This window comes from Apodemus sylvaticus, chromosome 7, assembly GCF_947179515.1.
Source record: "Apodemus sylvaticus chromosome 7, mApoSyl1.1, whole genome shotgun sequence".
Taxonomy (NCBI): domain Eukaryota; kingdom Metazoa; phylum Chordata; class Mammalia; order Rodentia; family Muridae; genus Apodemus; species Apodemus sylvaticus.
This window is the reverse complement of record NC_067478.1, coordinates 31673074-31817252: the sequence shown is the minus strand read 5'-3', so window position 1 is coordinate 31817252 and position 144179 is coordinate 31673074. Positions and strand designations below refer to the sequence as shown.

The window sequence follows — 144179 nt, the reverse complement described above, 5'->3', positions numbered from 1 at the left end:
TTCATGAAATGCTGTCTCAAAAGAGTGGGTTTGAGTAAATAGTAAATACGTGTTGTAATAGTAATTAGGTGCTGTGTTTATTCACAGTCATCTAAATGAATAGTAGTGTTAATGATAAGAAACATCAGTTCACATTAAAAAGTTATTTTTCATATTTAATATATAGTTATATATCTTACAGCTCTGAAAAACAGAAACATATATCCTGTCTGGTTCCCAAATATGTTTGTTGACATGGAAAGAAATTGAAGACTGAACTTATGAGTAGAAAGCATGCTTCAGGTCCTGCTGATGGAATGCTTACTTACATGGTTTCATATTATAGAAAATCTTGCTGTGAGCAAAATTAAAATGAGATTTTCTATTGATAATTTATAGTCCTTCTACATGTAGATTCTCATGTCTGGTTCTTACTCTTATGGTCAGAAAGTCATAAACTTAATCATTAATTGTTCTTACATGACAATGTAGTCAGAGAACATGAATGAAGAGATGCACATGAAGGTGTTTACAGTTCTTGGATGCTATAGCAAAAATGGTTGGGTGCTATTTTCTCATAGGTAAACATTTGTAACTCTCCTAGTTAATTCCCCACTACACTGACCAGGTACGTATGGAAAACAATATGTAGAAATAGCCATTATTAGAGTACTTAATTTAAAGATCTAGATTTTCATACTCTATACTAGCAATTCCATTTCTACACATGATAACACAAAATAATGGCATGTGTAAAACCACTGTTTGCATAGTGGGGAAATTACTATCTATGAAATTAGAAAATAATACTTTTAAAATTAAGAGAAATAAGTGACTCTTGATATAAATTTGAATTGTATGTATGTATATATAATATATATGTGTGTGTGTGTGTTTATATTTATAGAGGTATACATATAAATATCTGTGTCTATGTATATATACCTAATTTTTAATAACACATGCATTTCACAGTAAAACCAGAGACAGAAAAGTAACATGGTGAAGAATTACAAAAGCCATATCTTCCAACCCTTGTTTCTCTTCAAAATCTGTAGTCTTTTGTATAACTCTAATTCCCATCTTTTCCCTATAATATGATTTGAAGAACATTAGTGGCATCTTCTTCTTGTTTTATTTTGTAATGCCTAGTATTTTTCTGTGTTACTAAGTAGATTTAAATAAATTATCTTCCCTGGTGTAAAAAGGGACTATTTTGATGAGTCCCTCTACCATGAAAATGGATTCCAAGTATCTCACCATGAAATAAGCAATGTTTTATGCAAGGATTTATTATTGAATAAACAGAATTGCAGCTGCCTTTTTTACTCTTTCTTCCACGCTTCCTCACCATTTTTCTCCACCTTTCAACCCAACACTAGATAAGAGATAGAGAAGAATAGAGAGGGAAAAAAAGAGATTCGTGAATAAATTCAGGGGTCAAAAGGAGGTAACATCCTTGTTACACTACTTTCTGCTGATTAGGAGAATCAGGTTCCTTGAGGAAAGCTTGATTTTGCTGTCAGTATATCTAATTGCTTCCTGTTATTGTTTTGCTTTGTGCATGACTTCTTAACAAACCACAACCAACTTCAACCAACCACAACTAAAAACAAGCAACAAGCAGCCATCAACCCACCCTGCCTTTCAGGGACCTAGCATTTATCTACCCTCTGAAAGTCCCCAGAATTCCAAAATATCACACAATCACAGAAACTACCTGCAGCTGGCAAAACCATACCCAGACCACTATGGCAAATTATAGTCAGTTGCTGTGGACAATGTGAAGCAGACAAATATCCCACGCTGGGATTAAGATGAAAACATATTCTCATAATATTTCTGTGACTTTTAAAGAAACAAAAATCCCAAAATTGTCACCACACAGATTGACAAAGCATCTATGATGTATCCTGTGAAAATGTCATAGGCAGAAAATAATAGTGCAGGAAATATATTGTAAATTTTTTCTTCTTTTCTTTCAGCTGGAACAGAGGACATAGGAACCGACAGTAAGAACAGGTTAAGACCAAGGGTCGTGAGTGGAGAAAAATTCCACACAAGAAGAGTTGCAAGTCAAAGGCTCAGGGGAGAAACTATAAAGGGTACTCAGAGTCTGGGCAATCTGTTTCCTAGTCTTGGATTCTTATTTAAAGAAGTAAAATAAACCCGGCGGTGGTAGCACATGCCTTTAATCCCAGCACTTGGTAGGCAGAGGCAGGTGGATTTCTGAGTTCGAGGCCAGCCTGGTCTACAGAGTGAGTTCTAGGATAGCCAGGGCTAAACAGAGAAACCCTGTCTTGAAAAAAAACAATAATTAAAAAAAAAACAACTGAAATAAACACTCAAACAGATTCAAAAGTAGCAAGAAAATTATTCAAAGTAAGCAGCCTGGCAAGATGGCTTCGTAGATAACTCCCACAACTCGTCTTTTGACCTTCATTTGTGCTATAATATTTGCACATGTGTGCGTGCACGTGCACATTGACACATGTGCATGTATCCTCTAGCATGCGTGCGCATGTGTGTGTATGTGTGTGTGTATGTGTGTGTGCAGACATACACACACATACACACACTAAATAAACAAGTCAGTAAAACAAATAAGTCTAAAGTTTGACAACAGGACTCATGAGCAAAGGTATTTAAGAGGCCCATTCATTACTGTTTGAAACTTCTTTATATGGAGTTCAAGGAAAGAAATCGTTAGTTACTAAGCAATATAATTGGTGTTGATCTCTATTCTGACTGAAAACTGGGGTTATATAAGCTTTTGTCCAGTACAAATGTCCTTTCCCATAATGCATCTGATTTTGATCATAGTCATATGTAATATGCAGATGCATAACATGGTAAATAGAGAACTCTATCCAAGTCAAACTTGAGGACACATAGTTTTGACTCATTGTGTCTTCATCAAAAACCAATTCAGGTAGGATTGGCCCTTCTAGGAAGTATTGGAAAGAATCTTTGAAGAGAAACTGTCCAAGTTTTATGGTTAACAAGAGAAGCAGAAACTTGTTTGTAATGTGGTGTGTGTGTGGCTTGTTACCAATAGGCGTGCAGGAATGGCGATCGTGTGCAAAGTGTGCTCAAGTCAAGTGGGATTTAAGATATTCTTTTCATTTGCTATCCTCAAAGTAGCCAGTCAAGAGTTAACAGGGAGCTGGGCAGTGGTGGCACAGCACTTGGGAGGCAGAGGCAGGCGGATTTCTGAGTTTGAGGCCAGCATGGACTACAGAGTGACTTCCAGGACAAAACCCTATCTCAAAATAAATAGATAGATAGATAGATAGATAGATAGATAGATAGATAAAAGGAGTTAACAGGGAAGGGAAGACCCCTACCTCTATGCCTTTTGGTATTTGGTATTTGTTTCTAAGGTTCTTTTCTCTAATTGTTTTCTTTTAAGTTCACTATTTCATTTTCCAATTTGGCAGTTTCTTTATTGTTATTGCTTGTTCCATTTTTATTGCTCTTTTGGGTAGACAGGCTCTACTTGATGGCATCCAAATTGGGGTCTGAGAAAAAATGCATCAGTATAGCAAGAGAAGCCATTGCCCCTGGTGGAGGGCGTGGCCATCTTGAGCAATAATGGTGCCCTCAGTTCTACTATGGACAGAGCATTGTTAGGATTGTTAGAGTTGAAGGTGAAGCTGGTGGAGAGGAAGACTAGCCAGCCTCAAAGCACAAACAAATAGTTAGCAATTATTAGGATACTTGGAAGCAGTAGCATGCTTGAAACATCTGAATTTCATTACAGAGGGGTTGGAGCTCTCCTTGAGAAAGAATGTGAATCAAAAAAGAGAGAAAGGAATCAGACCAGAGACAGGTAAATGAGAGGGATCTGAAAAGAGAAAAACAATGTTGACAATGTGGTTGGTGATGCAGACAAAGAGTGCACAAGAGAGAAACAGGCTTTAACATCCTTCAGACGTAACTTAACCACATTAGACCAGGTGGAAATGTCAGATTGCACAGCATCTTATAGAGGTCAGCTCTCAGTCACATGACCATGTGCAAATGCAGCGATGGTGTGCCCTCTACAGGTCAAATGTGTTTAATCATGGTTCCCTGTTTGTGTATTTCCAGTTGGTGCTCTATAGAATAGTCAAAATTACAGCCCAATCATAATCACAATGCAAAACACTGTTTGACCATGCACCTTAATGTCTTTAGATTAACTTTCTTCTTTTGCAAATGCCAATAAAGTTTATGAAATTTAACTTACAAATAAAAATGAGACTATGGCTTTCCTGTACAATGGTAAATACAATAGCTGTGCTCAGGCCCAAACTTACCAAGCAAAATAAGACAAGAGAAAGGTTTCCTGTCCAATAAGAAAATCTATGCTTTTAATAAGTACCATGTTGAACTTTAGATTTTTGTGTCCCCCTTCTAAGGCCACATCACTATTTTTAGAGTAGACTGTGCTGTAATGTATCCTGTACCATAGCCTCAGAGCAGATTGGCTAGGTGAGCCAAGCCTGTCCTCTCCTAGGAAGCTTTGTCCCCAACCACAGGCTAACACTTGAAGGCTGAAATTTCGGTAACCAATGAGTTAAATATCTACAGGCTTTGATTAACTTTGTGAAGCTACCAAGACTTTGTGCTTCCCAATTTCTATGATTAATTACATTTAATTTACACATGAAAATAAATAAGTATTTGTGTACATAAATTGTTGGGAATGCACCCTCTTTTGTTTTGGTTTGTTTGTTTGCTTGCTTGCTTGCTTGTTTTTATGGAGTGTAGGTTGGACAGAAATCACATGACAAAATAAGGAAGATTGTTGTTCAAACATTTGAACATATAAAGAATTGTGTTTACAGCTGTGGCAGTCTCACCGGTGATAGGTCAATTTAAATAGCCTCTGAGGACTTAACAGACCACATCGGATTCCAGAACATATCACGCACCTAAGTGGTAATATGACAACATAAATGCTGTGCTTACCTTTCTCTGTGTTATTTTTAAGAAGCTCTCTCGGCCACCAAGTTATGGGACTTCTTCCAAGTAGGTGTTTTACCTTCATGACGGCTTTATCTCCCCCTGTTGTCCAAACAGATAAAATCAAACACTCTAGAACCAGCTAGGCACTGTGTTTTCTGCTGTCTGCAAGCTGACATGAGGCAGACTGCAAGTTTCGGGGGTTTTATTCATTCTGGTCTCTTTGTGTGGAAACAGGAAAAGCCTTTTCACCTGGCTGCCTTTGAAGAAGTACTCAGACTGCCATGGCCTCTAAAGGTAAGGTTTAAGACTAGGCAGCAATTTGCCCTCATTTATACTATAGACACAAGCGTGACTGCTGGGGTACAATCGGTGACGCTGGTCCTTTAAAAGCTGCTGTGTGTTGCTCTTGTATTATTTTACACCAAGATTGCAGTGAATGTAAACTTAGCAAAATAGCAAAAAGATGCTGTAAAGCAAAATTAGAGCGGGGGCATTTAGTTTAAGCACAGCAATTGGATGAAATTCCACATAAACATTTGAAAACGGTATTTAAACATTTTAATTGCTCATTTGTTGTTCAAAACCATGTGACACACAGCCCAGCGAAGAGCAGAATATCTCAGAGCAGCCTCAACTTGCAAGTAGCCTCAACTTGATACACTAGAACTAATTATTTTTCTTACAACCTTTCAAATATTTCAAACATTACTTCAGTAATGAATTCAATATAAAAAAATCAATCAAAATGGTCACAATATACAATTGAAGTAAGCAGATCAATTACGGACATTGAGGGGAAAGGGGAGAGCTTTACTCAGAACCCTGAAAATATTGAAATATCTGCTTCAATTAGGCAGCTTTCAAATGACAAGAGATACAGTTTTGTCTGGGGTAATAAGTTACAACCACGGTAAAATATTTCTAAAAACTGAACTTATAATCTATTTTATTCAATTATCAAAATGAATCATTAATCTCTACACTATAATGAAAAGTTTTAGAATGAAATTTGATTTGCGAACTGAAGGAAACATTGAAAAATAGTCACACAAGAAAGATGACTCTACAGACGCACACTGTCCTAAATGATTTAAAGAGATGATTCTATCTAAGTAATGTATAGACACTCCTCCTTGCTTCATAAAACACATCTCTGACATCTATTAAACAAATTAAGTAATCTTTGTGTTTTACATGCTTATTTAATGTAGGCCAGTCCCTGAGAATCCTTGGGAAAGCTTATAAAATAATTATAAAATATATCAGAGAGAAAAATATTGAATTTTAATGTATGTGTGCATAATGGCCTCTATTTGAAGACAAATAAACACAAAACTTGATAAACATTTCTTGAATGCTGGCACTAGCCTGGTCCACATGCCTCCCGTCTTATAAACTGAGAGCAGCAACACAGTGGCCTGCAAGGGAAAGAGTTGCAGCATGTGTGAAATATTTATGGTTAGTTATACATTTTTAAAAGAGTAGATAGAAATTCAAAGCCAGATAGCAATTCAAAGGAGTTTCTTATTCATCTGGTGGTCTGGGCCTTTGAAGAAAATGTGACTGGAAAGCAATATTATGATTAATCTGCTAAAAAGAAGTGATGTTCTGTAATGACAAAAATTAATGCTAAACCCAGAGACAAACTTCAGGATGAAAATGAACACCCGTTTGGTGAGCTAAAAATGTTAAGCCCATGGCTTGGATAGAACACTTATTACAAACTCAAAGTAACAAGAGGGTGTCATTTAGACAGAAATTGTGTTTGGGCAACTAAGTTATCATCATTTTTACTTAAAATATGTCTGAGGATATGTTGTTTTAAAACATTTAAAGATACGACCATGACTTCCTAATAATATCTAGCCTAGGAAACTGAATTATTGGGTAACATCACCTCAGAGACTGCAGGAAACAGCATTTTAGAGACAAGTCCAAGACAGTCTGACCTGGAGGCCAGCAGACTCAAAGCACCGTGTATCATCTGGAACCTCTTCACTTAGTAAAGACACATATATTGAAAGGTGTCAGCCAGCCCTGCTGGTAGGTCAGAATCCTAGTATCTCAGGTCAGGGATACGCAGGACATTTTCAGATGTTAAGTCATGTACGGTGCTGTGTTAAGGCAGCATAGTTTAGAAGAAAAACGTGGTGTTATTTACTGATCTTTTAAAAGAGAAAGTATCAGGAAGAGATGACAATATTCCAGCAAATTTTGTGATTAATTTACCATATATAGTTGTGGGATTTGGCATGTTCCCAAGAGTACCAAACAAAGGTCCTATGGCTTTTTAAATGAGGATAGTCTTATGTAACCACCACCAAGACCAAGCTAGGGGACGCTTCCAGCAGCTGACACTGTTCCCTTCCTTTCTAGCTAATGATCAAGCATCTATCTCCATCCCCACATGAGCTACTCTGGTGCATTGTGTTTGTGAACTCATTTTTCTAGAACTGGATTTTGCCACTAGTTTGCTTTCGGTTTTGTTTTCTGCAAAATGATGACAGTTTCTATTGGCACTGATGCTGGACAAGGTGTTTGCTGCACAAATATATGTATATATACATATACATAATATATATATCCATATATATATATGTATATATATATCCATGGATATATATATACATGGATATATATATACATATATATATATATATATATATATTCCCACTGTTGCTAATGTGATCATTAGCTTCCCTATGACTTTTTAGAAATTATTTTGTTTATTGACATTCCAGCTGTTGCCCCTCCTCTCCGTCCCCCTCCCACTTTTCTTCATCCCATCCCTTGCCTCTGAGAGGATGCTCCCTCCCACCACCAGGCCTCCCTCTTCACTGCAGCCTCAAATCTTTCAAAGATTAGGTGCATCTTCTCCCACTGAGGCCAGACCAGGCAGTTGTCTGCTATATATGTGCTGGGGGCCTTGGACCAGCCTGTGTAGGCTGCCTGGTTAGTGGCTCAGTCTCTGGGAGCTCCCTGGGGTCCTGGTTAGATAAAACTGCTGGTCTTCCTATGGGGGTCTCTCTCCCTTTCAGCTTCTTCAATCCTTCCCCTAATTCAACCATAGGGGTCCCTGACTTCAGTCCAATGACTGGGTGTAAATATCTGCTTCTGTCTCAGTCAGCTGCTGATAGGGCCTCTGACAAGATAGCCATTCTAGATTCCTGTCTATAATCACATCATAGTATCAGGAATAGTGTCAGGCCTTGGTGCCCCCCTTCACATGAGATCAGTTGTCTCCCACGCCTTACAGCCTCTCTGCCCCTCAGAAGTTTTGCAGTAACCAGGGACACAGGTGAGACTCCCGTCCAAATACCCAAATTCCTCTCTGATTTTAAGATAGTATTTTACATAATCTTCCTAGTCTTGAGGTTCCCCCCTTGGAATTCCCTCCCAGAGTCATTTCCTAAGAAGAAGATGTGTTATCTATTCCCTTCCTTTGTGTCTGTCCCAGAGGTCAGGGCAGTTCTGGGGGGGGGGATCCTTGTGGGAAGCCAATTGCTGTAGCCTTATAACTTACAAGCTCTATTACAGTAGAGACAAAGGACAAGTTTCTTCATTTGTTTAATCCTCAAGCAAGTCCTGTACGGATCTCAAATGCCACAGACAAATGCCAACTTAGCAACTTGACATCAATATTAATAGAAACCCAGTCAGTTCCTACGACCTTAGGGGTAAATAAATAAATGAGTCATCTGGCAATTGCCCCTCATTAACACTTCCTGTATGCACAAGCTTAACAAGCTCCCTTACTAGAATCAATTTATTCTTTTGTCCAAAGGGCCATTCATCTGGTGTCTGTGCTCCTTCATCCCTGTACAGACTGCGCTTGGGTTTTCTTAATGATGGGAATTTATTATCTCGGAAAGAATCCCAGCACATCTTAAAACTGTATTTGTGATTTAAAGATGCAGAAAAATACCTCAAACACAGAAAATTTCATAAATCTAGTATCATTGCAGAAAGAAGACTATTTTAATTTATTACTAAATATTTATATAGTACCCCAATTTTACTACATGTTCCACAAGAGCACGTAATCACATCTTATACAGCTGTTATTAATTTACTCTTTATATCCAGAACTAATTCCTTTACCTCATTCATGTACATGTAACCTAACATTATTTCTGTCAGTGATGAGCCACATAGACCAGGGTTCATAAAATGCTGTTTCCTAATAATGCCAGGCTCTGTTTAGTTTTCAAACATACTGCATGACCTTCTCACAGCAGTGAAATCTCCTAAATCTCAGAAATTTTCATTCTGTTAAGCAATGTGATGTTTAACTGTGCTTACATTCATAATGAACCCTATAATATTTGAAAGAAAAAAAACTTGGTCATTCAGTTTGTTGTCAACCAACAGCTAAGCTAAAGTGACACAATGTTGACAAACCACATATATTTATAAAGCATTGGCACTCTGTGAGGATGAGAACCAAAAATACTGGTGGTCTCTGGAAAAAAGTATAATATCTAACGAGTGAAATAACACAATGACTAGGGAAACAGTAGTAGAAAGCTATCATTTATATTTTTAGATGAAGATTCTCCTGCTTGGGGCTTATGCATAATATCACATAAATGAATGCACAATAAATAGGAAACACAGGATTCATTATGAAATGACTGAAATTGAAGTCTATCTATTGGCAGCGATATTGATATTGGTTGATATTTCTAAACTTGCCAAGTGTCCTTCACATAATTCTATAATTATTCTAAGTCACTCACAGAGATTTGTGAGCTTCCTCAACCGTGTGAGTTTTGCAAGGACACCCTTCAGACCATTAGGACTATTAGCTTTACCTGGGAACTAATCAAAATGCAACTTTGCAATGCTCACACCCTAATTTCTGAAGCGCTAAATGCAGAAAGGCCCAACGCCTATTTGTTAGGTCCCTCAGGTGGTTCTGATGAAAGCTTAAGTGTACTCTTCAAAGTGAGACTAAAGAAAATGGATTAGACAATGCATCTTCATGAAATAAAAGACCCATAATGTCCAAGAAAAGGAAACTATGGCTTAATAGGCTTAATAGCATTGCAAGTAAACAGTCAGATCTAAGGCTCTGTGCTTTTATGAGTACAGACTTGCAAGGGCCTGTTACCATTTATTTTGCTTTTGTGAGCTATGGTTCTTCTTCTTTAAAAAAAAATGCTATTTGTACAATGTATCTGCGGGTCAGTTATTTAAGCCAAGTTACTCAACTACTTCTCCTGGTAACCACAGCATTCTTCTGTGTTCCTTCTTTCCTGACTGAGGGCACTGAATAGAGAAAATAAAGGAAAATGCACCAAAATGAGAGACATCAATCAAGGGACAAATTGACATCAAATTTGAGAGAGAGAGTGAGAGAGAGAGAGAGGACTATGTAAAAGTAAAAGCAACCTAAACTTTGAACACACATCAAAATAGTTACTTTCTCTTGCAGATTCCCAGAACCAAAAGCCTAGAGGTCTGCCTGGTTTCTTTCCTCGAGCTACAAACCCAGATCAAAACTCTCAAGAGGCTTCTTCCAATCCCAGGAAACAAGCAAGGAGGCAGCCGGATGTCTCTCAGCCAAGCAGTTTCCTGCCAACAGCCACTCTCCCCCCTGGTCTGGAGTATTTAAGCCAGGTTGGCATGCTTTCATTTCCACTAGTCTGTTTTCTTTAGAAGCGAGTCAAACTCTTGTCCTTTCAACCAGTAATTTAATGGAGTACAGAACTCGTGAAAATCATGAAGTTATAAAATACTGATTTTATTGATTTCTCTAATTTAGAAAGAATTTTATTCCACTTTATTGCCACCTATACTTATTTACTTGACAGAGTAGCAAGGCTGAACAAGTCTTTACTTTGTCATGTAGCACGTTTATCTGCCTTCTGTTCATGGCCAAGATGTGGAGATAGATATTCTCAAAGAATTATCAGACAAAACCATGTATGGCTATTAAATTAAACATATGTATTGGGCACTTGCTATATTCAAGGCACAGAAGAAGCATTGGCCTGTCACTCAAACATTTGGAAGTTAGTAATCAAACCAAAAAGAATGTTGATTTATAAAGTGCAAAGCAGTGTGTGCAGAAGCCAGGAAAACACACATCTCTAAAGGAGAAGGCGGTTGTGGAGGTTTCTGCAAAAAGTTGAGACTTTTCAACATATCTCAAAAGTAGTGTGAAAATCGAAAGCAAGTAACTATCTTCTGATGTTTGTGAAGCTGCGGGCCAACTTGCTTGAGTTGTCATGTCACTACTAGGTATTGTTGCTGTTGTAGTCTCAGCAGAATGGACAGCGCTTCAAGCCTTGTAATATCTCTGTCACATGGCAAATAAGTAGCCATTACCATTCATATATGGGTATATTGTTTTAGCAGATTATCCTACACAGGATTTAAAAGACTCTTACACTAATATTGGAATGTCAGCACATACGCCACCATACTTGCCTGCCTGGCATTCCTTCAAACATAAAGTCTATCTCTTTTATCAAAATCAAATCTCTGTGTTAATTCCCTTAAGGTACAAGAGATTTCTGTTATGCCTGATAGGCTTTAAGCTGCATGTAGCATATGTCGCTGGGAAAATGTTTATAATTGCAGATGCCTTCTCCAGAAACCCACTGGCAGACAAATGTTCTATACAGACTGGTGAGCGCAGGAAGCTAGGAAAAGGAGCTGGAAAAGCTAGCCTACCATCTTCCATCTGCAGAAAGGATCAGCTGGAATAGCTGACTAGAGTTGATTAACTGCTGCAAGCTGTTTGGGACTGTTGTCAGACAAGATTTTGCCAAATCTAAAAGTGATATACCAGCGCCAGAGGGCTGGGGTTTGATGATCACATATGGCCGCCACATATTCTTCATCCACCCATGAATGATGACACCCTGTGGCCAGATGCTTGACGTGTATATGTGTTCTAGCGTTCGATAAAAAGACTTAAGACCTCATGAGCTTCTGTTTTAAACTCGATACCTTTTCTTAAAACATACCTTTCTTGATATTTTTCAGAAAAATGCCATAAATTGTTAATATTTTACTTCTAATGGGTATAATTTACTCATTCTATACTAAAAGAATATGGGCTTACTTTTTACGTCTATATGTACAAAAAGATCAGGAAACATTTCAAAATCAAATGGCCTTCTGTTCAACTACTTTGCATTAACTTTTTATTAAAAATAGAATTTTTCCTCACAAAATATATCCTAAGTCTGCTTTTCTCACGGTCTACTCCTCCAAGTTCCATTCCATTCCCCATCCCTTCTGCATCTACCCCCTTTATGTTCTTCTTTAGAAACTAGCCATCTGCTAAGGGGTTCTGATTCAATATGACAAGATATGTTATATGATATGATAAAACAAAGGAACAAGAACATAGGAATTTTAAAGAACAAACAGAAGGAAAAGAGCCTAAAAGAAGGCACAAGAAACAGAGACTCACTCATTCGCACATTCAGGAATCTCATAAAAAACATTGAATGGTAGCCATATCACATACACCAAGATTTTATATATGATATATATTTATATATATCATACATAAATATATAAATATATCATTATACACACACACATATATGATATATATCATATATATATATATATATATATATATATATATATGTATGATAAAATGTTTTTAAAATGGGGAAATCCATAACAGGACATATTAGACATGGAACCTCCAAAGATGCCACTGAGTTCATTTCCTGCTGGCCATCTACTGCTGGTCAGGCCACCTACTGTCCTTAAGAGTAGTTTGTTTCCTCAGTGAAAGTATCTTGGAGGAAACTAGATTTTGATTTGCAAGTGGCTATCCATTGGGCGCTGCTTCTCCATTAGGGATGAGGACATGTGTCTAGTTCTCCTTTGAGCTCTAGGGCACCACCTGGTGCAGGCTCTGAGCACACTGCTTCAGTCTCTGTGAGTTAGCAGGTGGTGTCAAACATGTTGATTTAAGGGCCTTGTTTGCTTGGTGTTGTCCATCTCCTCCGGCTCTTACATTCTTTCTGTTTCCTCCTCAGTAGGAATCCCTGAGCCCTGAGCAGAGGGACTTGATGGAGATATCCCATTTAGGGCTGAGTATTCCAAGGTCTCTTACCCTCCACGTGTTTGGCTGTGGGTCTCCTCTGTATTTGTTCCCACTTGCTGAAGGAGGAACTTCTCTGACACTGACTAATTAGAGAACTGATGTGAACAAATCAGAATGTTATTATGAATCATTTTACTGCTCTGCTTTTTTTTTCCTTTAAGTATTTGGTTTTACCTTAGGTTCCTGGGCTATCTAGTCTCAAGTTCTTGGTTACCCAAGATGTTGGGTACTTACCTTAAACACAGACACTGTAGCCCTGTCCCCAGGGATCCATTGCTAATTTGATTCTTCTTGGAGGTAATAACCACATTCTTTCTGAAGTTGCTTTTCCCCTTCTTTGCTCACATCTCTTCATTTTCTGCAAGGAAACAGAACACCTACCATACCCTCAAAATTTACTCCCCTTAAAGATGCTTTGACGTTATTGTTCATATGATTTTAGAGTATCCCAAGTTATAAATGATGTCCATAAAAAATATTTGCCTTTCGAATAGAGGGCACATTGTGTTCTTTCATTAGTGATAAGACATTAAACGGAGATGTTCTACCTCATCTCAGGATAGACAAGAACAATCAAAGAACAAAACACAGCCTCGAATTTCCTGGAATTATGGATTGACATTCAATACCATCCATACTTTGCCAAAAGTTGCCTTATCGTAAAGATTCCTGCTGAGTTTACATATATGATTAGGGAATACAGTGAAAACAACTTCAAGATGGGATTTAAAATGAAGTGTTAGAAATGCAGCGATCAGCACTTCAGTAAAGGTTCAATATTTGGCTTTTGTGGGGCTAGGAGTAGGGAGGATTAAATGACAAACACAAAGAAATGAGGCTGCTCTAAAACAAATATTTTATATTTCATTTACAAAGATAATATTTGGACTGGTAAGATGGCTTGGGGGTAAGCCTAACAACATGAGCTCCACCCCCAGAGTCTAAATGAAGTAAAACAGAAACAACCCCTATAAAGTGTCCTCTAAGTACGACATGGGCACTATGGTATGTGTAACATACATCATGATCACAAACACACCCAATAACAGCCAATAAATTCCAGAGCAGCAATTTGAGCTGCATATTTCATTTTTAATTACCTAGGCCAAAGGTTGTGGCCGGTAATTGATAGCAGAAAACTTTCTCTGCTTTAGTTGACATTCTGTTGGTTCCTGAAAGTTTTCTGTTTTCCCTGGTCTGAGAAAAATAAGAATTAGAGTTATTCATAAAACATCATCCTTCAGCATAAACAGATATTTAGTCCTTGAAAGCATGGTGCCACCTGAAGGAGGTGGTGGATGTACAGGGACTAGAAGCTGCATGCCCAATACTCATCCTGTGGCTTCAGTTCCTCAGAAGAGATTTGGGGACATTTTAAAATGTCTTCTACATTATTACTCACACATTATTTTAAAATCTCCTCCAAATAGTTTGTAGTATAATCTCTCTCTTTCTTTATTACACACCATAAACACTCTCACTCTTCTTACTCTTAGCACATCTGCCTTGGGACTTTAAGAGTCCTGTAAATTTATTAGTTGAACAATCACATTTGATGAAGACAGCTCACATATCCTATAAATAAGACATGGCCTTATAGGAGAATTATAGGGATATGATTTGAATAATGAATTCTTCTTCACTTAATTTGTTCTTTGGTTGGAACATGGTATGTGATTTTGTTCATTGATCTGGAATAAAAGGTAAGTTCACTTTGTTCTCAGAATTTGCTTTGGTTTTTGTGGCAACGTCTTTGTCTTATACATGATAAGTGTTCAAAACGTTTTAATAAAAATGACAGACTTTGTGTTGCATAGTAAGGGTGGTGATGGAATGGTTTTCACTTCCTTTGTATCATCCTTTGCAGCTGGACCTGATAATCATCCATCAGCAGGTGGAACTTCTTGGGAGTAAGTCATCAGATTCTGCATTTATTAAGACTTCTGAAAAGACTTTAGTGTTCTGAAGATTCCTTACATTGAAAATGTCATAAACAATGTATAGAATTAGATCAAATGATTGCTTGACCTATTTTTAAAACAAATCTAAATTTATTAATTTTATAGAAAGTGTAAGTATGAAAATAAGTCTTTGATAACAGTTACATTTAAATTCTAATAAATATAATCTTAAAGTGACAAGCAATAATTAATATCCCATGGATATTAATCACTAAAATTTCTTAACATTCTAATAAGGGAAATCACAGTTGAGGGCATGTTAAAATTTTATCGACACAAATGCTATTGTTTTATTGCTTCCCAATTGATTCAACAAAATATGCACACAATTCGTCCATAGGAAAATGTTTTAAGGATGATTACTTTCAAATTGCTTGAGTGCTTTCTTTTTATAAGGTCGTATATTACTCTAATATATGTCAAAATTAAAGTGATTGGCCATTACTACATGCTAAGAGAAATTGTAGATGCAGTAATAAATGGCACTGTGAATTGTCCCAATAACTTGCAGAAAAATAATAGGGTTATTATCTGAGTAATGAGTCCATCCTTACACAGTTTGTTCTTTGGCTAAAAGGTGGTGAGACATGTTTGTTCATAGTTCTAGAATAAATTAAGTTGTTAGTTTTGGTCCCAGACTTTGCTTTGATTCCTGAGGCTATGTCATCAAAGTGTAGAACATGGAAACAGATGTGTATGAAGCTGAGACCCAGTAACTTCGCCATGACTCTATGTTCTATTGATACTCCTTGACTTTTGACAAATGGTGATACCAATCAAAGCATGTCTTCATATGATATGTTTCGTGATAGTGATACTCGGCACTGAGACCTCCAACAAATATGAGATCAAAAACAGCTTGGGACAAAGAATTTACTTTGCAGTGGAAGAAAGCATCTGTTTTAATCGTAATGTGTGTTCCACACTGCGAGCCTGCGCCCTGAGGATCACAGACAACTCGGGTCGAGAGGTGATTACAGTGAACAGGCCCCTAAGGTGTAACAGCTGCTGGTGTCCTTGCTACCTCCAAGAGGTTGGTCACTGCCCCTCAGCATCTTTTCTCTTTAAGATTATTCCTTTGAGTGTCACTCATCTGGAACTACAAGACAGTAAACCTTACAGCTGTTTGAATTTATATCTTCCTTTCTAGGGTAAGGAAAACATGAAGATTTGGTGAGGCATTTTTTTTCATTTGTAACCTGAAACTATGGTAGCTACCATGAGCTTAAATGGTAAAAATAGCTCATGCATCCTATAAATGAGACATAGCCTCCTGACTTGCATATTACTCAAATAATTGGAATGGCTCCATTTCTCACCACTACACAAATACAGTCATCTTCAACAGTAGCAAGGCCAAGAGAAGACATGACACTCAACTTTGTCCACTGTGTCCTCCTCCCTGAGTGTCATTGTGCTTGGATGAGAATGAGGATTTGCACATTTAATAAACCCATGGTGCACAACAGAGTGACATTACTCAATTATTTTATTTTAAAGCATAACTGATTGTCGTTGTCAGTAGAATTGTAATAATAACTCTCATCGATGTAGACTCAATTTGATCTGATGTCTCTGTGAGCTAGAAGAATGTGGTTTCATTCTCCATTCTGCAGAATACACACACGCACATGCACACGCACACGCACACACACACACACACACACATGTATGGAAAATGCTAAGTATATCAGTGAGATGAATCTTTATTATTTCCATGACAAAATACAAAATCTCAAAAGAAAGCATCACTTTGCACCCTAATACAAAATGTCAGAAGAAAATACCACTTTGCATCATAGAAATGCATATGTACAATGGCTTTTATAATTCAACAGTTATTTCATAACAAATATTGTATAGATGTATGTTGATATTCTTCTGTGATTAATGAATTATAACTGTAGAAAATCTGATTTTATTACTATTTTCTCTGACAGCTAGAAATCCAAGCCCCTCCTGGTACTATAGTTGGTTATGTTGCACAGAAGTGGGACCCCTTTCAGCCCAAATTCACAATCCAAAATGCGAACAAAGAAGATATTTTGAAAATCATTGGTCCTTGTGCAACCTGTGGCTGTTTTGGCGATGTGGACTTTGAGGTATGAATGACAAAGACAGTTTTTCTTAGGTCCTGAGTTCTTGCAATGCAATTCAATTTATAAATCATCAAGATCATAATGTACCCCTTAAATACATTTTAGTAATTGCATATTAGCATAATACTCTAAGAAATCCTGTTTCCATGCTTATAATAATAGCCATTACTCCAGAGATTATAAAATTAAAATTCTTGGCATATTTGCTAGATACAGTGATAAACTAATATATCTCCTTACCTAAAACAGTAAATCTCTTGTTATTTTCGATTTAAGTCTCCAAGCATCAGGCATATACATATCTATATATGGACATTTAACCCCATTTAGATCTCATTTCAGAAGCATACTCCATTAGAATGTCACTGGAGAGATGGGTCAGTGGTTAAGAGCACTGACTGCTCCTCCAAAGGTCCTAAGTTCAATTTCCCCAGCAACCACATTGTAGCTCACAACCATCTGTAATAGGATCTGATGTTCTCTTCTGGTGTGTCTGAAGACTGCAACAGAGTAGTCACATATATAAAATAAAAAAATCCTTTTTTAAAAAAAGTTATGTATGTAAGACTTGCTAAGTTTGTTTCATAAAATAATGTGCTTGCAGGTTTAGGGAACTGAATATTAACGCGAGCCATTGCAAATTTATATTGTAACAGCATATGCTTTTGCAACAGATTATCCTGATTGAACATCAAAGGCAGGGAGAATTTACATTTAAAGCATCCATTTTCATTATTCAAACATATCCCACCTATGTCTATTTTCACAGCTTCTGAAGGAGTCTCTAGACATTGAGAATACAGACTTTGTTAAGAGACTTGTCCTAAGCACAATATTATGAAAGGATGTCACACAGCTTCTTAACACTGTGATTGAATAGATTTTAACATTACAGTTTAGTATTCATGCTATAGCTATAGCTTAAGAAACTTGCCCTATTTTCTATGTTCTATCACCATATTAAATAACTGTCAAAATGATAAACAGGATAAAAAATATGTTGTTGATAAGTCAGATGTCGATCTCTCATTTAATAGACATGGTAGACTTCAATGTCAGACTAACCTCAGTCTCCTGATTATACACTAGGCTCAAAGTGACTTACAATACTCAGGACTGGTTAGACTGGAGTGAGTCAACAAAGGTTTGAGTATAACATAAAAAATGTAGTTTGACAATGTATTATTTTTAAAAACTAATAATTACATAATTGATACATTTTTAAAGGTTATTAATTATACCTAGAAATAATTCTTTAAATAATTTTTAAATATCTGTGTGCATGTGAGCACATGCACACACAGTATATATATTTTCCATACATATTTTATAATGGCAACTTCTGGTTTAAAATTCAAATATAGGTAATGATATTACCTTCACACTTAGCTATATAACTAAGAGATGCGCGTGCTGCCATCTTGTGGCTGTCTGACCTTAATTATCTACTCCATCTGCATAGAAAATGAAACTGAGAACAGATTATAATGGTGCGGAAACTGTGGTAGTCTGAAGATTTTGAGTACTGTGGAGGTAAATATTCACACACAGAAGCAAACAGCGCAGAGCTGCCACTTTGAGGGTGATGAAGAATATAGTTCAAAGACATCAAGATGTCAACCATCTTTTTTTATCTGCAAATATCCTGCCTATCATTATTGTTGTCATTATATTATTATTATTATTATTATTATTGTCATTATTATTAATTTTGCAAAGGTGAAAACTATTGATGAGAAGGTTACAATTGGGAAGATCTCCAAGTACTGGTCGGGATTTGTCAATGATGTGTTCACAAATGCTGACAACTTTGGGATCCATGTTCCTGCAGATCTCGACGTGACACTCAAAGCAGCAATGATGGGTGCTTGCTTTCTCTTTGTAAGTTTGATCTAAGCTGCGTGGGTGAGTTTTGCCCTTACAGGCCAGAACATATAGAGTAAATCCTCCTCCACATAGTCTTGATCTGCAGAGGCTGTTTACACACAGAGGCATTTTTAGATATGAGCATCCTCCTTTGAAAGATCACAGTTTAGAGGTTTATGTTTTACCCATGCTGGGAACACGGGAGTCAAGTGACATCTTTGCCAAAATGCTTGAGTAGCTCCTACCTAATGTCTCCGCCATCATGAACCTTTGGAATTCACAGAATCCTGTGTTTTGTTTTGTTTTCTCAAGCAAACCAGTACCTTTGCTCTTCCTTCTCTTGTTCAGGATGGCAGAGCTCAAGTCTAACAATTATTTTAACCTATGCTACTGTTGAATAAAGTCAGCTCCATTTCTTGTGTTTACTTAGAAAAAAAATAACTAAAAGTAATCCCATGGTTTTAGCTTTGACGGACATAGAGAGTTAAGCATAAACACCAAATATTTATTCTATACCCCATTCTCTTTCATTCATAACAATTCTTCAGTTCCTGATTACCTTTCCCGCCTTTGGTCACCCACACTTCAGCATTAACCTTTCAATGCACAGGCACATACACAAGCATTTACACACATACACAGACTCGACATACACATGCACATTCACACAGACAGAAAAAGCACACACACAAAGACAAGCACATACAGAGGCACACACATACACACACATAGAAAAACACATTCTCACACAAGCACACATTCACATACCCTGCCTCTTGGGTGTTCATTAGATCTTTCTGATCAAGTTGTTCACTTAACTTTCATATTAAAATTTTCAGCTGTCATCTTCTCTCTAACCTACTTTGCCAACAAGCCACTGCCAAAAAACGGTATTAGTGAACAATAGCTTTTTTCTGGATCATAAGCCTCTGTTCATTCATTTTCAGAAACCTTCTAAATATTTGTGTTTTCATAAGTGTGTTTCCCACCCTTGCCTCACATTCTTTTAGAGATCAATGTGATATAGCAGGTTGATTAGATCCCACTTAATATATAGTATATCGTAGATCTCTGCATGGCATGCAAGCCTGTATGTTCTTACCTCTTACCTGGATATACCAAGCCAGTGCTTGAACATGACATTGAATGAGTCCTCTGTGCTCAATAAAATCCAATGAAGACTGATCTAGATAGTTCCCCAGTTATCTGAATGGGGAACTCTTAAATTCTAGCAACTCTGAGACTCATATACTTAACTGATAATAGAAACTACTCCTATCAATTTTGCTAATTCATAACCTTAGGAGACCTTTCCAATTTTGCTAATAAATGTTTTGAGACAGATTCTCAAATGTATCTCTAAGGTAAATTACAAACATTTTGAAGGTGATGTCTGTTATAACGTCTTCCTGTACCTTCTAATGCTTACAATCGAATTTTACAGTCCTGACCACCCCAATTACATGCTTCAAATTAAACATGTGAGAATCATGAACCTTAAGACATTATAGTTTTTATTCTTCCAATAAATCATGCATTGCTGAAACACCACTGGGAACATCGTAGCTTCACATCATCAAAGCCGGCATGTCAAGCTCTTGATCCTAATTGTTGCCTCTTTTATAAATGTATTCATATTCAGTTTATTTATTTGTAGGATTTTATGTTCTTTGAACACTCGCTTGCTGGATTATAATAAGCACGATGATGAAAACAATACAATATGCAAACTGTATTTCAGTAAGTAAAGGGCAAGTTTAAATAATCTTCTTCCTTTGAAGATGTCTATGTTTGACACTATCTAATTCTTTTTCATTTTTTTTCTAGATGTCCTTTGGGTTCGGAGTTTCATTTTTGAATGGGCTGAGCATTTGATTTTTTTATAACTAAATGTTAATTATTATATTTATTAAAACACTGTTTAATGAGACAATTACCTGGTTGTGAATGCATGATAGCTAAATACGCAATTACTAGCTTGAGTCCAAGGTTACTGTAAGAGATTATCATTCTCTTTTTATTCTTTTGAAGTCACTGCAATGGTAAGCATGAGAGATGAGAGCGGAGGCTTGCAGCATCACTGATGGGAATTCAGTGTTTAGAGAACACTTTGAAGTGTTGCTGGGACTACGGGAGGTTACTAATCAAAAGGCTTGAATTTCTAAAATATCTTTTCAAAAGTAGCTCCTTTAGACTTTCTTAATTTTATTTCTATTTTTTAAAAATTTCTCGTGTATTCTTAACGAATTAAAGAATAAGCGTTGTTTTATAACACACTTTATATTCTCTGAGAATCTCACATCTCTGAGACTAATTTTCTTATGGTAGTAAATATATTTTACTTATATTGGGAAAGTTGGAGACTGAGTAAATAATATGTGTAAGGCTCTGAAGGAAGATGGATAGCTTCCATTTATTCAAGTAGCAGAGGCACAATCATATTCCATAAGGCAATTAACTAAAGCACCGAGCAGATTCATGCCAGAAATTTAAATAGCCATATAGATAGACTCTAAATTAGTGAAAGCAGTCTTCCTTTCCAGGATTTTACCTAACTATGATGAAGTCTCTGCCAGTTAAGGGATCTGAGACTTCAAAATGACAAATGGAAAACACTCAAAAGGAAGAGTCAGATCTGAGTCCCTGCAGCAGTGTAGAAGTGAGAACATACAGTAAATGTAACTAGTACAGAAATAATACCATGCTGGGGAACACTCCTGATTCCTACACCCCACTTTTCCATATACTTCCAAAGCTCTGCAGTCAAGTTCCTCCCCCTGAACATTCCTAATCAGGACTGAATTGGGGAATAAATGTTCAAATACATGAACCTGTGGGGGACATTCTCATCCAAACCACCACATGAATTAAAGGCCACACTGAGCTACAAGATCATATCCCATCTCAACCCCATCCACCCACCCCAAAAGAAATTTCTTAATTGGATTGAAGCTGGTATTCAGTATTTGATCTTCAATAATTTTATTAAAGGTATCTCACATTGTCGTGCTGATGTACATACTTTTGACAAAACAACAGTCTTTCTTTGATTAAATGTGTTATCCAATGAAATGGCATTATCAATCAGATCTCTCTCCAAGAAGCCCAAGAGTTTTGTATTTCCAGACCCAGGAAGGAAAGTGATTCACTGCAAATAAACAGAGTTGTTCATTTAAACATAGAGGAAAAGCACTCAGCAAGAGATAAGAGCATTTACAAAATAAAATTCTTGCCAATTGAAAAAGGAAAGCACAAAGTCTGTGTGTCAAACATGCATGGCAAGTTTTATAAACACAGGAAGACTGTGGCTGGAGTGCTGGCATCAAGCAGAGGTGCAATGCCAGTAGATTTTCAGAGTCTCTGTAACCCATAAATCCTTGAAACACAAATCTAATGACCCACCAGTATTTCTCTATGAAGGAGAAGTTTTAACCTGTGCACTGATATGTGCCTATAATCTTGGTAATTGGGAAACAGGAGAAGCTGAACTTTGGAGCAAATGTAAACCGAATACTCAAGACAAGCTGTGTCAATGACCAAAACGTACCATAACAGATAGGGAGAGGCAATTGCACATTCTGAAGGGGGTGGTATGCTGAAGTGATACAGTATTCCCCTAGCACATGCAAGGATCTGGGTATGGTCACTAGCACGGAAGAAGATTGAAAATAAAATTAAGCAGAGTAGTGAGAATATTTGCTAGACAATCTGAAAAACCATGTGACAGCTGTGACCACATATTAGCAACTCAATATAATTATGACTCACTTGAGCCTCGGTACACACATAGATTTTTATATTTGTAACTTTTGCACCCCAAATAACAAACTTTGAATATTTTCATGATCTGAAAGAATTGCTATTTTTATGTACCTAACATGTATTGGTATTTTTCCTATATGTATATTGTGTACTGCTTGAGTGCTTGGTGCCCATGAAGGTTGGAAGAGAGCATCAGATTTCCTGGAATTGCCAATTGAGTGCTTGGAATTGAATCCAGTCAGGTCCTACTGAAGAGCAGCTAGTGCTCTCAGCCTTTGAGATACCTCTCCCATCCATCAACATTTCTAGCTCAAAAATCCTGACATTGTTGTTCTGCTAAAATGAGAAGGGCTTGAATTATTGTTTATAATATTTTGACTTTTCAAGTTACATGTTTTTTTTCCTTTCCATAAAATTTAACTTTTTGTTTTGTTTTGTGGGACTTTCTTTTGTTTTATTGTTTGTTTCTTTGTTTCTTTCTTTTTTTTTTTTTAAGGTATCCATCAGGGAGGCCAAAGGCCAACTTTGGGATGTTTCTCATGAGCTGTCCACTTTGATTTTTTTTAATTAGGTATTTCATTTATTTACATTTCAAATTATATCCCCTTTCTTGGTTTCCCCTCTAAAAATACCCTATCCCATCCCTCCCTCCCCCTACTTAGTGGCCCACCCACTCCTGCTTCCCTGTCCTGGCATTCCTCTATACTGGAGCATCCAGCCTTCTCAGAACTAAGGGCCTCTCCTCCCTTTGATAACCAACAAGGCCATCCACTGCTTGAGCTTCATTTGCTCTGTGAATTGTATCTTAGATATTCTGAGCTTCTGGGCTAATATCCACGTATCAGTGAGTGCATACCATATGTATTGTTTTGTGATTGGTTTACCTCACTCAGAATGATATTTCCTAGTTCCATTCATTTGCCTAAGAATTTCATGAAGTCATTGTTTTTAATAGCTGAGTAGTATTCCATTGTGCAAATGTACCACCTTTTCTGTATCCATTACTCTGTTGATTTTTGATACAGGGTCTCTTGCTGGCCTGGGGCTCACAAATTCAACTTAGCTTGCCGTACAGTATGCTACGAGTGTCCAGCTCTCTCTGCTTCCTCAGCAATAGCAGTACAATTGCCTTCCTCTCTGCATAGTTTTTTGTTGTTTTATTTGTTTGATTATATGGAATGCTAGGAATTGGACTCAGGTCTTCATGTTTGCACGACAGCCTAAAATTTTATTTTTGTCAGCCCCTAAAATTTAATTTTTATCCTTTTTGTATTATATCTTAAATTTTTATTGAATTTGTATTCTGACAATTTTGTCGATGGGCACAATGTATTGATGACTCTCCAGGATTATCCTCACTTGCATGCCCCATTAATCTCATCTCCTTTCTAAAAGTCCCTTTGCTGTATTCATGTGGTTGCTATTGGTTTTGGGGTATGACGTGTTTATAATCAGGATCATCTGTACAACTGTTTGGAGTTGTGTATTAGAGCCTGTGGGGTTATCAGTAGTTATACAATTAATGGTGGACCCTAGTTCAATAGAGTGAGCGGAGACCCTACAGCCCTCTTTCCTTCATGACTGACTGTCGTCAGCTCTACTTTTATGCAGCTACAGAATAAACAATCTCAATTTGAGTTCGGTACTGGAATGGCTATGTCCTGGAACTTTCTAGTCTTTCTTCAGAACTATCTTCCAGCTCTTGCATTCTTTCTATCTCTTTCCTCAACAATGTTTTTTGACCTTTGCAGAGGTGATAATAAATGTCTCTCTGGTTTATGGCTAAGTGTTCAACCTTCATTCATTCTCAGCTTCTTGAATAGTCGTGTGTGTGTTTGCATTCACTGCCTTTTCATTGCAAAGAGGCCTTTCTGATTTGATTTGAGAGCAACGTTAATCTATGTATACAAACATTAATAATTAAAAGGCAGTTTGACACTGTGCCCATTATCTGAACATTAGTAGGTTATTCTCTGGGTACAAGTTTTTTGGGTTTTTTTTTTGTTTGTTTGTTTGTTTGGTTTTTTTTTTTACTAATTTTCGGTACCAAATATGGAACTCCTCCAGTGGACTCCAATCAGAGTCCACTATAACAGCCATGTCACTATTGCAAATTAGGCACAAGTTGCATGGCAGAGAGGTGCTATAGTTTGTAGACTTTATAGCTACTGGTCCGTTTTCTTGCCCACGGTACCTTCTAGACTACAGAGCATAACTAAACATGGAGAAACCATCCATCTCAGTTCCACCTTAGTTTCTCTGTCTTTATTTCTTTGATGACTCATTCATCTTTCGATAGTATCTTATTTAATCTCAACAAGCTTGTGTCTTTTTAAAGATTACTTTGCTCTTGACTTGAAGATGTATTCTGTTGTGGTGAGATAGGATAAAAATTATTTCGATTTTTTTTCTTCACTTGTTGAGATTTATTTTGTATCCAAATATATGGTCTATTTTAGAGAAATTTCCATGTACTACTTAGAAGAATGTGTACTCTCTAGTTACAAAATATTCTATTGGTATTCTTTAAGTACATTTGATCTCTGATGTTACTTTTATTATGATATTTTTCTTTTTAAATCTTGTCTGAATGACCTGTCCATCAGTGGAAGTAGAGTGCTAATGTTACCTGATGTTGTCGTATTGAGGTTAATATGTAATTTACTACTGTGAAACTGGTTGTACTTGGATTTGATGCATATGTGTTTAAGAATGCAATGTCCATTTGGTGGATTGTTCATTTGTTCAGAACAAAATGGTGACTCTCTATATCTCAATTAATTATTTTTGGTTTTAGCTTTATTTTCTAAGATTCTAGTATTGCAGTCAATGCCTGTTTGTTTCCTGGTTCCACTTGTTTGGAATACTGTTCCCCATCCTTCTGCTCCAAAGTAGTATCTGTCCTTGAGGATAAAATATGCTTTGTGAAGACAACATAAATCCAATTGGCTAGCCTGTCTCTTGTGATCAGTGAATTAAGGCCACTATTATTTAGTTATTGAAAGTCCTATGGTGATTGCTGTCTTTGTTTTGCTTTTGTCCAGTTAGTTTTCCTAATTTGAACACTACTTATTGCAGCATCATTTGTTTTCTTCCTGCAAGCTCTTGAATATGGTGATACTTTCTGTTCAGTCTGAAGAATCTCTTTCAGTATTCTCTGCAGGGCTACTTTTATGGACATAAAGTTCTCTAGCTGGTTTTTGGTTAAGGTAAGTTTTCTTTTCCTCTCAATTGTGACAGATAGTTTTGCCAAGAATCACAGTCTAGTTTGACATATAACATCGTAGGACTTGAAGAACATTGCTATAAGTTCTTTTCTTAAAGTTTCCATTGGGGGGACATAGCTGTTATTATGGTAGCTTTGTCTTTATAGGTGACTTGTGACCCCTCTTGTAGCTTTCAATACTCTTCATTTGTTCTAGATATTTAATGTTTTCATTAGAGCATGATATAGGACTTCTTTCCTGGGCCTATTTCCTGTTCTATGTGTTTCTTATACCTCCAACAGCATCTGTTTCCGAAAATTTGGAGAATTTTCTTCCCTTAATGATTTGAAGATAGTTGTATGTGTTGACTAGGATTTTCCCCTCACCTTCTAACCCTGTAATTCATATCATTCTAAAGGTCCTGCATATTACATTGGTGAAGGTTTTAAAAATTACCCCCTTTTAATTACAGGATTCCATTTGTCTGCCTTACTTTCAACCAATGCTATTCTGTCTTCTATATAACATGTTCTGTTGGTAAGACTTTCCACTTATATTTTTTCACAGACTTACTGAATTTTCCATTCCAGTTTAGGTTTTCTTATGTATTTCTATTTGTTTAATATACTCCTCATAACTTGAATTGTCTTTATTGTATATTCAACCATTTATTTATGTTTTCTTAGATTTAATCAGAGTTTATTCTATCCTCTTTAATTTCACTCAGATGCTTACCCATGTCCTCCTTGAACATGAATTCTTTGAACAATGTCTATAATTTTTTAAATCTGCATCTTGAGACTCATCTACATTGTTGAAGAATATTGCTACAGAATTGATCATGTTTATGGCATATGTTGGCTTGGCTTTTTTTTTTTATATATATATATATTGCTTGAGGGATTTTGTTTTGTTTTGTTTTTGTTTTTTGTTGGTTTGTACAAGGACCTGGGAAACTAGAGTTGGGTTGTTGGTTGTTTTATTTGACATGAGTTTCTTGCCTACCTGTGTTAAGTGGTGGTTTGTTTTTTCTTTTCTTTTCTTTTTTTAATTTTTCTTTTTTTTTTTCTGACCTGGTTGGTTTTGGAAATGGTATGGGGTGCTTGAAATTCAGTCCTTTCACCACTCAATGTTCTCTGTAAGTGGAGCAGCTAGGGTGATTCCAGTGCAGGGGCTAATAAAGTCCCAGGAGTCTTCCTTGCTTCATGTACTCTTGCATGGGCAAGGATCTCAGGGCATATAATATAGGATCTTGTATGATATCATTGATGGACAAATGAGAGGTCTTTGCCAAAGTCCCATGACAAGCAATAGGAAGGGTCTGAGATAGCTGACCATTATTGGCCTTGTATGTAGCTTCTTGGACTGTCTTAGAAATGAAAGGATGGGACTGACTGGGTCTAAGAATGTCTTTCTACCTGGAGCCACCTTTGTGACTGTGAGTTACCTTTCAGGGCAAAGGTATAGGGAGAACCAAAGGGTCTTATTCCTATAAGGAGATGCTATCTGTGTGGATGCTTGGACAAAGTTTGGAAGCAGGTGGCTAAACAGAGCAGATGCAATAATGTTTATCACCAGCATCTGTGCAGGCTGTTTCAGCAAGGTCCTAGGGTAAGGCCAAGGCATTTCACAACTTGTCTTGAAAATCAGTGGCTTATCAAAGAAAAAAAAAAGAATAATGTTCTTAAATAAAAATCATCTAAATGATTACATAAATTTGTGTAATTCTTATTATATAGCATTTATTTTTGCAACTGAAATCAAATCAATACTGTGCTCAATCATATGTATTGTGGTTCTTCCTAACCACAAATGATGTGTGGAATTACACTTCAGTGCAAGAGCCCAGCACAGAGACCTGATGTGAGAAACAAAGTGAGGAGATTGAAACCACTGGGAGTCACAGGTTCCCTTAACCCATAACCAGGGCAACACAGTGAAAGGCTGTCTCAAAACATACATACCCTCTCACCGCACATGCAGGTGATATCTAGATATTTTAGATATGAATACAAATGAAATTGATTGAAATCCCGTTAAATCCTGATAAAGAAGAGGAGGTTAACACAGTGGGTTTTGTTTACTAAGCCACTGCTTTGTCACTGACCATAGTGGTTAGTGCCATAATAATATCAAAATTCCTATCGAAATTCACTTTCTGGGATGTCTCCATTTACAAATATCTGCTTTAAAAGGGTCATCTAAACTGGAAGTATAAGAGATTAAAAATGTTAAGACTTGGTGTAGTACCTGAAAGAAAACTAAAAATAGGCTGAAACTGTTTCATCATGAACATTATAGGACACAATTATACATTTTATACAATTATACAAACTGTACAATTTATGCATTTCCCCATCTAATTTTGGTGTAAATCACAAAATCACTACTATAAACTCACAGGCTTAAATGAAGAAATCAATCTAAATACTCAATAGGTAACTTGACAGATTTTACACACCTGATCAGCTTTGTACACTGTAGAATGAGAATATAAGTGGACAGAAACTGGAGAAGACAAGGGGCTTTTAAACACACAGAATGAGCATCTGGAAGTGCAGGGAACAACTGTCTTCATTTCCTTGACATTTATTTACCCATCATTCTTATCTGGAAAAGCAGTGTGTGCACTGAACTTAGAGTTGTCACTCCGCTTATAGGATGCTGACAGTGTCACATTATTGGTGGGCTTTGAAGTGACTTCTCTCTAAAAAGGTAGAAGCAGCCAATGCAAAAACTGGAAAGATCTTCTTTGCTAAACACTTTAGAAAAGATCACTGTTTTAATAGTAGTAAATTTAAAGCATAATTCCTAATGTCAATGTCATATGAATGCTCTGTTTACTATCTCATTGCCTTTTCAAAATTAATTTAGCATTAACTATATATGAATTATAGTTAATTAGATAATATAGCATCAACTAATAATCAGGAAATACAATCTGAGTATTTTATTACTTATACTTCATTCACAAGTACTTTGGATATTTTAGGCTATGTCTTCAAATACCTTGAATGTTAGCAATAGAAAAAACAGAAGAGGAGTATAAAAAATTAGTTCTTACTTTTAAAATTATGCCATGTATTTAAAATCCACTGATGTAGATAGGAAAAGGAAATATATGTTTTTAATAATGTTTCCATGCTGCAGATGGCAGCAATACTTCACATTATCATGGATAGACTGTAGCTAGGCAAGAGGAATCTGAGAAAAGCACATTTCGATTAGCAATTCATTCTGTGCTTCCTGTAATCTGTGAAAGCATGCAAGTTTCGTTAGTAGGAGGGTGAACTTTGATGTTCATTCTCTTATCAACAGAGAAGCAGACTACTTTTCTAACTATATGATGCACACCACAAAGGTTTTGTAGTTTCTGCTTTGAGAGAACAGGTATAATGCAATTTCAAACAATTTTGTAAGCACATATATTCCTTATGATTTCCTTGAAAACTGACTAGCGTTAGTCTAACAAGTGAGAGCAACCAAAAAGATCAGGCTTAGAAATTGGGTGTGATGGCTCCCTCCTGTGATGCTGGACTAGAGAGGTTGAGGCAGGAACATTGTAAAAAGTTCAAGGCCAACCTCTTATGCATAGTGAGTGAACACCTAGATAGTCAAAACACCACAACAATACTTTATGTTAAAAAAAAAACATAATAAAACTAAAAGTAGATTCTCAAAAGATGACTTCCACAAGCAAAAATCTAAAGTTATTGAGAATTTTGCAGGAAGTTTCTTCAGGATGGCCATTGCTACTTCATCGCGATCCCTTTCAGAGAAACTTGATGAATGACGGGCAACTCTTGCATCACGACAGATCTCTTCACCATTATGATTTAATCGTCAAGCCAGGGTTAGTGGGTCTGATAGTGAATATATGTTTAAGTAAGCTTTTAAGATCATAAACTAGCATGAACATAAAACCATGCTGCACGCACCATCCAGAATTGGGTGTGGTGTCAGAAGGGAAAAGGGAAATAAAAGAGAAATCAACTCTATCTGGTACAGGTGAGTTTCAACCCTCCCCCTAAGTATTTAATCACAGGGATAGATGATTTCTTAATCATCAGTGTCCAGGCCTCATTGCAGACCAGTTAAATTGTGATTTATGTCTTGGTAACTATACACTTTTAAAAGAAAAGTCTATCTAAATTTTGTAGAGTAAGCAAGAGCAGCTACGTACACAATATTGGGGAAAAGGAAAATTTAGTTCGAATACAAATTCTGTGTTTATCATTCTAAAGCTTTAGTGAATAGGCTTTTGAGTGGACTCAGGCCACTCTGGGATCTGGATACTGATCCCTAGCTTATTTTCTTTGGCTTGCATTTCAGATAAAGTGGGTAATTACAAGTTGACAATACTAGCAGTGATGTCATCTCATGTCTTAGACTCCTGATCTTGTACTTCAAAGGCACTTCCACAGATACTAATGTCCTAAGCTGGGTCTCACAGACACTTGAGAGAGTTTCAGTCATCTGTGACACTAAAGATGAGCAAGTATAGCCTTTCCCACTGCATCCAAAACTTAGAAATTAACAATAATTAACTAGAAATTAAGCAACTTTATTCTGCTTTATGTCAGGTTGTAAATTGATAAAACACATAGATAGTGGTGACTCACACCTTTGATAACAACCTTTAGGAAGAACAGGTTGATCTCTAAGCTCAAGGATATCCTGGTCTACATAGTGAGTTTCAGGACAACCAGAGCTACATAGACAAAAACTCTCTGGAAAGAAAAAAAGAAGATATATATAAATATATAGGATGGAAAGAATCTACGACACAGAAGAGACCCAAAGCAAGCTTATTTGCATAAATGTACAGAATCATGATTTTCTTATAAATCATAAAATATCACATAGAAAAAGGGAGGGAGAGGTGAAAACAGAAAGAAGAGAGAGTAGAAGAGTGGGGGAAATCTAAATTCCTTGTCTGCTATTATAGAAGTAGACCACCTAAAACAGATATTCATTTTCTTTAGCTATACATATAACAAAATGACAGTCAGGCACAGGTCTACTCAAAAGTATTGAAATATATAATTTATAGTTGAGCAATCATAGGCTAGATCTTATGCCAGTGCAGCTGTAAAGATCTTGTAGAAAGTAATGTGAAATTAAGATCCCAGATCTAATTTCAGAAAAAAAATTTATATAGTTTTTTTTTCCAGAAAGAAAAACATCCCTGTGGCTATATTTTTGAACTTGAATTGGCAAACTGTGGCCAAAAAGTCAAGCCTGCCCATTCTACACAAGGAGAGTCTTATCTACCAAACTCAGAGGAAGAAATGGACTCACAATCAGAGATAGGAAGGCATTCTTGAGGATTCTTGGCATAAGTCTCAGTACACAAGGGAGCTAATAGCCCTGACAATCTCTCAGAATACTCTTGGGAGAGCTCTGGGAACTTAGGCTCTTTGTTTCAGAACACAAACTTAACAATTGTTTCTTGGCCTTCTGGCTAAGAATAAATGTTGTGTATTTTGGTTGGTTAATGGATTTTCAGACTGCACCTTGTCAAAATTAATTAAAGAAGCTAGCTGCAGGTTTTGTATACATGACATAGAGAGAAATGAAAAGAGTAAATAATATGAAAAGGTCAAATTTCCTGTTTGCAATTGTAGAAACACAGCTACATATCCATCTGTAAGCCACACAAAATGTGTGCAGACTGATTAAAAAGGATGACAGCTGAAATACCTCTACCCTCCCAATCTCAGTCTACTCTAAAAATAATTTCTTCTTTAGCTTTGCTCAATCAAGCAGAAAAATAAATATGCATTATAGAAAAATGATATCAATAGTCTTCTATTATTAAATATGAATAAATTAAGTACTACTATATCTATGAAACAAATATATGCACACATATACATGTATAGACACACAAATATATATGTTCACATGTTTATACACATACACATATATATGTATAAATATGTATGTATGCATGTATATATATATATATATATATATATATATATATATATATATATATATATATATAAAAGTGGTGACTAGTCTTTGTTGTCAACCTGGCCATATCTAGAATTAATTAAAACCCAAGCATCTGAACATTTTTTTTCTTTGGATAATTTGTAGTATAAGACCTACCCCAGCCAGGAGGTGGTGTTGCACACCTTTATTCCCAGTACTTGAGAAGCAAAGACAGGTGGATCTATCTCTGTGAGCCCTCAAGAACAGCCTGGTTTACAGAGCAAGGTCCAGGACAGTCAGCAGCACACACACACACACACACACACACACACACTCACAACCTGGCCTTGGGGTAGGGGCTATTAGGGTTCAGGAATCACTGCTCAAACCAAACAAGCACTGATCTCAGTTAAGCAAGAATCATTTATTGAACACACACCTTAATACTGAACATTCAGGACTGCAAAAAGGACTCAGGAGCCTAATTGTAGTCCTAGTCTGTTCTCAGAATAGATGTTTTATGGGGGGGGGGGAACCTGTTCAAAGGGCAAGGAGGGGAGCAGTTGGCCTACAAGGCAAACAAAGCATTATAAGTTACCCTTTAAGCTGATTGGTCCTGAGTAAGGTAGGGGGGTGGTGGAGTGGATGGGTAGTGAACAGGGGAATTTCAGAACATTGAGATAATAGAGCATGAGTATTATAATCATAACTTTTTGGGTTATTAGTAGCATTCTTCAGTGCCTTAAAAAAACCGTAGTGAACAAGTATGCAGGTGCAGGAGGGGCTGCCCAATGACCAGCTCTGACTCAAGCTGTTTTAGATATAACAGTTTAAAGCGACCTTTGATTTGATGGTTCCTACATAAAGCTTTGTGGAATTTCTTAAGATGAACAAACTTCGTACAGAACATTCAGAGCATACAGAACAAAACAGGGTGTGTGATCTTCATGTCCTTGAGTCAAGTCACTCCTCTGTGTCAGTGATTGGCAGGCATATCACAGCAACAATATGAAATAGCTGGCAGGTATGGCACAAAATAGCTACAGTTTTCTGGGGGTAGAGGATTTAGACCAGAACAGGTTATTTAGGTGATAATGCACACTAAATAATATGAAAGAAGGAGTGCATTGATTTCCGTTGGCTTGCTCTCATTCTGCCTGGAAAGTCTATAGAGGAATTTTAATCCAGCAACATTTGCTGCTCTAGCAAGGAATCACATCCAAAGATAACATCCTGCTGGAATACAGACATGCCCTTAGTAGACACGTCTGATCTCTAACTAGAATATAGACATGACTTTAGAACATACTTTTGATCCCTAACAATGGCATCTAATTAAGGGATAAAGTACTAAATCAGAGCAAGATTTTACAGAGTCAGAAATAGGATACTCCCAACACTTATGAGGACAGGAAAGAGAGAGGCTTCTTAAAGAGCAGTGAGGGAGTGGGAGGATAGTTCAATTTCAAGCAGTTTGGAGAAGTTCACTTCAGTTGAGTTCAGGTCCATTTAGTCAGTTCAGTTCAGCTCAGCTCAGTTCAGAGAAGCTGAGTTCATAGAGTTCAAGGGTAGTCTTTCTAAGCAGAGCAATTCAGACAGAAGCCAAGAGAAGCTAATTTGAATCAGTCAGCTTGGAAAGGAGTTAAACCTAGAACAGCTGATTTGAATCAGCCAACCAGAGTTCATAAAAACCTGGCAAGGAAGAGTTATTCCAGTAATAAGTCTCAGATGCTGAAACATTATAGACCCAAGTTAACAGACAGGCTGGAAACTGAAGCCTTCAAGGGTCTAGGCTTGCAGAAGATTAGATTGTACAACTAGAAGCTTCCAGGTTTAGGACTAGAGATAGAAATGCTCTGGGCTCAGTCCAAGCCATGTATTGTAAAGCTTGGGTACATCTCAAATTTCAGCACCATATTGTGAAACCTGAGACATTCAATGTATCATGGGCTGATACAATGTATCATGGGCTGAAACAGATCCTTGGACTACCCATCAGGAAATAGATATTGTTGGACGACTTCGTCCAAAGACTATAATGCACTGTAATGAATCTGCATATATGTATATATAAATACAGAGAGAGAGAGAGAGAGAGAGAGAGAGAGAGAGAGAGAGAGAGAGAGAGAGAACAGAGACCCAAGATGATATACAACTAGATCTCCATCTGTTGTTCCAAATAAGAAACAGATATTAACTGGGAAATGGAAGAGAATGAAATCTTAAAAAAATATTCTGCTATACAATCTTTAAAAAATGAGAAATTTATATTGGTTAAGGAAGACAAAGAGACTGTAAAAATGAAAGAAAATGGGAACTCATAAAAATAAATGTATTGTACAATAATCTTATGATTGGCAATTTCGGATCAAAATTCAAAGAAAATTTAAATGTTCTGTTTTGAATTTAGAGTTTCAGTTCAATTTCTAAGAAATGGTCTAATAAGTAATAGAATGAGCAAAATCTACATATTACTCTTTCAATTATTTTTCTAAGATTAACTTTATTTTAAATTTGTGTGTGTGTATGTGTGTGTGTGTGTGTGTGTGTCTGTCTGTCCTTCTGTCTATGGGTATGTGCTTTAAATGCAAGTATTTGAGATAGAAGTCACCTAAAGCTGAGGTAACAAGCTCTTGTGAGCAACCCAGAGTGCTCACAGAAGCAGTCATACTCTTAATGCTGAGATGTTTCTCCAGTATAATTCCCCCCAATTTTATTTGAATTTAATTTAAAAATAATTAGAGAATCTTCTCTCTCCATTTCCTCCCACTCATACCAATATCTACCATCACTCTCAGTATCCTTCTCCAAATTAAAGTCTCTTTTACATATATAAATATATATTTATGTGTGTGTATGTGTATGTACATATACATTCCTGTATATGTGTGTGCATGCATACATGCATATACATACATGCATACATGCATACACACACACATACACATACAGATACATACATGTTGGAGTCCAGGAATCACATCACAAACTACAAGGACAATGATCTCAGTCAGACATGGATAGTTTATTGAGCATATATCCAGGACTGAGCAACCAGGGCCATGGTCCAGATTTAGGAACTAATCCCTAACCCCAAGTTAAGATCCTACAGGGCTTTTAAGCCTGAGATCCAAGTTATTCCACCAATCAAGATTTAGGAATAGGGTGGTTTCCTTAGGAACATGTCTTTGTTGTCCATTTATCTTACTCCCATTGGTTGGGGTATTCAGTTGTGACGGGGCTTGCCTTGCCTAACATTCATATCTTGTTTACCAGGATGGGACTTGTCTAACATTTATGTCTTAACTTGCTAACGAGGATGTCAGTTGTCTATATACATGTGTTTTCTGCCAAGTAAGATGTCAATTCAGGGGGAAGAGTGCACAGTTCTTGGGAACTTAAACTTTACTTGACCACTACTCAAAATGAAAGTCTTATTCCAAATAGTTTCTTATATCAGTACAGTTGTCTCTCTTATGTTGGGGTCCATCCCAGGGACAGCTTATAAAAGCAAATACCATAAAAGCTTGTACACCAGTGTGGAAGTGCTGTTAGGTTGTTGGTTTGGGTCCAAGCTTATTGTGGGTAACTATACAAAGCAGTTCTACTGATTTCTATCATAACTGGTTTCGAAGGGCACAAAACATAACAAAATATGTAATCAACTTAGCATTAGAAAAATATCCTAGTAAGAAATAAACATATGAGAAAATTTCCTTATAATGGCAGGCTAGCCAGATAACAGTTACCTAGGCCTTAACATTTTACCTAGGCCTTAACACACACACACACACACACACACACATACACACACACATATACACATGCGCACGTGTGTGTGCATGTGTGTGTGTCTGTGTGTCTATGTGTGTGTCTGTGTGTGAGAGTGTGTGTGTATTTTTTTCATCTGTATGTATACATATATATGTACATCTGTAAAACTTTCTGAGTCCTATTGGTGTTAATTATATGTACATGTCTTTTTTTTTTTTTTTTTTTGAGACAGGGTTTTTCTGTATAGCCCTGGCTGTCCTCAAACTCACTCTGTAGACCAGGCTGGCCTCGAACTCAGAAATCCGCCTGCCTCTGCCTCCCAGAGTGCTGGGATTACAGTTATCCACCACCACCGCCCGGCCATGTATATGTCTTTATGATTCACCACTTAGTAATAGTTAACCACTCAAGAGGCTCATCCTTGGGGAAGATTAATTTTCCCTCTCTAGAAGTTGTAAATTGTTTGTAATTCTTTACCTTGGAATAGAGCCCCATAAGATTTCCCAAATTCATGGCTGGAGAGATGACTCAGCCGTTAAAGGCTAGGCTCACAACCATAAAATATAAGAGATTCCCCAAATCCACACTGGCATGTCACTTGGTATTGCCATTGTTCAGGTGTTGGTCAGGCAGCCACTGTGAAGTTTCCATGGGTGCAGCTTCCCTGCCATATATGGACAACTCTTATGTCACTGCAGGATTCTCATCCTCTGGCTCCTACATTTCTGCCCTTTATTTCACAATGTTCCCTGAGCCTTAGGCAGTAGAGTTGGTATTAAAGACCAATTGTGGCTCACGGTCAGATTTTTCTCTGCTTATTTTGACCAGTTGTTTTTTCTGCAGTGTTCTCCTTCTGCTGTAAAACAAAAGCTTCTTTGATGAGGAATAAGATCTACACTTGACCTCTGGGTATAAAGATTATAATGTATTAGGAACAGGTTTTCTTCTAAGTTCCATACCTTACTAGCTACATATAGCTGGCTAAATTTACAGTACCAAGTATGATTTGTCTCCTATTGAGCAAGCCTTAAATCCAATTATGGGTAAGTGACACTATTGTACCTTTAGGAATATCTTGCCATGCTGATCATTGCTGTGGTTGAAAGGCACCAACATTGGTAGAACTATTTAATGGCTTCCTCTTTTGGCAATTTGTATAGCACCTCCCAGTACTATTAAAGCTGGTCCTCATGAAGAAGACTTGGCCAAATTGTTCCATATCCCATATCTGCAATACATGGGAACTTAGATTCAACTTCTGGGAGGCAAACAAGGGCAAGAGAAATGCCCTATATTGGAAATCTTTTGGACTAACTTGACCAACAACTCAACAGAAAGTTTCTCAGGCCTAATATTGCTATTTCACTAGATAGTCTATGATTCTCAAGGTAAGCATTATCATCCCAAGTGGCATTCTATATGTATGTATGTATGTATGTATGTATGTATGTATGTATGTGTGCAATTGGTATATTATATATGTAAAAGTATTAATGCTAATATTCCTGAAACAACTGAAAATATGGTAACATTTATATGCAATAAAATGTCATCAACAGAAATGAATAAAGAAAAGATGATATGTATACATGATAGAATTTTATTTAGATGAAAGAAAAGAAGAGAGAAGGGAGAGAGAGAGAGAGAGAGAGAGAGAGAGAGAGAGAGAGAGAGAGAAATCAATGCAACTGCAGACATTTTAAATATTATTTTATTCTTAGTTGGGATATGTATGTTTGTCTATGTGTGTGCCACATGTATGTGGGTGCTCAGAGAGGCGAGAAGAAGGCATCCTTGGACTCCCTGGAGCTGCAGGCACAGGAGTTAAGTAGTAGGCAGGACTGTGTGTGTTCAGAGAAAAGAACTTAAATTATTGGAAAAACGAGAAGAATCCTCAAGTCATGGGTGCTTTCTCCTCCTGCTCTGCAATGGAGAATTTAAATGAAATGAGTAGGAGACAGAATGGCAAATTTTATACGTTTTCTTTTATTTGTGGATCAAATAATTCTTTATACACAAAAGACACACGCACGCACACACACACACACACACAAATTTGATCTGAATCCAAACGAGAGACTAAAAGACATAGACAAGGTAAAATCAAAAGAGGAAAGAAGCATATGGTCAAGGTATGCTTAAAAGAAATGTCAGTACAGAGTCCAGCAGTAAGAATGATGAACATATGCCAAAAAACAATAGTCCTCCGGGATAGCTGGCTTCCTGTCTCACCCTTTGACCTGTCTTGAAGCACTTGGCCATTACAATTTCTTTGCCGTGAGGCCTTCCCTAGGAGTTAGAAGCTGCTTTCAATGTAAGCTTAGCTTCCCAAACAAAAGGGAAAGGACTGGAAACACCAGGAGACAAGATGAAATGCTATGTCCCATAATGGCATTCCAGTGCCACTGCAGGGTCTCCAGGGACACAGGCATCAGGCCAATCTGCCAGGCCACAGTAGCATAGAGGGGGAAAGCCTTCTTAGTGAACCATGGTGTGTTCAAAGAAGCAAAGGCTGAGCAAGGTTTGAAAACAAAGCGGAAGGAGACAACATATAATATTTTTGAAACAATATCCCGGCCACAAAGGTTAGGAGATGCAGAATAAAGCCAAGGTTAAACAGACAGGGCACTGCTGATGCCCTCATCTAGGATTTTATGTAATGGCCTTCTCTGCAGGCCATTATTTCCAGCACTGTTGTAACAGCTGCCATAAGACAGACCTCTCTCTTCAAAACTTCCATTCTTTTTTACCTGTTAATTTTTGAAAGAGATTGACAGCACTGGCTGCATTTGGTCCTAACAATATTCCCATTTCTTTCAGATTCTTTAGTAAAGCAAAACACAAAACAAACAAAAATGTTTTAAATGAAGGTTAAGAGAAAAGTCAGTGAATTAATTGGACACCAAGATTTAGGGAGGATCACATGTTCCTGCATGGAAAATTAAACCCCATAGACATCTCCCAACCAAAAGTTCTCTTGAATTCCATAGATAATTGGATCCAAATGAGTCAAAAAGTCCTCAAAAGTGAACAAGCACTAGATAACTCTGGAAGATGAGAGAAAAAAAGAATCTTTGCTAGCGGGATTTTGAGACTGCATAGATGTCAGACTCCGCTGTTAACATTTGCAAGCTTCATCTTCAAGGCAGTTATCTTCTTAGTATAATGCTGAACCTCTCAGACATCCTGGTATCCATGCCCCCTTTCTGCCATTTGCAGAGTCCCTGGACAGCTCCTGTAGCATCAATAACAAACCAATAGCCATTGTAGCTCCAGAAGAGATGCTAAGACAAATCAAGGAATCAAGACCAAAGTTAAGAACCCAGACTGGTTCCCTGGCAAGCATGGAGATCCTACTGTGACCACAATCAGAGCTGGTTACCCAAAGGCCTGGCAAGAACAAGTTCACTATCCCCGCAGCTATTGTTTCCCATGTTCCTCTTGACTGCTGTAGCTCAGATGGCTTGTGATTTAGACCCATCAACCCAAGAGGCCCTGATTTCACACTCCTCAATTTGTTCAGGGCCTTTAGAATTTATTCTTATCTAGCCAGTAACACTCTCAACAAAGGAGGGTTATCTAAATCATTTAATGACCCTTCACAGAGGAGCTGAAAGTACTGACACTTCACATCTGGCACATTCCAGTGACACACCTTTGTTCTTCAAAACCAGATAATTATGGCTGTACAACTAACTGACTGAGCCATCTCCATTCGAGGCAACACTAGTGCCTTCTGGGCCTTGAAATCTCAATTCTTGGCAGCACTACTGCCTTCTGGGCCTTATAGTCCACCACTCCATTCAATAATTCAGCTCTGTTCACCCCCACTCCAGAAAATGTGACATCAAGTACTGATTGGCTTAAGGTCACTGAAAATGCTCCCTCATCTGAGTCATCTTCAATGGAGGTCTGGCTGCTCTCAGGGGGCAGAACTGCAACCCTTTGGTAGATGTAAAATATCACAACTTGAAGTCTCTTCTGTACTTCCTTCATGAAAGTAAAACTTTTGTGGTGGAGGCAGTCTTATAGTGTTAAAAACTGCATGGTATTGGTACAGTGACAGGCAGGAGGATCAATGGAACAGGATTGAAGATCCAGAAATGAACCTACACACCTATGGCCACTTGATCCTCGACAAAGAGGCTGAAAACATCCAATGGAAAAAAGATAGCCTTTTCAACAAATGGTGTTGGTTCAACTGGAGGTCAGCATGCAGAAGAATGCGAATTGATCCATCCTTGTCTCCTTGTACTAAGCTCAAATCCAAATGGATCAAGGACCTCCACATAAAGCCAGACACTCTGAAGCTAATAGAAAAGAAACTGGGGAAGACCCTTGGACATCGGTACAGGGAGAAAGTTTCTGAACAGAACACCAATAGCGTATGCTCTAAGAGCAAGAATTGACAAATGGGACCTCATAAAATTACAAAGTTTCTGTAAGGCAAAGCATACCATCAAGAGGACAAATTGGCAACCAACAAATTGGGAAAAGATCTTCACCAATCCTACATCAGATAGAGGGCTAATATCCAATATATATAAAGAACTCAAGAAGTTAGACTCCAGAAAACCAAACAACCCTATTAAAAAATGGGGTACAGAGTTAAACAAAGAATTCTCACCTGAAGAACTTCAGATGGCGGAGAAGCATCTTAAAAAATGCTCAACTTCATTAGTCATTAGGGAAATGCAAATCTAAACAACCCTAAGATTTCATCTTACACCAGTCAGAATGGCTAAGATTAAAAATTCAGGAGACAGCAGGTGTTGGAGAGGGTGTGGAGAAAGAGGAACACTCCTCCACTGCTGGTGGGGTTGCAAATTGGTACAACCACTCTGGAAATCAGTCTGGCGGTTCCTCCGAAAACTGGGCACCTCACTTCCAGAAGATCCTGCTATACCACTCCTGGGCATATACCCAGAAGATTCCCCACCATGTAATAAGGATACGTGTTCTACTATGTTCATAGCAGCCCTATTTATAATTGCCAGATGCTGGAAAGAACCCAGGTATCCCTCAACAGAAGAGTGGATGCAAAAAATGTGGTATATCTACACAATGGAGTACTATTCAGCCATTAGAAACAATGAATTCATGAAATTCTTAGGCAAATGGATGGAGCTAGAGAATATCATACTAAGTGAGGTAACCCAGACTCAAAAGGTGAATCATGGTATGCACTCACTAATAAGTGGATATTAACCTAGAAAACTGGAATACCCAAAACATAATCCACACATCAAATGAGGTACAAGAAGAAAGGAGGAGTGGCCCCTGGTTCTGGAAAGACTCAGTGAAACAGTATTCAGCAAAACCAGAACGGGGAAGTGGGAAGGGGTGGGTGGGAGGACAGGGGAAGAGAAGGGGGCTTGCGGGACTTTCAGGGAGTGGGGGGGCTAGAAAAGGGGAAATCATTTAAAATGTAAATAAATTATATCGAATAAAAAAAACATTTAATTAAAAAAAAAGACATATTTTAATCTTGTTTCCTGTTCTCTGAATGACATATCCTTGCAAATCATACTCACACAGGAGAGAACTGTAAACATTTTTAAGCTATTCTTTTGTAACTATCATAACACAGCATTTGATTCTATGCTTTAAATGGCTGGACTCAGCTACAAAGTCTAGTTTGGTCTGACCTTCAAGCACTGTTTCACATTGCCACAAAGTGTCTTCTGCCATGTCTCCTCTCTCCATATGATTTTTTTCATTACAATCTAAGGATGGCAAGAAGTGCATACCAAAAGGAGCATGCAATGGTTGTCTCCAGAGGGGCCCTGCCAGAGACTTACAAATACAGAGGCAGATGCTAGGAACCAACTATTGGACTGGGCATGGGGTCCCCAATGGAGGAGCTGGAGGGTGGTCCAGAAGAGCTGAAGGGATTTACAGCCCCATGGGAAGAACCCAGACACCCCCAAGACTCCCAGGGACTGAACCATCAACCAAGGGGCACTCATGGTTCCAGCCAAAACATGGCAGAGGAAGGCCTTGTTGGACATTAGTGGGAGGAATGGTCCTTGGTCAGGTAAAGGCTCAACAGAGGCCAGAACAAAAGGAAAGTGAGGGGGGGGGGATGTTGAGTGGAGAGGCATATACGTGAAGGCAGGGGGAAGGAGGAAAGGGAAGGGTTGGGGGTCTTAGGGAAGGGGGAATATCAGGAAAGGTTTTACCATTGGCAATGTAAATGAAGAGGATATTCAATTAAAAAAGAAATTAAAATTATTTCAATATGAAAAATAGAAATTAATTTCTATCAATTCAGAACTTTTGGCATGTAACATATTTATTAAATTATCAAGCTCGGTTGTTAAGTTCAAAAATATCTTGAGAGCCTTGTGCTCTAAGCACAGATATTTTAAAAGATTAAAGTTGTCAAATATCAAACACAGATTACAGAAATGCTAACTGTTGGGGCTGGAGAGATGACTCAGCGGTTAAGAGCACTGACTGCTCTTCCGAAGGTCCTGAGTTCAAATCCTAGCAACCACATGGTGGCTCACAACCATCCCTAATGAGATCTGATGCCCTCTTCTGGTGTGTCTGAAGACAGCTACAGAGTACTCATCATATACGTAAAATAAATAAAATATTTAAAAAATAAAAAAAGAAATGCTAACTGTCATTGTCACCAGAACATCGCCCAGTAAGACTAAGATATCCTCTAGGCTGGTAAAAAGCATAGAGATTAGCCACTCTGGAGATAGTAAGAGAACACTGTCTGCCTTACTTCATTAGAGCAACCACTAATAAAGTAGAAGCCTATCAATTGTGATTGGTTAGCATACTACCTCAGATTGGACAGTGAGCTCTCTGACCATCAGGGTCTCCATGGACAAGAAACACAAGTAAGGAGCCATGAAGACAGGCCAGGTAAGGCTACTCACACCACCTCTGAATTCAGTGTTCTGACTTCTGGGAATTCTCAGGAGCATGGTGTGACATGTTTCTAACGTAGAAGCTCAGTGCCAGGTAGGCTGACAGCCAGTCATGCCTGCATTTTATCCTTCAGTTAACAGACCTTGGAATATTCAATAACTAGAAAAGTATTCAGTTAAGGTAAGTATTTCCTGTGTCTTTGGAAATACATAATACTTTGTATACTCAGATTAATTTTTTAAGTGTGAGTTGAAATGCACCTAGCCAAGTCTTAAAACAGAAGTATTTCTAAACAAATATGTTGCCCTGTACTTTGAAATATATTTTTTCAAAAATAAGCAGTCTACCAGAATTCAGAACATTCATTCCCATTACAAACAGCAAAATGATAGAAGTCAAATGTCTAAATCATCCTATTGCTTTATAATATAATTATAATATATTTTATAAAGTGAAAACCAAGAATAAATTGTCACAGATAAAAACATGTAGGTAATAATAAAAGGTTATACTTGTGAAAGGTTATGCTTGGTATATTCTAAAAGATAAATTCTGCTTCTGCCATGTGGGAAAGTAAAACCCATTTCTGTTTTCAAAGTGATATGAATTTCTTAATTCTATATTTTTGTTCCAATAAAATAGTGCTCACTGTGTACATTTGCTAATGCATAAACCTGTAGTGATATGTAAGCCTCTGTGTCTGGCTTTAAGTGAAATATGTTGGAAAGCCTTTGTGTCTGGCTTGAGTGAATGTTTCAGCAAAGCCTTTGCTATATTAGGGTTACTCAGTAGTGTTAGTACCGAGACCTGTGCCATCATATAGGCGACAATAAGCACAGTGCGACCTATTGGTCTTGATTAGTGGTGTGGACAGGGATGGCTTGTGCCTCCACCACCTTGGTGTCTGACACTATGGCATAGCCAGCTTTTCTAGCCCCTTCATATAGAAAGGAGCTTCCATCTGTGTACCAGGTATAAATGGCTTAAGGCACTGTGCCCTCCTGTATGTATGAGGGAAGAGGTAATAGTTGCTCTAAAGTCTCAGTGCAGGAATGAGACAGGGAATGGTTAGTATTAGGTCGGGGGGGAAAGATTAGAAATATTAAGATGAGGACATGATTGGAAAGTGAGCGTGGAATCCTCTATTAGCGCCACCAGAAGAGAAAGAACCCTGGAGAGAGGTAGAGTCTGCAAGCCTTTGTAAGGTAGGAGCTGTGACAGGTTATGAGAAGAAAAACAGTTATGGGCGACCTCAAGGTTAGTTTCTTTCTTTCTTTCTTTCTTTCTTTCTTTCTTTCTTTCTTTCTTTCTTTCTTTCTTTCTTTCTTTCTTTCTTTCTTTCTTTTAATAATGATAACATTTAATCGGGGCTGGCTTACAGGTTCAGAGGTTCAGCCCTTAACCATCAAGGCAGGGGCATGGTAGCATCCAGGCAGGCATGGTGCAGGAGTAGCTGAGAGTTCGACATCTTTCATCTGAAGGCTGCTATGAGGAGACTCACTTTCAGGCAGCTAGGATGAGGGCCTTAAAGTCATGCCCAAAGTAGCACAACTACTCTGACAAGGCTACATCTCCTTTTTATTTTATTTTATTTTATTTATTTATTTTCGATATTCTTTGTTTACATTCCAAATGATTTTCCCTTTCCTGGTTCCCCCCTCCCCATAAGTTTCCTAAGCCCTCTTCCCTCCGCCCATTCTCTTATCAACCCCCTCCTACTTCTTTGTCCTATCCTACAATGCTGGAACAAGCCTTTTCAGGACCAGGGACCTCTCCTTCCTTCTTCTTGGGAATCATTTGATATGTGAATTGTGTCTTGGGTATTCAGAGTTTCTGAGCTAATATACACTTATCAGTGACTGTATTCCATGTGTGTTCTTTTTGTGATTGGGTTACCTCACTTAGGATGATATTTTCCAGATCCAACCATTTACCTAAGAATTTCATGAATTCATTGTTTTTAATTGCTGAATAGTATTCCATTGTGTAAATATACCACATTTTCTGTATCCATTCCTCCATTGAGGGACATCTGGGTTCTTTCCAGTTTCTGGCTATTATAAATAGGGCTACTATGAACATAGTGGAGCATGTGTCCTTATTGCATGCCAGGGAATCCTCTGGGTATATTTCCAGGAGTGGTATTGCAGGGTCCTCTGGAAGTGTTATGCCCAGTTTTCTGAGGAACAGCCAGACTGATTTCCAGAGTGGTTGTACCAACTTGCATTCCCACCAGCAGTGGAGGAGTGTTCCTCTTTTTCCATCCACATCCTACCAACACCTACTGTCTCCTGAGATTTTAATCTTAGTCATTCTGACTGGTAGTCTTCCTATACACAAAGGATAAGCAGACTGATAAAGAAATTAGGGAAATGACACCCTTCACAATAGCCACAAACAATATAAAGTATCTTAGGGTGACTCTAACCAAACAAGTGAAAGATCTGTATGAGAAGAACTTCAGGTCTCCGAAGAAGGAAATCAAAAAAGACCTCAGAAAATGGAAAAATCTTCCATGCTCATGGATTAGAGGAATTAATATAGTAAAAAAATGGCCATCTTACCAAAAGCAATCTACAGATTCAATGCAATCCCCATCAAAATCCCAATTCAGTTCTTCAGAGAGTTAGAAAGAACAATTCTCAAATTCATCTGGAATCCCAAAAAATCACAAAAAGTCCCAGGATAGCTAAAACTATTCTCAGCAGTAAAAGAACTTCTGGGGGAATCAGTATCCCGGACCTCAAGCAGTACTACAGAGCAATAGTGTTAAAAATTGCATGGTACTGGTACAGTGACAGGCAGGTAGATCAATGGAATAGAATTGAAGACCCAGAAATGAACCCACATACCTATGGTCACTTGATCTTTCACAAAGGAGCTGAAACCATCCAGTAGTAAAAAGATAGCCTTTTCAACAAATGGTGCTGGTTCAACTGGAGGTCAGCATGCAGAAGAATTGATCCATCCTTATCTCCTTGTACTAAGCTCAACTCCAAGTGGATCAAGAACCTCCACATAAAGCCAGACACTCTAAAAGTAATAGAAAAGAAACTGGGGAAGACCCTTGAGGACATGGGAACAAGGGAAACGTTCCTGAATAGAACACCAATAGTTTATGCTCTAAGATCAAGAACTGACAAATGTGATCTCATAAAATTACAAAGTTTCTGTAAGGCAAAGGACACTGTCAAGCGGACAAAACCGCAACCAACAAATTGGGAAAGGATCTTCACCAGCCCTACATCCGACAGAGGGCTAATGTCCAATATATACAAAGAACTCAAGAAGTTAGACTCCAGAGAGCCAAATAACCATATTAAAAAATGGGGTACAGATCTAAACAAAGAATTCTCACCTGAAGAACTTCAAATGGCTGAGAAGCACCTTAAAAAATGTTCAACATCATTAGGCATTAGGGAAATGCAAATCAAGGTTAGTTTCTTAGACTTTTGAATACGCAGTTCAGTGGCTGCTAAGGAACAAATACAAAGTTCCCATCCCTAGATGGGTAAATCTAGTCTTTTTGACAAATATTCTACAGGTGCAAAAGAAGGTCCCAGTTGATGACCTAAGACTCCAAGGGCAAATCCTTCCTTTTCAGTTACATAGAGGGAAAAAGGATGAGTCAGGTCAGGGAGATGTAAGGCTGGGACCTTAAGGAGAGCCTGTAGGAACCTCTGAAAGGGCTTGGTAACAGGTTTGAGAAGAGTTTTGTGGGTGGGGCCTAACGCTGCTTCATATAAGGGTCGAGAAAGGAGGGAAAAGGAAGGAACCCAGGAACGTAAACTTCTAGCCATTCCTAGGAATGATAAAATCTCTTCCTTTGTAGAAGAAACAGTTAAAGACTGAATCAGATTCTTTCTAAGGTAATATCCTTGTCAGTTGGGGTAATTATTAATTCTGAATAGGTAACCTGAGGGGTAGACAGTTGGACTTTAGAAGGTGAGAACCTTTAACCTGGACTGGAAAGGAAATTTAGAAGAACAGAGGTGTCTGCTTGGCTAATCTCTAGAGAAGGGCTACAGATAAGGACATCATCTACATAAGGAAGAATTTTAGATCTAGGGAGAGATAAAGAGAGTAAATAGAAGCCAGAGCGTGGCCAAATAGGTGTGGGCTGTCTCGGAATCCCTGAGGTAGAACCATCCAGGTAAGTTGGGTAGAAAAGTGGGTATCAGGATCCATCCAGGTAAAGGCAAATACGTTTTGTGACTGAGCTGAGCATTGAGAGGGATAAAGAAAAATGAGTCCTTCAGATCTAGGACTGAGAAATGAGAAATTATCCCTGAGGGGATAATAGAAAGAAGTGTGTAGGGGTTAGCTACAACAGGATGGAGGGGAACCACTGCAGCATTAATGTGCCTGAGGTTTTGAACCAGGTGATGGGTACCATTAGGTTTCTTAACGGCTAGTATAGGGGAGTTAAAGGGGGAAGAGATGGGGCGAAAGAGTTTTTTTCCTTAAGAAGTTAGAAATGATAGGCTTAAGTCCCCTGAGGCTCTGGAGAGAGAGCAGGTATTGAGCTTGGGTGATGTAACTGGTAGGGTCCAGTAACTGGATGACAACAGCAGAATGATGTCTAGGGACAGAGGGGTTCTGGACGTCCCAAACTCTGTGGTCCGCTTGAGAAGCTGGTAGAGGAAATAACATGTTAGTGTTAGTAGGTTGACTGGCTAGAAGGAGAAGTAGGGGAACTACTGGCATGCTTGGGTACAGGCGAGTGGGAGGAGCAAAAGAAATTGAAGCACCCAACTTAACTAAAAGATCTCTTCCTAATAAGGGAACTGGAGAAGTTGGCACTACCAAAAAGGAATGGGTGAAGGGTATATTTCTAAAAGTGCAGCTAAGTGCTGAGGTCCGATGAGGAAGGTAAGGCTGTCTTCCTCTCCCGACTATGGGAAGACACGAGGGTGAGGTGGGTCCCCCAAACTCCATCAGGACTGAGTAAGTGGCCCCCGTGTCCAAATGGAAGGAGATGGGCAGCCCACATACCATGATAGTTATTCGGTGCTCCCTGCTGATGATAGGCATTGTCCAGTCGAGGGAGCTCCGGCCCCTTCAGTCATACATAGCCAAGCCTAGGAGGTAAGCTGGAGGGGTATCTGGACAGGATGGCCCTCTGTTCTGCATGACACGAGGGCAATTGACAGCCCAATGTTCCTCCTGAAGATACTTAGGACACGGTCCTCTTGGCCTGCAGGGGTTGGGGCAAGCCCTCGCCCAGTGACCTGGTTGTCCACATCTATAGCAGGGAGCTGGTGGTACCTGAGCCTTAGAAGGCCAGGGGCCCAGCGTGGTGGCTGGAGCTGGTCGGACAGCCTTTGCCAGCATGTGGTACTTTCACTTTTGGGCTTTTTCATCTCTCCCGTGGTACACCTTGAAGACCAGCGCCAAGACTTCTGCCTGTGGAGTTAGGGGCCCCCTCTCCAAGTGCCTAAGTTTAGCTCTTTTTTTTTTTTTTTTTTTTTTTTTTTTTTTTTTTTTTTTGGTTTTTTGAGACAGGGTTTCTCTGTGTAGCCCTGGCTGTCCTGGAACTCGCTCTGTAGACCAGGCTAGCCTTGAACTCAGAAATCCGCCTGCCTCTGCCTCCCAAGTGCTGGGATTACAGGCATGCGCCACCACCGCCCGGCCTAAGTTTAGCTCTTATGTCAGGATAGCTCTGGGAAAACAAATGAGTCATTAGAAGTTGCTTACCTTCCGGATTCTCGGGATCTAGATTAGTGTATTGTAACAAAACCTTTGTGAGAGGTTCTAAAAACTGAGATGGATTTTCCTATTTGTCCTGGACAACCTCTTGGAGTTTTTCAAAATTTATTGGCTTTAAGGCTGCTTTTCTGAGACCAGCCAGAAGGCATGTAACAAGCCTGTCTCAGGCTAAAATACCATCTATAGAATTGCAATTCCATTGAAGATCTTGATCAGGCACTGCCTCGGAGCCAATTGGATATGTTCTGTTTGGTGAATTTCATCTGCATGCATTCTTGCCTCTTCAAAAACTTGCCTGCATTCATCAGGAAGTAAATTGTAAGAATTATATGAACATCATGGAAAGTCAAGCTGTAAGACTGAGTGATGTACTGAAACTCTTTAATAAAGTTAAGGGAGTTAGAAGTATAGGAACCCAGTCTTTCTATTTGAGAAAGTTCACCCAATGAATAATAAACGTGTACTCTAACTAGACTATTAACTCCAGCCACTTTCCTCAGAAGAAGGACTGGTGCTGGGTCAGGTGTCCTTGGAGGAGAATGAAGAAGCAGAGAAATTTTGAGACTGTGTGAACCTTGAAGAAATGTTGTCTCCCTGAAAAGTCTATATTTGGTACTATATGAGAGCTTGCAATTGATCAAACGTTGGTCCTAAGACACTGCTGTCAAACTTGGAGTTCTTACTTTTGATCAGGTCTAGCCACAATCAAAGAGACTGAGATCTGTGTGGGTTTTCTTTATTGCATCAAGAGCAAAAAATCTTTGGTAGATTAAAATTTTTCCCAGCTCCAATTAATTTTGTGTAATGAGTGAATAAAAGTAACTGGGGTGAGCTAGTTGGGGCCAGGACCAACATCAGTCATTACCAACCCCTTTCACAGGAACATCACTTACTGTTTTATGTCTGGTCACAGCCTCCAAAGAAAGCCAACACATAAATATCTGTTGAAGAGTACACTTCAATCATCCAACCAGCAAATGGGCCTCTATGCTGGGGCTGTAGAAGTATCTAAAATCAACACACAGTTTCTGGGGTGATGACTTAGTCAGTCAGAAAAGTGCTTTTTATGAAAGCATGTAGACCCAGGTTCAGATCACTGTCATGTACATCAAAAACCAGGTGCCAGAGTACATACCTGTCATCCCAGAGGCAAGAGGATCCGCAGGCCAGCTGGCCAGACAGTCTAGCCTGGTTGGTGAACTCCCAGTTCACAGTGAGACTCTGTCTTACAAAATAAGGAAGAGAACAATTTAGGACCAGACCTGGGGCCTCTATGTAATTTGCACGTGCACACCACACACACACACACACACACACACACTACACAAGCACCATGTGTGGTTAAGATATTGGTTGCTATGTTTCATACATTTCTACATAATTACAAAAGCAAAACCAGAATTTGCAAACCTATTGTTTAAAAATGGAGGGACACTGTGACCGCCAAGCCAAATAATCAAAATCATAATATTAAACTTTCAAATTTAATTTCAAAACCCAAACAACATGTGGATTTTTGAATACATGCAGCTTGACTTGGTTTACTCAAATTCAAACATGCTCAAGGCCCATTGATCTCCCACAAACTTGGATGTTTTTCTCTCCTTAGAACCTTCCCATTTTCCCTCCTGTCCAAACACCCACCACCAGCTAACAATGACAGGATTTCCATTTCAAAGCTTCTCTCATTTTCATTACATCATTACAGTCTACATTAGTATCTCTGTTCTTTTCATGCCAATAGAGTACAAGGATAAGCTGATTGTGGAAACCACCCCCTTCTGTTGTGTGTATCCCCCCCCCCCACCTCTACTCTCATCTACTCCACGAGGGCTAGCCTGAGCTGATTCTGACCAGGCTCAGACACAGAACTGGGTTTTGTTGATTTTTGTTTTGTGTTTTCAATCTGTCGCCAGCCAACACAGAACACTTTTGTAATACATATAGTTAATTTCAATAAGGAATTGTTGGGTTTTTGATTTTTGTTTTTTGGAGTTTTTTTTTTTTTTTTTTTTTTTTGGTTTGGTTTTGTTGGATTTTTTTGTAAAACAGATGAAGAATAAAGTGAAGTTGTCAAAAAATAATATCTACCACTTTAATAAAAAGTGTGTCAATCTTTGTTAAAGGAGAAAAGGGGGCTTTTTTTCCCCTTAAGTAAAAGTTAAAAGTAAAAGGTAAAAGGCTAAAATTTAAAAAAGACAACAACAAAAACAAGCCTCCCAAATAAAACAACAAAACAAACCCCCCCTTTTTTACTTTTCATGTAAATCCTCAATTTTATCAAAAAATGTTTGTAATTCTTCTTCCAATTAATTTAGTCATTTTTTATGTCTACCATTTTATCTGTATTATTTTCTGTGATAATCTTCAATTTTAACATGTTTTTCTTTTTTTTTTTCTTTTCTATATTCTTTGTTTACATTCCAAATGATTTCCCCTTTCCCGGTTCCCCCCTCCCCATAAGTCCCATCAGCCCTCTTCCCTCCATGCATTCCCCCAATCAATCCCCTCCCACTTCTCTGTCCTGGCAATCCCCTACATTGCTGCATCAAGCCTTTCTAGGACCGGGGCCCTCTCCTTCCTTCTTGGGAATCATTTGATATGTGGATTATGTCGGGTATTCAGAGATTCTGGGCTAATACCCACTTATCAGTAACTGCATTCCATGTGTGTTCCTCTGTGATTGAGTTACCTCACTTAGGATGATAGTTTCCAGTTCCAACCATTTGCCTCAGAATTTCATGAATTCGTTGTTTTTAATTGCTGAGTAGTATTCCATTGTGTAAATATACCACATTTTCTGTATCCATTCCTCCATTGAGGGACATCAATGGGTTCTTTCCAGCTTCTGGCTATTATAAATAAGGCTGCTATGAACATAGTAGAGCATGTGTCCTTATTGCATGCTGGGGAATCCTCTGGGTATATGCCCAGGAGTGGTATAACAGGGTCCTCTGGAAGTATCATACACAGTTCTCTGAGGAACAGCCAGACTGATTTCCAGAGTGGTTGTGCCAACTTGCACTCCCACCAGGAGTGAAGGAGTGATCTTCTTTCTCCACATCCTCACCAACACCTGCTGTCTCCTGAGTTTTTAACCTTAGCCATTCTGACTGGTGTGAGGTGAAATCTCAGGGTTGTTTTGATTTGCATTTCCCTAATGACTAATAATGTTAAACATTTCCTAAGGTGCTTCTCAGCCATTCAAAATGCTTCAGGTGAAAAAGTAAAAGTTCCAGGAATCATTTGGAAACCAAAGATTTGCTGAGAGGACTAGAGGAAAATGTCTGTATGACTAAGAGGTGTTTGAGGTACTGTGTGTGCCACTGATTCTGTTTCCTGCTGATGATAAATACTAAACTTTACAGGACATTTGGGAAAGAATAACTAAAAGACTAGTGAGTCTGTGCTCTCTGAAGAATCTGTATCAGAGGAACAGAGGAGATTCACTTGTCCATCCAGAAGGCCTGCATTTGGTGTGAATAAGGGGGAAATGAAGGTGGGTGGGGGAGAATGGGAGGAGTGGAGGAAAGAGGGAGGAAAAACTGCAGTTGAGATGTAGAAGATTTTTTTTTTAAATCAGTAACAATTTATGTCACCAGCAATGCAAATGTTAGCTTTGTCCTGAGTCATTTAGATGCCTCAGTGCAGTGACCTATAAACTTGACTGACATAATGGTTGTAAACTCCTCTTAGGACTCTCCTGAAGGTTCATAAACCACCCAAATAGTTCTGTGTTTAGAGTATGTAGTGGAACCTAATGAAACCTATGACTACACCAGCTTCTACTTTCTTTACCCTTCTGAAGTGGGCAAGCATTTCCTCTAAAAGAAAAAGCTGGTAATAATTAGAATTTTCTTGCCTCTTAAGAATGGAATAGTTTAATTCTCAACTTAGAGGCCTTTGATGTGGTACTTACAGGAGATATTCTGATCTTGGGAAGAAGTCAAGCCGGATGTCCTTCCGGATGACAAGCAGGGATGCTGCTGACACTTGGAATGTGGGAACATGGCAAAATGCTAGCAATGTACTGCTGAACATTGTGTCACTCTTGGTGGGGAGGAACAGTGCTTATCTGCTTCCTGTGTGGAAAGGTTGGGACCTTACGTGTTCTTCATGGAATTTATGACTCTTGCTCTACAGCACTAAAGCTATGATTCTTTGTAAAGATTAATGAATGCTGAGAGCTGAGTTCTAGGGATGAAGGTCACTGAGATCTGAGAGCTGGGAGCTGGGGACTGAGACCTGGGGCCTGGGGGATAAGAGTTGAGGGCTGGAGGCGGGTTGGGGGCTAGTAGCTGGAGTGGGGGCTGGGAACATGCCACAGGAAGACTCAGGCTCTCCCAAACAGAGCTTATTTCATAAAGCTATCTAAAATATATCTGGGTAGTAGAGATTAAGCAAAGGCAGGGAGTAACTAGGACACATAGTGAAAGCATTACCATCCCTAATCTGTCTGAGATGTTCTAAACATCTGCAGCAGAAAAGCAGCATCTGTAGTAAACTAATGATGGCTTTGTTTAGCAAAATCTATCAAGAGTGGTTTAGGGAAAACTATGTGCTTTATTTTGTGTTGTATACACTTATCCTAGTAAGATGGAAAGTGTGGGGCTAGAGAGATGGCTCAGTGGTTAAGAGTACTTACTGACTGCTAGTCCAGAGTTCAATTCCTAGCACCCACTTGGCAGATCACAGCTGTCTTTAACTCCAGCCCTAGGGCATCTGACAGCCTTATACAGACAAACACACAGGCAAAACACCAATGCACATGAAATAAAAATACATGAAAAGATCGCTACAGACGTGTCAGCAAACAAAGCCCTAAGAAAGCGAGCACTAATAATTCTCTATGAAGGGAAGGTGGGTGTCATTGGTTGTATTAAGGTCCTCAAGCCCACATAATGTCTCAAAGTGATCAGTTCTCAGTACGTGGAATTAAGTGGAATATTTATGTTGAATTAAAAACAAATCACTCTGGATAACTGTACCATAAAATAATGTACAAAGGGCAGGCTTCAGGTTTGAGGATGGATGAAGACCAATGAGGGAGGGGCATAGAGGAATGCAGTGCTGAGCCCTTCTTAGGGATCCAATATGGTGATAAGAAGATGGGAAAGAAGAAATTAGGAATTCATAAATGCCATGTGAGGATATAGCAGATTTCCTGAAAAATTAGAGTATTAATACATTATTCTGATTTTCACCTTTCATAATTTTGATTTATCAACTCAAGGTAAACCTTGTATATTGGAAATAATTCTACTAAAAAGAAAATATGAGCATGAACTCTGAATGAAGAATGTAAGGACAGAAGATAGAGAGCACAGACTGAAATCTGGGTGATGGCTTTTAATCCTTTAATCCCAACACTTGGGAGGCAGATGCAGGTGGATGTCTGAGTCTGTGTCCAGCTTGGTCTACAGAGTGAATTCCAGGATAGTTGGAGGATGCTACACACACACACACACACACACACACACACACACACACGCACACGCACACGCACACGCACACGCACACGCACTCACACTCGCACTTGCACACGCACGCACACACACACACAAAACAACCCTGTCTGGAAAAACCAAAGTGGGAGGGGAGAGGACAAAAGAGGAGAGGGGGTAAAGGTAAGAATACAGATAAACAGTTTCTGAAGACCTCAAGCTCAGTTCCTTCCAGTTAATTAGACATGGTTGTCCTGGATTATAATTACACTTTGGGGGACTTTAAACTCAGCTTCTGTAAACTACAGAATTGTTTCTCTTGTCACTAGATTAGTAGCACAACCTAATAGGTGGACAAGAGTTTCCAGAGCTTCTTCTAGCCTCCCTACAATCTTATCTAGGCCTTGAACGCTTTCAGCCTCTTAGACTTATTACTGAAGAAGCTCACCACTTCTTGTTCTTTCTGAACTCGATTGACTGATTCAACTCAGCTATTCTGGCTCAAACTCCTCTTCCAGCTGACTTGTTCAATCTAGCTTTTCTCTTGGGCTCTGAATTGCTCTGCTTGGCCTCAAAACTTTCTAATCTTCTGGCTACTTCTAACTGTCCTGTTCATTCTGTCTTTACCTGTGTCTAGCTTGTGTCTAACTCCTCTTCAATCTGTCTCTGTAACACTCTCCAGGTAAAACTACCTCCTCCTCCCTCACTCCCTCTCTCCCTCTCAACTCTCCCACACTGTTCTCCACATACACTACTGTACTCTCTTCCTCCTATATTACCTTTCTCTCCCCTAAGTCACTTCCCTTTCCTCTCTCTTTTCTTGAGAGTTGGGCACAAGATTTTGGTCAAATCTTTCTCTGGTTCCTCACTTTTTTCTGTCACTCAATTAGACATCACTTTCAAACTAACTTTACTTTCCCTGGGATTAAAGGTGAGTACTAAGGGTGTGTCTGTTTAAACAGCAAGAGGATGAAAGGTGTGTGCTAAGAGTTGAGCCACACTCTAACTGGAAACTGGTTGAAACATCCTGTAACAAATTGACACCAACGTAGTGAGGTATTGCTCTCATATACCTGGCAATTCATTTTAGGAAGATTATGGATGGACTTTGGAACTCTGATTAGAAAAGCCATTGAGTGTTATGAACTCTGTGGGATGTTCTGTGGGAGTTTGGAGCGTTAGACCATAGAGTGCAGTGCAGAGGATGGAGACCTGGCTTGTAAAATTTCAGAGGGAAGTTTAAAGATGCCACTAGGGTTATTTGCTATTTTGACTTAAGATTCTGTAGTTCTGGTTAGCCGGGGCTAAAAGAATCAGTTGTGATTACCAAGATACAAGAATTCCTAAATCAAAATCTTTGTGTCACTGGGACAATTGATAATGATCAGCTGGAGCTATGAAATTACAGGCGATTAAGAAAAGAACAACATCATTGAGGTAAAATCTCCTGGGAAGTGTTTCCTGGAACAGAGAGAAGCTGTGTTCTAAAGGCAGCCTCCTGTTGGCAACTGGACTTGGTACTGTATGAGTCACTTTTCACAAAGCCACTAGTACTGGCTATGAAAACATTAAGGAGTCAAGAAGAGCATCTGATGCTTGACATTGTGAGAGAAGAGAAGACATTGGTAAAGGTACAGCCTCAGTGGCAGTTGAAGGCCCAGGATTGACATGTTCGTGCATGCACAGAAGTTGAGGCTTTGCACCTCAGGAAGAGGTGCCAATGAGAGGCTATTGGTTAAAGTGGACCCCAGTTACAGCAAGGGCCACCAGCAGTTTTGAAGATGCCAGTACCATGGGATGACCTAGAATAGCAGCAATAAACACAGCCAGCCAGAGCCTAGAAGATAAGCTGTGTGTGCTACAGAGGGCAGACCTGAAGAAGTGACCCCAAGCCCTTTGGAAGAGCCCGAAAGATAGTGAGTGGATCCCAGACATTGAATGTTGAATTATTTATACTCTTGGAGTTTAGTTGTGTTTGGTTTAGATTGTGACTGTGCCCTGGTTCTTCCCTAAAGACGAAGATATTTAATTTTGATTTTTACAGGAGCCAACAGCTGAAAAACTTTGAACTTCTAAAAAGAGAGTTGGGATTATGAACTTCAAAAAGAGACTGTATATTTTAAAGAGACTAAAATTTTAATGTGCTTTAATTTGTAAAGTGTGGGGACTTTTAAGGTTATTTAACTTTTTAATGTAAAATCTTGGAGATGAATATGAAAGGAAGGGTTTAGGCTTAATATTGATGTGTTTGTGTGTCAAATTCACAAGAAGTCACTTGTACTATGCAGTTTTGTATGGCAACTTGATACCAGTTACAGTCATAAGAGAGGAACATCATTTGAGGAAATGCTACCATGAGATCCAGCTGTATGACATTTTCTCAATTAGTGATCAGTGGGGGAGGACCCAGCCCATCGTGGGTCATATCATCCCTGGATTGGGGATTGGGGATCCTGAGTTCTATAAGCTGAGCAAGCCATGGGAAGCAAGCTAGTAAGCCGTAGGCCTCCATGGCCTCTGCATCAGCTCTTCCAGGTTCGGACTTGCTTGATTTCCTCTTCTGACTTCCTCCAATGATGGGCTGTGATCTAGAACTGTACGCTCAATAAACCCTTTCTTCCCCAACTTACTTTTAGGTCAGGTTGTTTTTGTCATAGCAATAGAAACCCTGGCTAAGACTCTGAGAAGTTTATGTATGGAAATAATGTGTTTCAATCAAATCTGTGCCCACCCTACTTGCTCAAACTTCCCCCATACTCCTCTACCACTTTCTTCTCCCAACTTTATATACTGGGTTTTTTCCAGCTACTGAGCCCACTCTGTGTTGTCAGTATGTGCATTGGTATTGACCATCCTGTGGACCATGAGCCAATGGCCAGGGTTTGCATCCCTGAAGAAAACTGACTTTTTCCAATAGTCATCAACCACCTCCAGTGCCTCAGCTAGGGGTGTGGTTGAGTGTTCCCTCCCTGATCCATGGCAGAATGTTGCCTGACTTGATCTCGTCTAGGGTCCTGTGTATGCTATCAAAGCCACAGTGGGCTCATGTGTGCTACGCTCCTGTTGTACCCAGAAAACACTTTCTCACCTCTGTTCTCCACTATTTCTTGTCTTTATAAATCTTTCTGCCCCTTCTTCTCTGATGATCTCTGAGGCTGAAGAAATACGATATGATACAGATGTCCCATTTTGATTGATTAAGTCTCTTTCTTTCTTCACTTGCACTAGATATTAAGTGTCACAGTGATGGTTTGTATATGCTCAGCCCAGGGAGTGGCAGGATTAGAAGGTGTGGCCCTATTGGAGTAGGTGTGTCACTGTGGGTTCTAAGTTCCTCATTCTAGCTACCTGGATGTCAGTATTCTGCTAGCAGCCTTCAGATGAAGATGTAGAACTCTCAGCTGACTGTACCACGCCTGCCTGGATGCTGCCATGCTCCCACCTTGAGGATAATCGACTGAACCTCTGAACCTGTAGCCAGTCCCAATTAAATGTCTTTTTAAAGACTTGTCTTAGTCATGTTGTCTGGTCACAGCAGTAAAACCCTAAGACAGTCATCTACTCTAAAACCAAAATTCCCTGATGAGGGTTGAGAGTTCATCTATGTCCATTTAGGGAAGTAATAGTAGTAGGCGCTCCTTTGCGCCAAGACTAGCCAGTCAGTCATAGGTTCGTAGCCCATTTAACAGTACCAAGCATGAGTCTGTTTGTGGTGCAGGCTTTAAATTTAATCAGAAAGCGTTTGCTTATCCCTGTAATGTTCCGGCCACTACTGAACCAACGGGCATATATTGCCAGGGTGGCTGTTATTGTAGCTCACAGGAGTCAGGGCTTCATGACAATGTTGATGAATCTTATCAAGAAAAAGATAGTCTTTTATTCCTGAGATAACAACAAACATTTTGAAAGTTCAGTGACAAAAGATCCCACTTAAAAGTTACTACAAATACTCTAAAATGAAAAATAATATAGCTCTTAAAGGTATAAGTGGTAAGCCTTAAAAAATATAAAAATATGGAAAAGGTCATTTAAAAATGCTTAGTTACACCTAGACTGTGTAAGGTATTTCGACCTTTGTATTCTAATTATAATATTTCTCTTGATGAATATATAGGAAAGACATAACTTATAACAAAATTGATGAGTATTAAGAAGTCCTAGGGGTATAAAGCACATAATACTCTTAAAGAAGACCCGAACTCAATTTCTAGAAGCCCTATGAGGCAGATCATAACCCTCTGTATCTTTGGCCTCAGGGAATCCCACAACCTCTTTTGGCCTCCACAGGCAACCTCACTCATGTGCACATATCCCTGACAGATATATACACATATACATAGTTAAAAATAAAAGGGTCAGTATTGTCAAGAGTGAGTACTATTAAGTTGAATAATTAAAATACAGAAGTATGAAGTTTACACTTTTGTTGCTACCATAAGCCAATGAAGAATAATTACTAAGTAGCATTACAATAGTTAGACCCTCTAAGTGAACACAGAAATAATTAGAACCCTCCTGTATGTACAAATAAAACATTGTACAAAATGAAAAATAGACTGTTACAATACAAAGTTAGAAAAAAAACAGAAAAGATATGTATTGTTATGTTTATGGAAACTGTGAGAAAAAACAAAAAAGAAATATATACTTGTGTTTATGGAAGCTATCAATGAAAAACTTGGAAAACACTGGCCATAGATCAACAGCCCAAAAGTTTAGACCAATTTTTATATTTGAAGGATGATAAAGCCTTAAAATTAAATTAATTAATTTAATTAATTACTGTTGTTTTTATAATGTTTTTAAGAAATTACAAAATGTTTCAGTGTGATCAAAATAAATGAACAGTGGCTATGCTATGATAAAAATGGCCCTTGAATGTCAACGGGAGTTGCAGACACTACAGAACTCCAAACAGACTGGACCAGAACAGAAATACTTCCCGTCACATAATAATCAAAACACCAAATGTTCTAAACAAAGAAAGAATACTAAAGGCAGTAAGAGAAAAAGGCCAAGTAACATATAAAGGAAGACCTATCAGAATCACAGCAGACTTTTCACCTGAGACTATGAAGGCTAGAAGGTCCTGGGCAGATCTCATGCAGACTCTAAGAGAACACAAATGCCAACCAAAACTACTATATCCAGCAAAACTCTCAATCACCATAGATGGAGAAACTAAGATATTTCATGACAAAACCAAGTTTACCCAATATCTATCCACAAACCCGGCCCTAAAAAGGATAATAGGAGGACAACACCAATACAAGGAGGGAAACTTCACCCTGGAAAAAGCAAGATAGTAACCTTTCATCAAACCCAAAAGAAGTTAAGCATTCAAATTTAAAAAATAACGTCAAAAATGATAGAAAGTAACAATCACTATTCCTTAATATCTCTTAACATCAATGGACTTAATGCCCCAATAAAAAGACACAGACTAACTGAATGGATACGTAAACAGGACCCTACATTTTGCTGCTTACAGGAAACACACCTCAGGGTCAAAGACAAACACTACCTTAGAGTAAAAGGCTGGAAGACAATTTTACAAGCAAATGGTCTCAGGAAATAAGCTGGAGTAGCCATTTTAATATCAGATAAAATTGACTTTCAACCCAAAGTCATCAAAAGAGATCCTGAGGGACACTTCTTGCTGGTCAAAGGAAAAATACAAAAAGAAGAACTGTCAATCCTGAACATCTATGCCCCAAATGCAAGGGCACCCTCTTTCGTAAAAGAAACTTTATTAAAACTAAAAGCACACATTGCACCTAACACAATAATTGTGGGTGACTTCAACACTGCACTTTCCTCAATGGACCGATCAGGAAAACAGAAACTAAACAGGGACACAATGAAACTAATTGAAGCTTTGGACCAATTAGATTTAACAGATATATATAGAACATTCTATCCTAAAACAAAAGAATATACCTTTTTCTCAGCACCTCATGGTACCTTCTCCAAAATCGACCATATAATTGGTCACAAGACAGACCTCAACAAATATAAGAAGATAGAACTAATCCCATGCCTCCTATCTGATCACTATGGAGTAAAAGTGGTCTTCAATAGCAACAGAAACAACAGAAAACCCACATACACGTGGAAACTGAACAATACTCTACTCAATGATACCTTGGTCAAGGAAGAAATAAAGAAAGAAATTAAAGACTTTTTAGAACACAATGAAAATGAAAACACAACATACCCAAATCTATGGGACACAATGAAAGCAGTGCTAAGAGGAAAACTCATAGCCCTGAGTGCCTCCAAAAAGAAAATGGAGAGAGCATACATTACCAGCTTAATGACACACCTGAAAGCCCTAGAACAAAAAGAAGCTATTTCGCCCAGGAGGAGTAGAAGGCAGGAAATCATCAAACTCAGGGCCGAAATCAATCAAGTAGAAACAAAGAGAACCATACAAAAAATCAACAAAACCAGGAGCTGGTTCTTTGAGAAAATCAACAAGATAGATAAACCCTTAGCCAGACTGACCAAAGGGCACAGAGAAAGTATCCAAATTAACAAACTTAGAAATGAAAAGGGAGATATAACAACGGAAACTGAGGAAATCCAAAAAATCATCAGAACCTACTACAAGAGCCTGTACTCAACACAACTGGAGAATCTGGAGGAAATGGACAATTTCCTGGACAGATACCAAATACCAAAATTAAATCAGGACCAACTAGACCATCTAAACAGTCCCATAATGCCTAAAGAAATAGAAGGAGTCATAGAAAGTCTTCCAACCAAAAAAAGCACAGGACCAGATGGCTTCAGTGCAGAATTCTACCAGACCTTCAAAGAAGAGTTAACACCAATACTCTTCAAACTATTCCACAAAATAGAAACAGAAGGAACACTACCCAATTCCTTCTACGAAGCCACAATTACGCTGATACCAAAGCCACAAAAAGATCCAACAAAGAAAGAGAACTTCAGACCAATTTCCCTTATGAACATCGATGCAAAAATACTCAATAAAATTCTTGCCAACCAAATCCAAGAACACATCAAAACGATCATCCACCATGATCAAGTAGGCTTTATACCGGGAATGCAGGGTTGGTTCAATATACGGAAATCCATCAATACAATCCACTACATAAACAAACTCAAAGAACAAAACCACATGGTCATTTCATTGGATGCTGAAAAAGCATTTGACAAAATTCAGCATCCCTTCATGCTTAAAGTCTTGGAGAGAACAGGAATTCAAGGCCCATACCTAAACATAGTAAAAGCAATATACAGCAAACCGGTAGCCAGCATCAAACTAAATGGAGAGAAACTTGAAGCAATCCCACTGAAATCAGGGACCAGACAAGGCTGCCCCCTTTCTCCTTATCTTTTCAATATTGTACTTGAGGTACTAGCTCGGGCAATTCGACAACATAAGGAGGTCAAAGGGATACAAATTGGAAAGGAAGAAGTCAAACTATCATTATTTGCAGACGACATGATCATCTACCTAAGTGACCCAAAGAACTCTACTAGAGAGCTCCTACAGCTGATAAACAACTTCAGCAAAGTGGCAGGTTATAAAATCAACTCAAGCAAATCAGTGGCCTTCCTATACTCAAAGGATAAGCAGGCTGAGAAAGAAATTAGGGAAATGACCCCCTTCACAATAGCCTCAAACAGTATAAAGTATCTTGGGGTGACTCTTACCAAACATGTGAAAGATCTGTATGACAAGAACTTCAAGACTCTGAAGAAGGAAATGGAAGAAGACCTCAAAAAATGGGAAAACCTCCCATGCTCATGGATCGGTAGAATCAATATAGTTAAAATGGCCATTTTGCCTAAAGCACTATACAGATTCAATGCAATACCCATCAAAATCCCAACTCAATTCTTCACAGAGTTAGAAAGAGCAATTATCAAATTCATCTGGAACAACAAAAAACCCAGGATAGCTAAAACTATTCTCAGCAACAAAAGAAAATCTGGGGGAATCAGTATCCCTGACCTCAAGCAATACTACAGAGCAATAGTGTTAAAAACTGCATGGTATTGGTACAGTGACAGACAGGAGGATCAATGGAACAGGATTGAAGATCCAGAAATGAACCCACACACCTATGGCCACTTGATCCTCGACAAAGAGGCTGAAAACATCCAATGGAAAAAAGATAGCCTTTTCAACAAATGGTGTTGGTTCAACTGGAGGTCAGCATGCAGAAGAATGCGAATTGATCCATCCTTGTCTCCTTGTTCTAAGCTCAAATCCAAATGGATCAAGGACCTCCACATAAAGCCAGACACTCTGAAGCTAATAGAAAAGAAACTGGGGAAGACCCTTGAGGACATCGGTACAGGGAGAAAGTTTCTGAACAGAACACCAATAGCGTATGCTCTAAGAGGAAGAATTGACAAATGGGACCTCATAAAATTACAAAGTTTCTGTAAGGCAAAGGACACCATCAAGAGGACAAATCGGCAACCAACAAATTGGGAAAAGATCTTCACCAATCTTACATCAGATAGAGGGCTAATATCCAATATATATAAAGAACTCAAGAAGTTAGACTCCAGAAAACCAAACAACCCTATTAAAAAATGGGGTACAGAGTTAAACAAAGAATTCTCACCTGAAGAACTTCGGATGGTGGAGAAGCATCTTAAAAAATGCTCAACTTCATTAGTCATTAGGGAAATGCAAATCAAAACAACCCTAAGATTTCATCTTACACCAGTCAGAATGGCTAAGATTAAAAATTCAGGAGACAGCAGGTGTTGGAGAGGGTGTGGAGAAAGAGGAACACTCCTCCACTGCTGGTGGGGTTGCAAATTGTTACAACCACTCTGGAAATCAGTCTGGCGGTTCCTCCGAAAACTGGGCACCTCACTTCCAGAAGATCCTGCTATACCACTCCTGGGCATATACCCAGAAGACTCCCCACCATGTAATAAGGATACATGTTCTACTATGTTCATAGCAGCCCTATTTATAATTGCCAGATGCTGGAAAGAACCCAGGTATCCCTCAACAGAAGAGTGGATGCAAAAAATGTGGTATATCTACACAATGGAGTACTATTCAGCCATTAGAAACAACGAATTCATGAAATTCTTAGGCAAATGGATGGAGCTAGAGAATATCATACTCAGTGAGGTAACCCAGACTCAAAAGGTGAATCATGGTATGCACTCACTAATAAGTGGATATTAACCTAGAAAACTGGAATACCCAAAACATAATCCACACATCAAATGAGGTACAAGAAGAAAGGAGGAGTGGCCCCTGGTTCTGGAAAGACTCAGTGAAACAGTATTCAGCAAAACCAGAACAGGGAAGTGGGAAGGGGTGGGAGGAAGGACAGTGGAAGAGAAATGGGCTTACGGGACTTTCGGGGAGTGGGGGGACTAGAAAAGGGGAAATCATTTGAAATGTAAATAAATTATATTGAATAAAAAAAATTAAAAAAAAAAATAAATTGCAAAAATTAAAGAAAAAAAAAAAAAGAATTTTACCTTCTCAGCTAACAGGTTACTTCTGCTGTGACATCGATGCCTGCAGACACACAGTTGACAGGAAGGGACATTGAAGGTTTCTATAAGAATCCCTGCTCCCCCCAGCTCCCATACACATCCCCCTAAAAACAAGAGACTAGACAGGAAGCCACCATAGAGAGCTCTTAAAAGGTAATACAGATACTGAAGAGTTCTCCACAATTGCTGGCTTCTGGTATAGGTGTGGGAGGGGAAGGATCAGTTTTATTTAAAGGGCAGGCCAATGGGAGTTTGACCACACTCCAATGAGTAGATAGATGACACCAAATGCTCTCTCTCTCTCTCTCTCTCTCTCTGATTTTTTACCTTCTTTTAGGGGCCAGGTCACAAGGGGAAGGAGCAGGCATGGAAGACTAGGAAGTTAGTGTGATCCAGCTGTATGGTGAGAAACTTCCAGAGACTCCATTAGCAGTTTTATGTAGGGAATGGATTTTACTTTCTCAAGAAGAATCAAAAGCATATTAAAATGCTGCCTTTAGTTTGGCTTAGCAACAGAAGCATTATATACTTCTTCAAGTGTCTTAGCTGTCTGACTTTCGTAAAGTATATGAAAATCAGTATATGAAAGTGTATGAAAACTCGGCAGTGTTGGCACACGCCTTTAATCCCAGCACTCTGGGAGGCAGAGGCAGGTGGATTTCTGAGTTCGAGGCCAGGCTGGTCTACAGAGTGAGTTCCAGGACAGCCAGGGCTACACAGAGAAACCCTGTCTCAAAAAACAAAAAACAAAACAAAAAAAAAGTGTATGAAAAGCTGGACAGTTTTAAAACTCAACTGTGTTTATACAATTCACACCTCTCTAAATATAGTTTCAAAAACTCTTATATTAAAAAAGAAACAGACAAAAAACCTTTTCTGCAGTTTTTGAAAGTTAGTGCTGAAAATGGGAAGATGAAAGTGTGTGTGTGTGTGTGTGTGTGTGTGTGTGTGTGTGTGTGTAATCAGCATAAATCAATAGATTTAAAAAGCTGTGGCCCCTGCCACTAGCCTGGACCCTGCTCCAGAGCCTCTGCCTGCCTTGCATTCCTAGCACAGGGCCTTCAAAGAGCCTTTAACAATCTTTATCCGCTCATGTATTGCATAGTTCTTTGATACAACTGAAAAGCCATAATGAATGTTTGGTTAGTGAAAGTCAATCTTAACTTCCTCAGAACACATATGCCAACATTCTCTTTATCTTAATCTCAATAAAAGCAAATGAATATCTCTCAAACATGTATTTGATCTGAATGACTCACTAGTGAGCATTATGGTTAAAATTGCCCTGTGATTCTGAACAACAGGAAGTAAATACTGGGAGGAGAAGTGACTGACAAAATATACAATCTGCATATACAAAATTCCCCATAATAAATAAAAATATTACACTTAAAAGTCAATAAATCATCAATTAGAAAGAAAGAGAAGTAGAGAGAAATGGAAAGAAAGAAAGAAAAGAAAGACAGAAAGACAGACAGAAAGACAGACAGAAAGAAAGAAAGAAAGAAAGAAAGAAAGAAAGAAAAGGAAAGGAAAGGAAAGGAAAGGAAAGGAAAGGAAAGGAAAAGGAAAAGGAAAAGGAAAAGGAAAAGGAAAAGGAAAAGGAAAGGAAAGGAAAGGAAAGGAAAGGAAGGAAGGAAGAAATGTTCCACACTAAAGATACATTTTCTTAGGCTGCATTGAGTCTCAGTCACCCACAGTCCACTCCTGTGCCTGACCTAACATCCTATAACTCTCAAAATCTTAAACTGTATTCTTACCAGACCACTAGCTTTTACTGATGCAAAAGCTATGAAGTTTCATCTGAAACTAGTAGAACCTTCTCCCACTTTTCTGTAAGCCCCTTACCTGTGACTTCTACCAACAGATTCAGTGAACACTTTTGACTCTTTACTCTCCTGGGTGGGTAACTAATAAAAATCTCTTACAAGGCAGAGGTGAAGATATAAAAACAAAATGTCTGTATGACTTTAAAATACATATAATCTCCAAACAGATTTTTGGTCTCTCTACGCATACTTTTTCTACAATTAAGTTAGCTTTTAATGTGTTTGTTAGATTTCATAGGCAGTTTTTACGAGAAAGTCAGTGGAACTCGGTATTTGGAGAAACTTAATCTGTGTACCCAGTCTCTATTTTTTTCCCAGGATTACAATTTATTACGTGTATGTTAAAAATAAGTCCAGAGGCTGGCAGATTTCTGAGTTTGAGGCCAGCCTGGTCTACAGAGTGAGTTCCAGGACAACCAGGGCTACACAGAGAAACCCTGTCTCAAAAAACTCCAAACTTGACAATCAAGAAGAAGAGCGGTGGAGTCATTTTTTTTTTTTTAAGATTTATTTATTTTTATTTGTGTGAGTATGCTGTAGCTGTCTTCAGACATACCTCAGAAGAGTGCATCAGATCCTATTACGGATGGTTGTGAACCACCATGTGGTTGCTGGGAATTGAACTCAGGACCTCTGGAAGCGCAGTCAGTGCTCTTAACTGCTGAGCCATCTCTCCAGCCCAGTGGAGTGATTTTGGTTAGTCTGTGTTGGTGATCTTGTTAGCAGTTGGAAGAAACAGCAATTCTTTTCTTAAAAAACAGCAATTGATAAGATACTTCTTTTTTTTTTCCTTATATATTTTCTTTATTTACATTTCAAAAGTTATCCCCTTTCCTGGTTTCTCCTCCCCCTCCCCCTCCCCCTGCTCACCAACCCACCCACTCCAGCTTGTTTCTGTTTCCAGAATAAACTGTCTCTATTCTCTTTGACAGAACTCTGGATTTTGTCAACACAAGCATGTGGGGACTCAAGTTGATGGATCACATGCATGTTGCTGGGATCACAGCAGCTCTTCAGAATGCATTTATGTTAGCAGAACAGGAAACAAGATATTATCTTAAGAGCACTGGCTCAAGAAGAGTAAACAACTTCGGCTCCTTCAGCTGTGTTCACGTCTTCAACTAAAATACCCAAAGCACATGAAATTATATTGCTTGGCATGAACTTATAGAGCAAAGAATCTCTCATAAGTACTGTTTAGGAAATCTAATAAACATGGAAAGAGCTAACTTAATGTAGAAAAAATAGACCACCAAAGACCCAAAACTCTGTTTGGAAATTATGTGTATTTTAAAGTAAGGCAAACCCATTTTATTTTCCTATCTTCATCCTGCCTTGTTTCCCAGCATTAACCCCTCCCTTGGAGTCTCTCTGTCCACACAGAACTGTGACAACATAAGAAAGTTCTTAATTATGCTCTATCAGTAAGCCTTAGCTTCTGGGCTCCCACTGTGATGGAGAAAGGTATGCCCATTTAATGCTTGAGGTGGTTACATTTAACAGATTCTTTACGTCACGCTCACCTAGCTTTTGAACCGAATTTAGAATAGTCAGATGAAAACATGAGGTGGAATATGTGAAGTCAGTGCTCAGGGCTGTCCAGAGGGAGCAGCTCCTGAGGATCTGATGTTATCATAACCCTGAGGAAACCAGCTTGCCTAACAAGGAAAGGACACATGCCTAACAAGAGTGTTCAGATTAAACTCTTATAACCAATGCACTCAAGTTGGCCTATCTCTTAAAAAGCTTTAGAAACTTTAGAAGTAAATACAAAACAGACCAACTTTTATTTAATAAAGTGGCACCAATTTATGATATTTTAAACATTTTTCACTAACAGCAAAACCCCATCTAGGCTGTGATTTTAGATCAGTGAAGGAGTGCTGCCCTAACATTCACAGGTACTGTGAAAGAATGCATGTGAGAGAGAAGTGCTAAGCCCAGAGATTCAAAAAATATACTAGATATTTTCAAAGAAGATTTTACTTCAGTACAAAAATGTCTAAATTTTGGTGTTAAAATTAGAAACGCAGGTAGCTCACATATTGCTCAATAAAAAATATGATTGGATAATATTATGAATATGAATCTTACATTTAAAATAATCTTAAGTATACAATTTTTCTATCTAATAGAGAAATAAATTATGGATAGATGGTTATGTGGAAGCACTAAACTAAGTCAATTTAATATTTTATTGAGATGACAATATTCTCTTCTATCTAGTGAGTTGAATTGTTACTTAGAGTACGTTTCTTATCTTTGCTAACTATATTAGTGACATTAACATTACCATAGTTACTCAGGCATCCTTTTCTGCTCCATAATTAATATTTCCAGAGACAAATGCAGATAATCTCCAGTGTATTCTAGTTTCATGTAAACTCTTCCCATCTAAAATCACACCAGAGCCTTCCTTCCAGATTTCTCTGTGGTTTGGATTAATTCTGAGTTCTGGTGCTGTTTATTACATCCCTAATCTTCTTAAAGGTTACCCTTATGCTCCATCAATATCTTTGCTTGGAATTTCTAAGATGGGAGCATTTTCCCTAGCTAAATCCTGGTGTGTTCAAGCCAGGACACTGGAGGAGCTGAGGAGTCACTTAACTGGGCTGCTCAGTTCCAAGTCCAGAAGGTGAGGAATGAGACCACAGCCTAAAGGCCATCTTAATTCAACCTATATCAGTCTGCTGAACTGTTTAACTAAAGAGGGAGTATTGCACCCAGCTCAAGATTTAAAGACTTTGCTTACCAAAGTGAGGCAAAAGTCAACGTTGTCCTGAACACACACACACACACACACACACACACACACACACAGAGCCACTATCCTGGTTAACTGTGGCTTCTACACCCAACCCACCACCACCACCAAGTTCTCAGGATTTTGGACTCCAACTAGTGCCCATGATGTTGGCTCAATGGATTCTTTAGACTTAAGTCTTTGATAGGAACAATCACATTGGTTTTCCTGGGGCTTCCTAACTACAGTGAGCAAAGTATGAAACATCTCAGTGACCCATAATCAGAGGTGACAATCATTTGCATTGGCTCCTCCCTGTAGAAAGGCGTACATATATCTAGTGAGTGGGACTTTCTGGAGAGCCTTGATACATATATCTAACATCTAAATTCTACATTTTACAACTAAACGACCCCAAATTGCCCATAGAACTTTAATGAGGTGCCTAAAGTGTGGCCTTGAGAGAGATGGCTAAGAGATTAGGAGTATGTACTACCTTTGCAGATTACCCAAGCTTGCCTCCCAGCACCCACACCAAGCAGCTTACAACAATATGTCATTCCAGTTCCATGAGACCCATTTGCTGGAGTCAACTCACTATCTCTCTCTGTCTCTCTTTCTCTCTGTCTTTCTCTGTGTCTTTGTCTCTTGTCTCTGTCTCTCACACACAAACAAATCATACATAAACTTAATAAATATTTTTAAAATGTTTAGTTCTATAGACATATTGAAGTGTTCCTCCTACGAGAAGTTTTTCGTTTTAATTCTGGTTAATGGCCTGAAAAATGTTTATCATTGTGTTTAAGTAGTCTTGATTAGCCAAAATAGTATTTGCACTCTCTAAAGTCATTGTCTACAATTCACTCTTTCCTATTTTATTCTCTAAACAACTGAGATAGACTCCATCTCAGCAGTCCAGTAAGCCTTTGGGCTAGAGAGATGACCCCTGGTTAAGAGCACTGACTGCTCTTTCAGAGGTCCTGAGTTCAATTCCCAGCAACCACATGGTGGCTCACAACTATCTATAATGGGATCAGATGCCCTCTTCTGGTGTGTCTGAAGACAGCAACAGAGTACTCATACATAAAACAAATCTTTAAAGGAAAAAAAGATATAGGCCTTTTCAGATTTAGAATCTCTGGCAACTGTTAAATCACGAATAGAAGGTTGAGGAAATCTGTTTAAAAAAAAAAAAAAAAAAAAAAAACTCTTGCAATCTGTAATTTCCAAACAGAGTTTTGGATCTTTGGTGGTTCATTTTTAGAACTTCTGACCTTCCTCCAAAGTTAATGATAATTATATTTTATAGCCACTTGACCATTTTCCTTTTGTAAATCTGTAGGAAACTTTAGGCCTTAAATTCATTGCGTTTGGTGTTACTGACTCTATTTTGAGTGAATGCCAAATGAGAGACAGGTGCAAAGTAAAAAACTTAAACAAGTTCAGCTCTCAGGTGATATGTGTTAAAATCACAGCAGGCACAAAAATGTAGCCCCTATCTCCCCTACAGCAAGCACCTGCATGAAGCCATGCACCATTCCCACCGCCTCTCAAGACCAGAAAGAAGGCTCTGCATGAAGGAAAGAGAAGAAAAAAAAAAAAAGCCAGTCACACGGGTTTGGTTGTGGCTCTAGAATTACATAGTGCGATTTCTGATTGTTCCACTTCCCCCTATGGAACTCGAGAAGGTAGAGGGTAAAATAGACATTGTAGTCAGCACTGAGCTCTTTCATTGTTATTAGGTGTCGCTTGAGTAACTAGGTACTATTTATTACTTTAGGAGTAAGGCTGGGTCACCTCAGGTCAGCCACATTCCTTTGATCACCTCAAATGTGCAGTGTCATGGCCATTGTGGATCCCTTCCTCATTAGGAGTCCCGCAAAAACAAGCTTTTCTCCTTTCCACACCCATTTGTTCACACGTTCCTTCTTACAGGAAGAAGGATCCATGGTCTTTAAACACGAGAGTGTCCTTTGTTCCAAAGCCCGACCTGACCAGGGGTCCTGCTGTCACAGTTTAGAGCAGCGATTAATCTGTTAGATGGACTCAGTGTCTATGTCACATTCTAGGTCTTCGGGACACACTCATTCTTAATAAACAAGAACCCTCAACCCCCATCTTCTTTCTCCCTCCCTCCCCCCCTCTAAATTTAACTTACATCCTGATGGAAGCTTCCCTCTCCTTTCTCCTCTCAGTTCCCCCATCCTCCAATCCTCCTTTTCTCCTGAGAAAAGGGAAGGCTCCAGTGGATATCAGTCTGCCTTGGCATATCAAGTTGTAGTAGGACTAGGCACAGTTTCTCCTAGTGTGGTTAGATAAAGCAGCCCAGTTAGGGGAAAGGAATCTAAAGGCAGGTAACACAGCATCAAACACAGCTCCTGCTCCTGCTGTTTGGAGGCCCACATGAAGACCAAGATGCACAATTATTATATACATGCAAAGGGCCTAGGTCTGTCCCATGCATGTTCTCTGGTTGGCACTTCACTTTCTCCAAGTTAGTTGATACTGTAGGTTTTCTTGTAGTATCCGTGACTTCTCTGGCTCCTTCTATTCTTCCTCCCCCTCTTCAACAGGATTCCCCAAACTCTGCCCAAGTTTGGGGGTAGGTCTCTATATGTTTCCATCAGTTACTAGATGAAGCCTCTCAGATGTTAGTTATGCTAGGCACCTGTCCACAAGTTGCCACAGGGTTCTCTACCCCCAAGCTCATCTTCTCTGTGTGTGTAACCCTGGCTGTCATGGAACTCACTCTGTTGAATAGCTTGGCAATGAACTCAAGAGATTCTACTGTTTCTACCTCCCAAGTGCTGGAATTAAAGGCCTGTGCCACCACTACTCTGATCAAAACCAACTGTGTGTCCCTCTGTAACATTTAGGATGCTGACAGGTCTGTTAGATTGACATAATTTCTCCTCTAAGTGCTGGCTCCTCGATCAAACAAAGGTCTCGGTACCAACAAGGAGTATTTTAGGAATAAAGTTGTCCTCACTTTGTCATCCTACAGGATGCTCTCTGTGTGTAACCCTGTCTGTCATGGAACTCACTCTGTTGAACAGGTTGGCAATGAACTCAGAGATTCTGTTTCTACCTCCCAAGTGCTGGAATTAAAGCCCTGTACCTTTACAGCCTTTAATAACTAATTGAGCTAATTAGGTCAGTCTAACTCTTCTCCAAATCTCCTTTGTAATGTTTTCTGAATTTGAGCATGGTCTATTGTTCAAGCTTTATCAGGGAATATTAATTTTACAAATTGCGATTTCATCGTGACATGTCCATACATACCCATAATGTGCTTTGATTATATTCACATGTCCCCACTCCTCTTTTTTTCAAAATTACTAAGTACTGTCTCAGTATCTCAGTTTCCCATCACCCTGTTTTGGACTTAAAATATCAGTAATCTCCTCTGTGCTTGTTTCTCTCATCCTACAAATCATTTTTCACCTAACCTAGACTTTATAAACAAATACTTAATAGTGTCTTTCCTGCACTCAAAATTAAATAACACCTTCTTCTACCTTCCACAATAAAATAGAATGTCTTCTTTATAAGCCCTTTGGCCCAGTAACTCCATTTCAACCTCTCCAGGTTCAATTAGATAATGATGTATTTTCCTCATACCTGGTTATCAAGGTGAGCTTTTTTCTGATTGAAAAAGAGAACTTAGTGCTGAATAGAAGAGAATCTGAGAAGTATTTCAGAATGGAGAAGTCTTTTTGCTTTGCTATAGCATGAGGTCCTACCATCTGCAGTAACATACTGGAAGGACAATGGGACAATGAAAACACATCATCTAATTTTTAGATTCCTGTCCTGGAAGTCACAGCCTTGTTTCTGTTTTCTTAGATGACACTGGTACTATTTCAATCACACCTGTAAACAAGGAAATATATTTCTAGGGCAAACAATCACTATTTAGTAACAATTGCTTTCATTAGAAAAAGGAACACACGTTTTGGTTTTAAAAGTAACGTTTGGTCTCCTGGAACTGTCACCTTGGAGGACCTTTGCCTCAGTCAGCTAATGTAAGCCTTGGCATGGAAGCTTCTAGCTCCATACAGTCTTATCTTGGTCTAGAGTATTTTCAGCCTTTGAGACTTACTGCTGAACTCTAACTGGCTGGTTTAACTCAGCTGTTCTAGTTCAAACTTCTCTCCAAGCTGACTTATTCAAACTGGCTTCTCTCAGATTCTGATTGAATTGTTCTGCTTGGCTTCATACTAACTTTGGCAATCTATTCTAATCTTCTGGCTCCTTCCCATTTTCTGGCTGGATCTGTCTTCCCCTGTGTCTAGATGATTCCATCTTTAACCTGTCTCTATAAAACTCTCCCAGTAATACTGCCTCCTTTGCCCTGCCTTCACTGCCCCTCAAGTACCTTCCCCTTTCTTACTCTTTTCATGAGAGTTGGGCATATTCGATTTTGTCAGATTTTTCTGGGATTCATCACTTTGCCTGCCACTCAATTAGAAATCACTTGGGTGGTTCCTTCTACAAACTAATTTTACCTTTCTTGTTTGCGATTAAAATTGTGTACATACCTAAGGGCATGTCTGTATCCCAGCCAGAGTGATTAAAGGGGTGCACACCACCATGAGGCTGAGCCACACCACCATGAGAAACAGGTTTTTGTGGTTAACACAATCTTTGAGTTCACAGTGTGATCAAATATCCTGCAACATTTGGTCTCTGTTGCAAACTGAGGAGTCTGTTGATTCCATCCACACCTTTCTGCTAAAACTATGCATGTTTGTATTCTTGAAGTACACAACTGCCTCTCTGCATTAGTTCTGCCTTCTACTCATGGCTGCTTTCCTTTTCCCTTAAAACTTAGCTGAACCATCTAATATTATAGAAAGCTATCATCACTGTTCTTTCTTCATGAATAATGTGTAATGTGTATGGATATGAGTTTATAGTAATAAATGTTTGGATAATCTTGATATGCTTCTATGAATTATTTTTAAATGCCAATTTTCCATTTTGCAAAGGGACCTCAAAAACTTTGGATTACATATATGGCTTGTTTGGATTTTTTTTATTATAAATATCAGGAAATAGTTCTGTTAAAAGACCTCCGATTTATGAATAGATATCCTTAATACTTAATTGCTCAATTATTTAAATGGTGCTTCTGTTTGAATTTTAGTAGAAATTCCCTAATGAGAGTACTTTTTTTTTCCCTCAATAGAAAATTCTGTTCTTTCTCTTTCTGGGAAGGCTCCACCCTGCATTTTCCAAGTTTGTCCTGTAAATTATGTGTCTCTTTAACCTAATTCAGACTACAGGAGGTGAATAGAAGTGATAGGTATTATCAGCTCATTCCCTGGCTCCCCAGACCCAAGTGGGCTAAGCCCTTTCTCTTCCTTAGTGCATGGAGAATACATTAAAGTCTCAAACAACCTGGAAAGAATAGATGTATATTAAAGATTACAGAGCCTGGAGTTTAGTATCCTGCTAGGAAGCAGCACGTCCCACACATACTCACCCCAACACACACATACCACCACCACTAAACAGGAACATGTCCATTCAGTTGTTACCTGTTGTACTATTATCATCATTATGTTATTAAAGTTTGGAAGGTGGGAAAACATAAACATTACCTAAAATAACTTGACCTCCTGATATTAATAAGGAATTAGTGCTAGTAATTCAACATTTAAGTTGTTGGCTAAGGCTAATTTTTCTAAGTAGAAAACTTAGGTGGGCTTGAAGTATGAAGGCATTAGTAGAGGAAACCAATACCAAGTGAACCACCACCCAGCAGCTGATGCCCATGAAGCCCTATCTCACTGATTCCCCAGTGGCCAAGACAGTCTTAGAGTTACTGGTAACAGCAGTTAGCCTAGGAAACAACAGAGGTGAAAGCAACAGGAAGACTCTTACTTAGACAGACTGCCCTCATGTTTTCATCTCTACTAGGTTTTACTAGAATTAAACTTCAACTGCTTAAGTTAAAACAAACAAACAAAGATTCACAAATAGCTATAACTATACTATAAAATTCAAATGAAATTAATCCATTTATGCAAAGAGAGGGTAGTGAAGATCCTTGTTTGGTCCGAGTATGAAATCAAGTAAAGAATAACAATAAATATCCTGAGTGTCTAACAACAAGCCGGTTGAAGCTGCAAATCAGGCTGAGCTTTGCTAAGTTCTGGGTTTACTTTTCCAGCACCAACTGCCACGCTCTCAGACTCTTCATATATGTGAGGTTCACTTTTCCATGCATTGTTGCTTTCTATGGAAGAACAATATATTTTATGCACACTGATATTTAGGTGCATCCAGAAACATATAAGTAGTGGGCCCTCCCAAGATGCTCCCCGGATTTTTTAGTTGAAAATACTTAGAATGCACCAATCACAGGGAAGGAAGAGTGAGCTCACTACTTAAAATTCACCCTCTCAGCATCCTTTCATATGCCTGTCCCCTCCCCGCAAGAGTTCCAAATGATTCAGAAAACGCTGGCAGGGGGCGGAGGTGGTGGGAGGTGGTGGTAGAAATGCATTCTGTGTCATAGGGAAATTTCTTAGAAATGTCCACACCAGGCATACTAAATCAGAAACTTTGAAGGCATGACCTTCACATGTAGTTTCAGCTGGGTGGTTCTTCTCAGGCTGTAATTTGAGAGGCACCATTTTACTATACAAAGCAGATGCTGATTTTCTGGTGAGCAAGCGACAGTTCAAACCAAACCTGAAGGTTTTCTAGTTAAGGACGGTACTTTCCCACAGACTGTAGTAAAAAGAAAGCAGACTGCTAACAGCAAACGGTTATATCAAACCCATAAGATTAAAAAAAAAAAAAACAGGAGAAAAATGCTGCTAGGAAAACTTTAACAAACTTGAGATTGCAAACAGGGCAGATGGAACAGATGTGCAATTGATGTTACTTCTTAGGAAAGTGTGCAAAGCAGGAAAGCAATTTTGAGGAAGCCGATTTCCCCCCCACACACACACAAAACCCAAATATACTGAGATCTGGTGATCTAAAGAAAGTTCCCAGAAGAGGCCACTCCCCTCTTCCAAGGCCTTCCTTTGCAAGCCATCAAAATCCCACTTCCTTTTGCGTTGCCTATGGGCGGGGCGGGCCAGGTGGACTGCTCTGCCTGATCCCTGGGCACAACTGGAGGACTCTGGAGTGCAGGCTGGGCTCATCCATACTGAGTCCTTCTGCGAAGCTTTGGGGGAAAGCTGGGCTACAGCTGCGCCGCTAGCCAAGGGCTGGGGACTCACGACTGCCGGGAGCCAGCGTCTACCTTGAGGACTTCAGAGCAGAAGGATCTTCAGGTGAGTCCCGCGCTCTGTGCGGTCCGGGAATGCGCTCGCAGTTTGTGCGCGCACGGGAGCGGGGTACAGTGATGGGGCGCGGGGGTGAGGGTGGGTGGAGGGCGAGCAGGAGCAAGGGCTGGGGACAGTTTCCTCAGGCGGCAGAGGTTATGGTCTGGAGACTGGGAGAAATGGCCGAAAGATTTGGGCTCGTGACCCCGGAAGTGGGCTGGGAACTCAGCCAGAAGCCCTGTTGTCCCCGCAGCTGCTAGGCGATCCACACTAGTTCAGTTTCGCACACTGCCTCACAGGCTAGAGCAGCCCTGAAGCAGTGCAGAAGCTGGGCTCACTCATAACTGTGGTAGAGCTCTTTCCAAATGCGCAGAGTCCAAGTTGGATTCCCATTGCAGGAAAGGGAAGGGGAAATAAAAGAAGAGAAACCTTCAAAGAGCCTGCTAGCTCTTTAACCCAGGTGTTCTTTGGGCTTGTGGTTAGAACCCAAACTATACGTAACATTCTAGAATACAGAAGTAGAGAATATAAAGTGGCAAAGGTCTGAGTGGGTAAGACGGCTAAGTGCAGATTCCGTCTAATGTTACATACCTTGAACTCTGACAGGGTTTCTTCATGTTTCTTCATCTCTTTCCTGAAATTGTTGACAGTAAAAGACTTAAAAGATTTAAGCCACTTTTTAAATTTCCATCCCTTGTGAGGAAGAGGTAGACATATTTATGAGTTCGAGGTTAGCCTTGTTGTCTATAGAGCAAGTTCCTGGACAGCCAGGGCTACACAAGAAAAACCGTCTGGAGAAAAACATAACAAACAAAAAAGGAAAAGCAACCAAAAGAACAACCAAAAGAGTTCTCACTTTTCAATCAGTTAATATAAGCTGGATAAAGAACGAAGTGGAACACGGAAACTAGCTTTTATTATATGAGATATTTGACACAGCCCCCATGCCTACAACTCTTCCCCATGGTTCCTTGTTGGCTTGGTTTCTGTAATCTTATTCCTGGAAGTTGGGTATGGTCACCTCCCCGTTCCAAGACAAACAATTACACTTTTTTTTCCCAAACAATTACACTTTCTTCCGGCTTAGCAGCTTAGCTGCTTAGCAGTTGGAGCTAAATACTGGGTACCAGTGAAGGTTAATAAAAAATACAGAGCTTTTTACCTGTATACTTACAACAATTGTGCTGCTTTACATAACAAACATAAAAATATAGACTGTTGGTAAGCCAGATAGAGTCCCTGCTTCCGGACTGAACAACAGGACCTCTCCCTCCTCAGCTGTGTAACTCAGAGATTGTTCATTCTTCCTGAAAGAGGTGAGAGTGTAGCTTCAGGGCTCAACTTGAGCAACATCACCTGTTTGCAGTGCTCTGTGAACACACAGGCAGCCATGGCTCCGTGACCTGGCTTATGATAGATAACTTTTACCTGTCTTGATGGCACTGTAGCCACTGCCCCTATAAACAAAAGTAATATCACTTTTACTCAAAGCACTTTCAGTATTCTGTGCAGCATACTTACTTTTCTTATTAGTAAACCTGGCTCTAAAGGTTTACTGATTGAAGTGTTTGTACAGTGCTTTGTGTGGTCTATAGTATAGACTTAGAGACTTTTTGCCATCTATACACACATTGTAAACAGTGTTTATACTATGCAGATACTATATAGAATAGACTCTGCAGTATCCATGAATACCTCCTTGAAAACCCAGGGCGTTCATAAAGTGAATATTTCTTCAGGAAATATTTATATGAGTATATTTGCCTGTGTGTGCACAGCACACTGTTGTAGTACAGCATTAAATAAATAGAGCTCAAAGAAACCATCTGTTTAGTCAGTGTGTGTTATTCTTTGTATTTTTCAAATACATTTTTTTTGGAAAAAAAAAATTACCTAGCCACTAAATGATTGACCCCCAAGAATAAACTGGAACCCTGGGCATTGCTGTGTTACATAACAGAGTGCCCTTTTAAAAGACTTGCTAACAAATTTCATTTGTTAGGAAGTTTGGAAGCCTTTCTTTTTTTTCAGTGAACCAGAGATAATAATATGAAGATATGGAAATGAACTGTCTTAATTCATCTAGTTAGTGGACTGAGAAGCAGTAAAGAACATCATTTATAAGTAAGCAAAAAAGGAAAAAAAAAAGAAAAGAAAAATCTCAAATTAATGTAAAGTCATCGGGCTTCCCAGAAGGCTTTTTTGAAATCATATAGGAACCTCAGTAAGAGTAACTGGGTTTCCGAGATGAATTTTTTGCTTCTTTAAATTTGCTTCTTATTTTTTGTAGCACACTTGGCAGCTGTGTTTTCAGTGGGTTCTGGTTGCTGTATAATCTGTTTTCATTCAAAGTTTGCCCGTGTTTCATTGTTGGCTTTTTGTGATCATGAAATAGTGACGTGGATTTTGAGAAGGAAGCTTTCTATTTCAAAGGACATTGCATTTGTAAGCAATGTACTTGTGGTACAAATGCTCAGTCATGGGTTCTGTTTCCCCAAATGCTCCCCAATGCCTTGAAGTGCTGTGGAAATGCACTGAACCATTTGTGGAAATATAGTTGCATATTCATCTGCCTCAGTTGGGGCAATCACCAAACCCGGAGCCCACAATTTGACAGATGGAATGTGTTTCCTTGTAAGTATTTACTAAACCTTTCCAAAAGTACAAAGCCTACCTAAAAATGCAACTAAACGGTACCTAAAATTTATTTGATTTGTAGCTAAAACACAACCAAAGGTACCTGAAAATTATTTGATATGTAACTTACTATCACGATTTTTGCCTCACCATTTTTCCTATCACAATTTTTCCTTTACCTACCGTGAAATCTTTTGTTCACTTGTTCAGCTCTTGAGATTCTAATGATGGTCTTAAAGCAGTAGAGAGCAGCTGAGTTGTAGAGAGCCGTGTGCTGGCATCTGGGCTGTGAAGAGAAACGTGAGCTGGTTTAACTTGTACATTGGGTGATTTACAGACAGGCATTTGATCTTATGTGTGCACTAACAGGTACATTCTGGTTAAATAGCCTCAACCTACTTATTTTCTCAGCATGGGTGATGCTATCATACTCCAAAATGCTTTGAAAGGCAATAGAAATTTCAAGATCTCAAGAGACAGGTGTTCACTGAATCATGTCTGAATCGTGAAGACGTGATGATAATCCCTCGTGGTGTTTGCCCGGTTCCAGGTGGGAATGGTTTACAATTAAGAGAAAAACCAGAAAAGCACTGAGGAAGATGGCCCACTGGATAAAGTACTGTTGTGCAAGCATGAAGGCTGGAGGATGGGAATGACCAGAATTCCACAAGAAGCCCAACAGTTGTAGTCACTGCCTGCAGTCCTAGCTTTCAGGAAGTAGAGACCATGGCCCCAGGGATAAGTCAAGCTCTCTAGATAGACTAGCTAGAATTGGCCAGCGTCAGGTTTAGTGAAAGTCCCAGCCTCAGTAAAGAAAGTGCAGTACAATTGAGGAAGAGGCCAGACGTCGTCTTCGGTTCTCTAAACCTCAGTCCATGTGTATACACACGCAAACATTCATAGACAAATGCTTGCATGCCTCCTACACACTTAAAAATGTGCATTTCTTAATTAAAATTGTTAATTAAAAAAGTTAGAAAGGAAATGGGAATTTGTGGTTGTAATAACAACAACAAAAGCCCTAGGAATTACATATAACTGTATTTACATGTACTTTCATTAATATGTATAGGGTGTCACAGTTTTCCATATTATGTATCACATAATATAGTTACAAAGAAGAAAGTAGTGATCAGGGTATTTCTTGAAGTTTCTCATTTGTTCTGGGTACTTGCAAATCATTGGTGCAGTTTATATATATTTATTAGAAACTCCCCCCTTCCCGGGTACATCACAAATATTTTCTTTTTCATAAGCATCTTCTGAAACTTTAAAAAAATAAAACAAGAGCAGAAAACATTATTCAAAAGTCATCAGGTTAAAATAATGAGTGACATGCTTCAAATGGGAACACAATTCCAAGTTATTTTTAAAGTCTGGTGACATGTGGGTTGACAAAGCTCCCCTAAGGTTGAGGAAAGCAGAGGATCATTTCCACAGCTAAGGAGAGCAGTCTGGGTAGGCAGCCATGTGCTAAATGCCTTCAGTCATTGCACACAATGGTCTCTATTTTAAGTGCCAAGTGCATAGGCTTAGTGGCAACCTGATATTTCACTCTCAATCCCACACATAGCACTTCAAAGCTTGGGATGGTGTAAACCCACATTTTATTCTGCAGCAGTTTTTCAAACAAGGTGCTTCCCGTGAACACAGATAAAGCCTCAGAATTATGGACCAGAGTAATAAGAAAGCATCAAGGAGAGAGAAATGAGCACAGTTTGGGGATTTCTGTGCAAGGAGGAAATGTTCTTTGGCCCCAAGACAAACAAACCCAGTGTCTTCTCAGTTGGTCACATTATGCAAACAGAATCTTACACCACCACATTCTTAAGGTCCACCTGACATGGCTTAGGAATTTCCCTCTTTCCACATCCTAAGAAGACATATTTGTAAACAAAGATTTTCATAGTCAAGCTGGCTAGATAGATTATCAGGGATTGGCAAGCTCTAGGTTCAATGGAATACCTACCTCAAGACTTAAGGTAAAATACAATTGAGGAAGATACCAGCATCGATTTCAGCTCTCTAAACTATAGCCCATGTATGTACATGCAGACATACAGTATTCACATATAAACATATGTACACATTTTTCTTTTAACTGTATATGGTATGCATGCATGTGTACATGTATGTTTACATGTAGGTATTATATGTTTGCATGTATACCATAGTGAAAAGAAAAATGTTTTAATTAAAAAAAATTTCAAAGTTTGAACTGTTGAGCTGGTTTATCTTGAACATTGGATGATTTAGGGTGAGAGATCTGGTCTTATTTTATAATTGGAATTCAGTAACTATTAAATGATTTTTTTTTCCAGTTTTGGACCTTGTTTACCAAATGTAAGAAATATAAAGTTGGTTGACTAGATACAAGATGAAAATAACAGAAAACTACAATCCCTTAAAGTTCTTGTTTAGTTAAGGCCATAGACCTTTGTAAGCCAAGTGTATTAAACAGTGACATAAGAAATAAGGAACGTGGGGTTGGAGAGATGGCTCAGTGGTTAAGAGTGCTTGTGAATCTTGCAGAGGACCAACCTCTGGGTCCCAGCACCTACATAATGTCTTCCAACCACTGGTAACTTTAGTTCCAAAGCATGAAGAGCCTTCTACTGGCCTCCTCATTCACCAGGCACATACTGCATGTACATACATACATACATGCAAGTAAAACCATTCACATATACAACAAAAATAAATGAGACTTAAAAATATAAATGGTGCAGCTAAAAACCTGAGGGTCATTAAACACACAATTAAATAAGGGAAGCTACCTATCTCTACAACAAGATTTGTTTGTCTTTCAATTTGATGCTTCTGTTAAAGTACTGCTTGCATGTTTTATGAAAACTGATATTCGTTTTGGTGCATAAGCTTTTATAATAAAAATTTGATGTTGAGAAAATGTACATGAATATATATATATATATATATATATATATATATACATATATACACATATGTATATGTATGTGTGTATATATGAATATATATGATAAATTCTGAAGTATTAACATAGCCTTATATAACCTTTTAGTCTACTGTGATTACATATGCTTATTAATTAATTCTTAGTTCTATGGATTAGTTGAAAAAAAGATAAATATTTGTATTTCTGCCCTTGGTTGATGAGAGCCACTGGAGGCGGATACTGGTCAGTTGATATAAACTAGTTTACCTATTGATGCAGTAAATACAGAAATTTAAGTGAATAACACAATTATGTTTTATTTTGTTTTTTTAGATTTATTCTAGAATAGAGTAAACCTATTGGCAATTTACTAAACCAGTGGTGAATTTCTTACATATAAAGTACATATAACTGGGGTTATAATACTTAGAAATCTTAGTATTATAATTTCATAATTAACATCAAATTTTAAACTTAAAATTGCCCCGTGTTGAAAGAAAATTATGAAATTATATAAGAGGTCACATTTGTATCTTGAGAACACTGGAATTAATTACTTTGTTTGCTTGTTTGTTTTTTTCAAGTCAGGGTTTCTCTGTGCAGTCCTGGCTGTCCTGGAACTCACTCTGTAGACCAGGCTGGCCTTGAACTCAGAAATCTGCCTGCCTCTGCCTCCCAAGTGCTGGGATTAAAGGTGTGCGCCACCACCGACGTAATTAATTACTTATGTAGTCACATTGATTGTTTTGTCACTCAGAATTGCAGAGCAGAGGGAATTAGTAAAAGGACAGCCAACACTGGAATGTGCCACAGAAAAGGGGGTGCCAACTACATTCATGAAAGTCCAGCATAACAGTTTGAGTAACAGAATTTTCGCCTCATGCTTCAATTGTAATCAGTAGACATGGAATGAGTTGACATTTAGAGTTCAGAATATGGTGCCTAGATAGAGCAGAGAAAGCTAAGATGGATTCAGCTACTGGGAATGGAACAGTATCAAGGAGAAATTTTGCATGCTGCTGCAGAAATAGACACGGAATCGCTTGGATGGTCAGATATCTGGTCTTATTAGAACCTTAATCAGACTCCTTTAGTAAAAAGCAACTTTTAATCTACAGAGCAGAATACTAGACTTTCTCAAATCTGTGGCTCGGGTTAGGCAGGACAGTGCACACAGATCCTGGATTCCAGACTCCAGTCGTGTACCCTGGAAGCTCCCTTCTGCGCTCCTGCTGGACCCTTCCTACAGCCAAGCTCAGAGGCTCCTACGTGGGCCACGTGCTTCTTTTAGAAGTGCAGGACCAGTAAAAAGACTTCTGCATTCCCACTGAGACCAAGAGTGTAGGGATGAGGATCAACCCAAACATTTGAGTAAGTAGATCAGCCTAGACTAAATGAATCAGGAAGACGAGCCAGGCCTGTGCCTGAATAGTTTGTGAACACATTGGAACAGTCACATCTCGCCTAGAACTTGTACATAATGAAGTAACACCGGTTATTCCTTTGTTTTTTTCAGAACGGTTTAAATCATGGAAAACCACAGTAAGTAGTTTATGACAAGTATTTACTTTTCTTCTTTATAATATCACCTGTTAAGGCATCACCTGATTGTAATGATTCATTCAGTTCCTGAAATTGCTTTTCTGATTCATTGTTATGTTATTGTCTCCAGTATCTTATTTAGTATTCCAGCACAGAGAAGATAGACACAAATATCCACCATACCATTTAATTAAAAACAAGAAAGCCACCGAGAAAGAGATATATGTTAGGGTTATAGTTATGTACACTGGGCAAAGCATACTATTCTGTATCCAAAGAACATTTTGGGCTTTTTTTTTTGGTACCTTTTATATGTATAGCAATTATACTAGTCATATTTATGAAAGAATAACATTTCCTATATCAGTTCATTCTGAAAAATATTCAGATGTTTACTTTGATGATGTGTTTATAACATACACATCTTTTAGGATTTAATAATATCAATCACATCACTCTTCATCTTTATTTCCTTCAGGAAAGTTCTAAAATAACATTTATCAAGTCTGCAGTGAAATATTTTGCCTTATTACATTTTAGATTCTGAGAAGAAAAACATATATATTTTTGAAAATAATACTAGTCAAATCATTTTCTCTGAAATGTTTCTTTCTTTCTCCTTCATCTTCATTGAGATGATGAAAATACACACATCTCACCATAATCTACACATTCTACCACCTGTAGGCCAGACTGCTTATTCCTTAATGACTTTTGTAGCAACCTACATTTTCATAAAACAAAGGGAAAGCCATTGAAATGAAATTCATTTGAAATGAACTTGAGCTCTTTTATATGCTACCAATGTATTCAGTTTAGAGAAATTCATTTGACCACTCTGACAAACTCACTTTTTTTTTTGCTCATTATATTCATATAGTTATATATACATATGTGCACATAAAAGTAAAACAAAATATCTTCTAGTGATACTTTTCCGATAGGTCAATGCATTTTCTAAGCTACATATGCTAAATTTCAAAAACATAAAATACATATGATTCTTTCAACTGTATGAATCAATTTTCACAGTATGTTTAGAACAAAGGTCTCCTTCATATTAGCTCCTCTGCAAGCTGAGCTCCCGTGTTGAGTTTACTTTGCCTGGCTCAAGTCAAGCATCATACATTTTCTCAGTACTGTGTACTTCTCTTCCTGAAGCACATCTATTTAAGCTGACATATACATATCTCTTCCTGAATTGCAGGCAAGCAAACTAATGCTCCCTACCCAGGACCATATTTGCCAGCTGCGTATGCCCCTCAATATCCACCAGCTGCTTTCCAAGGTAAATATTTGTTGCAGAAGAAAGATAACACTAATCAATTGACAATTGGAAGGGAGGGAAAGAAAGGGGGCCGGGGCACATGGGTCTTTATTTTAGTAATTCTTTTTCATGAAATTACATTAAAGGAATGTTGGCAGCTTTATTCCTTTTGGCTTCCTTTTGTTCCATGTTTTCTATAGGAGTATTTTTTAAATGTATTTATTTTTATTTTGTATGCATTGATGTCTTGCTTACATGTCTGTGCAAGAGTACCAGATCTTGCAGTTACAGACAGTTATGAGCTGCCCTGTGGGTGCTGGGAATTGAACCTGGGTCCCCTTGAAGGGCAATTGGTGCTTTTAATCACTGAACCCATGGAAGTACTTTTTATATATATATATAGAGAGAGAGGGCAGAAGAGGTTGTAAGAACTGTAAAATCAACAGTATGTTTATATGAAGCAACAATGTTTCACTTAAAACATACAATTAAGAGTTAATTTTGTCACCGGGCAGTCGTGGCGCACGCTTTTAATCCCAGGATTAGGAGGCAGAGGCAGGCGGATTTCTGAGTTCGAGGTCAGCCTGGTCTACAGAGTGAGTTCGGGATAGCCAGGGGCTACACAAAGAAACCCTGTCTCAAAAAACAAAAAACAAACAAACAAACAAAGTTAATCTTGTCAACTGGTCATCTGTTGTGAAGACTGAGATCAAGTCTTGAGAATTTGAAAAGTTTTCCATGGGTGTTTTGTGTCATAGAGGACTGGGAATTAATTGTAAAGTAACAGACAGATGCAGAGACAGCTCAGCACTGGAAGAGACCTAGGGTTCTTGTTTCCACTTTGTGGCGTATGTATATGATAGACAGCTTTATTCTCAGCCACGCCTAGAGATGTGGGTCTGTAAGTCCGGAGGTCAGTGAGCTGAAGCAAGGAAATGGTAGGTTCAAGGCCAAACATTTAGCCAAAGCCTGACTCTACATAAGAAACACAGATAAGCTTTGGATGAAGCAGACTTGTAGACCGCTTATCCTACATGTCCAAGAACATAAATTCCATCCCCACAATCAAAAACAGAAATAAAAAACCCTTTGTTGTAATTATGATAATTGTTGTTTTTTGTGTCTTAGAAAAATAGACTCATCATTTCGTTATATACGAGGGATGCAAATTTTGTCTTATTTTGAACCCGTGCATAAAATAATTGAGAGATTTTTCATTTAGCAAATGTAATTGTCAGGATAACTTGATCTTTGCAAATATAGATGGTTTTTAGATGGTTTACTCAGATTTTCAAGTAGCGGGCTATTCAAATCTTCAAAAAACAGTCTGGGGATTAGGATCAAGGTATTCTGATTGGGCAAAAGGATGGTATGCATTCTATTTTCTTTGCTGAACAAACTTGTTGTCTTAGAAACTGTTCTGTGGATCCTAGACCTTATCTAGATGTTTATAATAAAAGAGTATATTCTGCCTACCCCAAGACTCTACCTTGTAAGTGTTGGCCACGTTCACTTTAGAGTAACTTACATGTATCAGGACAAGCACATTAGCAGACCTGTGAGCTCAGGGACATTTATCAGGTCCCTGTGAAGACAAGGCTTGAAAACTTCTGCTCTGAGTTCCCAAGGAAGTGGTGTTGGGTTAGCTCTCATGGAGTTAAAAAATGTAAGGCAGAGAGTTAAAGAATGTTCCACTCTGCCTCATAATTAACTTGAAGTGGGTTTACTTGTCTCCCTCCTTCGTCATGGAGAGGGTTTGACATTCCATTTCTTTCCACCTGAAACACCCCTCATCACCCTGCACATTGAGCGTGTCCTTTCTCACGCTTTAGGTGTCAGCATGAAGTAATCCACATGAAGCAGCCCCGTTCTTTGCAGCCCTCTGGCTCACAGATTTTCTCCTTCACATCAGTGCAAATTTTTTGTTTGCTAATTCACCTAAACCTGACTGGAGCTCTCTTGAGTCAGTTCTTCTGCTTCTACCCCTGAATCCTATATGAGAGCCTTCTTATGTTTATCCTTAATAACCCTTTGCTATGACAGAAACTATCAAGACAAAGAGCTTTTTGAACTATAGTATTTTTTTCTAAACCTTGTTGAGGCTTAAAGACATGAATTTTGTCACAAGTCTTCTATTTATCACTTGTGGGTTCTAAGTATTTACCCCTGCATGTGTCAATGTGAAATCATTGATGCACATAGCACAATATCAATAAATTGAATATACATTCCATTTCTATATAGTAACCACTCTGTCTATACAGTGTGTGAAGTTCACTGTAATCATTCCCTCATAGAGTATATGAAGCACACAGGTATTAATTCCTTTCTGTTCTCTAGCTGTTAATTGTTTAAAAGTTTTCACAGGGCTAGAGAGTTGACTTAGTGCTTAAGAGCACTTGCTGCCCTTGCAGAGGACTGGAGTTTGACTCACAGCAGCCACATTGTGGTTCACAATGGTCTAAAAGGCCAACTCAGGGGATCTGATGCCAGAGGCACCACTCGTGCACATGGTGACACACACACACACATATAAACACACATACACAAATACACACACACACATATGCAAAAAACACCATACGCATAAAATGATATAAAATGAAGGAGGCAGAGAAAGCGGCGGCCCAGTGCATGACAAGATCGAATATAGGATTTAATAAATGATAATTTGGAATTATTGGTGAGAAATGGGTTAATCACATGGAGGTTTGGAAATGACCCAGCTATTTCACTGTTTAAGACATATCAAAATATAAGACTATATTTATATTTATCCTTCATTTGGAAACACACAACATTCGGGGGGGTAGCAGAAACTCTCCGCTGGGCCTTATTTAATTATTTTAATACTACAAAATGATAATGCAAAAATAAAAAAATAAAAATAACAATAATTTGTCTCATAATTTTTACATTCTTTGGTTAATCAACTCTATTTTCTAGAGCTTCTATGGAGCTAAATTGTAAAATCTAAATCTAAAACCTTATGAAAATGGTGGTGATATCTGTTTTTTTTTTTTTTTTTTTAAATGGGCAAAACTGCAGAGGGAAATACTGGATTACAACTCTTGGCAAACAAGATCTGCAATGTATTAGAAAGAATAATTTGTCTTTAATTATATACCAGGATTTCTCAGCAGTGGCCTGATAATATTTACATTAAACAATTCTTTCCTGGAACCTATTGTCCTTGCTGGGTAATGTATAATTACACCCTTTCTACCTAAGGGACCACAGCACTATCCTCCTCAGCTCAAGCAGATAAACAATGGTCTATATATTCCCAGTTCTCCCTCAGGGAGACAAAGAAAACTCTTTCCCAGATCTTTCTGAAATTCTAGAATTGTGATCTCTATGCCAGTGCTTTGCTCAGAGCCTTCATTTTGAGTGTTCTGTCACCAGACATCAGGAGGTTTATGTCTTGACTCTAGGACAGAGCTTGTTTTCTTTCCCACACTCAATTATTAGAACCTATTTTCGGTGTATAAAAAGTTACAGCATCATATAGATCTTTTTATCTGTAGGATTTCCGAGAACATAGATAGATATGTTTGTAGATAGATAGTGGGGATACAGCTAATGAACTGATTTTTCTGGGCAGTTATGATTTATTTCACTTGCTTTTGTTCCAGAACATGCTGCTTACCCCATACCCCAGTCTGGCTACCAAGGGCCCCAGGGTCCCTATCCAGGGCCCCAACCTGACTACCCAGTCCCACCGGGAAGTTATGTAGCTGGTGGCCCAAGTGGTTTTCCTGTCCAAAATCAGCCAGGTGGGCCTGCAGGGACCCCATGGATGCCAGCACCTCCTCCTCCACTGAATTGTCCACCTGGGCTAGAATACTTAACTCAGGCAAGTATAAATGTATGAACTGCTCATGAAAAAATAAAAAAGACAAAAACAGAAAACAAAGAACACATAATGTGTTTCAGGTTTTTAAGGTGGAGTATCAGACCAAAAAGTCACAAAAATATGAAATAAAATAACATTTTCTCCTAACAGATACTTCTACTTCTTCGAGGTCAGGTTCACCTTTTAAGAAAAATATTAATGTGCAAAGTAATTATGTTTTCTGTAATTTTGAATTACTTTGGCAATAGTAGTTGTTAGCACTGTTTTCAATTCAGATTCCTTAACTGGTTCATGTATCGCCTCACTTAATCATTATAGAAAAATCCCTGACATGCAGCAGGTATTATAACTGTTATGTTTCTCAGAAGTAAAAATACTGTACAAAACAAAACAAAACATAGTTTCCATAGTAGTGGGCCTGGCTTTCTAGTCTGGACTTTGGTACTAAACTTGGTGTTTTTTCATGTTGACTCCAATTCACACCCTCAAAGTATATCTTCTATATTTAGCACCAGTATAGCTCATATTTATGCTGTCACTTGTGTCCTTTGAATGATGTGCTTTTCTAAAATCCTACAAGTAAAGAGGCCATGTAGCTGAGGATGGCCTTATCTGACATCAGTGGGAGGGGAGGCCCTTGGTCCTGTGAAGGCTTGATACCCCAGTGAATACAGGAATGTTAGTTGAGATGGCAGTGGATGGGTGGGTGAGGGAGCACCTGCCCCACTTAGAGGCAAAGGGGAGGGGGGATGGAATAGGGGGTTTGCGGAAGGGAAACCAGGAAGGGGGATACCGTTTGAAATGTAAATAAATAAAATAAAAAATAAAATAAAATTCATCACCAGAAAAATCAAAGAAAGAAAAATGGCCAAGAATATTCTGCACTACACAGAAATGAGATGCAGAAGTATGACTTTAACATTTATTTGATGAAGGACATTAGGTGAGCTAGGATCTAGTATATTCAATCTATGAATGTATCAACAAATAGACTGTGATAACCATCGAATTGTTAACCAGTCGAACATCCGGGTGGATACTCTGTGCGAACTTAAATTTCCATAGTATACTCAGAAGTGTAAGGCGTAGAAAGTTTTAGTAATTATTTGATTGGGAAATAACTTCAAAATAGATTTTAATAAAATTAACATCCTTTATATACCAGAAAAGAATATATCTGTACTGCAAGTGATATTAGTCACTCGTGATATCATTCAATCCTATTGCACAGAGGCTTTAATAAATCAATTGAAGTATTGTGAGTATTCCCTGAGAAACTTTCCTTTGAGAAAGAATGCTGTTTTATACAGGCCTGAATTTGTTACAAATCAATCTTACTTGACCAAAATGTTATCTTGGAGTAGATACTTTCCACAGGTGTTTTGCAATTTCCAAAAATATTATCTTTTAAATGAAAAACAATATCAAGAAATGTTGATAACTGATTTCAAGAGCATGTTCTTTTTTTTTGTCTGTAACAGATTGATCAGATTCTGGTTCATCAGCAAATTGAACTTCTGGAAGGTATGTATCTGTAGTGTTGATGGTATTTGTAGAAATAGAAGCAGTTCATACAGCTAGCGGCCTGTCAGCTGCCTTTCCTACAGCAGTCTTCTGTGGAAGAAGGTTCAGCCAGGAGGTCACAGATGTCTCTCCTACAGTGGTTCTCAACCTTTCTAATGCTGCAGTCCTTTAATATAGCTGCTCTAAGATTTATAGGCTTTAAGGTACTGTAGTTCTACATACAGTTCATGAAGTGTAGCCTCCTTAGCTTTAAGCAGGCCTTTCCCAGCCCTGAAAAGGCTGAGCAGTTTTCCAGCCTTAAGCAAGCTAAGTAGACCTTGAACATTCGCCATGACAGGTCTTATCAACCTGGACAGAGACATCTGTCTTGGCTGCAGTTGTAAATTCCCATGGAAACTTTGAAGTTTTGGCTGCCTGTGCTGACCTTGTTGCTATAACTTACATGAACTGAAGAAGGGGATGGGTTTTGTGGGGTTTTTTTTTCCTTTATAAACCCAAAGCTTATTATTAACTTTGGAGCCTTGATTAGAACTTTGTCTTGGCTTCATTCTTCTCTCGCCCCACTATCTTATTTCTAGCCTCCCTTTCAGGTAAACCCAGTTTGTCCATAGCTGCTGGACAGCTTACAATGAAGTATAAGCAATTCTAAAGTATACTATTTTTCAATATTTAGGTTTTTTTAAAAACAGGAGATCCTTACTTATTTTATTTTGAAGAAATGATTTGTTATTTTTTTTATATTATGTGTAACACAGAGGTAACAAAATTACTAAGGTTTTACATTTTGAATGTACATCAGTTCTTATTGAGTTTCCTGTATTCAAATCTCAGTATACAATAAAGGTATACACATAAAATTGTTTTGGTGGTTTCAGATTTTATTTATTTATTTACTTACTGGTAATCACTAGGAAAATTAGAGACTGTAAAAATGTTTTTAATTTTCATGAATAAGGTCAAAATTTCTGAGGATAAAATATTAAAAGAGCAACAGATTGGATAATTGTCCTGTAAAAATCACTGAGTGACAGCCAAGTGTTGAAGGAAAGCAGAGCTCAGATTCTCTCAGCCCCACCAAAGGCACGTCGCAGCGTTCATGACAAAGAACATCTGCAGATAACCAGGAGGCCTCGCACATAGATGACATGGGGTACTTTCAGCTTCTGCAAATGTTAAATAATTCCTTGTGATTTTTGGACAGTCCTCTGATGGACAGTAATTCTAGTATCAGAAGGCTATGGACTAGGAAGGACTTTTATTTTATCTTCCTGCCTGAACAAAAAGATTTCCAGCCTGGGAGTCAATTTTGCAAGATCTGTCTTTTGAAACTCTCTTGAGGGAGAGGACTTAGTACCACACTGTTGGCCTGTGATGTCATAGCCCTTGTAGGCTGTGATTTGAAGATATGGCCGCTAAGAGCATCTGGTCTAAAACCTCTTTTCCACATTGAATTATCTATCGTTGATAGATAATTAGATACTAAACACGGATCTGCAGGCCCAAGGCCCTGTTCAGATTCACTTTCATTTTTTCACTTCCCTTTTTCACATTCAGACTTTTAGAACAAGCACACCCATGCCTTTTGCTCAAATGGTGAAGAAAGGGTGTGTATGCGTGTGCATCACCCCAGACTCCGAAGCCCCCTTGTGATGGAGCCCATGGAGTTGAAGATGCACCTTGCTCTCTTTCGAGATCTCCCATGTGAACTTCATTCCTTCTTAGCCGAATATTCTAACTCCTTTCCCACTGCCATTTCCTGAGTCCAGCTCATCTCCACACTGCCTGTCTCCCCGTTCTACTGTTCCTTGTAGGCTCAGGCATCCATATCACCCCTCCCTCTGCTACCTTAGGAGAGAATCACTATTCCTTACAAAGCCGTGAGTGTGATCGTTTTCCTGTGTGTTTTCAGTCTTAACAGGCTTTGAAACAAATAACAAGTATGAAATCAAGAACAGCCTCGGGCAGAGAGTTTACTTTGCTGTGGAAGACACTGACTGCTGCACTCGAAACTGCTGTGGAGCCTCTAGACCTTTCACCTTGAGGATCCTGGATAATATGGGCCGAGAAGTCATGACTCTGGAGCGACCCCTGAGATGCAGTAGCTGCTGCTTCCCCTGCTGCCTCCAGGAGGTCAGTGGGAAGTTCCCTTAGCAGCAGGGGTTTTGAAGTATGGATTAAACCTGGATGGTGTGTCTATGGTTACATTAAATGCGTACTTTTGCTTTCATAGATAGAAATCCAGGCTCCTCCTGGGGTGCCAGTCGGTTATGTGGCTCAGACCTGGCACCCGTGTCTGCCCAAGTTCACTCTCCAGAATGAGAAGAAGGAGGATGTTCTAAAAATTGTTGGCCCATGTGTTGTGTGTAGTTGCTGTTCAGACATTGACTTTGAGGTAAGAAGCATCATAACGTCTACAGGGTGTGTTCTGCTGACAGGAACATATCCCTATAGGATGTTATTATTGCATTAGCTGAATAGTGTGAATGGTTGTATGCTCATCTGGTTAATGATTAATGATTACTCTGATTAAAGGTCACTGTAGATAAAAAGCAGAGGTCTGTAATGGGGGAAAAAAAGAAGAAAGAAAAGAATTTCTAAAAAAACTAGTACTTACAACCTTTGTATGTTTGGGTGAGGAGTCGGCTCGGCTGACACAGTGCTCACTGAACGGGTATACTGCCTTTGACTCCCCAAAAAGCAAGGCAAAAAGTGAAGACTAAATGTCCATCTGTCTTCCAGATCTGGGGTATGGGGTCAAAAGGCTGCCTGGGGCTTGCCCTTGCTGCATCAGCAAGTGAGAGACCCTGTCTCAAAAATAAGGCCTGAGCAGTAAACTACTTGGTATAAAGACTTACATTCCGCCCTAAGGCATGCTGCTGTCCACATCCACAATCACCCACACGCATCTGATACACGCACAAACAGACCAACTTCTGTGCGCTTATACTTCGTACTGGACGTTTTCCATAGACGAGTTAGCAAGCCACTCACTGAAGTGGCCTTTCTTGGCTCTTTCTTCTCTTTTCCCTTGTCCTGTATTAAAGGTTCCAGCTATGCTGAGGAAACTGTGCACTTTTGGTTTTCAAAGTTTTGACTACAATCCCCAGTATACTTTCCCTAGAGGAAGTAGAACCTAGACCTTTATTTATATGATATCTTTTTATGTGGATGCTGAGATTCCAAAGGCAGATTATCATGCCTTATTAATGACAGTTTCAATATAATTAGTTTCTAAGTCTCATCTTTTCAAGGATTTACTTTTCACAGCTTCCGTTACCCATAGTAAACAATGGCTTGAAAATGTATAGTTGAAGGTTCCAGACATAATACTTTATGGATGTAAATTACATCCCATTTTCAGTAATGTGGGGCTAACCTCAGGCTGAACTGCTCCATTCTGCCTGGGTGTGAGTCATCTTCCTGCACACCCTCCACAAAGTCTGTCACAGAAGCCCGGTTATTAGGGATCAGTCACGGAAGTGTGACCTTATGCTCTCACACTGCACTGATGAAACAGCCTTTATACCATAGCCTAAAGCAGTCACGTGACCTGGACAGCCTTTATCCCAGTTCATCTCAGGACCTGGCACTGTTCAACTCACTTCACCAAGGGAAGGATAAGATCTTTTGAGAGAGATGCCCATTCTCAGAACTTTCCTCATAGAGTATTATCCTATTTTTCTATCAATGTCTTTTCAAAAAATTTTTCATTTTCCTGACTTATAAATGCCACACGAGAAATATAAGAATGGTAAACCACCCGGCACTTTGCTCAGTACTGCTTGTATCTCCTGTTCTCTATTAGTCTTGGCTCAAGTGGCCCTTGACGACTGACTATAAAAGCTTAAATGACAGGTATTGCACATAAAAATATTCAGATATTACAAAAGAGGATTTGTTTTAGAGCAGCTTATCACAATGTCATATCTGATACAACTGCAATGGTTCATGACTTCAAACAGATAGCGCTGTGTTCACAATATGGCCACTAGGTCAGCTGAGTTTGGGCATTGATGAACCTCATGTAGATGGCTCTAACTTGGACCATGCAGTGACCTCTCATCTGTTCAAGAAAAGTGTGTCCTAGGACTATGACCACAGTATCTTGTTGTGTGATGCTGCTCACTGGATGCACATGCAGGCCAAGCCAGTTGGCCACGGTGAACACTCAAGTCTTCTGTCACACCCTATCATCAAATTAGACACCCAACAAAACCTGATCCTAAAGGAACAGAAAGTGTGCTATACCTAACCTGGGTGTGGAATGAGCAATAACCTAGGACTTTTCGTTCATGTTAGAGGTAAACTTTAACACCATATCAGCTGTGACTACCTCTAATGTCCCTGTTTACTTGGTAGATCCTGTCTGGAGCAAAGGTTTTAAAAGAGGCTGTTCCTACCTTTGGTGACCTTTGCAGATTTGGACAGGACACACCTTCTCCTTGAACATAAGCCTATGTGTTCATACCTCAGGGAGCATCCACAGCCTTCTACAGAGTGGCTTTAGTGTGGGCGTGTTCTTTTCTACTGTTCTACTGCCTGGTCTTTCCTCCCACAGGACCCCCTAAATCAGGATCTTTTCACATTGGAAGTCTTGACTTCACATGCCTTTCTTCTTGTATTCTTTATACCCTGCGAGTTTTCCATCCCTACCCCATCGCTGCCCTGGCACCCTCCCATGGTGCTTTTTGCTGTATCCTTCCACTGGCCTTCAGGTCTCTCTGGGATTTTGCATTTCAGGTGCCCATACCACCCACTACCCCATGGCTGGCAGTGAGCCTCTGCTAAGATTCTTGAAGCAGAATTTGAACAGTAATTGCATTTATCATCTTCCTAGTGGTCCTAGACAATGTATCAGTAAAACATTTAAATTTTTTCTATTAAATTTATTTTGCATTGAGAGTAAGAATTTATATTATCTGTCTTAGCAGGAACCAGAGAATGTTAGTTTTGTCAGCATACAATGAATAGTTGAATCTCGTGATGCTTATCACTTTATATAATTTAAGGCAAATATTTGTTTTCTTGAATTGTAACTTTGAAAGTTATGTTTGCCATTTACTTTTGGGAAATGCTTATGACTTTATATTTGCTATGCAGCTCAAATCTCTAGATGAAGAATCGGTAGTTGGCAAAATTTCGAAGCAGTGGTCTGGCTTTGTGAGAGAGGCCTTCACGGATGCAGACAACTTCGGGATCCAGTTCCCTCTAGACCTGGATGTGAAGATGAAAGCTGTAATGCTTGGGGCTTGTTTCCTCATAGTGAGTCTGTCCCTGCTAATTTTCCTTATCAGTGACTTTCTAGAGTCATTCTGAAACCATTCACCAAATAGTATGTGCCAAGATGCCCGATGAAACAGGTAGCCATTTGTATTCAATTCACCATTCAACCGGGTCTGAAATTCCATTTAACATGACACTCTGGACACAATCTAGAACACTTGATTGCAGAGACTGTGTATGCCTACAAGTCAAAGAAGTTCTTGGGGCATGGAGTGATTCTAAGATGGGAAATTGTTGTTTTGGGGAAGTCGGCAGCTTTTTAGGCCACAGACTAGGTCATTGGGACTTTAGTTAACGTGCTCATTTAAAATTAGGCAGAACTGTTGGAAATCCAAAGATAAATCCTGGTGACTCTGTGATAATTGGATTGAAAGGAGGCAGCACTGTGATTGCTCAAACCAAGCGATTAGCAAATGGGATAGAAGGGAAAAAGGAAACAGGAGATCAAAGACATAAAATGTATAAGATTTAATAGACAGTAAGCATGTTCGGAAGAGAATTGCTGACCCAGGGCCCAGGAACACTCTGTAGGCATAAATATTTTGCAACCTACTTATAATAAGGGTTCAACATCTCCTCTAGCCCACCACCCAGATGTAGTAGTGAAAGAGAAAATTTATTAGGATTTGGGGGAAGCAGACTTGTTCAGCAATAGTTCTTTGGGGGTGAGCTCGATCTTCTTTGGCAGAAGTTCAGTCCCATAGCAAACACCAAATACCACTCAGCAGAGGTGGCAAGCTACTGCCGGAACCTTATAAGCAGTTCTTGGGCAAATTTCTCACAATGGCCACATTACCATAAGTGGAGCTCAACAAGGCTTATGGAAGGCAAACCTGAACATGCTGGAAGAATAGTGAGGCAGAGCAAACCAAACCAGTGCTCAGTGCCATTTTCCCACTGTCTGTGGAATCATATTTGTACCCCTTCATTAAGGGCCTTTTCAAGTGTTTGCTATATCAAAACATCCCTTCACCCGTGCCTGCTCCAGCAAAACATCCTTTCACCTGTTTGCCCTAGCAAACTACCATTTGACATAACTGGCTTTCAAAACAAACCGGAAGTCAGCTCCCTTGTCAAGGTTTCCAATGTGAAAAGGCTCCACCAGCCCCAAGTCAAAAGCTGAATCTGGAACTCCTGTAACTAGGAACGTTGAATTACTAGAAAGGACTAGCAAAAGTTCTGGAAGCAAGATGGGAAGGGAGACTTCAAGGGGATATGAAATAGTAATGTCCACAGAATTTGTTAGGGGTTGTCAGACTGGAACAGAACAGAGGAAAGGGAGAAGGATTTAGTTGATTGCCCTTAAAAAGGGAAGAGAAAGGCAGACATTACATAGCTCTAATTTCCCATTGTTCTTATGGTTCATGGTTTTATAAATTCCCTTTGTATGTGGTATTTGTTCTCTGTTTTGTCATTGAAAACTCTTTTCTTTCTTATTTTTTATTCAGGACTTCATGTTTTTTGAAAGAACTGGAAATGAGGAACAAAGATCAGGAGTATGGTAGTTTGCTAAGCTTCCTCAAGAAGTGTAAGGACTACATACTGATGGACACTGAATGGAAACTGAGGAATCAAAAGGAATATACCATGGCTTCTTTCCTTTTACTGAAATAACTTTATATCAATTAACCTGTGATGGCTGTAGGCCCTGTTGTACAACTGTGCTCTCAAATTAGAGTTTATTTTCTATAATTTTGTCATGTATTTGTTTTTATACATTCTTAAGGTTTTCACTGTGAATTTGTGAAAAAAAGTTATATGAATTTATATGCATAGAAATGATCTTGTCTATGAAAAGATGCTTTGACTTTGTCTCTCATTTCCCATTTTTGTGGAAACTTGAATATTATTGTAATTTAATATAAAACTACATATTAAATGTATTATGATTTACACAAAAGAGTTGGTTATTTTACAAATATTGCCCATTTAAAACCTTTAAAAAAAGTCCTTGTTTCCTTTACTTTAGGGTTAACGATTACTCAATACATTCATTAATAAGAAAGAGTAAATGTATTTTTCTCTCTTTAGAAAAATTAACATAGTTATGTAAACCTACTTCTATACTGTGCATACCAATACTTATAACATAACAATGTATTATAATATAATTAGATATACCAATATTTATAACATAATGTATTATAATATAATCAGATATATTATAATACAGTAATACCATGTATATACATATTTTCATATGTGTGGTTCATATAAATATATCCAATTATTTTCCCCTGAAATGTTTAGTTCCTGTATTCTAATATTTCTAGAATCAACAGTTAGGCATTTTCTCAGTAATTGTTATCTGAGATTTTATGGAGTTGTTCTTTTGAAGGATTTTCAGAGCTTTTTTATAACAGTCTGGAGACATGCCTAGCAAACCAGGAAATTCCCTAAGGCTGAGAACTGCTTAAGGTGATGGGTCTTCTTTTAAGTCAACCCCTAGATCAGATAAGTTTTAGTTCGAGGAAATTGACCTGTTAAAGGTGCCTTTTGTGTAACAACAAAGAGGCTATGGAAAAAGGGTTTGGAGTTCAGTCCTTGAGAGGCTGATCTCCCTGCCTCTTGAGAGGCCATAATTATGCAGCAGTATCTCTCTTTTCCTAGAGCAATTGCACCAGCGTAGGATTGCTAGTGGATAAACACAAATCTAAAGTCGGAATTCCTTAGATTGCCCTGACTTCTAGATTCTTGTGAAGGGGCTGCAGTTTACTTGACAGGAAAAGGATCACTTCCCTCATTCACACACTAACTGGCCCTCTAGTTCCTGATTAGCGCAAACAAACCTGGGGATGATCAAAGTCCTCATCTAGCTCCTGGGCTGTCAGGGTTCCTGTGCTGGGCTCGAACTCCCAGCCTGTTGTGGCTCACAAGCCTTAAACTCAAAACTCCTAAGGTCCATTTTTCCCCGTTTGCTGTTCCATTTTTCCCAAGACATAGCTGACAGTTTGATTCTCCATTAAACCCCTCTACCTACAAAGGGATGGAGTTCTGTGCTTTCACTGGGCCCTTGCCTATAGTTTTTCCCACCTCTGGATGTTGCCAGGAGAACCCAGGGTCCTTGGGAGAGATGGGCCCTCTCCCAATTCAGCTACACCCTTGGCTAAGGTCTTGTTAGGTTCAAAAGTGCTACACAGAGACCAGCACTCACTGATGCAATCGGCAAAGGTGTTTTCATTGCTAGAGAGCAAGAAGCCTGCATGCAGAGGTCAGCCACTTACAAAATAAATAAATAAATAAATAAATAAACAAACAAACAAACAAATATCGACCCCAGATGAAGGTATGCATGCCTTTTTCTAGGCTAGAAAAAGCCTAGAGAATTTTAGCTAGAGTGAGGTAATCTAAAGCGTCATTGGTGGGTGCCGGGATGTTACATGACCTGTGTCCAGGGGGTCAGTGGACCGCATTCTTGTGTCGTGAATGTTTAACCACAGGATGAGATACCTAAACCACATACGTCTGAACAGCACAGATACCTCTCCATCCTTGTGGTTATGTCCACGCTGTTCTTTGGATGGGGGATTTTATGGCCTTGTTCTTGGAATGGACGCCTTTCCTTTTGAAGTCGGGCCTGGTTCTAAAATGGACTGTTGTCACCCGTCCTTATGCAGTAAGGGCTGTAGCACTGCTACGGACTACTGTTTCCATCCAGGGGTCTTGACGGGGTCCATTTTCTATGCCAGTTAAAGAACGAGATAGCAGGAAAGATTTCAAGCTTGAAAAGTAGAAAAAGGAAAAACTCTCAAGCACAGCAGCCAGAGGCTGCATTTGGAGAGAGGCTTTATGTGGGTGGGGGTGGGGCAGGAGTGGGGAGGGAAGGAAAATAGGTTTGGAGCAGACACACAGGAAAGAGCAGGTCCCCGAAAAGCAGGAGGGGAGGGGGACCCTCAAGCTGAAAGTCTGCTGCTGGTTTTTGTGGTTTGTTTGCTTTCCTCTGAAGAGTCTTCCTTCCCTAATTTAGGGTTTGTCAGTTTGAAGAAAGATAAGATGTTTGATTGGTCCACAACTGCTGTGTAAATGTGGCCTGACCTAACCTGGTGAACTTGTTGAGAGAATCCATCAGCAGGGGTGGGAGTATGAGGGGCTAAGGAATGGAGAAACCCTCTTTGAGGGGCTTGGTTTAGGATGACTGGTTTTCACCTCAAGGATGAGGAAGAAGTCGTTCACAACTTAGCCATGGCCTGTCCTGCTCCCCCTTTTGTCTTCAATTGTCTAGAAGACTAACAATTAGACTCACTGCAGGTGAGAGATTAAAAAAAAAAAAAAAGCCTTGTAAAGGGAGAGTCCAAAGTGCACCACCCACCCAACCAGACTGAGCTGGGCCCGGTGAGGAGAGAAGAGGGGAAGGGGAAGGCAGTAGAAGGGAGAAAAGGGAGGCTCTGCCAAGGAAGGAGGGGAGAGCCTGGGACAAGAGACTGGCCAAGAGGGTAAAGGATAGGCCAAAAAAAAAAAACCAAAACAACAATAACAACAACAACCACAAACCAAATAAAAAACAAAACGAAACAAACAAACAAACAAACAAAAAGTCCAGGTAACCTACAGGACTGGATTATACAGGAAAGAGCTGCCCAACCTGCAGGCTGGAGAAGTTAGGGTACCAGACCGGATATGGCAGCCACTCCCTGTAACAGGTAGACAGTGAGAGAAGCGGGGGAGACCCTGGTAGCCAGCATTCACTCTCATATGTAAATGGCACTCAGCCCCGAGGCCCCGGGTTGGACCCCCAATCCAGAGACTTTTTCCGGCTTTTGTAATCCAGCCTACATACTCTGCTCAATGACATCTGCAAGATACTATGTTAAAATTAGACTGCCTCTGGGTAGACAAAAGGCATGCAATCTTGTGGGTTTGGCTTGATAGGACTAGATGCGGCATCTGGGGAACCCTCTTGGTTGCGGTTCTGGTGCCATGAATATCTGGTAGCAGTGTTTAATAAAGCCTCTTATTAAAACTTACCTGTTTCGAGGTGAATCTCTGAGTGATCCCAGACCCATAACAGCCATGGGGATAGTCCATCTCAGAGAGGCTCATTCGCCTGAGTGTGAACAGCTGTCCCATGAAGATGACAAAAATACCAAAAAGAAAAATAATATTGGTGGTCACGCCGGCAACTGCTGGTACTCTGTATGAGAAGTTAGGCTTTTGAGGTTATCTGGATATATACTCTGACTCTCCCAACCCCAAACAAACCAAACCAAACAAAAACAAACAAAAACAAAACAAAACAAAACCAGCAAATCTAAAGAAACAGAGAAGGGAGGGAAAGCATTCCTGAGTCTCCTTTTGAATCAGTGCCAGCATCTGAAGAATGCAGTGGAGGTCACAGTAAAGGAAATGCCAGTAAGTGTTCCCTTGGCGGTCCAGAACTGTGCACAGACCAGATCATTTCTACTGAGAGCCTCTCCTAGAAGCAGGTAACATTCTAAAAGGACTTGGAACTCAGTTAGGCAGGCGGAGTTTCAACTTGATTAGCAGGGGTGGGTTGATTTCCTGACTGTCAGGAAATGGAATTCTCAAACCTCAGAAAATAAAACCTAATCCCTTGGCAACTGCCTCAAAGTCAAGGTGCTTTTCTGCCTTTCTTAGAGGAGGAGTCTGGGGAGCTGAGTGGCAGCTGGGGCCCTGACACTAGGAATTGAGCTTCTTGTAGCAGCCTAAGGACCATAAGCCTGCTCCTGGTCCCTCTCAAGAGGCTCTGTGGACTTCGCGGGACCCAGAACATCTACAAGCCCTGAGAAGAGGAATCTGAGGGTGGAGATTTGAGCTAGAAGTTAAGAACCGCAACCAAGACTCCTAGGAAGGGGAGGTGGGAACAGGGGCAAGGTAAGTACCTGGAGAGAGAAAATGTAGTTCAGTCACGCTTGTCTGTGGGTAGGTAGGAGTTTCGATTATTTTCATGCATTTTTTTCTTTTTTCTTTTTTAACAAGGAGTCACTTCTTGCATCCATTCTATATTTTGGCTTTAGATGTGCTCTGTTATTCCATTTTAGGTCTTTTGGTAACAGGGTTTCCTGTTTTATTAGGGGAAGGGTCTTAACTCAGTGGAGGTAAGAGGCACCTACTGTCTATTTTTGTAAAATAACAAACCAAAAACCCGTTAACTTTAGAGACAAAGAGACCAAAACTTCCCCCAACTCCCCATTCCTGAGTTATCAGACCTTGGCAACTGGCGGCTAGAGCCAGTACTTGGGAGGTCTCACACAAATGTTAAAGATTAACTTCTAATGGCCCAGATAGCTCACCTCCAAGAGCCATTCTAAAAAAGGACAGTTATTGCTAAAAACTATGCTACTTAACAAGAAAGTGGAGTGCCCACAGATCTGTCCACAAAGCCTGAGACTTAGGCCAGCAATTCTTCTTATAAGTTTTAGACACTAATTCCCTTTTAAGAGGGGTATTTGAGAGTCTGCTCGCAGTCTTTCTTGCAGCCTATTTAATTTACCTTTTACAAATATCATTTCTGGTCTGGTGACTGCTTTTACCTCACCTGTCTGCTCCTTATTCCCCGGACCAGTCTATACCATTTGTACAGGGTGTTTTCAGCCAAGGGCTATGCCATTTGTGATACTGAATGAGTAGATAGCAGATGTCCATTCGTCATAAATAATACCTGGGAACTAGTAGAGGCCTTCTTCTTATTTTCCTCCTACCTAGCATTTCCATACCACATCCTGTCTGAAAAGATCACATGAGGCCCCAGTTCAACTTAACAACACCATTATACCTTTAAGTGCAATCCTTAAGCAAGGCTGGCGTGGAGGGGGATTCGAGAAACAGATCACAAAGCCTGCTAGCTATTGAAGGATAACTATTTAATTGGAACACAAACTAGGCTTGGCTTGTTAGAGTACCAGATGAACCCGAAAGACAGAGGCGACTGCTTGCTCACTAGCTGCCCACTCTGCCTGAGTGTGCCCTTCTATCTGCTGCTTTATATCTGCAGACCCTGAGCCATCTTCTTCATGGGAACCGTTTCAGAACCTCTTACAAATTGCATAACAAATTCTAATTATAAATACAGGTTAATGTCTAGTACAAGACTTAGAGGGTTAAATTGATTTTACATCAGTGAGCCTAAGTTATTAGAGTAGCTGCCGCTACCATAAAAGGGCTGAGTGGCAGTTGACTTTTATTATGTCGACTATGTAAATACTTAAATAAGAAATGTCTGAATAAATATGTGTGCGCGTGCCCATTCTCTACAACTTGTAATTAATATCACTCAGTTTGGATGCCTGGATGTTAGTTAATTAAAACCAACAATTTTATTATTTACTTATATTTAGTTCTTTGATATTTATTTATGACTCTGATTTTTGTTTTATTAAATGCTTAAACTATTTCTTGCCTTAGGAGAAGCAGCATGGCCAGGAAAGTAGATTGAAATAAAGGCTATTCTGTCCTTCATAAGAAAGACATAATGGTAGTGGTTAAGAAATTTCTCTAAAACTTGATAGGTTTAGTTTGTTTTGTTTGTTTGTTTTCTGGTGAACTGAGAAAATAAGCACAGAGGATATTAATCATCTTAATTCATGTGATTAGGGAGCTATATGTTATTAAATATTTGCTTTTACCTCATGGGTTTAGTTTCAGTTATGTGGGGGAAACAAGGTAATATGACACAGTGAGGGATCACAGGCTTGTTCAGACGGGGTTTACAGGGATAAGGAAGTGACCAAATGAAAAGGACCTGGCTGGTTCTTCTTTCTCTTGTCTCTTTTGATGACTGAGTTTGCCCATTTGTCCTAGCTTCTATGTAATCTACATTCAACGTTTATGAATAAAACTCTCTAAGATCCTCTCCCTGATTGTTTCTAAGTCATGTTTGGTTTGTGTTCCTCCTTAAAGCATTTTCTTTAGCCAGATATCTCCGTACCAGCGCCTCTGACTTGTACTGTCTCCAAGAGCTGACTGGCATCTTTTCTAGCTCACAGTTGTGCAAACACAACTATTCTGTCTCTAGAGAACCTGCTGCCCAAACCACAGTTCAACAGCTGAAGTGTGTGTCCTTTTTAGATGTTAACCTTTCAAATGCATAAGATATATGTACAAACAGGGCCAGAAATACATGGAAGTTATTAGGTTTGGGACTTAACTTCGTTAATTTTGGGTCACTCCCCGACCTATTCTTCACTCCTCTCTCCCTCAGCAACTGTCTCAGTTTTACTTCTTGTAGGACATTAGAGACTTAGAATTCTGGGGATGATCTCTAAAATAAGCAAACTGGGTTCTCTTGTGTATTGAATAGGCTTATGATGAGAACTTTGTACTTATACTTAACTAATAATTTCTCATTAAGTAGCCCAGACCTATTTTTTTTTAAATTATTTGAGTGGCATAATAGTTTTATATTCCAAAAATACTTTTTGAAAGCTATAAGAGAATTTTCTGAATTCTGGGGCACAGGGTTAAAAAGATTTTACTGTAGCATAAATTATGGTCAGTTCCCACAGCAGTCTCCTTCTCCCTGCTTGAAGAGGGTAGAATTTATCAAGTAGTTCAGCACACGAGTATGCCCTTATGGCTTTTAGTCGAATGAAGCATCACCTTCCCCCGAATATTTGTCATAGTTTGGAAAATGTGTCTGATCATCTGATTGTGCCTAAAATTCTGTTCTCCTGTGATGGCTATTTACATACCACAAAACATAGAATAATGCTATTAGAAAGTTCAGGAATACATCACGAAGACCTCTTCTTTATCTAAAGTCTTTTTGTAATTCTTCCATAAGAGTTATTTCACAATTGTGACATGTAAGTTATTAACCAATTAATTAGGCCAGAATATGTCCAGCTGTTTTCAAAACTGAGTGATGCCTGAGAATAAACCCATTAGGAGTGTGAAAGCCAAAGATCATTATAATGGCACACAAGGAACAGTATAATAGTGCACACAGAAAGCGCTGATTGAGTAGCTGGCTTTGTTCGCCAGTCACCAAGTTGCTTATTTTAATTGGCACATGTACAGGTACGTTTACAGAAGCACCTCACCCTTTGAACCACAGCTCACAATATACCATTTTTAATGCTTGTGATGTCTTCCTGCCTGCTGCATTTGAAGTCTTTTAATACAGTGAAGTTACTCGGATTCTTTTCTGCAGTCCTTTAGCAATAGGTGTTGCTCTTCACTCTCTTATGTTAAGACCCATCGTAATGGACAGTGTAGGAAGAAGGGAACAAGAACATGAAGCAATGAATATATTTTAGAATCCATTCCGTGCAAAGAGTAGATGGTTCACATTTCTTTATTCCCATTTGGTGCATATAAGGCAGACACCACCAACTGCTTAAGATTCACCTGACACACAGCATTTGTTTACATATTTCCAGTTTTCCAGCATGCTCCCAGGTACAAATTTGCATTAGGCTTCTCAGTTTAACACAGCGAAACCAAAAAGGTGAGATTTTAAAAAAAAAAAAAAAAAAAAAAAGGTGAGATTTTTTTTAAAAACATGATGAGAAATATTACTGTTCATATGAGCGGATCTACAGTTCAAACGTTATTAATCCTAATTCAACTGTTAACTCAATTGAAAATAAAAGATTAAATTTTTAAATTTTTAAAATTTTAATATAAAATAAGGAAAACTTACCTACAATTCTTTTTTTTTTAATTCTTTGTTTACATTCCAAATGCTTTCCCGGTTCCCACCTCCCTATATGTCACATAAATCCACTTCTCTCCACCCATTCTCCAATCACCATCCTCCTTTTTCTCTGCCCTGGTACTTCCTTACAATGCTGGATCAGCACCCTCTCCTTACTTCTTCATGGGAGTCATTTGATATACTAATTATGTCTTGGGTATTCAGAGCTTCCCAATTAATATCCACTGGGCTAATTAATATCCACTTATCAGTGATTGCATTTTATGTGTATTCTTTTGTGTTTGGGTTACCTCACTTAGGATGATATTTTCCAAAAGGTCCAAAATTTGCCTAAAAATTTCATGAATTCATTGTTTTTAATTGCAGAGTAGTATTCTATTGTGGGAATATACCACATTTTCTGTATCCATTCCTCCACTGAGGGACATCTGGGTTCTTTCCAGCTTCTGGTTTTTATAAATAAGGCTGCCATGAACATAGTGGAGCATGTGTCCTTATTGCATGCTGGGGAATCCTCTGGGTATATGCCCAGGAGAGGTATAGCAGCGCCCTTCGCAAGTGTCATGTCCAGTTTTCTGAGGAAACACAAGACTGATTTCCACAGTGGTTGTACTATCTTGCAATCCCACCAGCAGTGAAGGAGTGTTCCTCTTTCTTCATATCCTCTCCAATACCTGCTGTCTCCTGAGTTTTTAACCTTAGCCATTCTAACTGGTATGAGGTGAAATCTCAGGGTCGTTTTGATTTGCATTTCCCTAATGACTAATAATGTTGAGCATTTCTTAAGGGGCTTCTTAGCCATCTGAAGTTCTTAAGGTATACATTCTTTGTTTAGATCTGTACCCCATTTTTAATAGGGTTATTTGGTTCCCTGGGGTCTAACTTCTTGAGTTCTTTGTATATATTGGATATTAGCCCTCTATTGGATATAGGGTTGGTGAAGATCTTCTCCCAATTTGCTGGTTGCCCTTTTGTCCTTTTGACAGTGTCCTTTACAGAAACTTTGTAATTTTATGAGGTCCCATTTGTCAATTCTTGATCTTAGAGCATAAGCTATTGGTGTTCTGTTCAGGAACTTTTCCCCTGTGCCCATGTCCTCAAGGGTTTTTCCCAGTTTCTTTTCTATTAGTTTCAGTGTATCTGGTTTTACGTGGAGGTCCTTGATCCACTTGGAGTTGAGCTTAGTACAAGAAGATAAGAATGGATCAATTCCCATTCTTCTGCATGCTGACCTCCAGTTGAACCAACACAGTTTTTGGAAAAGACGATCTTTTTTCCACTGGATGTTTCCTGCTCCTTTGTCAAAGATCAAGTGACCATAGGTGTGTGGATTCAGTTCTGGGTCTTCAATTCTATTCCATTGGTCCACTTGCCTGTCACTCTGCCAATACCATGCAGTTTTTAACACTATTGCTCTGTAGAATTGCTTGAGGTCTGGGATACTGATTCCCACTGAAGTTCTTTTATTGTTGAGAATAGTTTTTTGCTATCCTGGGTGTTTTGTTATTCCAGATGAATTTGAGAATTGCTTTTTCTAACTCTATGAAGAACTGAGTTGGGATTTTGATGGGGATTGCATTGAATCTGTAGATTGCTTTTGGCAAGATGGCCATTTTAACTATATTAATCCTGCCAATTCACGAGCATAGAAGATTTTTACATTTTCTGAGGTCTTCTTCAATTTCCTTCTTCAGAGACCAGAAGTTCTTCTCATACAGATCTTTTATTTGTTTGGTTAGAATCACACCAATATACTTTATATTGTTTGTGGCTACTGTGAAGGGTGTCATTTCTCTAACTTCTTTCTCAGCCTGCTTATCCTTTGAGTATAGGAAGGCAACTGATTTGCTTGAGTTGATTTTATAGCCAGCCACTTTTTTGAAGTTGTTTATCGGCTGTAGAAGTTCTCTAGTGGAGTTTTTTGGGTCACTTAAGTATACTATCATATCTTCTGCAAATAGTGATAATTTGACTTCTCCCTTTCCAATTTGTATTCCTTTGACCTCCTTATGTTGTCTAATAGTTCTAGCTAGAACTTCAAGTACTATATTGAAAAGATGGGCAGCCTTGTCTAGTCCCTGATTTTACTGGGATTGCTTCAAGTTTCTCTCCATTTAGTTTGATGTTGGCTACTGGTTTGCTGTATATTGCTTTAACTCTGTTTAGGTATGGGCCTTGAATTCCTGTTCTTTCTAGGACTTTTAGCATGAAAGGATGCTGAATTTTGTCAAATGCTTTTGCAGCATCTAATGAAATGATCATGTGTTTTTTTTTCTTTGAGTTTGTTTATGTAGTGGATAGCATTGATGCATTTCCTTATACTGAACTATCTGTGCATCCCTGGGATGAAGCCTACTTGATCATGGTGGATGATCATTTTGACGTGTTCTTAGATATGGTTGGCAAGAATTTTATTTAGTACTTTTTGCATCGCTATTCATAAGGGAAATTGGCCTGAAGTTCTCTTTCTTTGTTGGATCTTTGTGTGATTTTGGTATCAGCATAATTGTGGCTTCATAGAAGGAGTTGGGTAGTGTTCCTTCTGTTTCTATTTTGTGGAATAGTTTGAAGAGTATTGGTGTTAGGTCTTCTTTGAAGGTCTGATAGAATTCTGCACTGAAGCCATCTGGTCCCATGCTTTTTTTGGTTGGGAGACTTTCTATGACCCCTTTTATTTCTTTAGGGGTTATCGGACTGTTTATATGATGTATTTGATACTGATTTAATTTTGGTGTTTGGTATCTATCTAGGAAACTGTCCATTTCCTCCGGATTCTCCAGTTGTGTTGAGTATAGGTTTTTGTAGTAGGATCTGATGATTTTTTGAATTTCCTCAGTTTCTGTTGTTATATCTCCCTTTTCATTTCTAAGTTTGTTAATCTGGATAATGTCTCTGTGCTCTTTGGTTAATCTGGCTAAAGGTTTATCTATCTTGTTGATTTTCTCAAAGAACCAGCTCCTGGTTTTGTTGATTCTTTGTATGGTTATCTTTGTTTCTACTTGATTGATTTCAGCCCTCAGTTTGATGATTTCCTGCCTTTAACTCCTCCTGGGTGAATTAGCTTCTTTCTGTTCCAGGGCTTTCAGGTGTGTCATTAAGCTGCTAGTGTATGCTCTCTCCATTTTCTTTTTGGAGGCACTCAGGGCTATGAGTTTTCTTCTTAGCACTGCTTTCATTGTGTCCCATACATTTGGGTATGTTGTGTCTTCATTTTCCTTAAATTCTAAGAAGTCTTTGATTTCTTCCTTGACCAAGGTATCATTGAGTAGAGTATTGTTCACTTTCCATGTGTATGTGGGCTTTCTGTTGTTTTTGTTGCTATTGAAGACCACTTTTACTCCATAGTGATCTGATAGGAGGCATGGGATTAGTTTGATCTTATATTTGTTGAGGTCTGTCTTGTAACCAATTATATGATCGATTTTGGAGAAGGTACTATGAAGTGCTGAGAAAAAGATATATTCTTTTGGTTTAGGATGAAATGTTTTATATATATATATAAAACATTTCTATATATATAAATTTATATATATATAAAAACATTTCTATATATATAAAACATATATATATATATATATATATATATATATATATATATATATTAAATCTAATTGTTCCAAAGCTTCAATTAGTTTCACTGTGCCCCTGTTCAATTTCTGTTTTCCTGATCAGTCCATTGAGGAGAGAGGAGTGTTAAAGTCACCCACAATTATTGTGTTAGGTGCAATGTGTACTTTGAGATTTAGTAAAGTTTCTTTTATGAATGAGAGTGCCCTTGCATTTGGAACAGGATTGAGAGTTCTTCTTGATGTATTTTTTTCTTTGACCCCCAAGAAGTGTCCCTCAGTGTCTCTTTTGATGACTTTAGGTTGAGAATCAATTTTATCTGATATTGGAGTGACTACTCTGACTTGTTTGCTAAGACCATTTGCGTGCTTGTAAAATTATCTTCTACCTTCTAAGGTAGTTTTTGTCTTTGACACTGAGGTGTGTTTCCTGTATGTAGCAAAATGTAGGGCCCTGTTTATGTATCCAGTTTGTTAGTCTATGCTTTTTTATTGGGGAATTAAGTCCATTGATGTTAAGAGATATTGGGGAATAGTGATTATTACTTCCTGTCATTTTTTATGTTATTTTTTATATTTGATTGGTTATCTTCTTTTGGGTTTGATGAAAGAAGTTTACTATCTTGCTTTTTCCATGGTGAAGTTTCCCTCCTTGTATTGTTGTTTTCTTCCTATTACCCTCTGTAGGGCTGTGTTTGTGGAAAGATATTGGGTAAACTTGGTTTTGTCACGGGAAATCTTGGTTTCTCCATCTATGGTGTTTGAGAGTTTTGCTTGGTATAGTAGTTTTGGCTGGCATTTGTGTTCTCTTAGAGTTTGCATGAGATCTGCCCAGGATCTTCTGGCTTTCATAGTCTCTGGTGAGAAGTCTGGTGTGATTCTCATAGGTCTTCCTTTATATGTTACTTGGCCTTTTTCTCTTACTGCCTTTAATATTTTTTCTTTGTTTAGTACATTTGGGGTTTTGATTATTATGTGATGGGAGGTATTTCTGTTCTGGCCCAGTCTGTTTGGAGTTCTGTAGGCTTCTTGTATATTCATGGGCATCTCTCTCTTTAGGTTAGGGAAGTTTTCTTCCATAATTTTGTTGAAGATATTTACTGGCCCTTTCAGTTGTCAATCTTCACTCTCATCTATGCTTATAATCCTTAGGTTTGGCTTTCTCATTGTGTCCTGGATTTCCTGGATGTTTTGGGTTACAAGCTTTTTACATTTTGTATTATCTTTGACTGTTGAGTCCATGGTTTCTATGGTATCTTCAGCATCTGAGATTCTTACTTCTATCTCTTGTATTCTGTTGTTGATATTTGCATCTATGGCCCCTGATTTCTTCCCAAGATTTTCTATCTCCAAAGTTATCTCCTTTTGCGATTTCTTAATTGTTTCTACTTCTGTTTTTAGATCCTGGATGTTTTTGCTCAGTTCCTTCACTTGCTTGTTTGTGTTTTCCTGTAATTCTTTGAGAGATTTTTGTGTTTCTTCTTTCATGACTTCTGCCTGTTGGTCAAAGTTCTCCTGTATTTTTTAAAGTGGTTTTTGCATTTCCTCCTTATTGCCTACTATAGTTTGACCCATATTCTCCTGAATTTCTTTAAGTGATTTTTGTGTTTCCCTTGTAAGGGCTTCTAGCTTTTGATCATTTTTCTCCTGAACTTCTTTAAGAGATTTATTTATGTCCTTCTTGTGTTCCTCTAACACCATCATGACCAGTGATTTTAAATCCAAATCTTGTTTTTCTGGTGTGTTGGGGTATCCCGGACTCGCTGTTGTTGGAGAGCTGGGTTTAGATGCTGCCATATCGTCTTGATTTCTGTTGGTAAGGTTCCTACATTTGCCTTTGCCATGTGGTTATCTCTAGTGTTAGTTTGTCCTGTTGTCACTGTCTGGTTCTTGAACCTCCTGTGAACCCGTAAGGCGTAAGGCTATTTCTGCACTACTGGATGACTGGGTTTTCCCTGGCACAGATTGCTGATGTGCTGCCCTCCTCTTGGGTGCTGTTGGAGCCCTGGTGTGTCCTTCCCCAAGCAATGTTATACTTGGGTTGTCTCTGTGGACCAAAACTGGTGCTGCCCATCTGCTCTGTCAGGGATCGAAGATGGCAGAGGAGATCCCGCAGGCCACAGGAACCATGCCTGGCTGGCACACAGACAAACCGCTGTTCTGCCCAAGTCCTGGGCGTAGGCGGCAGCCAGCAGCTTGGCGGTCTGTGTCCCCAGAGGTCCTAGACTTAGGATATCTCAATACCTGGGATCGCCTGTCCTGTATTACTAGGATCTAAGATGGCAGCTGCTGACTTCTTGGAAGGGCACAGGATCTGTGCCTGGCTAGCGCACAGATGAACCGCTGCTCTCGCCTACAATTTTTATAGATGCCAGTGATGATTTATCATTAGGTATACTTTTCTGACAAAGAGGCAAGGTGAAAATAATGGTCAGTAATCTTTGAAATTGCTCTTAACATTTGTTGGCAGTTTGCAGAACCTTCATTAGCCAAGCATTAGCAATAAAGAAAGATGTCTTATAAAAAATTGGGGAAGATTAAAACTTTACACGCTGGTTAAATATGCCAGGTTCATAAGAGATCCTACCCATCTACCTCTGGATCACTGGACTCTTTGCCCAAAGGCTTTTAGAAAATTGCTAACCATCATGGGCCAGCCACCATTTTCAGATCTCTCTGAAAACTACATATGGCATGGAAGTCAAACCCAGAGGTTTAACTGGGTAGATGAAGCTATATCGGATAACTGAAGAACACTAGCCCATGAGTCTGTGGACCTCCAGGGCATCTTGTTTGAGCCAATCAGTGAGAATGTGATTTGTTCACAGAAGGTCTTCTCTTTGAAGACTGTCTAAATCATGGACTAATGCTGTAAGTGCTTTCACTTTTCTCTCTATTAAGTTAATTCTGTTGACCTATTTTCTGCTAAAATGTTTTGTTTTGCTTTGTTTTGCTTTGTTTTGCAGTTTTGGTTTTGGTTTTGATTTTTGTTTTTTGACTCAAGTGTTTCTTTGTTTAGCCCTGCCTGTCCTGGAATTTACTCTACAGACCAGGCTAGTATCCAGTTCTAAGATTGCCATGCCTCTGCAAGTGCTGGGATTGAGCCATGTGCCATCACCACCTGGGACTGGGACTTGGGTTTTTTTGTTTGTTTGTTTGTTTGTTTGTTTGTTTGGTACAGGATCCAATGCCTATTTCAACATTTTAACAACAGAGAAGATGTTTGCAAAAATGTCCAATACCATAAATTTTTCTTTTACAGCCTTTGGGAAAGCTAAATATTAGGCTTGTTTGTAAACATATTGTATATGTAGAATGCATTTCAGATGGACAGTTTTCTGCTTCTGTGTACATTTTATATATACAAAGTTTACTGTAGTCACACAAATTAAAAAAATATTATTGTAATCAATCAGTCCATTTTAGGAAGCCCTCAGACAAATGGCTTTGTATATTTCTATAGCACTGACTTAAATGAGCACCAAACATAATGCTTTGTGCTTTTTCTCTCAATACATTTTTAAGTAAAATATATATCTATCAAGTGTTTAGCAAAAGATTTTGGCGTGTTAGAGTTTTAAGGTTTTCATCTAAGGAGAAAAAAAATGCTTTTCTGAAATGATCTTGCCTCTCCCCCCACCTTGGTCAATGTAGAAAGAGCAATAAAATGAGTGTCTTTCTTGAGTCTATCTGGTCCTGGTTATATGTTTGCAGCTTAGATTATTCAAAAAGTGAGGATTGTTATGGGACACCGAAGTCTGTCATGCCAGTTTAGCATATACCTTTACATCAGAGCTGCAGTGTGTTTTCTTTTAGATATGATATGAGGCCCAGAGTGAGTGTTAGAGCTGCAGGAAGGCCTAGCAGACAGAACTAAGCATTTAGGCCACTCATCTACAACAAAGAAGTGGGAGAGAATTGTTTTCATGGGAATGAGGTGGTGGTATTTCAGAGGTTTGCGATACCTGATAACTTAAGGTAGGTGATAGGAATTTAGGCAAAGGATTCTTTGTTTTCTGGATTTATGGTTGCTGTGAGCTCTATACTGCTGAGTTGTTATGAAACAATCAAAAAAGAAGAATGGCTTCAGTCTAGCCTTTCTCATAAACACACATGAACAAGTGAGTTGAACTATCTTTAATAGTTTAAAGATAGTTAAACTATTAAATAATAATGTTTTGGACTCACAGAAGCATTACATGCTGAAAATACCAGTTAAAAGCCAGAATGTTTCCTTCCTTTTTTTTCATAGTTGTTGTTTCAACTTCATTATTGTTTTGCCTGCATGTATGTCGGTGCAAGTGTGTCTGATGATGTAGAACTAGATTTACAGATAGTTATGAGCTAACATGAGGGTGCTGGGAATTGAACTGGGATTCTCTGAAAGCAGCCAGTGCTCTTAACTGCTGAGCCATCTCTCCAGCCCCTGTTTCCTTCTATGTTAAGGCCATGTTTCTATAACTAAATATAATGTCTACTGTATCATATTTTTTGTAATGACAGAGTCATTGTCACCCAGAGTGATCTGAGAGTAGCACAGAAAGATGCTCACTTCATATTTGTTGACTACTTGAGGTGTGTCAGTGTCTCCCTAGAGAGGCAAGACTATGAAGAAGCAATAGGTTGAAACATTTGTGCATATATCAAGATGATTCAAGCCATACTATATAGAAGATAACATTAAGATTATGACTGAAAAGTATAGTTTTTGGAAATAGGTTAGTTGCAATTTAGAAACTTTATACAACTCAGTGTCAGTAGGGCAGGTCCAGAATAAGCATGAAAGTGGCAGTTTCTTACTTATGTGTATGTATGTCTGTGTGACTATGTTTGTTTACACGTGTCCAGATACCTCAAGAGGCCAAGCATCAGATTCACTGGAGCTGGAGTTACAGACAGATGTGAACCGTACAATGTGAATATTGCTAGCAAAGTTCCAGCCCCAGAACATGCAGCAAGTGCTGTCAACCACTGAGGCACCAAGACCCTAAAATCAATTCTCAAGGCAATGGTTACAGATGCTTAATTCAGGGCTGGAGAAATGGTTCAGTGGTTTAAAGCACTTGCTATTCTTGCAGAGGCCCTGAGTTTGATTCCCAGGATCCACATGCTGGCTCACAACTACCTCCAACTACAATTCCAGGGGATCCAATGTCTCTCTCATACATGCATACTTAAGAAAACCAAAAATAAGTCTTAAAAAATGCTTAATTCATAGTTTAATAAGCCATTGACTCCAATGGTACTCTCCTGGGAGGAGTTAAGGGAGGAACTGGCGTGAATATAGCAAAAATGCATTGTATGAAATTCTTAAAGAATTAATAAAAACAATTTATTTTAATAAAATTTCTACCAATGCCATCACCACATACAGGTAGTTTTATTACCTTCTACACTGCCTATCCAGATGTGCTTTTAAAATTATCTTTATTCTGGTGTCATAAGTAGAACCATGGGGCAGACAACACGAAGCAAACTTGAAATTTTGGGGTATTCATTCCCAGTAACTGAGCTGCCTCGAGTTATCTAGAAAAGAAATTGCTGCAAATAGGATTCTGTTACATGTTGGCTCTTTTACAAGTACACCTTAATGTGTTGAGTTTACTCTATATGTTTCAAGCACATTATCTTGGCACTGTGCAGTTTTTTTCTCATTTAAGCTAATATGTATGTACCCCTCCCTGAATTGCAGGTATGCAAATGGAGCCTCCTCCTCGCTCAGGACCATATCCGCCAGCTGGGTATGCCCCTCAGTATCCACCAGCAGAATTCCAAGGTAAAACAGTCATTGAAGAAGAAAAATAACACTGACCAATTGATGTACCCAAGAGAAAGAAAGAGGAAGTGACCATGTCTTCATTTTTATTAATTTTTTTTCTTAAAATTGCATCTAAGAAACATTAGTAGCCTAGGTTTTTTTTTGTTTTAGACTAAGCATTTCTTTCGGATGAATTAATTTCTACTTATAAAGGAGCAGAAATGATATGACAAACTAATAGAATCAGTGAGTCTATATTTACTCATGAAATACAAGATTGAAAATAAATTAAATCTTGATAGATAATAAGTAAAATCTTTTATTGGCTGTTCCACTGGGCTAAAAATTGCTTCACCTGATGGTATTTCAAAGATCTAACTGTGGATGGTTTGGGGCCATAAAGTCTTTGGAATTAATTGTAGCCAGTGAAAAATAATAAAATCTTTAAACTGGAAGTAGCCTACTACAGAAATGTCACTAGCTCATAGTAATCCTCATTTTTATTGTTTAATGCATATGAAAGCTTTACTCCTCTGTAGATGCCGTCTGTACTTTTCTGGTTAAAACAAAAGGAAGTTAGTCACGTATTACACATTCTAGGATGTGCATTTATCTTTTCAAACATTAGACTATCTCAGAAATCTAGGCAAATGCTATTGTCAGCATTGTGGGATCTTTATAAATGCCAGTGTTGATGGTGGACCAGATTTACCAGTGGCAGGCTATGCAGATCCTCAGTAAGCGCCCTGGGGATTAATATCAAAGATGTTCTGGTTGTGTGGAAGGGTACATGCATTTTGTTTTCTGAGTAAACAGATTGGCTTGGGAGTTGAATGGCCTGTGTAATTGTCTTAGAAAACTCCCTGTGGGTCCAGGATCTTTATCCAGATGTTTGTAATTAAAGGAATATGAGCTGGCTAAGCTCCAGAGCTCGAAGGCAGCCATTCTCATCCATAGCTGTCATTAATTTTCATTTAAAAATACTAATACAGAGAATCTTTCTAGGGAAATGAAATCATACCTTCATACAATGACTGGTGATTTCCAAATAGCAAGGCGATTCTATTGTGAGGCCTGGGTTGAGAATGTCAGTCTGTTCTGAGTTCTTATAGATAAAGTGCTTGGAGAATGCCCAACATGTTCATCATTTAACCCAGGCACACATAGAATAGTTTAATTAACCCTATAGCTAATTTCAACCAGGCATACATGTTAAATTCAGTTCGTGTCTAGCTTGGAATTTATTAGAAAGAGTAGCTTGGTATGGTTTCTAAATTCCAAGACCACGTGTAGGATATGTCTTCAGATAACAATGGGATGAAAATGATGATGACTTAAAATTTAAAGATTCCTGGGTTAGAGGCATTGTTCTAAGCAAGGATTTGCCACATTTAGGCTGGTTAATCTAAGAATTCTCTTAGGATCTAAGAAACAGTGTTTTGTGCTCATGTCTGCTGATTCAACCAAATACAATCAAAATTAGTCAACTAAAATACAATCAACCAAATATAAACAGAACAGTATTTGTACTGAACTTGAATATAGAAATTCTTGTCATTATTCCCTATGCAATGAGAGGTGGTAGTTTTTATGACATTTTAAAGAATTAGGCAATGCAGTAGTGATTTTGTGTCTATGAAAGATATGTGCAGGTCATATGGAAATACTGTATACTGGATTTCCATCCAAATGGACACTCTAGAACCTTTATCCTGTAGGAGTTTAGGAACTACATCCTGTTGCCTTACTCAACCATTTCCTTGATGTCACCTAGTTGAAGATGTCCTCCTCTTTAACAGTAAGGCCAAATTCATGCACAGTTATGGTTTAGGAATTCTCTTTCCATATGGAACATTTCTCACCAGACTGTCTCAAAAAGCGCTTGCATTCTCCTGCATAAATAAAATCTCTGTAAAGTAACTACTTCATATAATGTCATCTCTCTTAAAACATTTCCTGTCACATAAATATGAAATCTTTTCTGTGTGTAAGTGTACTAGAAGTTATCTGAAAGTCTCTCAGATCCACAGCAGCACCTGCCACTTATTTATCCTCTGTTCACTTGATATGGAAGTTATAAATTGCAAGTGTTATAAAGTATACTAAAAAGCATTATTATATCATTATCGAATACTTACATATCTTAATTTTACAACTGATTTCATTTTAGTTATTTGAATTCAACAGGCCTTAGCCATTGGGAAAATAAAAATTAATGCTACATCAAAATTTCATATCACCCCATTCTAAATGAGTCACTTGAAGAAGTGTATGAAAGCTCAGCAGTGGTGGCATATGCCTTTAATCCCAGCACTCTGGGAGGCTGAGGCAGGTGGATTTCTGAGTTCAAGGCCAGCCTGGTCTACAGAGGGAGTTCCAGGACAGCCAGGGCAACACAGAGAAACCCTTTCTCGAAAAATACTAATTCCCCCCCCCCAAAAAAAAATACAAGCCAGACTGCTTGTGGTAATGCACATCTTTAATCCTAGGACTTTGAGAGGCAGAGAATGATGGATCTCTGTGAGTATGGTGCCAACATGTCCTACAGAGCAAGCTTAAGACAAGCCAGCCAGGGCAGTATAGTAAGACATCTAAAAAAATCAACAAACAAACAAAATACCACACACACACACACACACACACACACACACACACACGCACGCACACACACAGAGAGAGAGAAAGAGAGAGAGAGAGAGAGAGGTGTTTATGTATGTCTGAGTAAGCAAGAGACAGAAAGAAGAGATATAATCCAGAGTTCCAAAGACATACATTTTTATATAATAATAATAATAATAATAATAATAATAATAATGTAGTGTATGTGTATATAAATTAGATTTAAGAGACATGTCTATATAAAATGCAAAAGTAGGCCCAGCTATTCTGGGGACTAGTCAGAGCCAGTAGAAAGATAGAGGATGGTATACAAGAGGGTGATAGTAGATGAACTGGCAGCAAAAGGACTTGATATGTAAGTATGTCAGTGTCACAATGCAACTTGTCATTTTGTCTGCTAATCTAAATTCTTATATTGTTGTGAGCTTTGCTCCATTGGTCTAAGATATATATATATCTTATATATATATTCTGTGTGTGGTGTGTGTGTATGTGTGTGTGGTGTTGTAGATAGGTAGGTACAAAACTAAGAGTCATAAAAAGAAAGCATACTGCAGTTAATTTCAGAGGTGAGATAATTTTTTTCTAAAACCCAACAATCACATAGGACATCACTATGATCCAGAATTATCCTTAGTGGCAGAAAGAAGCATTAGATGTAAGACAAAAAATGAGGGCTCTGAGTTGGTTTCTCAAGATAAAGAAATCTAGGGAAGAATATGATAATCTACAATGCCACGAAATAGTCTCTCCTACACATGTAGACCTAAGGATGGTTTTCAACGCCTCTTCTTGGAAGTATTTGGTAAGACTTAGAAGAATACCTATTTACTAAAACTGGTGAGCCTGATAGTCTTCTCATTTGGTGGGTAGAACACAGAGTTTCTATTAAACCTTAAGGGCCCAGAACATGTCCCTGAAAACATGTCATTCAACCCCATACATTAGCTTGCTACTTTTATGAAGTCTCTGAATACAGGCAACAACAGTCCAGTTCATTCTACTACATTACAGTTATTTGCCAAGACTGACAGATTGCCTAGAGTTTTTGTTTGTCTGTTTGTTTTTGTTTTTATTAATTCCTGTTTTGTTTATACATATTCATTTTAATGGGAAGAGATTAAAAGTTCAAAGGACATGATATATATGTATAAAAAAAGTCCATCATTTGACTGACCATTTTACTACACACTCCAGAAAAGGAATTTCTAGGTCTCTGTTAATAAAACATTAAACAACAGCTAGAGAGATGGCTCAGCAGTTAAGACCACTAGCTGTGGTTCCAGAGGTCTTGGTATTCCTTCCCAGCACCCACATGTCAGCTCATAACTGTCTGTATCTTCAGTTCCAGGGGATCTGACACTGTCACACAGACTTACATGAAGGCAAAGCACCAATGCACATGAAATAAAAATAAATCTTTAAAAAACATAAACAATTTCATTGGATGCAAAATATTTAAATTTGATAATTTAGCACCATATATTCTTTGGGAAAGACATTTTGAGTTTAAACAAAGTGAAGTAAAATCTGTTATAGGAATGAACTTTGTAGCTGAGAGGCAGAAAAGCAGAAGAAGTTACATAAACTTATACCTTATAGTGAGCATGCGTGACAAAGAAGCTTCACATGATTGCTTACGGTACTAATCAAGAGCAGTAGAGCACGTTACAATAGAGTGTGCAAATTCAGCACTTAGAACAGGCATCTTAGAAATACGTAAGTGTAGCAATAGTGGTAGAATTCATGTCTATGTTAAGGAACATTATATATGTGTATGTGTGTACATATATACACATGTTTCTTAAATTTAGATTCCACAAAAGACTATTATACAAAATGAATGTATTTACCTTGGTGCATCTTGCTTGTGTCTCATGTGGTGGTGTCTAGTTTCATACGTCTTCCTACAGATGATTTTATGCTTTTTATGGTTGAATAAACCTCCATTATTTATATCTATAATTCATATATGTCTCTATATATTCACTGATTATAAATATATCTAAATTCATATATATATTTTATGTCTATATATGTGTGTGTAAAATTTTCTTCATTCATCTGTTGGTTGGTACGTATCTAGGCTGATTCCACATCTTTGTTATTGTGAATATTATAACAATCAAGATGGCTGTTTATTCTTCAACCTTTCTAATTAGAAGCAGGTATAAACCACAGGTACAACATTGAAAAGTTTTTTTTTAAATTGAATATAATCTTAATTTAACTTTTCCTGTTTTCCCCCTTCCCAAAAATCCCCAACCCCTCCTCCCACCCCCTGCCTCCAAGTATATGCCCCTCCACCTGACCTACTCCCACCCCCACCTCGATTTTCCTTTGCTGGGGCATCTATTGAGCCTTCACCTGACCAAGGACCACACCTCCCACTGATGCCCGACAAGGCCTTCCTCTGCCACATTTTTGGCTGGAACTATGTGTACCCCTTGGTTGATGGTTTAGTCCCTGGGAGTCCTGAGGCATCTGGGTGGCTGACATCTTTTTCTTCCCATGGGGCTGTAAACCCCTTCAGCTCCTCCGGACCACCCTCCAACTTCTCCATTGGGGATCCCACGCCCAGTCCAATGGTTGACTGCTAGCATCTGCCTCTGTATGTGTAAGGCTCTGGCAGGGAAAAGTCTTAAACCTCATAGACACATAACTTCTGGATGGAGAGGTCACTTGGTAGATGTCAGGGATAGATAATTCCATGTGAACTGCTGGTACCTTTTCTCTAAGAAGTTGAAAGTAATTTTTCTTGTTCCTATTTCAGGACCTCCAGAACACATTGGGTGCCCCCCACACCAGACTAACTACCAAGGTTCCCAGTCTGGTTATCCAGGGCCTCAGGCTGGCTACGTAGTCTCAACATCTAGACATGAAGGTAAAGCTGCAACACAGCTTCCTATTCAAAATAACCAGTCTGTAGTCATTGTAAACACCCCGTGGATGCCAGCACCACCACCTCTTCTGAACTGCCCACCTGGGCTAGAATACTTAAATCAGGTAAGTCTATGCTCAGAACTCACAAAGGGAAAAAAAAACTGTATTTCTACTTCTAATTTACTTGAACAACAAATGATTCATTCACCAAAGCATGACATCTTCCTCTATGCTGTTGTGTACTCATAATTCCCCTAGATGAGGTTCACTTTTTAAGCAGAATATCAATGTGTGGGATAATTGTGTTTTCTGTTCCTATGAATTTAGAATTGTGATGACATCCAATGGCCAGGATTAATTAAACATTATTCTAGTTACCATCCCTAGTTCAATCCTTATGGAAAATCTGTGATATGTGGGCAAGATAAAAATTATCACCATTCTTTTCCAAAGTGGAAGCTACTATCAAAAGACAAACTACTTTGTTCAGGCTCAAAAAAACCAAGGAAGTGTCATTGTGATTTACTTTTTAAATGTGGACTTCGTTACTGAGCACAAACACTTTTTACGCCAAAGCCTGATGTAAATTAATTTTAGCAGCATGAAATTTAATAAGAACTCATAATAACTTTGGGTGAAGTACATAAATCAGTGAAGTAATGAGGGCTGTGGGGTACCCCCAATCCAGGCAACACTCCCAGATGACCCTGTGGTAGCCAAGTTTTCTCCAGTCTATCTGGCATACACAGCAATAGCATGTCCCATGTGCGCTCAAATAGCAGACTCAGAAATTTCAGTCATCATGAATGCTCATCCCTATAGAGAACATGTTTCTTGGCTGATATACATACACACACACCAACCAAGGCTCAGGGTCAATGGCACAGAAGGAGGCAGAGAGAAGGGAAAAGTAAGAGAATCAGGAGGGGGAGCTATGGAATGCTGCCTTCTGGATATGTGCGGACACACGGCAACTCTGATTACCTGCAAATGCCCAAAGAAGAAAAATTCCTCCACTGAAGCTGGGCTCCTGAGACCTCACCCCTAACTTTTGACACCTGCTGTGGAAGAAGACTGTTTCTTCCTTGAGCATATGGTCACAGATAGACTTCCCATCGCCCTGTGGATACACCGACACCTTCATACACATGGGCTGTTCTAATTAGACTTAGTGGAATATTTAAACAGAGGAAAAAAGAAAGAAGATTTTGATCTTTAAAAAAATATCCTGGAATATGCATAATTTAATCTGGATAAATAAAATATTAAGGAAAGTTATTGCTTACAATAAGTGATAGCATCCTATTAAAATTATTTAAATATCTACATATATTATCAGTCAATCTTGTCTTCTGGAAAGACTGTTGTTTTGTAATTTTATGGGAATTCCATTATAAATAAGCTTTATATGACCTAAAAATTCTCATTTTGAAAGGAACAATTTAAACCCTCTCATTTTGGGTCCAGAGAAATGGCTCAGGAATTAAGAGCAGTTCCTAGTCTTGAAGGGGGGGCCTAGGCTTGGTTGCCAACACATGCAGGGTTAATTCTAACCATCTTTATCTCCAGTTCTGGTAAACCTGGGTCCCACTTCCTGCCTCTGTAAGTATGCATACAAGTGGCACACTTACATACATGTTGGCAAAACATTCAAACAGATAAAAATAAATGTATTTTAAAATAAATGTTTACCATAAAAATATAAAAGTTAATGCTGCCCAAAAAGTAATGTAAATTGTGAAATACTGATAATATTAAGGATTGATAACCAATTCCATGTACCTTGTCCCTTTTTTTTAACAGATAGATCAGATTTTGATTCATCAGCAAGTTGAACTTCTAGAAGGTCTGTAGCCATTGTGATAACGGTAATTGTAGAGATAGAAGCCGTTCATACAGCTGCCTCTCCTACAATAGTCTTTGGTGGAAAGTTTAGCTGGGAGGTCTCCGGAAAGGGGGTAACGTTTAAAATGTAAATAAAGAAAATATTCAATGAAAAAAATAAAAATGTGTAGAAACTATATTTCCATACAGAAAGATGGAGCAAAGCTTGAAAATTAAAGATCAAAAATTAAGTAAAAAAAAAAAAAGAAATTATAAATGTCATCTCCTGTTGACTTCTGAGAAGTAGAAGTCAAAACTTCGTGACTGGATGTGTGTACCCTTGAGATATCACTGTGTTAGAAAGGAAACAGCCAACTCTTGCTCTCTCTTACTCTGTGTGTACTAAACTAACATAGCCCTTCCCTTGACTTCTACCCCTTAGCAACTCTCTGTCAGTGTATGATCAGCTTGAGACTTGCCAGAACCTCAAACAATGGTTCAGGGCCCACAGTGAATGTATTATGTATATGTGTGTGTATATGTATTTTTATATGTGTATATATATGTATTTGTCAAATAATTGATTGTGTGTATATATATATATATATATACATACATACAAATATATATAAATATATATTCTTCAAACTATTGATTAAAACTTTCACAGACTAGGAACAGAACAATCACTCTGTAAGCACCAAGGGAATGGTCTACTAAATGAGTCTATTGGACACATATCTTCATACCTAGCCTTACCTTTTCCCTCAGCACTGGATGACCATAGACATAAAAGCCCCCTATGACCGAGTCCTTGGAGTTGAAGATGCAGCTTGCTCTCTTTCGAGATCTCCCATGTAGGCTTCATTCCTTCTTACCCGAATATTCTTCCTCTTTTCCCACCGCCATTTGCTGAGTCCAGATCATCTCCACACTACCTGTCTCCCTGCTCTACTGTTCCTTGTAGGCTCAGACACACCACCACTGCTACCTCATGAGTGAGTTACTATTCCTCACAAAGTGGTGAGTGTGATTTTTTTCTTGTATGTTTTCAGTTGTAACAGGCTTTGAAACAAATAACAAATTTGAAATCAAGAACAGCCTTGGGCAGATGGTTTACATTGCTGTGGAAGATACTGACTGCTGCACTCGAAATTGCTGTGAAGCCTCTAGACCTTTCACCTTGAGGATCCTGGATCATCTGGGCCAAGAAGTCATGACTCTAGAGCGACCCTTGAGATGCAGTAGCTCCTGTTTCCCCTGCTGCCTCCAGGAGGTCAGTGGGAAAAAGTTTATGAAGAGTTTTCACGTACAGATTAAACCTGGATAGTATGGTTATGGTTACATTAAATGTCCACTCTTGCTTTTGTAGATAGAAATCCAGGCTCCTCCTGGGGTGCCGATAGGTTATGTGATTCAGAACTGGCACCCGTGTCTGCCCAAGTTCACTCTTCAAAATGAAAAGAGAGAAAGTGTTCTAAAAGTTGTTGGCCCATGTGTTGCATGCACCTGCTGCTCAGATATTAACTTTGAGGTAAGAAATATAATGTCCCATAGGATGTGTTTTCCTGACCCGAAAATAATATGTTCCTCTAGGATATTACCAATGCATTACCTAAATGGTGTGATTTGATGTGGACGCATCTCAGGGGTGGTCATTAATTATTCAGAGCAAAGGTCATTACTCTGATCAAAGATTAGTATAGAGTATCCTCAGTGACATGACAAAACAGGTCAATTCAAATAAATAAATGTATAAAGAAGAAAAGAAAAATGTCCAGCATTTAAAAATTGTATAGGTTTGGCTTGTGATTTGACTGAATGGCTCTACTGTTTGTTGTGTAAATACAAGACCTCAATCTGGATCCCAGCATCCCTCAGAAAATCCTAAGTGTGTAGGTTTGTACCTCTAATCCCAATTTTGAGACGTGGGAGAATGAGGCTACCTAGGGCTTGCTGGCCAACCAGTCTAACTCAGTAGGAAATCATCTCAGACAGGAGAGACTTGGTCTCAAATAATAGGATAGAAAGTGATAAAAGACATCTAACTTTGTCCTTTGTCATCCATACCCACATAAGGAGAGAGAGAGAGAGAGAGAGAGAGAGAGAGAGAGAGAGAGAGAGAGAGAGAGAGAGAGAGAGAGAGAGAGAGCTCTGTTAACATAGCATTATTCATTTTATACCTAAGAGCAACCAAGACTCTTAGACCCTTATTTCTAGGCCTTTACTCTTTGTGCTCTTATTCTGCATTATAAACCTCATAAGCTCTTGGTCAAGCACACATGTTTTGTTATTTGGAATTCCTATCAAACCCCCACTGGTGTAATGATAGTTTCAATGTGGTAAATATAGAAGATAAGTCTTCTCTCTTCTCCAGTGTTCCATTTTCCAAATTTTCAATTACCCAGAGTGAACTGTGGTTTGACTATCTGGAATAGAAGATGCTTGAAATAAACAGGGCTTAAGTTATAAATCACACCCTAGTCCCAGGAGCATGAATTAACCTCAGGCTGTCCTGTTCCAATTGCCTGGGTATGAGTCATCTTCCTACACACCCTCTACAAGGTCCATCACAGAAACCTATTAATAGGGGCCAGTCACGGAAGCGTGACCTTGTGCTTTCTTAGTGCAGTGATCAAGAAGCCTTTATACCATTGCCTAAAGCAGTCACATGACCTGGAAAGCATTTATCTCAGTTCATCTCACTGCCTAGCACTTTTCAACTCACTTCCTCAAGGGAAAGGGAAATAGAGACTAACCTCTTTTGAGAGAGACACCCATTCAACTTTTGTCAAAGTATTAACAGATTTTTCTGTTTTACTAATAAGTTTTTTTCTAAACAGTTCAGTTCTCCAGATTTATAAAATAATCTCTGTAACAGAAACACATTAATAGGACATGATTTCACAAACATAGATCTCCATAATGTCTGCATCTATAGGTCTTCACCAGGGTCTTGGCCCCTGTGGCCCTTGCATAAGACAGGTGTCTCTGTATATACATTCACAGTTCTGCTTCTCTGAGCTGTGATCAACTGTTGCAGTAATTTAGGCACTGGAATTTGAATATGTCTAACATTATAAGATTTCTATAACAAATGGCCTTCATTGTTCTATTTTTACTGGCAAGTATTTAAAGATGGAGAATGTTTTAAATTTATAATTCTAGTATTATTTTACTTGGAAAATCATAATAATGAGAAATTCAGCTCAACTTCCACATAAAATACTCCCTAAGGATGAATAGAGCTATCCCTTTGTAGGAAGCTCATCCCAAGGTCTCCCCAAGGTTTTTGTTTTCCAGTTTTACTACTCCTCCCACCCTTCCTCCTCCTCCTCCTCTTCCTTCTGCTCCTCCGTTCATACTGACTCCGTTGGTTACTGTGTGAGAATCTGGGTGTGTGAAGATGGTTTTTCTCTTCTTACAGAATCCATGGTCTTAAGTGTGGAGCTGAGAGTTTTTAGAAAATACAAGTGACAGAGAAATATATATATTATGTACAGATAAAAATAGGTTCGAATATTTGTAATGGTAATTCTTCATAGAGCAAATCATGCTTCTTTGAGAATCAGAAAGTAGTTCTAGTTAGCTTCAACATATGATAGATTTTTCTTTTAAATCAAGGAACAGCATTAAGGGAAACTTTTTTTGGCATACACTTAATTTAATAAAAAATAAAAAGCCTGGAGTTTTACAACATTCTTAGTGATTTTAAGTTTAATTGTACCATCTGTCTGCATGGACCCCTTCAAATACCCAGTGTCTTAAATGGGACACAACCTTTATTGTATATTTAGAATGATTATATCTAGGTCTTGTCTTTGATAGACCTTAGAAATTCCTACTTGTTACACTTCCTATAGAAGCTGTGATGGTAATGTTCATGTCTTGAAAACGGGAAATAGTAGTAAAGGCCACTAACAACAGGAGAACTCTGAGTTATGTGCAGACCATCCATTTAGAATTGAAATTTCCTTGTTCAGATGTCCCCATTTAAAATTCTGTCTGGGGTCTGAATAGCAGGCTTAACTGTCAAAGGCGCTTGCTACCAAGCCTGAGGATCAGAGTTCTATCCACAGGATTAACACAGTGGAAGAAGAAAAAATGACATCCCTAAGTTGTTCTCAGATTTCTGCACCTACCCCTACCAAGGTGTACAAATGTACACACACACACACACACACACACACACACACACACACACCCTTAAAAGTCATTCTCAAATGTAGGTAAAAATTCTTATGTTCTGGTTACTTTGAAGTGTTTACTCTTCACATTTCTGATCTTTACCAATAAAATTACATGTATATTAGAAATAAAATTCAGTTAGCTTTAAGTTTTTGCTTTGTAAAAACTGGTAAATATGCTTTTGTTTATCCATAGAGTATTGGGTTTATGATGCTGGAAAATTGCTACTTTGCTTCCATCATATAACTTATACTTCAAAAATATATATGATGATTTATGACTGACTGATCATAAATGTTTAAATGATAGCTATTGCACATAAAATACAAAATAGAGAGCAGCTTATTACAATGTCATATCTGATACACTGCAATGGTTCATGACTTCAAATAGACTGCACTGTGTTCACATTATGACTATTAGGTCAGCTGAGTTTCTGGGCATTGATGAAGCTCATGTAGATAGCTTTAACTTGGACCATGCAGTGACTTCCCATTTGATCAAGAAAGTGTGTCCTTGGACTGTGAACACAACTTCTTCTTGTGTGATGCTGCTCACTGGATGCACATGCAGGCCAAGCCAGTTGGCCACGATGAACACTCAAGTCTTCTGTCACACCATTAGACACCCAACCAAACCCAATTCTAAAGGAACAGAAAATGTACTATGCCTAGCCTGGGTGTGAAATGCAAGAACTGTGAGCAGTAACCTGTGACTTTTCGTTCACGTTAGAGGTAGACTTCAACACACTGAGGTGCCATCCTCCTCCAGCACATCAGCTGTGAATATCCCTTTAATGTCCCTTGTTTGCTTGGTGGATCCTGTCTGGGTCAAGGGCTTTAAAGGAAGCTGTTGCCATTTTTGGTGTCTTTACAAGTTTGGACAGGACTCCTCTTCCTCCCCATTTGGCACAAGCCTATGTGTTATTTCCTTTGTGAACATCTATGGGCCCTCTATGGCGTAGATGTAGTTTGGGCTCAGTCTGTTCTACTGTATTTTGGGGACCTGGTCTTTCCTCCCACAGAGCCACTTCATATTGGAAGTACTAACTTTGTGTGCCTTTCTTCTTGCATTCTTTACACCCTACGAGTTCTCCATACCTAACTCATATCGATCTGCCCTGGCTGTCTCTCACAGAGCATCTTGTTGGGTTCTTCCAGTCACCACATGGTCTTTAGGACTTTCTGGGCTGTTGCATTTCATCCCCTGCCCCTCCCCCTCCTGCCTACCACCCCACTGCATGGATGGCAGTGAGCCTCTACCATGTTTGAACTGTCAGTCTCTGTGAAATCTAGGATTCTCAAAGCAGATAACTTAATAGGAGTTTCATCTATTGTCTTCCCAATAACTTCTAAAAATTTCATAAGATAAACATTTTGAAGATAATTTTAATAAAATATCCATATGATTTTACTTCAACTATGAAGGTATGTTTGCCACTTGTATTCCACAAATCCCTATCATTTTATTTCATATGTAGGTCAAGTCTCTTGATGAGGCAACTAGAATTGGCAAGATCACCAAGCAATGGTCTGGTTGTGTGCAAGAGGCCTTTACCGATTCAGATAACTTTGGACTCCAGTTCCCGATGGACCTGGATGTGAAGATGAAAGCTGTGGTGCTTGGTGCTTGTTTCCTCATAGTGAGTCTGTCCCTCAGCATCCTCCTTACAAGAGTTTCACAATGATTAGGCAAACATGTGTCCCAATATGAGGTGATGACACTCATGGATTTTATGCAAGATTCCACTTTATTATAGCTTTTTAATTGCATTTAGTCCTAAAATTCAGATACCACTGACTCCTTACCCTGTTATGAGGCAAAACACAGATTTTACTTTTCAGACTTGTTTTTTTTGCCTTTCAGGTTTTTCTTTATAAAATTAGAGATTTAGGGAGGGTGTTGAATCTGTATTTATATTAAAAAATGTGTTCAAAATACAGATGTTGTTCAGTCATTAAATTTATCATCTAATGCATAACTATAGATTTCAATAAAGTTATGCATCCAGTCGTATGTCTATTTTTCCAAACTCGAGGGTATGTATGTATTCTAGGGAGAAATTAATATAAACATGTATATGCCTAGGTATCACAGCAGTTCAAATATATCAGAAATTTATAGTTGATATGTTCATAGTACCTTAGCAGTTTATAATATGCAGGCAATGTTCTGGAAGAAAACAGTTGTCTTCAACCTTTGCCACACAACAGAAATAAGTAAAAAACTACAGACTCTTCCTGACCAGATTGCACCCAACCTACTAAATTAAACTCTTTAAAGGTTTGTCCCAGCTTTTTGTCTGTGTATAGTTCCCAGATATATCCACTGAAAATTTGAAACATGAGATATCTTAATCATTGATTTGGATATAAAAATAAAAATTGTAAGAGCTTGTACAACCCTAAAATGTATGTTCTTTCAACAAACAAATAGAAAGTAAAACAAAGATAAATGAAAACCAAAGACTTTAAAGGATGTCATATAATACTGACCATGGTCACGTTTAAAAATCAATTCAAGGAAACCTATATTAAAAGCCATTTATAAGATGTTTAAATAAATAACAACTATGAATGGCTATTTGATAGTATGGAGGATTTATTATGGTGTTTAGTAAAAATAATTACTTGTATCTGAGTCCCTTCAATATGGATTGGTTTGATAAAAGATTTTTGCTTTTTAAATAATGTAGGTAGGACAATAAGGCTATATGGTAAATTAGCCTTACTATATGGTAAATTACTATGGTAAGCACAGATTACTCATATTAATCATTTTTGAAGCCAAATGAGTAGGTTCTGAGACTTTTTCACTACTGATTTTTATTTGAGTTATGCTTGATTGATTTTTGTAAATGGGTTAAATAAAACCAATATTTTATGGAGAGAAATGGGAGGAGGGTTGAGTACATTTTTCTACACTGGAAAAGTAAATTTAGACTTAATTTTGGGGAAATATTTTGAATCATATTCAGGGCATGTGAAAATCCCACATTTAGAAATAGAATATAATACACAGAGTTTGGGCATTGAGTGCTGATAGCTTTCTGTATCTGAGAATAGATCATTCTTTGTCTCTGAAAAAATATTTCTATGTTTTTCTTTCTATCTAGGATTACATGTTTTTTGAAGGCTGTGAATAGGAACAGAAATCAGACCTGCAGTGGGACCAATGACAGAAGACAGAGAAGATTGGGAAACCTGGGGCATTTTTTGTTTCTTCATTGAAATTTCTCAGAATCAAGATACTATCCATGAGGCATATATGTACAATTTTGCTTTTCAAATGATACTTTATCTTTTACAAGATTGGAATATATTATCCAATTATCTTTATATCCTTCTAAAAATATTCACCAAATTCAAGTTAAAAAATAAGAAAAGTGTATGATTTAAAATAAAAAATTTTATGGAAAAGTAAGTTGAATCATAATCTCTGATTTATTTTACATCTTCTGTTCAATTTAAACCTTGTTAGTGCTGATTTTATTATAAAATTATACTTGATTCTATCAAACCTAGTTAGTTTATTTCTTACAGAAAACCTCCTTATATATTGAAATTATATATTTTGAAAGATTTTTAAAAGATACTATTGTATTGGAAATTCTATTCAATAAAATGCTAATAAGAAAAGATAGCATACATTTTCTTTCTTTTTTTTTTTCCTTAATTCCCCACCGAACTTTATTAATTGGATGTATTTACACTTGGAAATTAATGTTTCAAAATTGTTAACACTTATTTGGCCATTTTACAAATGTCTGTTTTCTTTTCTATGGTTGAAAATATCAAACATAAATCCCCAAACAGAGGAATTTGAATGTCATGTGGAAAATAAAAAACAAGATGAATCCAGATAACGATTCGGTAGGGATGAAGTACATGATGAGGGAGGTGTTTCTTTCTGTGGGAGCATGCACAGTCTCTACTTGGGACTTTACAGCAGTAAAGGGCCAATTTCATCACCATGGGTGTATGAGAATGGTACAGAAGAACCTTTTCTTTCAAAAAAGGTTTTCTGAGGCAGGTACCAGGATGATGATAAAATCCTCCGGCACAAGGGCTTCACACTGAACCACAAGGTTATAGGCTGTCTGGAAGACCTTTACCGAGTCCATGCAGGATGTCATCTTTAGCTGCTCCACAGCTTTCCCGGTCTGGGAGATGCTGGTGGTGCTGTCATTAGGCATGCCTTACTTCAATCTGTGCTTCAATGCCACGGATGACCTCGAAGCAGCCTTATCATTGAACAGTCCCATCCTAGGATGGGTAGCAAGAACCCCATAGAAGCTAATGGAGATCCCAAGCTACTTTTTAAAAAAGGATCATAATGTCCACATCTTATGACTTTGGAGACATGCAAAATGACACTTTTAAAATCAGTTCAATATTTAAAGCTTTCTCTCTCTATTTTTTTAATTTATTTTATTCGATATAATTTATTTACATTTCAAATGATTTCCCCTTTTCTAGCCCCCCACTCCCCGAAAGTCCCGTAAGCCCCCTTCTCTTCCCCTGTCCTCCCACCCACCCCTTCCCACTTCCCCGTTCTGGTTTTGCCAAATACTGCTTCACTGAGTCTTTCCAGAACCAGGGGCCACTCCTCCTTTCTTCTTGTACCTCATTTGATGTGTGGATTATGTTTTGGGTATTCCAGTTTTCTAGGTTAATATCCACTTATTAGTGAGTGCATACCATGATTCACCTTTTGAGTCTGGGTTACCTCACTTAGTATGATGTTCTCTAGCTCCATCCATTTGCCTAAGAATTTCATGAATTCATTGTTTCTAATGGCTGGATAGTACTCATACATTTTCTTTTGTTTTAAGGAAATTAATTAAATGTTCTTATTAAAATTTCTACTGTTATAAACTTGCCAATTTTAAATGTTTTTCGGTGAATGAAGACACATTTTACTGCCAAGAAACAGTGACTTTTAGGACTTACTATCTTTACTATTGGGATAATGTTTCACATTATTTACTTTCAATTAACATCCTATCATGGATATGGCTAAAAGATAATTTGATCTTGGCTGTTTTTCCAACTGAGGTCCCCAAATGACTCTAGGTTTCTGTCAAGTTTGCAATACAACCTACCTATTATATCAGGGTGTTTTTATTCCCACAATAGCAGAAAAAGAAAAAAAAATACAAAAGTTATATCACGATTTGGGGATGTTAGTATAATAACTTTATCATGTGCTTCCTAAGTCCTTGGAACTAGAATGTGGGGAAAAACTGTGAAAAAGTTAGGAACTTTTGGCTAGAGAAAAATCTCTAAAATGTTGTTACCAGAGTTTAACCAGTGGGAGTTTGGTAGATTAAAAGGCTGTGAAAATTGAACTGCTGAAGCCTAGGTCCTTGGGGAACCGTGGACACTTAATCAACAACCAGATCCCTCAGAGCTCCCAGGAACTAAACTACCAACCAAAGAGTACACATGGAGGGATCCATGGCTCCAACCACATATGTAGCAGAGGAGGGCCTTGTTGGACATCAATGGGAGGAGAGGCCCTTGGTCCTGTGAAGGCTAGAGGCCCCAGTATAAGGGAATGCTAGGGTGGTGAGGTGGGAGTGGGTGAGTGGATGAGGGAGCACCCTCTTAGTAGCAGGGGTAAGAGAGATGGGGTACAGAGTTTGTGGAGGGAAACTGAGAAAGGGGATAACATTTGAAATTTAAATAAATAAAATATTCAAGAAAATTAAAAAGAACAGGGCAGAAACTGTTATATTCTAACAAAGAGCCGGGCCAGAGACCATGTCCAGAGATCTTGACTTAATCTAATTCAAAAGTAATGACCTAATTTTTATGGAAGAGGAAATTTCAAAGCAGGATAAGACTATGAAATATGATTTCTCACCACCAACATTCAGATCTTCAGTGAGAAAGCGGCAAGTTATGTCAGAAGGCATAACAAGTGTGAAGCTTGTGAGGAAAGGTATGTAATAGGCTTAGAGCTGGGAACAGGAGATAACAAAGAATCTACAGTTCTTAAAGACATAGTTGGAGATAAATGGCCTACTCTGCACTGGGACAATGATAACGGTGACCCAAGGGGCCAATCCCACCCACCAAAGGTTCCAACTCATAATAATGAAAACAGAAAAGGAGAAAGCCTGAACTGAGAATGTGGCTTGGGGGATGGGGGGTCTCTACTTCTCTAAAGCCACTGCCTAAAATATTTTTTTCTAATGCCAGCACACAGAAGCTGATGGAATTGTGGCCTCTGGGGAAGGGGAGGGCAGGTTACATGTCCAACGTGTGGCAGAACTTGGGAGTGTCTTCCATGTGCTAATAATTTTGAAGACATGGAAGATAAAAAATAGAGAGCATAATGGAAAATGGCTCAAGCTAACCAACATGGGACAGGGCCAGAGTATCTGGAAAGAGGGCTTGATGGGTTATTTCATGAAGCTGAAAATGCCATCTTAAGTTACGAGTGGAAAACCTAGAATAGTGAAGGTTCCAGGAAATTGGGATGTGTACGAGAGCTGCAGGCATAAAATGAATTGATCCATGCTAGATGTGTGGAGGGCAGCAAAGTTAGGCAAGTATGCCGTCCAGCATCTTTGGATTCCAGTTTACTATGCTATAAGCTCCAGGTGCCAGAGCTGAAAAGTTTGGAGTAGGTAATTTGTTCTGCCTGATTTGGGTTTTGTTTGAGGGGACTGTCCCTAGCTAGGACCTGGTTCTTTCAATTTGGAACAGAAATGTATATTCTGACATTGTATGCTGAAAATTTGTAACTTTGCTTTTGATTTTATTAAAATGGTCTAGACTTTTGAAGTACTGAAACTGTCAATGACTACATGGACTTTCAATGTAAGAGAGAATGCATAAGGTATTATAACATGGTTATAAATTCATACAGAAAGAGGTTGTAGGTTATGGGTTAAATGTCATTTGTTTGAATGTCAAGTTGACAAGAGGTAGAGCTTCTATGGGAACTGTTAATTGTCAATATCCCAGAATTTAGAATGTCCTGTGAGGTGGGCCTTTAAGCATGCCTATAGGAGACTTCCTTGACTATGCTAACTGATGTCCAAAGAACCTTGATTAAGGGCAGGGCCATGCTTTATGACTTCTGCATGGATCCTAGACTATGTATAATGGGGAAAGTGGAGTAAGCATTAGTTCCCATCCATTGCTCTGCTTCTTGTCACATATTAAAGTTCATTTTCAGCCTACTTTCCATATTTATATGACTTTAAATGACCCCATTTGTACGAAAATGTATTTTAAAAATTTACCCAAGTTGAAAGCCAAGATCTGAAAGACTAATGCTTAATTCTGTTTCTCTACTAGTGAAAATGTGATTTTTACCTGTGGATTCTGAGTTTATATCGTTAAGAGACTGAAGTTTTTCTATCTGGAAGGGTTAGAGAACACCCCATGGGGTATTTTGAGACACAATTTTATTATTTTCTGGTGCATGTACATGGTTGAAAATTATTTCTAGGAAGCATTTCAGTGCTAGTTGCACATTGCCAGTGAAACAAGTCATACAGGAATAGTGCATAGAAATTTCTTCTTACCTGAACTCTACAGGTAAGTTGGATGTCAGTTGATTTCATTTCCTTTATAGTCCCCACTCATATAAGAGAATGTACTAGATTTTATAATTTATGAATTACAAGTATGTATCTCTTACAATTTTCAAGATTGAAGCTGTGAAGGTCACAGCTGAGTCAATGTCCCGAGAGTCCCATCTTGGTGATCCCATCATCATCTTGTTCTATCATTCATTGCTGAACGGCATAGTGGGGCAAAAGTGGCCTTATTAGTCCCTGGAATACTTTTATCGAGACACCTAATCCCAATCACTAGAGTGGTGCCTTCATTACTTAATCATGGCCTAAATAGTCTATCTCTTCATCCTTCAGCCTTCAACATAAGAACTTAGGTGGGACATATGTTGCCACTATGTCCACAAATTCATATATAAAGTATATACATTGAATCTTTATGATTTTTAAATTCTCAGATTACTTTACAACATCAACTCTAAAGTCTGTTTGCATCTGTCACATAAGTGTCATCTGCAGCAAACAAGCATAATATTTCAGATGTAATTCTTCCAGTGGCAAATTCCCTTATGTGAACCCAAGAAGTCAAACTAAGAAAAGAAAAATTAGAGCCTACATGCTTCTCAGTAAGTCCCATCACTGAATTTTAAGACTTGATAATAGACTTTTTATCAGTTCTGCCTCTGCATACTCTTGGAAGGATCCACGTGTTCAAGGCTCCAGGAAAACATGTCCCATGGATTTCCTAGAAACATCTCAGGCTACAGTTTTTTATATGATTTTCAATTAGGTCTTATATTTGTCATCCCTTCCAGTTAGAGTTGCAGGCTCTATACTTCTCAAGTTCTAGGAGCATACTAGCTCTTGGGACCTCATTTCTATATTATTGCTTCAAGGAACAGTATTCCAATGAGAACCCATTCTGGGGACCTCTACTCCATGGCTCCACAGGGAATTGCCCTAGTCTGCCCATGCTTCATCTGGAGTCCAGATGAAGGTAGCCATAACTCAATAGTTGTTTAGCAGACACAACAGCAGAATCAGCACCACATAAACATTTCTCATAGCTATTTCTATGCCATTAGGAGTGGCATCCCAGGACATGCAGCCCTATTTGAGACACATGTGGGACATTCAAAGAGCAGTTCACCAGAATGCAAAAACAAGACCTGCAGCAGCACTGGGTGGATAGCCCCAAGATTCCATAGGCCCCTTACGCCCTTCAGGCTCCTCTCTTGACAACAGCACTTGAGTCTCCGATGGAAGTCGCAGCATTGGAAGTCTATGAACTGAGACTTCTACTGTCTTAATAAATAGCATGTGATTTTATCAGTACTTATTACACAGTCTCTGTGCCACACTGTGTTTTCTCCAGCCGTGTGTCAATTTTTTTAACAAGATTATAAATGTCCAGCCCTTCACATGATGGGTGCCTTTTGATTATGCCTCCTACCTTCAATGCGTTTCTCTATTTACATGCTTTTGCCATAATCCATATGCAAAAGCCAGTGCTTTGCTGAGATGTTTTTTCTTCTATTAAATAGTTTAATGTTTTACTCAAAGGGTCTGCCTTTTATCAGACACAAACACACTTCAGTCAGTGAGAAGTTGGACTTTTTTCTTGTTGCCAATACCCAGTTCCTCATTTTTGTTAAGCTATTTTGTCCTTCATCATACTTTTCCTTTACTGTTCAATTTTCTACAACATAGTGACTATATTCATTAAGAGCCCACTCTTCAGAGCTTCAGGGCTAGTTAATACCCACTCATCAATGACTGCATTCCATGTGTATTCTTTTTGTGATTGCGTTACCTTGCTTAGGATGATATTTTCCAGTTCTATCCATTTGCCTAATAAATTCATGAATTCATTGTTTTTAATTGCTGAATAGTACTCCATTGTGTATATATACCATGTTTTCTGTATCCATTCCTCCATTGAGGGATATCTGGGTTCTTTCCAGCTTCTGGCTGTTATAAATAAGGCTGCTGTGAGCATAGTGGAGCATGTGTCTTTATTGCATGCTGGGTAATCCTCTGGGTATATGCCCAGGAGAGGTATAGCAGGGTTCTCCAGAAGTGTCATGCCCAGTTTTCTTAGGAACCGCCAGACTGATTTCCATAGTGGTTGTACCATCTTACAATCCCACCAGCAGTGAAGGAGTGTTCCTCTTTCTCCACATCCTCGCCAATACCTGCTGTCTCCTGAATACTGAAGATACAATTAGCATAGCAAATGATTCGCATGAAGAAGGAAGAAGAGGGCCCTAATCCTGGAAAGGCTTGATCCAGCATTGTAGGGGAGTACTAGGACAGAGAAAAGGGAGGGGGAAAGATAGGAGAATGGATGGATGGAACATATGGGGGGGGGACTGGGAAAGGGGAAAGCTTTTAGAATGTAAACAAAGAATATAGAAAATAAATATAAAAAAAAAAGTCCACTATAGCTCCCCTCTCCTCTTTATCATTATCAGATAACCATGCTGACAAACATTTACCTAGAGTTGCAAAGTGACCCCTATGGCTTTAAGCATTGATTACAGCAGCACTACTGTCTCCCGTGCAATTGTGAGGGGGAAGATTTTATTGTTGACTTGATTGAACCTAGAACCACCCGGTTAGATATTCTCAATAAAGAACTGCATACATTTCACTTGTCTGTGAGTATCTCTGTAAAGGGGATTGGGTTTTATTGTTATTAATACCATGTTTTTATTCCCTATAACATATTTTGGTCATATTCTTTCCCCTTATTCAATTCCTCCCAGATCTTCCTCACCATCCTTCAGACCCAACTTTATGTTCTTTCCCTCTCAGAGGAAACACCCCCCCCCCCCAACACACACACACAAAAATGTTCTCTTGTTTTGTTTTATTCTGTTTGTTAGAAGAATTGTCTTAAGTTACGGGAAGACCTAGCCCACTGTGGGTAGTACCATTCCCTGCATAGGGGATTGTGACCTGTATGAATAAGAAATTTGAGTTGAGCACAAGCAAGCAACCAGGTGAACTTGCATGCATTTATTTTTTTCTGCTCTTGACTGCAGATGTGACCAGAGGCTTAACCCTCCTGCCACTGAAGCTTCCCCATAAGGATGAACTATATCTTGGAACCGTGAGCTAAAAAACAAGCAAACAAACAAACAAAAAACCAAAATCAAACAAACAGAAAAACCTCTTTCTCTCCTAAGTTACTAGGACTCCAACATTTGATTCTGTTCCACTAGTGACACTGCAGCCACATTCAACAGATTAAGTTGTTTATAAACAGAAAAACAAAATCTGCTCACAGACTTGGAAATGAAAGCTCTTACTGTGAGAGTGCCAACTGCCCCCCCCCAGGCTTCCCAGAGGAGTCCATGTGATATACATTCATATGAGAGAAAAACTAATAACAGAGAAATATTGTATCTCACATGACAGAATAGGGCATCACTAACTCCCATTCTTAAAGGCAGAATCTCCAAGACTTAATTACTTCCTCTGTCTCTCTGTCTCTGTCTGCGTCTGTCTGTCTGTATCTCTGTCTCTGTCTCTGTCTCTGTCTCTGTCTCTCTCTCTCTCTCTCTCTCTCTCTCTCTCTCTCTCTTTATTTCTCCCCCCCACATATATATTTCTTTTCCTAATTTTGAGATTATAACTCCATTATTTCCCTCTTTCCTTGCCTTTCTCTAAAGCTTCCCATATACCCCTCTCTGTCTTCTTCAAATTTTTTGACATATTTCCTTAATTATTATTGCTTGCATATATGTATCTGTATATATAGTGATAATTTGTCACTAGACAACCTGTTCATGTGTCAGAGCACCTCTTGGCTTTCCTCTGTTGCCCATAGTTCCAACGTAATGTCGAGGCCTCCATATGCTTTTCCTCTTCCCCCTTTGTCACATCCATTGGCACCTTCCTTGTGTAGCTCACATTTGGGCAGTCATATCCGTGAGAATTACGGGCATAGTTGCACACATTACTAGAAGACACAATAACAGCAAAGTCTCTGCCACACTGGTTCTTACAGACTTTCCCCCCTTCTGCTCTAATCCTTGAGGCTTCACTGTTGGGATATTTTGCAGATGTATCCATTAAGACTGGGATCCACAACATAGTAAATGGCTTCTCCTAAAACTGTCAATTTGAGTCCTAGATTAAAATATTTATCTCATGGGACACAGATAACCCTCTAAAACAAGAATAAACAAACATAAAAACCCTACAAAGCATATTTATCTATTTCTATCTTAAGTAATTTCTGTTATTTTCCATTCTCTTTTGCTTTGGTGATCAGTTTTGTTATTTGTGAAGAAAAGAGATCCACTTAGATTATATGAATACATCTGTGCTGCCCATTCATTAGAACTTAAATAACAGATAAAAACATAAAAGTCAATTGACTTCTGAGGCATAATCACTAATAAATTGTCCCATGAAAAGATTCTCTGTCTGGCCAGTGTTTGCTACACTTAACACTATTTGTGGGACTAATAAATGTTGTTTCCTAGGTGATATTAACAGATATTCAGGCATGGAAGAAGTTTATTACTGAATCAGGATGTTTTTATTGGACTTAATTTTAAGTAAGTTTTCCATGAGAAGGGGAAGTGCAAGGGACATTTTACAGACTTATTTCCTGTCCTTTAACAACCTACAGGTTTCCACACTCGTGATATCTTGGTGTTGAGTTTTATGCCACCTGATGTGTTAATGGGAGTTTCACTTTGACTTTCAGTTCCATTTTTGACATCTCCAGTGACACATAGCATGCTTCCACTTCTTATTTTGATGTTCGAATTTAAATGTCCAAGTAGAATAAACAATCTTTTTACATATTAAGTATTCTTTCTACTGGTTTCCTCTATTCTTTCTGACTTGTAGTTTTTTATTATTAGCTGACTGTTCATAAGTTATACATACTACAACAATTGGTTTCTTAGCTATGTCTATTATTTTATCTGACTTGTGATGGCCCTTTAGTACAGAAATACGGTCACGATTACTAGTTACTGTTAAGTGTTTGACAGTTTGCTTGCCTGCTTCTCTTCAAAGGTTTGTTTTTCCCATGTAGGTCATGAATTTGCTTTTCATATGATGTGAGTAGACACTGATTTTATTTTATATGATCGCAAATATGGAAGAATAGGGGAAGGATTGTGGGCCTCAAAGGGGCTAGGAACTCCACAGGAAAACCAACAGACACAATAATCCTGGACATTTGGAGCTCTCACAGTCTGAATCACTAACCAAAAAAAAAAAATTAAAAATAAAACAAACAAACAAACAAAAAAGAATTTTCTCAATCTTAATAGGAATTCCTCTTTGTCATTGTAATGCTGCTTCTGCCAATATCTGGATGCTCGTAGCTATTTTCAGGTTGCTGTGGAGGTTGGTATATTTTTCAGTTTCTCTCCTGTTGTTTTGTTTGTTTGTTTTGACTTATAGATCTGTAAATAAGTGCTGAGTTTTTTACATGAGACTTTATTTCATATCAGTTTTCCCCCTTACCTGTGGATGATACAACAGGCAAAAGGGAAAAAAAAAAACAGAAAGAGATCATTCAATATCCTGCTAGGAAGGGCTTGTGTTTAAGGCTGTACCAAATTATCTACTTATATACTAGCTTTATTTTTGTGTTCTGCCAACAAGCAAATTACATTAGAATAAGAAATAACTACAGAAGATAGCACAAATCCTTAGTCATCAGTTTTAGTATTGATAACTTACCTACACCATTTTTTTATCTTACTTGAAATGTAAAAAAGTGAAGAGAAAAGTGATGTGTAGATGAAATTGGGAGAGTGACGTATACCTGCTTTGTCGACTTGAGGAAGGGCTGTTCTATATGATTTGTAAGGAAATTTTATTTTATAGCCCTTATTTAATGTAAGTAGAACATAAAGTGTTATATGTTACAGATGGCATTGATATGAGACCAATGCTTGTAGTAATAATGTAGGTTATCAGTTTTATACACAGGTAAAGTAAGATTTAGTTAATACAGCTCATTAATGATAATTAATCCCATATATATTATATATTAATTTAACATTAATTTACATTATATAATATATACACTAAATACTCTTTCTCTCTCGCACACACACATATACAACACACACACACACACACACACACACACTTTACCCAGGCATAGAGAGACTTATACATTCTACACTTGGACTTCATATTGTATTGAGCACATATTCACTGCAAACCTCTCAATACACTCACCCAGTGATAATGCCATGTTTGTTCTGAGCTAGCCTTCACCCTCTGTGATGTTGATAGTGATGTGAGGTTCAGTAGCCTTGGCAGAATGTGTGAGCCCCATGCCTGAGAAACCACCCTGAGGCAGGGAGTGCAGTAGAAGAGAAGCAGCACCTCAGTTCTCAGCAACAGGGCTAATCTGACCCAGGATTCGAATAAGCGTAATAGTGATTGGCTCTCTGTGTTCCAGTTCACCTAGAGTGTGCTACTAGGGGAGAAAGAAGGAAGGCAGAGCTTGAGGACTGTTAATATGTCTTCCCAGATTGCTGACTCGAGAGCTGAAGTTTCCATTCCTGTCCCAGTTCACTGGTGTTAGTGACTACATGCCTACAAAATCCAGTGTTCTGTTACAGTCCCATCCCTTGAACAAAACAGAATGATGAAGCTTATTTCCTGATGACATCTGTAAATGGGCTTGCAAGGACCAAACCTCAAATATACTGTATTGTTAATATTGTGCCTATTCTCAGGCTGATTATGCTTTGGGTGGACAAATAACAGATAATGAACAAATAAGCAGAACATTTAAAAATACAAATAATAGCAAAACATTTTTCCCTGGGATGTAGCATGAGCTGAGCTCTCTGGCTCACGCTCCAGCCATGACTCATTGACAGTTTATGCCCCAGACCTGAATTCAAAAGCTGTTGTGCCCATCTGGAGAGCCCCAGTAGACCCCCAAGGAGCCAATTCTGAGGCAACCAATTGCACTAGGATCTTTATTCAAGCTCAAGCTTGGGCCACACCATTGTCACTGACTCAGCAGATCAGGAGAGCAAAGCCCTGAGCCCAGTTTCAAGCAAGCATTTATAAAGGCAAGCAAACATGCAAGGACATGCCCAACTTGTCACACATCTGACTGGGGGGCTATTAATGGAATTTGTTGGCCTTTAAAATGATTGGCTGGTGCTGGGAGCCAAACCATAAACCTTGATAAGTAAATATCTTTAGATACAACTGTAACTTCTGCTTTCTTCCTGATCAGTGGTTGCTAGGGAGTGACCTGGAGACCGATGTTAGGTTCAGGCCTGGTGTTTAACGAGTTCAACTTTAGGTCAGGTTCTCTAAGATGAAGCCTGAACCCAAGATGGAGTTGGTCTGGTCTTTCAATGCAACTTGGGCCAAGTCCTGTTTGATTCTTTATCACAGTCGCTCAGGCCACTGTATATGTTACGACTTCTTTGGAAAGACAATGAAATTTCCACAGTCCTCTTGTGGATAGATCGAACCAAAGTAAGCACAGGCCAACAGAATAATACAGCAAAATGACTATCTGTGCTATATGTGGCTTTAACAAGTTTTTCTGAGACTCATTTTGACTGCTAATTAGGGTTCATGACTCAGCTACCACGTGGGCAGCCAGTTGAGTTAAATGTCCAGTGCTACAGGAGCACCATCCTCCAGCTCAGAAAGGCAAGAGCCACAGACAGCTTATACTAGTGTGTCCCAGACTAAAGCAAGCCCCCTCCCCTTCAAACTGCCTAACAGGTTCTCATCACTACCAACCTGCCAAAGTGTAAAGTACATGTTCCCCAATGCCAAGAACAGTATAGGGTCTTGGGAGTCTGAGAGGTTGAAGGCCATGGAAGAAGTCTTAGCAGGTAAGACATGCTTCATTCACAAGTACACAAACCACTTGACAAGTAGACAATAGCAGTAACGTGGACACACACCAATGGATGCACCTACATATGCAGGCCATTACACAGGCAGCAGGTAAGCACACACAAGCCTTCACCCATTGGCTGGCAAAAGCCCAAATCACCTCTGACCTTAAAGCTATATTCACACAAAAGTAGTATTTTTCCAATAATTTTCATAAATAAATATCTTTAGGAACAACTGAAACTTCTTTCTTCCTGACTGGCGGTTGTTAGGGAGTGACCTAGAGACTAATGCTAGATCCAGGCCTGGTGTTTAATGAGTTCAGCCTTAGGTCAGGTTCTCTGATGGAGCCTGAACCCAAGATGGAGTTAGTCCGGTCTCTCAAAGCAACTTGTGCCAAATACTATTTGCTTCTTTATCACATTTACTCAGTTTTAACAGATTACATCATCGTTTACTGTTAGGTCTCCAGATATCCAGGCTAGCCACTGTGCTAGTTCAAGTGAGACTAGACCCCGTAGCCTCATATATGTAGATACTTGGTTCCAGAAGGTCAGAACTATTAGAGAGAGAGAGAGAGGTTGGAAAGTGGGGACTTGCTGCAGAGGGTGTGCCACTGAGGTGGTGGTGGTGCTGGGTGCTTTAAGGTTTAGAGGTTTCTAAAGAACTGTGTTATTCCCAGTGATCTCTCTCTCTCTCTCTCTCTCTCTCTCTCTCTCTCTCTCTCTCTCTCTCTCTCTCTCTCTCTCTCTCTCCCCCCCCTCCCCTCCCCTTTGCTTCCTACTTGTAGATCAAGATGCAAGCTCTCAGCTGTTCCTTCCCTCTGCTGTCACAAACTATTTTGAAGGAATAAGTCTCATTAAGCACTCAGCAGCTGGCTCATGGTCCCCAGAATGTCCAGTATTAGCCATGCTGCCCCATGTCAGCATCCACACCACTGTCAGAGTATCTAATCATAAAACTGACCCTTAAGGATTTTCTGTTCCCTGCACATGGCTGTTGACTCACCCAAGAAATGCTTTCTATAAACAGGTGATTTGTGAACAAAATTGAAGTACTTAAGACAATTTCTTAAGTATCAGCATTTCTTCCTGTTTAAGAGTGGAGATATTTCCTGTGCACTATATCTATTCTTCCAGATCTCAAGACTTACCTTATCTGATCCTTCCTCTGACTTTCAATGTCACAGGTAGTCAAAAATCTTACTTTCAACTTTCAACTCTTCTGTACCTTTTACTTTAAAACAGTTAGTTCACATATTTAACCTCACTACACCTAACTCCTCTTTGAATAAGTAAGGAAGTACCTCTGACTGATTAAGTACACAATTCTCTGCTGAATCCTGCCAATCCATCTGCCTGCTGGACATTTCAAAAGCAATTACTTAATTGAGGTTAACCTTTAAGGCATCCATAGCAACTCTAATGGCAGATACACACGGAGGAGAAAATTTCTCACTTCACGGTAATCAGAAAGCAGTCAGAGAAGGGCAAGGGAAAGTTTACTATTTGTAGGGATACACCAATGACTTACTTCTTCCATTTCTGCCCAACCTCCCAACTTCTCTAGGTAATACCACCAAATTATGAATCCTTCAATGATGAAGCCTTCATTATTCAGTTAAGTTACTTCTCAATGAATAGATTCCTCCCCTGAGGAAAAATTCTTCAACACATGACCATTTTGGGGAGACACTTACTATTCAAATTATAATAAACCTACTTAGGATGTTAAACATTCATGTCACATTCAATGGAAATTTCCATGATTTATTTTGTGTATGTGGGGTTTTTAATTTGTTTAAGCTACTTCTCCATCCATTTTTCTACTAATCTTTATACAGCCACTGTTCATTCCTTAAGGACTTCTTCCTAGATAGTACAAAGATACCTACCTTCATCACCTCATCCCTTGGGTAATGTTCTGGTAAAATAAAAACTTTAAATCAACAAATAAACAAATGCTTTCACCCTTATAGATGTTTGTTTTCTGTATTTGGAAAGATTATTTGAGAGCCCTTTCAAAGAATAGCCTTCTTTTAAGGCGAATTGAAAGTATATTAAGCTTTACATTTGAATCTCAGTATTATTGACATCCCAAGGTGGAAAGAGTGAAGACCAGAGGCATGTCTGACTACAAGGGAACAATATCTTCAAGACACAGCAGGGCAGCTACCCATATGAACTCATAGCAGTTGTGACAGCACACATAAGACCCCTTTAAGTGTGAACCAGACCAAATCCCACCATGGAGAAAAAAGTAGAAAATTAGAAAAGATCAATTCTACCTCATTGCCATGGAGCTATTGGCAATTATTATCTTCTGGGGAGAAAAAGGCAATTGTATCAGAGAGTGTAGCCCCTGTTCTACAACACATCCAAGAATATTTGGGTGACATGACTTGCTGTTATAGGATAAATAAATAAGTAAATAAATAAATACAAACAAACATACACAAAATTGGGTGGATAAGAAAAAGGGATTAAATCTGTACACACTCACAGGAGGAGGGATGAATATGATCTAAACACTGTATGAAACTTTGAAAGAACTAATTTTCTGTTTACACGGGTAGTATGTTTCTTCAGAGATTAAATCTTTAGAAGAATAATGATCTGTTCAGTCTTGAACAGATACACCTAATCTAGTGTGTCCTTTGTTAAAGAAGTGTTTTTCTCTCTTATGAATATACAATATGCTTCTCTCCCATGGGTATACAGCATGTGCACTACTATAGGTAGAAATTCCTCATTTCAGTTTTTAGTGTATTGTATAAAATGTAAGAATAATTAATATTTTATATAATTTTATTTAGTTTACAACACATATTTCTGACTTGTTCTCTATCTTTAGTTTCTCTATTAATTGTAAAATTGTCTTAAATTATGAACTAATACTTTTTGATTCAACTTGATATTTATTTATTTAAACATAAATACTTTACTCAGAATCCAAAATTCTTAAGCTGAGAAAAGATGTACTATTATATAGCATTGAACTTTAGACATAGATGATAAAACTGAAGGTTCACTATCACTAAAAGGAGGTCATATTAAACCTCATTGTATGCAATTTCTTCTAAATAATTCTAGGGTTATTTATTTTTTCTGTAACCTCACGATTCTGTAAAAGTAGAAAATGTGTCATATTTTCACATACTCTCATGAAAGGAAATTAAGGGAAGTTCTAAAGTGAAGAGGAAAACAGCTAGATATAGTAGATTTTGGAGTGGCACAATGCATCCATATTCACTGTAATTATTTATTTCTGTCTGTTATTTGCAACATGCTGTCCATGTTATTGGGAACCAGAGGGCACAACTCCACAATGTTAATTTGCTGTTTTCATGCTCACAGAAAAAGCGTTCAATATGTTGATGTGGTTAGGAGGCTTATAAGACTGCTAATTGCATATGACACATGTGGCCAACCGTCTCTTCTCTAAAAACAAGTCAGATACCTGAGGGACATGAATCCTTTGGGACAGGTTGAGCTCATTTTTCACAATGAGAGCTTGATTTGACCTATCTTCTTTCTATTAACACCAATTGCTTTGGCTTCCCCTGATTCGGTATGCTATGGGAGGCTAAACCTCTGCTCCACCCACATGAAATGCACCAAAACCACATCTCTGTCCTGTGGGCAATAAGGATGTTACTCTCCATGCTCTTTTCACTACATAAGTATTCTGACCATTTTTCTTGGTCCAGAGTAGATGACGACTCATGAGTATCACATTGTCTGTTGAGGTTGGCAAAGGAGAATTCTCTATAAGGAGAATACCTCATTCAATTATCTCAGCACTGTTCCCTGGGATGCTCCAATTCTTATGTTGCAAGGTTGTTCCATCTTTCTTACATTAGCTTATTTTTTCCTTCTTTACAAAGATGTGAAAATCTTGCATCCATTTCAACAATTTACTCTCTACTTTCTATCATGTCCTATTTACATTCAGCTGTCTTTTTCTTTTTCTTTTCTTTTCTTTCTTTTTTTTTTTTCCCGAGACAGGGGCCTGGCTGTCCTGGAACTCACTCTGTAGACCAGGATGGCCTCAAACTCAGAAATTCTCCTGCCTCTGCCTCCAAAGTGCTGGGATTAAAGACATGTGTCACCACCGCCCGGCCAGCTCTGTCTTTTTCTTCTGTGATTGAGATACTTTTCAATACCATCCCATCATATATGGTTGCTAAAATGGAAGACATCAAGGGCATGCCCTTTAGGCCTAATCTTCCAAACTGCCAGTTTGCAGCCTGTCACAGAGTAAACCTGGCTGTGCC

General features: G+C 38.7%; 4 protein-coding genes across 8 annotated transcripts; 3 read left to right on the top strand and 1 right to left on the bottom strand.

Moving 5' to 3' along the window:
• The first annotated feature begins 5213 nt into the window (after positions 1 to 5213).
• Positions 5214 to 20634, top strand: Plscr5 (phospholipid scramblase family member 5). Of its 2 annotated transcripts, none has more exons than XM_052189291.1 (7): positions 5214 to 5226; positions 10370 to 10518; positions 14880 to 14922; positions 15786 to 16006; positions 16914 to 17075; positions 18792 to 18953; positions 20596 to 20634. In XM_052189291.1, the coding sequence occupies exons 1-7, from the start codon at positions 5214 to 5216 to the stop codon at positions 20632 to 20634; spliced, it is 789 nt and encodes a 262-aa protein (XP_052045251.1). The 2 variants fall into 2 exon arrangements, with proteins under 2 accessions (XP_052045251.1, XP_052045250.1); XM_052189290.1 differs by having other exon boundaries at positions 10370 to 10554.
• Positions 20635 to 74735: 54101 nt separating this feature from the next.
• On the top strand, positions 74736 to 95910 carry LOC127688720 (phospholipid scramblase 1). 2 transcript variants are annotated; one of them, XM_052187649.1, is made up of 9 exons: positions 74736 to 75038; positions 82097 to 82122; positions 83330 to 83410; positions 87025 to 87245; positions 88727 to 88769; positions 90679 to 90899; positions 91000 to 91161; positions 93870 to 94031; positions 95501 to 95906. In XM_052187649.1, the coding sequence occupies exons 2-9, from the start codon at positions 82110 to 82112 to the stop codon at positions 95555 to 95557; spliced, it is 960 nt and encodes a 319-aa protein (XP_052043609.1). In that variant the 5' UTR covers positions 74736 to 75038; positions 82097 to 82109; the 3' UTR covers positions 95558 to 95906. The 2 variants fall into 2 exon arrangements, with proteins under 2 accessions (XP_052043609.1, XP_052043610.1); XM_052187650.1 differs by lacking the exons at positions 74736 to 75038; positions 82097 to 82122; positions 87025 to 87245 and having other exon boundaries at positions 83342 to 83410; positions 95501 to 95910.
• A 3452-nt stretch (positions 95911 to 99362) lies between these two features.
• On the top strand, positions 99363 to 128042 carry LOC127688722 (phospholipid scramblase 2). Of its 3 annotated transcripts, XM_052187651.1 has the most exons (9): positions 99396 to 99475; positions 99648 to 99884; positions 112927 to 113010; positions 118385 to 118617; positions 120298 to 120340; positions 121374 to 121594; positions 121691 to 121852; positions 125987 to 126148; positions 127622 to 128042. In XM_052187651.1, the coding sequence occupies exons 3-9, from the start codon at positions 112929 to 112931 to the stop codon at positions 127649 to 127651; spliced, it is 933 nt and encodes a 310-aa protein (XP_052043611.1). In that variant the 5' UTR covers positions 99396 to 99475; positions 99648 to 99884; positions 112927 to 112928; the 3' UTR covers positions 127652 to 128042. The 3 variants fall into 3 exon arrangements, with proteins under 3 accessions (XP_052043613.1, XP_052043611.1, XP_052043612.1); XM_052187653.1 differs by lacking the exon at positions 99648 to 99884 and having other exon boundaries at positions 99363 to 99475; XM_052187652.1 differs by lacking the exon at positions 99396 to 99475 and having other exon boundaries at positions 99487 to 99884.
• Positions 128043 to 128515: 473 nt separating this feature from the next.
• LOC127690213 (guanine nucleotide-binding protein G(I)/G(S)/G(O) subunit gamma-4-like) lies at positions 128516 to 128701 on the bottom strand. The gene has a single exon (XM_052189758.1). It carries the CDS (start codon positions 128699 to 128701, stop codon positions 128516 to 128518), a length of 186 nt encoding a protein of 61 aa, XP_052045718.1.
• Positions 128702 to 144179: the final 15478 nt, after the last annotated feature.

Bases quoted from the DNA above. Each gene is read 5' to 3' on its own strand.
- Plscr5 (XM_052189290.1), top strand. The intron at 10,555-14,879 runs GTTGGCATGCTT...CATCCTTTGCAG, and splicing joins GTCTGGAGTATTTAAGCCAG to CTGGACCTGATAATCATCCA. The intron at 18,954-20,595 runs GTAAGTTTGATC...ATTTATTTGTAG, and splicing joins TGGGTGCTTGCTTTCTCTTT to GATTTTATGTTCTTTGAACA.
- LOC127688720 (XM_052187649.1), top strand. The intron at 88,770-90,678 runs GTATGTATCTGT...GTGTGTTTTCAG, and splicing joins GCAAATTGAACTTCTGGAAG to TCTTAACAGGCTTTGAAACA. The intron at 90,900-90,999 runs GTCAGTGGGAAG...TTGCTTTCATAG, and splicing joins TCCCCTGCTGCCTCCAGGAG to ATAGAAATCCAGGCTCCTCC.
- LOC127690213 (XM_052189758.1), bottom strand. From the start codon at position 128,701: ATGCCTAATGACAGCACCACCAGCATCTCCCAGACCGGGAAAGCTGTG.
- LOC127688722 (XM_052187653.1), top strand. From the start codon at position 112,929: ATGCAAATGGAGCCTCCTCCTCGCTCAGGACCATATCCGCCAGCTGGG. The intron at 113,011-118,384 runs GTAAAACAGTCA...TTCCTATTTCAG, and splicing joins TCCACCAGCAGAATTCCAAG to GACCTCCAGAACACATTGGG. The intron at 126,149-127,621 runs GTGAGTCTGTCC...CTTTCTATCTAG, and splicing joins TTGGTGCTTGTTTCCTCATA to GATTACATGTTTTTTGAAGG.